Here is a 122,045-nt window from a genome sequence, read left to right as displayed (position 1 = left end):
GGTCAGACCTCCCCCTGCCCCAGGTCCCCCTGCAGCAGCGATTCCCAGCACGTCCCAGGCCCCGCACCAGGCCTCTGGGGTCTGAACTCAGGTCAGCTGGGCCCTCAGGCTCCCCCTCTTCCCCTCCCTCCTCCCTTCTTCCCCTCCTGGACCACATGGTGTTTGTTTCCCAGCGGACACTCCGCTAAGTGGCGCAGGAAGTAGCCCCCAGGGAGAGGACAGCCAGCAGAGCTGATAACCAGTGGCGCTCGGGCGCCTTGGGGCCGGGGGCAGGGTCAGATAAGCGGAAATGCCAGGCTTATCGGCTGCCTGAGTTCTGGAGAGGTGTCCCTGCCGGCCAGCCCACCCCACTCCCCCACTCCCCGCGGGCGGGTGGCCGGGCATCTCCAGGGGAGTAAACACGGAGTTGGCAGAGCCCCGCGCCCGCGGCAGGATGAGGACTCTGTGCCCGTCTCCGGCACTGCGCGGCCCGGGCGCCAGGGGCCACCCGCGGGCGTCAGGTTACACCCAGATATTTGCGGTAAGACAGCCTCTGGCCAGGCTGCTTTCAAGTGGGAGCCGGGGAGCAATTGTTATGGCGACAGCTGGTCCCCAGACCTGGGGCCTCCCGCAGGGTCCAGGCCGGGTTGGTCACCTGAAGGAGGTCATGGCAGACCAGGCGGGGGAGCTGCCCCGCGTTGTTAGGTCGGGACCCTGCAAGGCTGGCTGGGGCTCTGGTCACCTCTGGGGTCCTTTCCTCCATCCACATGCGTCTCAGCTAACGGGGCCTGCAGGGAGGGGGCCTGAGCCAGGTGCCTGCAGGGAGGGGGCCTGGGCGGGCAGGTGCCTGCAGGGAGGGGGCCTGGGCGGGCAGGTGCCTGCAGGGAGGGGGCCTGGGTGGCTGCTTCGTTTCCCACCTTCGCACCGTGAAGCTCTTTTTCGCTCTGTGCTCCGACCGCGGGACAGTGTCTGCCGGACCCGAAGGGGACGTGCTTCTGTGTTATTGGATTGATTTCTTATTTCTTCATATTTTTTTGTTAATCCTCCTTATATTTTTTTGTTAATTTTCCATTGATTTTTAGAGAGAGTGGAAGGCAGGGGGAGAGACAGAAAGAAACATCGATGTGAAACACATCGATTGGTTGCCTCCTGCACTCACCCCGACCAGGGCCAGGAACCTGCCACCGAGGTACATGGCGAGACGCAGACCCAGAACCCTTCGGTCCAAGGGCCGGTGCTCTACCCACTGAGCAACACCGGCCAGGGCTTAAACTTTGCATCTAACCTGCCTGCCAGGGCCCAGCTGCTGTCAGAGGGGAGGCCTGCTGTCATGCCGCCGTCAGTGCTCTGACCGGGACTTTCCCTCTCATTTTGGGGAGACGGCCGTTACCCCGTGTGCGAGAGCTGCATGAAGGCGGTGGGGGTGCGGTTGCTGACTGCTTGGCTCGGCTGGGGATGATCAGACGGACCCGCAGAGCCAGCGCGTCCCTCCTGACACAGTCCTCTGACCCCCAGGGAGGGTGGGGTCCTCCTCGCCACACCCAGGTGGGGGACTGGGGGCCGCCGATCTGGAAGGAACCCCTCAACCTTGTGTTTCTGTTTCCCTCTTCCTCCACCTGGGGGCTCCGGGAAAGCTGGCTGTCACCAGACAGGTCAGCCAAGAGTCTTGGGGTTCAGTGGGGGCTGACGCAGCCCACAAACCGAGGTCAGCCCGTGGTTTTCAGGAGCGGATCGGCTGCCCGTGCTCACCCGGGACCCCAGCCGGGCTCCCCTGGGGCGGCCGGGAGCCTGGGGCCCAATCCCTCCGGTCTCCCTCTCTCCCTCTGAGGGCCTGGAAGGAAGCGGAGAAGGTGAGCGGCTCCCCAGCGGCCTGGGGACTCGGTGGCACCCCCCGCGTCCCCACCTGAGGTCGACTTGAGCATTTGCTTTCGTTGGCTTCATGGAATGCCGCTCCGTCCAAGTTCCACTGGAAACAAGGGCCGTGGGGCCCAGACGCCTGGAGACCACAGGGAACCGGGCCTCTGGGTCACTGGGGCCTGACCCTCCTCGGTTTCAGGGGAGTCGCTCTCCGGGGAGCAGGTCTCGCTGGCAAATGTGCCCCTGAGGGTCCGGGCGGAAGACAGCGCTTGGCGAGGACAGCCGGGCCGTTGGGCCTCACTTCTATTTTTAGATGCAAGTGCCGAGTGCCGGAGGGCCTGGTGTGGGGACTCACCCACAGGCAGCCTGACACTCACTGTGAGACATCTGCGAAGTAGGGGCACCGACGTGGCTTAATTAATCAAGGTTTTTATTTGAGAGAGAGGGGGGAAGGGAGAGAGGACCAGCGTTTGCTGTGCCACTGATCGATGCATTCACTGGTTGATTCTTTTTTTATTTTAATTTTTTTTTTTTTTTTTTTTTTTTTTTTTTTTTTTTTTTTTTTTTTATATATATTTTATTGATTTTTTACAGAGAGGAAGGGAAAGAGATAGAGAGAGTTAGAAACATCGATGAGAGAGAAACATCGATCAGCTGCCTCCTGCACATCCCCCACTGGGGATGTGCCTCCAACCCAGGTACATGCCCTTGACCGGAATCGAACCTGGGGCCTTTCAGTCCGCAGGCTGACGCTCTATCCACTGAGCCAAACCGGTTTTGGCTATTTTAATTTTTAAAAAAATATATTTTATTGGTTTTTTACAGAGAGGAAGGGAGAGGGATAGAGAGTTAGAAACATCAAGGAGAGAGAAACATCGATCAGCTGCCTCCTGCACACCCCCTACTGGGGATGTGCCCGCAACCAAGGTACATGCCCTTGACTGGAATCGAACCTGGGACCTTTCAGTCCACAGGCCGACGCTCCATCCACTGACTCAAACCAGTTTCGGCTTATTTTAATTTTTTATTATTATTTTCAATTGATTTCAGAGAAGAAGGGAGAGGGAGATAGAGATAGAAACATCAATGATGAGAGAGAGTCATGGGTCAGCTGCCTCCTACATGCTCCACACCGGGGATCAAGCCCGCAACCCGGGCATGTGCCCTGACCGGGAATTGAACTGTGACCTCCTAGTTCATAGGTCAATGCTCAACCACTGAGCCACACCAGCTGGGTCATTGGTTGAGTCTTGTGTGTGCCCTCACCCGGGATCGAACCCGCAGCCTTGGCGTATCGGGACAATGCTCTCACCTACTGAGCTACCCGGCCAGGGCCCAGGTTTTGTGTTTAATTTGCAGAAGCTTCGCCTGTTTCACTTGGCACACGTCAGGGCGGCCTCGCCTTTGTTCTCAGTCTTGCTTTTCATTGTGAGTGTGTGTGTGTGTGTGGCGGGCGGGGCCCCACAGCCCTGGGATCCCTGAGGCCCCTCTGGGAGTCCAGAGGGAGGACCCCTGCCCTCTAACCTTCGGTTGCAGCCACAGGAGCTCCCGCCTGCCATGGGCAGATTCTTCAGCTGTCTGCCCATCAGCACCCTCTCAGGGAGGAATGTTCAGTGCTGCCGTGATGTCAGAGGGGCCCCAGGAGCGGGGCCTGGGCCAGACCCGCCTCCCTCCCGGCTCCCTCCCGGCAGAGTGGGAGATAAGCGAGGGCTCAAAGAGAGCCCGCAGGTCCCGGCTGCGTGACCGACCGGGGATTGCTGTGCGGGCACTGGGCACGGAGGCAGCTGTTAGCGCCTGGAACCATGACCTTGCAGACACCACCGCCCCAGTGAGGCCGGGCCCTGCGTGCGCCCCCCTGCTCGCCCCGTCCAGCCTGCGCCGGGATGTCGGGGGCCTCCAAAGAGGGCGTGGGGGCCCGGGGGCTGCCAGCCGCGGGCAAGGCCTGCTTGTCCAGCCTGGACCGGAAGCTGAGCGCGCTCAACGAGAAGGTGGACAAGCTCCTGCACCTCCAGGAAGACGTCACGGAGAAGCTGCAGGGCGTGTGCCGAGGCCTGGACTACCTGGAGCAGGGCCTGCACCGGCTGGAGGCCTCCCGGGCCCCGGACCCCATGGGGGCTGGCCCCACCCCGCTGGGGGACCCTGCCCCTCCTGGGGACGCGCAGGCCGGGTGGCCCGAGGTCCTGGACCTGGTGCGGGCCGTGCGGCAGGATGCGGCCCAGCATGGCGCCCGACTCGAGTCCTTGTTCCGGGTGGTGGTGGCCGTGGACAGGGCCCTCGCCTTGGTGGGGGCCGTGTTCCAGAATTCCAAGGTGGTGGACTTCATCCTGCAAGGCAGCGCCCCCTGGAGGCGAGGGCGCCCGGCCCCAGGCCCCGCCGAGGTTGGTGACCGCGTCCCTGCCCCGGGTCCTGGCTGGAGGGGCCGCGCAGGCTGGTGGGGAGGCCTGCCAGGTGGCTACTCTTAGGAGAGCCTGGGGCTTTTGTCTCTCCTCCTCCTCCTCCTCCTCCTCCTCCTCCTCCTCCTCCTCCTCCTCCTCCTTCTCCTCCTCCTTCTTCTTTTAATATATTCTTATTGATGTCAGAGAGCAAGGGGGAGAGAGAAAGAGAGAGAGAGGAACATCAATGATGGAATTGTGGATCGGCTGCCTCCTGCAGGCCCCCCACTGGGGATTGAGCCCGCAACCCGGGCCTGTGCCCTGACCGGAATCGCACCGTGACCTCCTGGGTCATAGGTCGACGCTCAATCACTGAGCCACACCGGCCGGGCCTCTTCTCCCCTCTTGTGCCTCCTGTGGGAGCAGTTGATGAGGAAAAGGGGAGCAGAGCCGTGAAGGTCATAGGCGGGTTCAGACGGGGGGGGGGGTGAGCTGTGGGCAGTGGGCAGCTCCAGGGGACACAGGCCCCGAGGGAGCGCGGGACCTCGAAGCTCCCTCCCACGCCATGACCTCTTTGCTCCTCCGTGTCCCCCGTGGGTGGCCGGTGCGGAGCGGCCCGTCTACCCCGACAGGGCCCCATTCAGAAACCCAGCCCCCTCCCTTCCTGTCCGCAACCTTGTGCCCTGTCCCCGTGTGGGCGAGAGTGCAGCTGCCTCCGGAGGTGTTGACAGGGACCCAGGGGCACACAGGCCGGGCGGGCAGGAGCCGGAGCCTGGGGGTGGAGGGTGGCATCTCTGGGAGCCCACTTCCCAAGGTTGTGTAATCGAGCCTGGGTCATGGTAGTTTGGCTGGGGTGTGTGTGTGTGTGTGTGTGTGTGTGTGTGTGTGTGGGTGTGGGTGCGCACGCCCGTGCAAGGTGTGTACAGGCAACGCTGTGTTTGGGAACAGCAGAGGGGCAGCTGCTTAGCAACACTCCGGGGCCTGGAGCCCCGCCTCGGATCCCTGCTGGTGCCCTCCAGCCTCTGGCAACAGAGGAGCTGGGGTCTCAGGAGCTCGGCCTCCCTTCCTCACCCCCAGCCTGGCGGGGGCTGTCCCAGCGCCGCCTCCACCCCGGCCCCCTCCTCTCGGCACCAGCCCTGTGAGTCCGCCCGCAGGGGAGTCTGGCCTGCTGTCGCCACTGATAACCACCCTCAGCTTTATTTTATTTTAGTTTAAAATACGTTTTATTGATTTCAGAGAGGAAGTGAGAGGGAGGGAGAAAGAAACAGCAATGATAAGAATCATCGATGGGCTGCCTCCTGCACGCCCGACCCTGGGGATCGAGCCCACAACCTGGGCCTGTGCCCTGACCGGGAATGGAACTGTGACCTCCTGGTTCCTAGGTCGACACTCGGCCCCTGAGCCTCCCGGCCAGGGACCAACCTCAGCGCTAAATGAGAATTCATCTGTGGAGAGCAGTCCCCTCCCGCCCCGTCCCCAGGCCCAGGACGAGCCCTGCCCCCACCAGAGGTGCCGGCTTCCTGCAGTGCCTTCCAGAAATAGCCTGCTATCTGTAAGCTCCTGGGGTGCACCCCACCCCGTGGCTTTGTTCTAACTCAGTCATTACCCACCTGTGCTGCCTCGGTAGTTTTTTACTTCACGGGGGGGGGGGGGGGGGTGGGGGTGGGGGGGTGGGGGGGTGGGGGGGGTGGCATCGTTTCACATTAACCCCAGAGAGCTCCCTCGCTTTTGTCCGTTGGGTTGCAGCGGCTCCGCGGGTGGGGGGCTGTCTCCGTCTACTGGCGTGATTTGCTCGGCCACCCCGTTGCTGCTCACCCTGGCTCGCCTTCCTGGCTGTTGGGAAAATGGTGCCGTGACCGTCCATCCAGGCGTGAGTCTGTCTGTCGGACGCACCTCCTGGAAGTGGCGATGCTAAGACACAGGGTGACTTTGTGGAACCCACAAAGCCACGCCGACTTCAGAGGAGGGTTCTGATGTAGGGGCTGCCATGACACGGGGGCGCGCTCGCTGCTCACGGAGCTCACGGACCGTCGGGTGTGCGTGTGCGTGTGTGTGTGTGCATGTGTTTTAACATGTTAGTGTTAAACATGTCAGGCATTTATAAAATAGAGATGAGAATGACCTCAGTGAGCCCCATGACTGGAGGCCAGTGGTCCCCACCCGTCTTCCTCTTTCCAGAGTATTTTGAAGCAACTTTGATGTATTGGATTGTTTCTTCTATAAACATTTCAATATTTTTTTATCCAAAAGAGAAGGATTCTGTTGCTTGTTATCAGACCTAAGAAGTAACTTAATATCACCAATGGTAATGTCGTCACAGCGTTCACATTTTCTTGGCCGTCTTATGCTCTTCTTAAAAATAGTTTTAAAATTGATTTCAGAGAGGAAAGGAGAGGGAGAAAGACAGAAACATCTCTTTCTGGAAAAGAAGTGCAAGTGAGAGAGAATCATGGATCGCTGCCTCCTGCACACCCCACAGTGAGGATCGAGCCCGTAACTTGGGCCTGTGCCCTGATCAGGAATCCATCCCTGACCTCCTGGTTCCTAGGTCGACGCTCACCCACTGAGCCACACCGGCTGGGCTGCTCTTTTTTTAAATTTTATTTTGTTTTTCAAGTACAGCTTACATTCAGTATTATTTTATGTTAATTTCAGGTGCAAAGCATAGTGGGTAGACATTTATATAACTTAGAACTGATCCCCCTGACGCGTCTGGTACCCACCTGCATCCTAGTTCCCACATCGTCGCTACAGCATCACTGGCTGTTCCCTGGGCTGTGTTTACATCCCGGGACTCTGGGTGCCTGCCCGCCTGTCCTTCCCAGTCCCTCCGCCCTTCCACGCAGCCCAGCCCGTCTCAGGCTCTTCTTTCCTTACAGTTTGAGTCAAGCTCCAAATCAGGCGATGGGCTATAAGCTTCATAAAGCCAGCAGTTTGGCTTTAATTCACGAAGAAATGAAAACTCTTCATGAGGGAACACGTCCAACAACCGAAACGGGCGGAAGTCTGTACCTCACGGTAGTTCTCACCCGCGTTTCTGTTCCAGGCGCTCGCGCATCCTCCGGACTGGGGGCCTTCGCACTGTCCTGAGCGGCCGCTCCGTCCTCCCCTTTCCCGCCTGGCCGTCCTCTGCTTATTCTGTCGGAGCCGTGGGGACGCGCAGGCGTTTCCGGGCGGGGGAGGGCAGGAGCTTTCTCCTCCCCGAGTCCTCACGCGTCTCGTCTGCTCGGCTCTGACCGGCCGCCCGTCTGTCCTTGTGTGTCACACACATCCGGTGGCTACAGCAGGACTGGGGCTGCTCTCCCAGCCGGTCGTCCATGCCCCTCCGTGCCCTGCGCCAGGGCTGGTCACGCGGAGGTGCCGGGGGACAGGAGACGGGCGTGCGCCGAGACCCGGCCCCAGCCCGTGAACGCTTTGTTGGCTGAAAACTGCCGCAGGACGGAGACGTTCCAGGGATCTGATCTGTGTGTCTGAAGAGAGTAGGGGCGTAGTATTCATCTGAGCAGTTCTTCATGTTATTTATTTATTTTTAAAATAGGTTTTTAATGATTTCAGAGAGGAAGGGAGAGAGAGAAACATCAATGATGAGAGAGAATTGGACCAGCTCTTCCTGCACTCCCCCCACTGGGGATGGAGCCCGCCACCAGGCCTGGGCCCTGACCAGAATCGAACCGTGACCTCCTGGTTCATAGGTCGATGCTCAATCATGGAGCCACACCTGCGGGGCCAACTGTTAAATTTTAAACTTGGGCCATGACTTTGCCCGGGTCCTCCTTGGGCCGCGTGGGCTGCGGGGGCTCAGACCGGGCCAGCTCAGCGGGGGCGGGGCCCGTCCTGCCGGAGCCGTTCAGCGATGCCAGGCCTCTGGCCGGTGCTGGGCCTCTCTCTCTGCCGCACCGCACAAGGCAGGGCCAGAAAGCTGAGCCCTGAAGACAAAACCTATGAGTGTATGTGTGCGTGTGCATGTGTGCGTGTGTGCGTGTGTGTGTGTGCGTGTGCATGTGTGTGCGTGTGCATGTGTGTGCATGTGTGTGTATGTGTGCGTGCGTGCACGCTGCCTGCACCACAGACAGGGAGGGAGAGCACAATCTGAGCCAGCCAGGTCTGCCAAAGGACAGTCTGTCCAAGTCCCCGTCTCCCGGGGGGACGCCAGGAGGCGCCTGCGATAAGGCCTCCAGCCCCCCCACCAGGCGGCGGCGCTGGCAGGACAGTCTCCCGGGTCACAGTGATGATGCTGGTGGTGACCCCGAGGACAGCAGCTAGAGTTTTTTAAATCGATTTCAGAGAGGCAGGGAGAGGGAGGGAGAGAGAAGCATCCATGAGGAGAGAGAATCATGGATTGGCCGCCTCCTGCACGCCCCACACTGGGGATGGAGCCTGCAACCCGGGCCTGTGCCCTGACCGGGAATCGAACCGTGACCTCCTGGTTCCTAGGTCGACCACTGAACCACGCCGGGCGGGCACATTTTTCAATTAATTGCTGACCACACTCCAGGTGCGGGCTCCTGCGGGCTGTTCAGAGGTAAGGCCGCACGGCTGGCACTGGGCTCCCAGTGTCCTCACTGGCCGGGGTCCTGGGGCCCAGACTGCTCTGTGGCTCAGGCAGGACACCACCACCAGGGCGCTGCGCACGTACCCTGTGCTGGGCACCCCCCTCAGTGTGTCCCACAAATGGCCTCACCCCAGCCTCCTGCGAACTGAACTCTGTGAGTAGCTAATATTCTCCCCATTCCACAGATGAGGAAAGCGAGGTGCAGAGAGGTTAGGGATCTCGGCCGAGTGGTGAAGGGGGGTGCTCGCGAGTCCATGAGTCCGTGCCCCTGGCCACACTGCTGTACCGGAGAGGGGGGCCACCCGCCCGGCTCCCAGGCAGGCGTATTTCCCGGTCAAGGCAGCCCCTGCAAGCATGGGTTCAGTTGACTTAGGATCCAGCCCAAACCAACACCACTAGCCGTGAGCGACTGATCAGAGCTGACATTTTGAAATTAAACTTCTTTTCCATCCCTGCTCTGAGCATTTATGAGGTCCACTCTGTGTCATCCTGTCAGGGATGGGCCTGCCCTGACAGCGACTCATGTATAAGGGGACCTAGGCCCGACTGGGTGGCTCAGTGGCTGAGTGTTGACCTATGACCCAGGAGTCACGGTTCCATTCCCGGTCAGGGCACAGGCCCGGGGTGCGGGCTCCATCCCCAGTGGGGGGTGTGCAGGAGGCAGCCGGTTGATGAGTCTCTCTCATCATTGATGTTTCTGTCTCCCTCTCCCGTCCTCTCTGAAATCGATAAAAATATCCTTTTTTAAAAGAAGGGCCCAGAGGATGCCTGAGCTCCTCTGTCTGAAGCGGCGAAGCAGCGTCCCCCGCGGGTGTGGCTGGGACGGCGCGCGTGCTTGTGGCTCCGCGTGGCGGGTGCGCAGCGCCTGTCTGTGGCCCGAGGCTGACGAGGATGACAGTGTTCGTGGTTGTTCTTTCAGGATAAAGAGAGAGAGGAGGCGGCGGGAGCCAAGCCGCAGCGCGCGCTGAGCAGCCGGGGCGTGCAGGCCGAGCTCCGGGGGCCTCGGGAAGGTGAGTGCGCCCGCCGCCGCCCCCTGGTCCCACACCTGCAGCTTCAGACGCACACCTTCACTGGCACGGCGATCCCAGGACCCCCGAGCACCTGCCAGGAGGCTCCCCAGTTGTTTATTTTAGTTTTTATTTTATTTTTTTATTTTTTTAAATTTTTATTTTTTATTTTATTGATTTTTTTACAGAGAGGAAGGGAGAGAGATAGAGAGTCAGAAACATCGATGAGAGAGAAACATCGACCAGCTGCCTCCTGCACATCCCCCACCGGGGATGTGCCCGCAACCCAGGGACATGCCCTTGACCGGAATCGAACCTGGGACCCTTCAGTCCGCAGGCCGACGCTCTATCCACTGAGCCAAACCGGTTTCGGCTATTTTAGTTTTTAAATAAAAAAAAATATAGAGAGCCCTGGCCGGTTTGGCTCAGTGGATGGAGCGTCGGCCTGTGGATTCGGGGATCCCAGGTTCGATTCCGGTCAAGGGCATGTGCCTTGGTTGCGGGCACATCCCCAGTGGGGGGTGTGCGGCAGGCGGCTGATCGATGTTTCTCTCTCATTGGTGTTTCTGACTCTCTATCCCTCTTCCTTCCTCTCTGTAAAAAATCAATAAAGTATATTTAAAAATATATAGAGAGAGAGATAGAGAGAAACATCCATGATGAGAGAGAATCATGGATCGGCTGCCTCCTGCACCGCCCCCACTGGGGATGGAGCCCGAAACCCGGGCCTGTGCCCTGACCGGGAATCGAACCCTGACCTCCTGGGTCATAGGTCGACGCTCAACCCGAGCCCCGCCGGCCGGGCTCCCCACTTCTTTCTGTCCTTCGCGTGTCCCCGTGAGCCGGACAGCCGGTCGCTGTTGTAAAGTCACCTGGAAAGTGCCTCTCTCGTGGCCTGTGCCACCAACTTGATGCCCAGGTTCATTTTTCCACGTTACTCTAGCTTTTTATGGGCTGCTTTTATTAATTTATTTCCTTTTATATTTTTGCATAGTATTTACATGGTTCCAAAGTCCAATGGACAGAACAGGTACAAAGAGGAGTCAAGCTTGTCTGGCTTCCTGCCCCCACACGTGGCCGTCTCTTTAGGCCACATTGTAAGTGGTTACACCCACGCACACGCACATGCACGCACGTGCACGCACACGCACACACACACATGCACACACACGCACTGTACACAACCACACACGCGTGCACACGCACTGCAAACATGCACACACACATGCATGCACGCACACGCGCACAGCACACACGCGTACGCACACACATGCACATGCACGCACACACACACACGCACAGCACACACATCCTAGATAAACAGTCACACCGCACACCTGGCTGTCTCACCCTCAGGCCCCGGAGGCCCCGTGGCTGCGCAGGCTGTCCTGTGGAGGCCTCTGTCTTGTCTGTGGGACGGACTCCCCACCGGGCCTGCTTTCTCACCCGTCCCCGTAGAGAGCCAGCAGGCTGACCTGCCGGAGGGCACAGCGGCGAGGCTGCCCGCGGTCGGCGCTTCGGGGATGGGATGCGACGTCCTGGCCCAGCCGGAGGCCCAGCCGGAGGCCCAGCCCGAGGCCCAGCCCGAGCAGGGAGGCGAGGTCCCCGGCCCAGACCAGGCGCCCGCTGGACACCTGCTGCCGCCCACAGAGGCAGACGCCGCCGCTCCCGGGGTGTCCAGCGAGACCCCCGAAACCAGCCAGGCGGCGGCACCAGGCGCAGAACAATGGCCACCGTCCAGCGGGGCTGACACTGTGCCCGCAGAGGAGGGCGTGACGCCGACCTCAGGCCCGCCCACCGGGGCCACCGCAGCTCCCTGCGGCGAGGACACGCATCCGAGGTGAGGGAGCTGCTGGAGCAGGTGCGGAGGGGGCGCGGAAGGGGCGCGGAGGGGGGAGCGAGCCCTGGGCTGGGGCTGGCTGGCAGTGGCTGTCCTGTGGAGGCTCCCAGCCAGTGTGCACGGGGTGGGACCCGGCCGTGGCAGCGCCTGAGTCGCCCTGTGCCCTGGGTGGGGTGACCACGGGGATGGCAGTGTGTGGCCCTCAGGGCTGTCTCCCCCCCCCCCCCCCAGGCTCTCGGTCCACGTGCAGGAGACGGACAGGCCCGGGCAGCTGCGGGAGAGGCCAGGGGGCAGCCTCAGTGCCGCGCCCCCCGCGGAGGCCCCCGCCGCTGCCCAGCCCGGGGAGCGGGACCTGCCTGCGCACGGGGACGGGCCCCAGGCCCCGGGGACCGAGTCGGGGGAGCCTAGCCCGGAAGGAGCCAGTGCGTGGCCCCCGCTGCCGGTGCGGAGCAGCGACGGGGGAGCAGAGGACCAGCCGGGATCGGCCGCCGGAGCCGCCCTGGCACCGAGCGGGGCCCCGGGCCCAGGAGCAGGGGACCCGGAGCCCGGGAGGGACTGCGCCCCCGGGGGCCTGGGCGGAGCCGAGGCTGGCGGCCTGGTTCTGGGTAAGCCCGGCAGGTGCCCCGAGTGCCTGGGCGTGGAGCGCCTTTTCCTGGGGGTGGGGGGGGTGGGGGGGTGGGGGGGTGGGGGGGGTAGGGGGGTGGGGGGGTCTCCCTCGGCGCCCCAGGGAGGTCATGCGGGTCTGGGGAGCGGCCTGCTGGGTCCGGGGCTGGTGCACAGCGTGAGGAGGGGCCTGGGGCTCACAGGCTGTTGTCTCCTGAGCAGATGACAGCCCGGCCCCGCCGGCCCCGTTCGAGCACCGGGTGGTGAGCCTGAGGGAGGCCTCGGCCGCGGCGGGCTATGCCGTGTGCCAGCACCAGGTCCTGGGCGGGTAGGTGATGGCGGGCGGGCGGGCACAGGAGGGGGGCAGCGACACCTCAGAGCCGGCGGGTGGGTCTCAGGGGCTGGGCTGTGCCGGGCTGTGGGTGGACAGCCCCCAGGGCGGGGTGAGGAGGACCCCTGGAGCGCAGGACGGGAGGGGGGCGTGCCTGGAGGTGACAGGAGGGCCGCATGACCGGGGGGGGGGGGGGGTGTGTGTGTGGGGGAGTCCTCCAGTGAAGCTGGGCGGCAGTGTGGGAGAGGGTGCTCCCTGGGGTGCAGCGCGGCCTGGGGGTGCTGGGGGAAGCAGTTCCGGTCTAGGTTTTAGGGAGCCCATGTGGAGAGGGCATGATGACACGGGTCCCCCTGGGCGTGTGTGGGGGAGGGTGGGAACAGAAAGCAGGGCCCGCCTCCTGGGCGCTCAGCCCCTGTGTCGTCTGCAGGGGCCGGTTCGGCCAGGTCCACAGGTGCACGGAGAGGTCCACGGGCCTGGCGCTGGCGGCCAAGGTCATCAAAGTGAAGAGCAACAAGGATCGGGTGAGCGGCCGCCCCGCCAGCGGCCTCTGATCAGGCTCAGGGCTCAGCACGTCCTTCTCGGCCCCTGGGCCCCAGCTGCCCAGACCCTCCCCTTTCCTGCCTCCTTTACCCCCCCTCCCCCCCCACACACACACATAATATACTTTTATTGACTTCAGAGAGGAAGGGAGAGGGGGAGAGAGAGAAACATCAGTGATGAGAGAGAATCATGGACCGGCCGCCTCCTGCACGCCCTACACTGGGGATCGAGCCCACAACCCAGGCCTGTGCCCTTGACCAGGAGTCAAACCCTGACCTCCTGGCTCCTAGGTTGATGCTCAACCACTGGGCCCTTGTGGCTGGACTCTGCCTCTTTTCCATGACTCCCACAGCCCAGTTTGTGGGTCACCTGGCACCCTGGGTGACGGTCCTCCTGGACTCCCGGCTTTCCTTCCTGGGCCTCAGGCTCCCTATCTGTGAAATGGGCGGGTCTGACAAAGGCCCCTCCTATTGTAAGCACCCGGTTTGGGTGGTGAGTCGAGGAGGCCTGTTGTGAGAGCGGGAAACAGGGTGTGGGGTGGGCACGTGTGCCCATGTGTGCGTCCTGGGAGGTGCCGCGGGCCCCTCTTCCTGACCTGATTTTGGAAACTCCCCTCCGCTCCGGCTCCCTAAGGAGGATGTGAAGAACGAGGTTGCCATCATGAACCAGCTGAGCCACGTGAACCTGATCCAGCTCTACGACGCCTTCGAGAGCAAGCACAGCTGCACGCTGGTCATGGAGTGGTGAGTGTCCGCGGCGGCCGGCTCGGCGCTGGGCCTGGAGCTGGCCAACGCTGCCCCCCCCGTCCCCCCCCTCCCCCGCCTGGGACACCCAGACACGTCGTCACCTCCTCTGCTGGGCCTCCAGCCTGGAGCGTGGAGGACAAGGCCATTTGTCACAAAGCAGTGGCCGTGAGCCTGACTTGACCCGCGGGGTAGGTCAGTTTGGCCGGCACAAGTTTTAGTGATTTTGATTTGGTTGTAGCAGTTGGAAATCGGGAAATTTCAAACTAAAACCTAGGTGTACGGCTTTTCTTTTAAAAATATTTTTTGAAAATTGATTTTGGAGAGAGAGGGAGGAAGAGAGAGGGAGAGAAACATCGATGTGAGAGACATCGATCAGCTGCCTCCTGCACGCTCCTTTTTGGGGGTGGAGCCCGCAACCCAAGCATGTGCCCTGACCAGGAATCGAACCTGCGACCTTTTGGTGCAAGGGATAGTACCCAACCACCTGAGCACACGGGCCACGGCTCTGGCTGTTCTTGCAGATCTGGTGCTGCTGGGCCTGTGCCTCTGGCTGGAAAGGGGGCTGATTTGCCCATTTGGGATTCTCCCTTGTAGGCACTAATGGGCCCCCGTAGGCAGATGAGGTTACAGCCTTGGCCTGCGGCATCCGACGTGAGCCCGATTGTCCACACTGAGGAACCCAGCTCCCCCGTGGCCGCCACTTCCTTTCGCACCCGCACCCTGGGCTGGGGCGGGGCCAGAGCAGAGGCCCCCACGAGACCCCAGATGACAGCGGCACCCTCGGGCTCACCCCTGGGTTGGTGCTGAGGGCAGGCGAGGGAGGTCTCTGAGAGCCTCGCTCAGTCCGGTGCCTGCCTCTCCCTTTGCCCTGGCAGCGTGGATGGGGGAGAACTCTTTGACCGGATCACGGATGAGAAGTACCACCTGACCGAACTGGACGTGATCTTGTTCACCAAGCAGATCTGCGAGGGCGTGCACTACCTCCATCAGCACTACATCCTGCACTTGGACCTCAAGGTCAGGCTCCACCTGGGCGTGGCGGGTGGGCCCCGGGTTCCCACGTCTCTGCTGCTCCCTCGGCTCTGAGAGCTTTCACCTGGCTCCCTGCCACTCCTAGTTCTATCATCCATCCATCCATCCATCCATCCATCCATCCATCATCCATCCATCATCCATCCATCATCCATCCATCCATCCATCCATCATCCATCCATCATCCATCCATCATCCATCCATCATCCATCCATCATCCATCCATCATCCATCATCCATCATCCATCCATCCATCCATCATCCATCCATCATCAATCCATCCATCATCCATCCATCATCCATCATCCATCCATCATCCATCCATCCATCATCCATCCATCATCCATCATCCATCCATCATCCATCATCCATCATCCATCATCCATCATCCATCATCCATCCATCCATCCATCATCCATCCATCATCCATCCATCCATCATCCATCCATCCATCATCCATCATCCATCATCCATCCATCATCCATCATCCATCATCCATCATCCATCCATCATCCATCATCCATCCATCCATCATCTATCCATCCATCCATCATCCATCCATCATCCATCATCCATCCATCATCCATCATCCATCCATCATCCATCATCCATCATCTATCCATCATTCATCCATCATCCATCATCCATCATCCATCCATCATCCATCCATCATCCATCATCCATCCATCATCCATCCATCATCCATCATCCATCATCCATCTATCATCCATCATCCATCATCCATCATCCATCCATCCATCCATCATCCATCCATCATCCATCCATCATCCATCATCCATCCATCATCCATCATCCATCATCCATCCATCCTCCATCCATCCATCCATCATCCATCTACCATCCATCATCCATCCATCATTTATCCATCCATCATTCATCCATCCATCATCCATCCATCATCCATCCATCCATCATCCATCCATCATCCATCCATCATCCATCCATCCATCATCCATCCATCATCCATCCATCCATCATCCATCCATCATCCATCCATCCATCATCCATCCATCCATCTATCATCCATCCATCATCCATCCATCATCCATCATCCATCATCCATCCATCATCCATCATCCATCCATCTTCCTTCCTATCTCCTTCCTCCCTCCCTCCCTCCCTCCCTCCCTCCCTCCCTCCCTCCCTCCCTCCCTCCCTCCCTGTAGGGCTGCCCTGAGCCATTCATTTCCCTGGGAGGCTGGGAAGCTGAGGCCTCTTGACAAATAAGTGGGGGAGCTGCTGAGCTTCTTAGCTGGTGATTGGCCCTAAGCAGACGTCCCTTTCTCTCCCAGCCGGAGAACATACTGTGTGTCAACCAGACAGGACACCAAATAAAGATCATTGACTTTGGGCTGGCCCGAAGGTAAGGGGTCTGTTGGCACTTAGAATCCGTTGGGACTCTTTCTGGCTCACTGGGCACGGTTACCCACAACTCAGCCAATTTTTGATTTTTACATTTTTTTAATTGACACGTTATTTTTTTAGAGCAGTTTTAACATCACAGAAAGATTGAGGGGCAGAACCAGGTTTCCCATAGACCCCCTGCCCCACACTTGCACCCAGCACGGAGCCAGCCCCCACCCAGCCTCCACCCAGCCTGTGCTCCTGCTATTTTCACCTCTCTCCTTCTCGCTGGCAAAGGCCTAGAGCGGGGGTGGGGTGGGGTGGGGGGCTGTGGTTTCTGGTTCTCCCTGGGGACCCAGCAAAGCCTGAGGTTGGGGCCTGGGGAGTGAGGATTCCCCAGGAAACCCCGTGTGTGGGCGCATGTGGGGTCCGGCAATGCCTGGCCCGCACCGGGATGAGTCCCTGACTCCGCATCTACCTGAGCCGATTCCCCCCCTCCCCAGGTACAAGCCGCGGGAGAAGCTGAAGGTGAACTTCGGCACGCCCGAGTTCCTGGCCCCCGAAGTCGTCAACTACGAGTTCGTCTCGTTCCCCACGGACATGTGGAGTGTGGGCGTCATCACCTACATGCTGTGAGTGGGGGGCGGGGAGGGGGGGCATCGTCCTAGCGCGGGTGTCCTCCGGCAGCACAAGTTGGAGTGTGAGTCGGCTAGTGGGGGCGCGAGCAGGAGACACGGGAGAAGTGGGAGGCGAGGTGGCAGGCCGCAGTGAGCGGGTCACATCCCCCGTGGGCAACGCGGGCCGAGAGTTTGACATGCTTGATGTACACAGGTCCTCAGAGTTACTCCACCCAGGGGTCGGGGTAATTATTCACCAACCCTTTATTTTTTTAGTTTTTGTTGTTGTTGTTGTTAATCCTCACTCGAGGATATTTTTTTTCCATTGATTTTTACAGAGAATGGGAGGGAGGGGAGGAGAGAGAGAGAAGGAGAGAGAAACATCAATGCGAGAGAGACAACATTGATTGGTCCAGACCAGGGCCAAGGACAGAATTGAACCTGTAACCCAGATATGTGCCCTTGGCCGGGAACGGAACCAGCAACCCTTTGGTGTGCGGGCTGACGCTCTAACCACTGAGCACACAGACCAGGGCTACTAACCAACTTGTAAGCAGTTATGGCTGGGGGGCTGATCCCAGGGGCCTGAATTCCTGAAATTCTGGATCCACTGGGTTGAAAGCTCTCCCCAAGGACCGGCAGGTGGACTGTGCAGGTGGGCGGGGTGCAGTGAGGGGTGGGTGGGGCAGGACCCTGGGCTGTACCGCTGACCCGCCCCTCCCCGGTGCTCCCAGGCAGGGGCGGCTGGGCTGGCAGATGGGGCCCAGACTGCACAGCCTCCTCTGTGGGACGTCCCCCGCCATTTCCTGGCCCAGGAAGCCATGCTTTGCCCCGGCCTTGTCATTATGGCGGGACTGGGACCGTGTCCCCACACCGTGTGCTGGGCCAGGCAGGGAAGTTTGAGGCCCCAGGCCGGCCCCTGGGGGTGCCCTGCCTCTCTGCCTTTGCTCCCGAGGCCTGGGGAGAATCTGAACCCCTCTGGCTGCCTCAGAGACACGCTAAGCTGTTTATTTATTTACTTTTATTATTTTTACTTGAAAAATATTTTTATTGACTTCAGAGAGGAAGGCAGAGGGAGAGAGAGAAACATCAATGATGGGAATCATTGATCAGCTGCCTCCTGTACGCCCCCTACTGGGGATGGAGCCCGAAACCTGGGCCTGTGCTCTTGACTGGAATCGAACCCGGGACCCTGCAGTCTGCAGGCTGATGCTCTATCCCCTGAGCCAAACCGGCCAGGGCTATTTATTCTTTTCAAATATGTTTTTATTAATTTTTAGAGAGAGAGGAAGGGAGAGGGATAGAGAGAGAGAAACATCATGGTTTGGCTGCCTCCTGCATGCCCCGCGCTGGGCATGTGCCTGACCGGGAATCCAACCGGTGACCTCCTGGTTCCTGGTCAGGGTTCAGCCCTGAGCCTCCGGCCGGGCCTGAGAGACGCTGCGCTGCTACAGTGAAACCAAACGCACCTGGTGATGGGCGCATCTGGTGATGGGCGCACCTGGTGATGGGCGCATCGGGTGATGGGCGCACCTGGTGATGGGCGCGCCTGGTGATGGGCGCGCCTGGTGATGGGCGCGCCTGGTGATGGGCGCACCTGGTGATGGGCACACCTGGTGATGGGCGCATCGGGTGGGCCGGCTACTCCCCACCTCAGGGCGAGGGCCCAGGTGCGCTGCGCACGTGCTGCCCCCGTGGCCCAGCCCTCCCTCCGCGCCCCGACCTCCTTCCGCGCCCCGACCTCCCCTCCGAGCCGGAGCCGGCGGTTTCTCTGTGGCGCCTCTCGGCTCCCGCTGGTTCTGCGTGAGCCTCGCAGGACCGTCTGTCCCGTCGCCGCGTGGCAGACGTGGCCTCCGCCTACGGTCCCCACGGTCCCCTCTGTCCTCGCAGACTCAGTGGCCTGTCCCCGTTCCTGGGGGAAACCGACGCCGAGACCATGAACTTCATCGTGAACTGCTGCTGGGACTTCGAGGCGGACACCTTCGAGGGGCTGTCGGAGGACGCCAAGGACTTCGTGTCCCAGCTGCTGGTCAAAGAGAAGAGGTACCGTGATTGCGAGTCGCGTGTGTGCGTACGGCCTTCTGACCTGACCGCGCCCGCTAACCGCCGGCCTTGGTTCCGCAGCTGCAGGATGAGCGCCACCCAGTGCCTGAAACATGCGTGGCTGAGCCATCTGCCCGCCAAGGCGTCCCGCTCCCAGGTGCGGCTCCGGTCCCAGCTGCTGCTGCAGAAGTACCTGGCCCAGCGGAAGTGGAAGGTGCCCCTCCTCCCCATCCTTTTCTTCTTTCTTTTCTTTCTTTCTCTCTCTCTTTTTTTTCTTTCTTTCTTTCTTTCTCTCTCTCTCTCTTTCTCTCTCTCTCTCTCTCTCTCTCTCTCTCTCTCTCTTTCTTCTTTCTTTCTTTCTTCTTTCTTTCTTTCTTTCTTCTTTCTTTCTTTCTTTCTTTCTTTCTTTCTCTCTCTCTCTCTTTCTTTCTTTCTTTCTTTCTTTCTTTCTTTCTTTCTTCTTTCTTTCTTTCTTTCTCCTTCCTTCCTCCCTTTCTTTCTTTCTAAATATTTTTATTGATTTTAGAGAGAAAGGGAGAGACAGAAACATCAGTGATGAGAGAGAATCATTGATCGCTCCCTCCTGCACGCCCCACACTGGGGATGGAGCCCACAGCCCGGGCCTGTGCCCTGACCGGGAATTGACTGTGACCTCCTGGTTCATAGGTCGATGCTCAACCCCTGAGCCACGCCGGCCAGGCTCCATGCCCAAATTGATTCAAAATAGAAAGATTGTTTAATGAAAACAACAACAACAACCCTCTTATGTCCAAACTGTTCGTTTCGGTGAAGAAATGCCACAGACGCCAGTGACGGGCATAGAAGTGGCATTTAGTCCGTGTTCCGTGGACACTGGGGGTGACAGGATGAGGCCGGAGCACAGTGCTCAGTGACCACGGCAGCTGAGGGCCCCGGGTTCCTCCGTGTGTCACATGGCGGCGGGAAAGCCCCGTTTCAGAGTTCGGTGGTTTGTTTAAGCAGAGCTTTGGTACCCGGGACGTAAAGTCTGTCCTAGAAACCTCTGTTGTGCAGGAAAGTGTATTTCCAACAGTTTGATACCAACTCAGAGCCTTGTTAAACACACACACGCACACATGCACACACACACACACAGCCCGGCCAGCGTGGCTCACTGATTGAGCGTCGACCTATGACCAAAACATGTTTGAGGTCATGGTGCGATTCCCGGTCAGGGCACAGGCCTGGGTTGCAGGCTCAGTCCCGAGTGGGTGGGGGGGGGGGGCGGGGTGCAGGAGGCAGCTGATCAGTGATTCTCATCATTGATGTTTCTCTCTTTCCCTCTCCCTTCTCTGAAATCAATAAAAATATCATAAAAAGCGAAACAAAAAAACAAATAAAACCAGAAAGAAAGCACGTTAGCCTGAGAAGGAGCTAGTCACGTACTCACACCCGAAACGAGAGATCACGTCTGCTTCCCAGGCTGATGTGCTCTGGTGTTTCCTGTGACGTTTGGTTTCACTCCAAAAATTCCGGTCTGCAACCCGATTTGATTTCATGACCCCTGGTGGGCTCTGTTTTGGGGCTAATACGTGATCTCACGTCCTCCTGGCTCCAATTGGCCCCTGGAAGTCATGTGACCGTTCGACTTGCCGTTTGCTAGAATCTTGTTTTCCCCTTTAGGTGATCAGTTGTAAAGAACCCAAGGGCCTCACTTGCGTTACGTCCTTTTATTGTTCTCCTTAAAACAACGAGTCTAAAGCTCTGCTTCTTTCCTCTTCTTTCTCTCTCCTGGTCTCAAGAAACATTTCCACGTGGTGACTGCTGCCAACAGGTTAAGGAAATTTCCCACCTGCCCCTGACCCTGGACTGGACTCCGCTGCCCCTGGGCCGAGCCGCTCCGGAGGCCGATCACCGGCCTCTGGCTCAGCCGGGTTCCAGGAACTTTGTGAGAGGTTCCGGCCGGGCCTTCCCTGTGGGTGACACGTGGCTGGAAGACGGTGACGTCAGGACTGTTTCGCTGCCGTGGGAGCCCGCTGGTGTGAAATGCTGTTTCCTCGTCAGGGGCCCCCGCTTTGGGGGGCGCGTGTGGGGAGGAGAGCAGGCGGCGGGGGGATGCGGAGCGCGCTCTGACTCAGGGGCTCGCTCAGTGGCCCGGCCCGCGGGTCTCCCTGGGCACAGGGGCGCCCTGCCGCTCCGATCCCCGGGCCGGGCCAGGCTGTATTTATTGTCCGACCGACCGCGCTGTGTGCCGCCCTCCTCTAACATGTTTAACTTGTGCTCCCTTTTGAGAATGGAAACGTGCATCCTTTGCTAGTCTTTGAAATTTTGAAATATACTGGCCGTCATGGCTGAAAGAGGACAAGAGTCAAGCGCTTAATGTTTTTATTGATTTTAGAGAAGAAGGAAGTGGAATAGAGAGAGAGTAACATCAATTGGCTGGCCCTAGTCGGTTTGGCTCAGTGGATAGAGCATCAGCCCTTGGACTGAGGGTCTCGGGTTCGATTCCGGTCAAGGGCATGTACCTTGGTTGCAAGTTCAGTCCCAACCCTGGTCGGGCCGCATGCAGGAGGCAACCAACAGATGTGTTTTTCTCACCTCGATGTTTCTCTGTCTCTCTGTCTCGACCCAGCTCCCCCCTCTCCTGTTCTGCCCTGTGCTGCCCTCTGCCGTCTCCCTCCTGCCCCCACCCCTCAGGTATGAATCGGGGGCCGGGAAACCGGTGAGTGTGTGGGAGAGGAGAGTGCAGCCGCGTTCCGCGGTGGAGAGAAGCGAAGGCACACGTGTAACCGACGTACGGGATGACAAACAGGAGACGCTCTCAGTCAAAAGCAAACGGTCCTTTGCCCTCCTCACTTCTCACCTGATTTGTGCTGTTCCCACGACCTCTCGGGCCAGCGGTTCCAGCTGGAGGCGTTGCTGTGAGGTGTTCATTAGCCAAGCGGCAGTGTCACAGCCTTTGAGGGTTTTTGTCCAGATAGACTTGTTTCTGGCAGAAGACCTGGGGGTGGGGAGGGGCCTGGTCTGGCCGGGAACTGAGGTTCCCAAGGCCAGCATGTCCAGGCCTGCCGCCCGCTGGCCAGGGGGTGACCGTCGGAAGAGGAGACCTGCCTCGCATGCCGCAGGAACAGGGACTTGCCTGGCCGAGTGCTGGCTTTTGAAGCAGCAGTCACCTGAGAGATGCTGTTTCGAGGGCAGCCTGCGGAGGGCGCGCTAGAGCACACCTTTCGGTGCTAGTGGGTCCATGGGCCTCAGCCCCTGGGCCTTCGGCGTCTTGGCGGTGCCCCCAGTCTTGTCCCCAGAAGAACGCAGTGAGTTCCCTGGATCGACAGCAGCAAAGTCTCCCAGAAGTTTAACACGAGCCACGCTTAACGGGGACATTTCTCACAGCTCCTTTCAAAGGGAAAACCCGGTGAAAGGAATCTCAGGGACTTACGGAACACAACACATCGAAAGCGTTACTTCGGTATGTGGTCAACAGAAAGACGATTCCTGAGGTCCTTCAGATTATTTCCTAAGTCTCCACAAGGCGGTGTAGGGGTCACACTGAAACACATTTCCGCTCCGGGCTGGGTTTCCACCAACCTACCGAATGTGTGTTCAGATTTCATAAAACTCACTGCGGAAACAGACTCAGGTTGTGTGACATTTAATTAAAAGGAAATTAGGAATTTTCTGTAGTTGTAGGAGCTAATTCTAAGTGCTTAATAGCCACGTGTGGTTAGCGGCTTCTGTATCGGACAGGGCAAATAGAGAATCTTTTGGCTACCAAATTTTATTTTTTTCTTCCATATGCTTTTTATTAAAAAAAAATATATTTTTTTTTATTGATTTGAGAGAGGGAGAGGGATACAGATAAACATCAATCTGCTGCCTCCTGCACGCCCCCTAGTGGGGATCAAGCCTGCAGCCCAGGCATGTGATGTCTCTGACCAGGAATCAAACCTGTGACCTCTGGGCTCCTGGGTTGACGCTCAGCCACTGAGTCAGGGGCTGGGCTGCTGTTATTTTTAACCAGAACAATTCCTCTCCAGAGTCCCCTGGAAGCTCACACCCTTGAGAGGGACTATGGATTTTCACCTCCCTTATCTGATGTTCTGAAGCCTTTACGAAGGTTTAATTTTCCTGGATTATTTTTAGTTCTCTACTTGGTTGGTGTATGTACTTAGCTGAAGAATTCCTGCCCTAGCGGGGCATCTGGACAAGGTTGCTTTGAGGCAAATTTAAGAAGTAACCAAGTACCTACTTCGATCCACATAATCAAAATAATTACCACCATGTACTACAAATTTATTGATTTCAGAGAAGGGAGAGGAAGAGATAGAAACATCAATGAAGAGAATCATTAATCTGCCCTAGCTGGTTTGGCTCAGTGGATAGAGTGTCCACCTGGGACTGAAGGGTCCTGGGTTTGATATTGGTCAGGGCACATGCCTGGGTTGCACGCTTGATCCCCAGAAGGGGGCGTGCAGGAGGCAGCCGATTAATGATTCTCTCTTATCACTGATGTTTCTACTAGTATTTCTCTCCCCCTCTCTGAAATCAATAATATGTTTGAAAAAGAAAAAAAGAATAATTTATTGGCTGCCTCCTGTACTGGGCATCAAACCCACAACCCGAGAAAGTGCTCCGATTGGGAATCAAACTGTGACCTCCTGGTTCACAGGTTGCCACTCAATCACTGAGCCACACCAGCCAGACCTCTGGGTCTTAATTTTAGTTAAAATCATGTCTGATTTTATGTGTGACAACTGAGAGCCCATAGCAACCAACCTATCTTCATAAAGGCCTTTTCCCTTGTGGTTTAAAGTAGACCCTAATAAGGTTATGATTTTCAGGGTGTGGGATAACAAAGGAAATAAACCCTGTCCATTTGGCTTTTCAGTGTGGTGGGAGTGTGCACTGCATTGTGGGAGAGCGCTGTGCCTCTCTAGTGTGATATTTACTGAACACTCCCTCACAGCAGGCCTGTGCGAAGTGCTTTCCGCTCGTCCAGGTGAGCAGACCAGTGTGTTCACGGTTCCACGGGGAGCGGCGGAGGCGGGCGGGGCCCAGGCAGCCTGACGCCGGGTCGGCTCAGCGTCCCGCCTCCCGGGCTTCTTTCCCGCCACAGGGGGCAGCAGGGCCCCCACTGATGATAACGGCACCGTGAAGACACATAAAAACAGTATTTATTAACTTAGGCTGCACCTAGATGGATCTAGTCCATCCAAGAAACTAGACAAAAACTCAAGTAAAACCTGTAAGTCCATCGGCCTGCATTTTCTAGGCCAGGAGAGGAGACGTGGAGTGAAGTGGCTCCAGTTCCACGTGCCGGGTGAGGCCAGGGGGGCCCTGGCCGTGCCAACCGGGGCTGTGGCTGATCTGGTGAATGTTGCCCACGCCAGGGGCCAGCCTGCTGCCCGGAACAGCCCGGGCTGGTGCCCTGCCGCTACGGCGCGGTCCAAGGTCCTGTCCTTAAAGTGGAAGCAGCACTCCGGGCACTGGCACCTTTGCTGGCGCAGGCGTGCGGCACTCGGGCAGCACGCCGCACTCACTCCGCCCCAGCCTCCTGTGCTCTGGCAGCGTTTTCCAGAATCTTCCTTTTCCACTCTTCGTAATCCAGCGCCAGGCCTTCATTGCTTTGTGGTTTAGGTGGGACCTCTTCCACCTTCTCCCTTTCTGCGAGAGAAGATTTCCAAAGCGTTTCAAAGTCTTACGTTTACAAATGACCTCAGAAGAAAGTAAGCTTCTTCAAGTGTCCACTGTTGGGGTCACAGGGAACGTGACCCTGATGGGAACGTGACCCTGACTGCAACGTGACCCTGACTGGAACGCCAAGTGCAGGCAGCAGCTCACACACCGGATTTTTGCTCCAAGCGTCCCAGACACCCTGCCACGCACTCACCTGTGCCCGACAGGCACCGAAGCCGCACCACCTCCTTCAACCCTCACGGCAACGCGAGGAGGGGTGCCGATACTGAGGACCTTCATCCCTTTTGTAATTAAGTGACGTCCCTAAACCACAGCCAGGCGGCGGCAAGGCCGGATTGGAGGCCACGCTGTCCAGTGGCAGCTGTGCCCTCACGGACCCGATGCCCGTTAGGCGTGTAACCGAGCAGCAGGGCGCTCGCCGCAGTAAACCCCGTCCGTCCATCGGAGTTAGCGCGCCTTACCCGTTCCCGGAGCTCCATCCTCCGCCTTCCGTCTCTTCTGGGGTGGGGAGCCGGCATCTCGAGGCTGTCCTTCAAGAAAGAAGAAGTGTTGTCAGGTTAACTTTCTCCTATTCTCAACGTCAGTATTTGGGCATATTAAAAATTTAATGTTTTTATTGATTTCAGAGAGGAAGGAAGTAGGGGAGAGAGAAACATCAATGATGAGAGAGAATCATGGATTGGCTGCCCCCTACTGGGGATGGAGCCCACAACCCAGGCACGTGCCCTGACAGGAAATCGAACCAGCGACCTCCTGGTTCATAGGTTGATGCTCAACCACGGAGCCACACTGGCCAGGCTTGGGGCATTTCTTGGATGACAAATAAAACCCAGATTCCTCGCCTGGTCAACTACTAGGAGTAGGGAGAAGGCAGCGAGCTTGCCCTGGTCTCTTCTCTGGCTTCTCGCCAGACCTGCGAACCCCTGCTCTTCCAGCTCCAGTGTGCGGGCCGGAAGCTCCAGTGTGCAGGCCGGAAGCTCGAGTGTGCGGGCCGGCCTCCAACATGAAGCACGGCAGAGACTCCACTTGCAGGTGGACTCAGAGAGTCACAGGCTTTTGAAGTTACTGAGCTACTTTAACTGAACAACAGAATAAAACAACTTCCTCGCTGAAACGGACCTGGAGCAGAGTAAACGCAGAATTCAGAGAGCAGCCGCTTCGCAAGGTTGAAAACCCTGGGCTTTGGCCGGCAGGTTTACGTCCCCACACGACACACCCTGAGCCGCGGAACTGGTACTCACGGTCTGTCTGCTGCCCGATCTTCTCTAACTGTTTACACAGCCGATCAAATATGGCTTTCTTCACGCCGGACGTGGCTACCATTTTACTTTTATCCACCTTCAGCTTTAAAATCCTACAAAGAAAACTGGTAAATTATTGTTCTGCAGACCAGTACAGTTGTTTGGTTGAAGATATTTTTAAATTATAAATATGTATTTTGATTGATTTCAGGGAGGATTTCAAGCCCGCAACCCAGGCATGTGCTCTGACTGGGAATCGAACAGTGACTTCCTGGTTCATAGGTTAACGTTCAACCACTGAGCCACGCTGGCCGGGGCCGGGCGGACTGTTCTGGATGCGCAGACACACTTACTTGCACGCCATGAGCAGGGCGGCGGTGGTGAACAGCGGCCTGGACAAGTCGAGGTCTGCTCGCTGTGTCTGTGGAAGGCTGGACTCGTAGCTGAGGGAGAGCAGTGTTGGCAGAATTCCTTGTTAGAAAATGGTGTTTCGCGGGGACGGGGGATGCAAATCAGGTGGAAAGGCTACTTAACGTGAGATACGCATTCTGTCACGTCAGCATCTTGGTGCCTTTGGCACTGGAAGCTGCGTGAACAGAACCCTGGATGACTTTGCTTTACGGATCAGCATTGATTTCCAGTCCAGGCCCTTTCCACCTCCTACCTTTGCAGCATCTGCGCAGCCAAGTTCACGGCCTCCGTGCAGCTAAACTGGACGGCCAGGTCTCGGATCCCGACACTGGGGTTCAGGCCTAGCAAACACTCGAAGGACTTGAGGCAGCTCTGGTACGTCTTCTGGCTCACCCCGGAGAGCCTGGCTGCGTAAGCCTTCGAAAGGGAAGCACACACGTCCTAAGTCCCGCACACGGGGGGCCGCTCACACCTCAGAAAGGCGGCCGGGCACACGCAGGCAAGTCGCTGAGCTGCCGGAGCACAGCGGGTGCAAGCACAGCCGCCCATGTTTCAATAAGGGCGCTAACGTGCAATTCGCGGGGACAAGGAGGGCAGTCCGGGGAGGGAAGGGGCGTGTGGAGGGACAGGGAGAGAAGAGGGGAACCAGGAGAGGAACCAGCTCTGCCTGGGGGCGTCCTCACAAAGGGGGTCCCAGCAAGGCGGCCATGGAGGTTCAACAGGCGCCCGCCAGAGGGCATTCCCATGGAAAGAAGTTGCTGCATGTACAAAGCCTTAAGCCAGGGGTCAGCAAACTCGTTAGTAAACAGAGCCTAATATCAACGGTACAACGATTGAAATTTCTTTTGAGAGCCAAATTTTTTAAACTTAAACTATATAGGTAGGTACATTGTTATTAACTTAATTAGGGTACCCCTAAGGCTTAGGAAGAGCCACATTCAAGGGGCCAAAGAGCCGCAGTTTGCCGACCACTGCAGGCCATTCGAGTGCCGGGTCCGTTGGGGGAACTGTGTGGCTTGGAGTCTGCTCACGAAAAGCTGGTGCGGCTGATGGTAACGGGGAGCTAGCCCCTGGGGGCCAGGGTGTTTTCAATGCCCCCGTGTAACCAGCGCATCGTTATGTGCCAGCTCTGCGTTCAGTGCGTTTCACACAGGGCACGGTTTAACCCTCGCGACGACACAGTGCGAGGGGTATTCTCACCCCTCAGGGGCGAGGACGCTGCAGGTAGACACAGGTGGGGCCAAGGTCTGGCTTCAACCCCGACTCCCCGACTCCCCTGCCACCTTGATGCTGAAGAAACGACACACCCGGATTTCAAGGGATGCGCTTTGGGAGGACGCTGGCCGCAGCAGGCAGGGCCGGTGGCCTTGGGTGAAGACAGGCGGGCCGGCCAGGGAAATTGGATAATAAAGAGAATGTTGCAAAAAAATAATTTTTTTTCCCTCCAACTTGACAAAACGGAGTTAAAGTTCATCCAGCAGAGTCAGGAAAACTCTAAAACACAAGAGTCTTGATGGGGCCCAGTCCAACCGGAAGGTGACATGCGCGGTAGTGCAGACCTTCGGGGGGACGCTTACCCGGTCCAGGGGGCAGCTCCGGCGGGAAGCCGCCAGGTCCAGGCACATGACGGCCCTGCTGGTCTCCGTGGTGCGCGCGGACAGGCCCCCACACTTGAGCCGCGACAGCCGCAGGTGCTCCTCCGCTTTCCTGGGCACAAGGGCGACAGGCCCCTGAACACTCTGCTCCATCGCTCGCCCGGCACCGCGGTAGGCAGAGTGCCGCCCGGGTCCGAGCCCATCTCCGCTGCAAGTCCGCGTGGCCGGGGCGACGCACGTCCCTTGGGGAGGACGGGGCGCGGCGGCTCCAGACACCACGGTGCTCACGCACCGCTTGCAGGCAAAGCCGGCTCCCCAATCCCTCCCCAAACGGCCCTTCTCGTCCTGACGCTCCTGGGTCCCGCAGGCGCCACCCGCAGCCAGACCTCGGCTCCGCCCTGCCCCTTCCTCCAGACCCGCGGTCCTCCAGCCCCGATGCCCGAAGCAGAGGCGGGTCTCCTCCCGGCGCCTCGGCGCGGTGGGCGTGCGTGGCAGCGAGCACTTGCTTCCCCAACCGGTGTCAGGAGGACCCCGCGCCGCGGGTGCAGGCCCCGCACCTGGAGAGCGGCGGTGGCGGATGAAACCGAGTTCGGGAGGTCTCCCTCCAAGCCCCGCCCCCCCGCCCCTTCCGGCCCGACCCGCCGTCCACGCTTCGGCCACCCGCCTCCCGTCTCCCCCCGGGTCCCGCCGGCCCTCCGATCAGCGCTCTGGCGCTGGCCGCTCCGCTCGGGCCCCTCCTGTCACTCGGGTCTCAGCGCAAATGACACCCACCCCGGCCCGGCCCCGGCCCCGCGGTCCGGCCATCACCCTGCTGGGTCTTGTCCGCAGTTCCTGCCAACACCGCGACCTCCGTGGGGCCTGTGCCCCGTCGGTCGGCTGCGCAGCGGCAAAGAGACCCCCGAGAAGCACGTGAGGAACGACCGAAGTCCTCCGACTCCCGCCCTCCCCGCCCCCCGCCGCCGCGCACCCAGGGGGCCAGCAGCTCCGCGGGGTCTACAGTGGCTCCTCGACACCTCCTCCAGGCGGCTGCCGGCCCAAGTCCTGCGGGAAAGGGGCGCGGCTCACCTCAGCACATCGGGCTCGGAGACGCCCAGGCGCCGCGCTAGACGGGGGAGCAGCCCCGACTCCATGGCACCCACGACAAGGACCCGCGCGCACAGCTCGGAGGAGACGAAACCCGCGCGCGGACGCCGCGCCCGCCAGTGGCGGACAGGCCCCACCCTCCTGCCGCGCCCGGATTGGTTGGGGCGGAACGTGAGACCGCCCCGTACACCAATCGTGGGCTTCCTTCTGCGCATGCGCACCCCGATGACACGCGCCGAAGCCGTCCGACGTGGAAGAGCGGCTCCCACGCCTTCCATTCGTCGGTTCTTCACAAACCCCCGACAGGTTCCCTTTCCCGCTGGCTTTTTCCTTCCTGCTCCGAGCGAGGCCCCGCCTCCCCGCCCCGCCCCGCCCTCTCCCACTGCGTGAACAGACTGGCTGGCGCCTCGGTCTGTCAATCCAGTACTCTGGGGCAAGGGCCAATAAATACGCGAGACTTAGGCTCCTAGAAGCGGACCAATCGAGAAGCCTCCTGCAGGCCAGGGGGCGGGGCTAGGGAGGGCGGGGCCTGGGGGCCTTGGCGTCACCTGACCGCGGCTGGCTCGGCGCGCGGAGGCTGCTGAGTGCTGCAGGTCCCGGGGTGTCGCCATGGTGAGTGCCGAGGGGCGGCGGGCCCCGGCGGCCCCACTCCCAGCTCCGGCGCTCGCCCGTCTCCCGGGAGCGCTGCGGGCGCAGTTGGGGCCCCGCCGCCGGGTCGCGGCTCCGACCAGCCCGGCGTGGCCTGCGGGGTGCGGGACAGGCCGGGGAAGGCCGCAGGCGCGGTGGGCGGTGGCTCCCGGCCGCAGCCGAGGCTCCGAGGCGGGCGCTCCCTGGGGGTGTCTCGGCCTGCAGGCACTGGGGGCCGTGAAGGCCCGCGGCCGCCCTGAATGCAGCCGGCCACCGCCCGGCTGGAACCGCAGCCCGAGAGCTGGGGCTGAGCGTCCGGCTGGGCCGGGGGCGTGCGGAGGGCCCGCGGCCTCGGGACCCGCCCAGAGGTGCCTCCCGGCCGGCGTCCCGCCTTCGTGCCTGACAGTGCCCGCCGGCCCCACGCCTTCTCCGGTGCAGGAAATGCCCACGGGAGGGACCGGAGCGGTGCCCCGGCCTTGCCCGGCCTCGTCGCCTCCCGGAGCGCGGTGCCTGCCAGCGGTTTCTAGGGACTCGCTGACGTGCGTTTCCTGGAAGGACGCGCTACCTGGTCGCTAGTGACGCGTGGTCCTGGGCACCTGGCGGCTCGCCGGTCTCCCCAGTGACCGCATCCACGCGTCCCCCTCGCTGGGAGCGGCATTCTCCCCCGCACAAACGGGAACTTCCCCAAAATGTGCGCCCCGTGCCTGGTTCCCACGAGGGCGAGGGCGAGGGCGAGCTGTCACTTGCATTTTATTTCCGAGTCCGCAGCGGCTGCGGGATGTGTGTGTGGCCGCCGTAGGTCCGTTTGAAGGACCTCGCGTGCACCCGGTGCAGACGGGCCCTGGACACAGGCTGCCCTTCCCGCGTGGGGGCCGGAGCGCAGCATAGCTGTGGACGCACCGGTCCGGGTGGCCTATTGCTCCGCGAGGCCGTGTGGCTCTTCTCCCAGACGGTACAGCTGGGAGCGGCCGTCCGAACAGGGCCGACATGGAACTGGGGTTTGTCAGCTTCCCCACATGTATAGACTGACACGGTGTTTGGTAACGGGAGCCCTTCATTGAGGCTCTCCTGCTATATGCCCCGTTTCTGTGCCGGGGGACCGGTCCGGAGCAGGGCGCCAGACCCACCGTCCTGTGCACCTGCATTTTATTGGGAGAGAAAACCCGCGTGCCAGGCTGGTCACTGTCTGCCTGGGGTCTTTGAGCCTTACTTTTGCATTTGAAAACAGTGTTGCCGGCCGCGGGCGTGGCTCGGTGGTTGAGCATCGACCTATGAACCAGGAGGTCACGATTCCATTCCCGGTCAGGGCACAGGCCTGGGTTGCAGCTCCGTCCCCAGTGTGGGGCGTGCAGGAGGCGGCCGGTCCATGATTCTCATCACTGATGTTGCTGTGTCTCCCTTTCCCTTCCTTTCTCTCTCTCTCAAATCAATAAAAACATTTAAGAAAAGAAAGAAAACAAGTGTTGGCCTCGTTGGCTCTTCCCATCCTGGAATTCTAGGATGCAGTTCAGTTCGTCCAGCACCTTGTGTGCCTTGTACGTCAGGACCGTGCCCAGCGCTGGAACCGTCTTCTCGCGGAGCTTAGGGGTCTGGGGGGGGACAGGTGGGTGGAGGATGGAGGATGGAGGGCCGCGGGTGCTGTGCCAGCCCCACAGCCCTGCGCTGGGTCCCGGGGCGAGGCCGCCTGGGGAGCTGGGTCCCGGGGCGCTGGGTCCCGGGGCACTGGGTCCTGGGGTGCTGGGTCCCTGGGGCGAGGCCGCCTGGGGAGCTGGGAAGGAGCCCAGGGAGGACAGTGCGCAGGCAGGTGATGGTCTCCCTCCTGCGCTCCGCCCCCTCCTCGGCCCTGTTCGCCCTCCTTCAGTTGTGTTTTGTGCCTGATGTTTCCAGCTGCTCTTTCATGAAGGCGGTGGTGTTCTGTCTGCTTGCGAGTGGGTTGTTTTCACTTTGCAGTTGACTTGGGTTGGGTTGTTAGGTTCCTGCGGCTGTGAGTGGAGAGATTGGCCAGCAGACAAGGCGTTGGGACGAGGGGAGATGATGGGTTGTGCCCAGGGGGCTGTAGTAATGCGGTGGCACTTCTGCAGCGCTGGTGCTAAGCATTTCCTTCCTTCTTCGTAGCCGTGATGTGCGTGCTCCCGGTCTCCCCGTTTGACAGCAGGGGAGGTGGAACGGAGAGGAGTTTTGTGGTTGCGGAGCTCACAGTGGCCTTGGCTTTTCTCTGCGCCTCACACCTGTGTGGGACTGGGGGTGCTGTCGGTTTGGGTCTCGAGCTAAAAGGGGCCTAATCGCCAGTGTCCATTTGATCTTGATTCTGTAGCATTTCCATTTTTCTTTAGCCGTTTTTTAAATTAAGGTGAAGTTTACGTAACATAAACCTTTTAAAAGTGAGCAGTTCAGTGGCATTTAAGCCCAATGTTGTACAACCCCCACCTCGGTCTAGTCCCCAGACATCTGTCACCCAAAGGAGACCCTGTGGCCCTCCTTAAGCCGCGACTCCCCCACGCTCCCTCCTGGTGGCCACCTACGACCTTCCTGGGGAGATTCGCCTGTCCTGGATGTTTCATACAAACGGAATCATGCGACATACGGTCTTGTGTCCGGCTTCTTTCACTTAGCACAGGTTTGTAGGTTCACTCCCAGAGCACGTGTCAGTACTGCTTTCCTTTGTGCGATTGGACAGCATCCTGTTGTTTATGTATACCATAGCTGGTTTACCCACTCATCTGTTGATTCTCTAGTAATTTTCTGTTAACTTAAGGGTTCTGAACGTTCTAACACCAGCTCATCCATTCACTCGTTGGACGTTTATGAACATCCATTAGGTGTCAGGCAGTGTTGGGTCCCAAGGATGTACAAATGACCATCACTTATAATTATAACGTGACCCAGTTGTGGTTGAGGTGCACACACAGTGTTTATGCAACAGCGAGAGGATGGCGGTTAATTCTGCTTGACAGGCGGGTCTAATTCATGTTGGGAGCAGGTTTTCGCTGACGGCACAGATTACCTAGACATACAGGCAGGTTTACAGTCCTGAGTGAGCAAAGCATAAGTGCTATTCTTGTATTACTATTAATTAGTATATTATTTTTTATATCAACAACTGTAAGCTACTTCTGCCCCACCCTGCGTGTGTCCGTATCACTGGATCTGTGTTTGAAGTGATGAGCGAGGCACTTGGAGAGTGTCTTGTCTGCTACACTAAGCCCAACTAGTTTCTTCCTAGCTGGTCAGTCCTCGTCACATACTGCTTAGGGGGGGGTCAGTGTTCCATAAACCGCTTCCTTGGTCTAAGGAGAGACTAAAGTGCAGGTGGAAAGTAGTCTAGAGAGGAAGATGCTTTCAGAGATTCGGGCCGAACGGAAACCTTCACAAGCCTGGGGTTGGTTGCCCGGCCGGCGTGGCTCAGTGGTTGAGCATCAGTCCATGCACCAAGAGGTCCCTGGCTCGGTCCCCAGCACGGGGCACGCAGGAGGCAGCTGACAGATGTTGATGTTTCTCTTTCTCCCTCCCTCCCTCTCTCTCTCTGAAACATCAATTAAAAAAAAAAAATATATATATATATATATATATATATATATATATATATATGAATGGGGTTGTTTGATAGCTGCGTTTGGGGTGGATTCAGAGCGTGCCAGCAGAACCGAGGCAGCATAAACTGGCCCTCGGGTTTCTTCGAGGCTCACCTGTTAGACGGATGCTCAGTCAGTCCCGGAGAGAGAATACGTTCTCTGCACACGGGCCGCCTCCTCAGTGTTGCGCTGACCTCAGGCCCAGGCACAGCGCTCTGTGCAGTAGTCGGCAGACACTGGGAGTGGGTTTGGGATGTTCCTTGGGCCGGGCCTCCGGGGAAGCCTGGGGAAGGGACCCGGTGAAGCTATAGGCCTGGCCGAGCTGCGAGAAGAGAGTGCGGGTGAGACTCACGGAGGCGTTTCTTGCTTTGCAGCCTACAACACAGCAGTCCCCGCAGGACGAGCAGGAGAAGCTGCTGGATGAGGCTGTGCAGGCTGTCAAGGTGCAGTCCTTCCAGATGAAGAGATGCCTGGTAAGCGGGCGGGTGGGGCGCGGTCTGCGCGCACCCACAGGTGGTGTGGCCGGCGGGGGACTCGCGTGCTCGCCACTGAGCTATTCCGCTGTGTTCTATCTTGAGGGCTTTTCTTTTGTTCTGAATGTATTTTTTGTAGACACTCGCTTAAGAATTATACTTACACCTATTTATTTATTTTCAAATTCCAAAGGGAGTTTTAGATCGTCTAGGGGATAATCTGTAGAAACGATGGATTCCGGGATTAAATGTAAGAAACGGACCCAGTGGGCTGGTTACACGTTGCTGTGACGATGATGCTGACAGCCATCTCTTACCGCGTCTATGGTTTCTGAGGCTCAGTGACAGGCTTTTGACCAGTGTTACCTATCGGGTGGCTTTTCTCGCAAACAGTTGGCACAAAAGAGAAAAGTCGTGGAGTGGGGAGCACGGGTGGGCGTGGAGCTGCTGTGTTCTGTCTCTCTATGCACGTGCTTCCGGGTCTGAGGGGATTGTCCTCCAGCTTCTCAGAGGGTCTGGAAGCTGTGGCCGCGCCATTGCCAGGACAGCGTCCTGCCCCACAGGAGCGGCGAGCGGCTTCCTGATCCTGATCGCCGGGGAGCCGAGTCCGCGCCGCTCGGGCCTGTGGCGGGGGGTTAGGGCGGGAGCTTTGCCGGGACACGTAGGGCTTGCTGAGCCCTGCACCTGCCGCCACTCTGCGTCTTTTCGTCTTCAGTGGAGAGAAGGCTGGAGTTCTGTGTGACTTAGCTGTTTGAGTGCTGTAACCAATACCGGTGAAGGAGTCCCCTAACCGCATCAGGGTTTGTTTCAGGCGCGCTGCTCATCCGTTCTGTCCTGTCTCTAGGACAAAAACAAGCTCATGGACGCGCTGAAACACGCCTCCAACATGCTCGGGGAGCTGCGGACCTCCATGCTGTCGCCCAAGAGCTACTACGAACTCTGTATCCTTTGAGCGGGAGAGGGCACACGGCTTCATCCTTCCTGTCAGGCCACCTTCCTTTGCTCCTGCGTTTTCCTGGATTATGTCATCTTCGCTGCCTTCAGCAGAAGTGCTCCCTCTCCAGGCAGAGGTGCTAAGTGACAGAAAGAAATCCCAGTATTGGAGGCCCTTCTGTGACTTCGCTACTTTATTTTTATTTTTTAAAAAAATGTATATTTTTATTGATTTTTTACAGAGAGGAAGGGAGAGGGATAGAGAGTCAGAAACATCGATGAGAGAGAAACATTGATCAGCCGCCTCCTGCACATCTCCCACTGGGGATGTGCCCGCAACCCAGGTACATGCCCTTGACCGGAACCGAACCTGGGACCTTCCAGTCCGCAGGCCGACGCTCTATCCACTGAGCCACACCGGTTACGGCTGTCTTCGCTCCTTTCATGCTGTTTGTTGTGCCTCAGTTCCCAGAGCCTTCCTGAGGGCCCTGGCAGCTGGTTCGTTATGACAGCCCGATTCTGGCTCAGGGCTCGCACAGGGAAAGGGGTCCGGGACGTGTCGTTGCAAACCCGCCAGCAGACGGACAGGCAGCCCTTGTTCTGCCTGCTTTGCCCCACCAGACAGACAGCTTCCACAACCTTATGTTCAGATAGCTGCCCGCTGGCCCAGTGGCCGCCACGCGTCCAGGGAGTCGCTCAGCGGGCCTCGCTTTATTTGAGCCCTTAACCTGCGGGAAGACATGGCTATTTCTGATGAGCTGCACTACTTGGAGGTCTACCTGACGGACGAGTTTGCCAAAGGACGGAAGGTGGCGGACCTCTACGAGCTGGTGCAGTACGCGGGCAACATCATCCCCCGGCTGTAAGTCATGGCGCTCAGGGCCTCGCAGAGGGCGATCGTTCACTTCTCAGCTGGATTAATGAGGAATGCTGGAGACAGAAAGAAGTGGCCATGTTTTATTCAATGTCTTGACTAGTAGAAAAGCGAATGTGACAGTTATTCCTAATGCGTGGAAAGGCGATGGTTATAGATGTGTATGTGTGTGTGTATGTGTAAACTTGGGGGTCAGCGGTTATATTTTCTGTCAATCTATTTTTGTCATCGTGCAGGAGAAAGCCAGGCCCCGCCTTGTGTACCGAGTGCGTTTGCCTTCAGTGTGTCGGGGCATGCACCATCAGGCTCTGGACTTGACCAGTGTCTCCCCACATCCTAGGTACCTGCTGATCACGGTGGGCGTGGTGTATGTCAAGTCCTTCCCTCAGTCCCGGAAGGACATTCTGAAGGACCTGGTGGAGATGTGCCGGGGGGTGCAGCACCCCCTGCGGGGCCTGTTCCTTCGCAACTACCTGCTCCAGTGCACCCGGAACATCCTGCCCGACGAGGGGGAGCCCACTGAGTGAGTGCCTTGCTTTCCCGGGCGGGGCGGCCGGGTGCTCAGTGCGCGGAGGCGTGGCTGCTCAGGTCACTGTGACGCCGCGCCTCCGTGTGTGCCGCACGCCGGGGACGTCTGCGTCCTTAGGACCCGCTTTTCTTATTGATCGTGATTGAGAGCATTTCCCATTCCGTTCGATGGTCTTTGAAAAGATGGCTTATTAAATGCGTTCTGTTCTTGAAATTGCATTTACAGTGAAATAATGACATGTGCTTAATGCTTTCCATGAACTATCCAGTTTTCATGCTGTTCCCTGAGGTCCGTCAGTTTGTACAGTTTATGGACTGGCCTGCCAGTTACCCAGAACAGAAGTAATTTTCATGATCTAAGCACACAAGTTAGATATTATCTCCCAACCGGAACAAATACAAGTTCAGCAGTGGAGAGATGCATGTGAGGTTACTGGCTTTGCTATGATTCTCCTCCCATTTTGAAGGTTAATTAAGCAATCGGTAACAGATGTTTGAAAACCAAGTTCCCCGTCTTAGGAGGTGTGGAAACAGGCAGGAAATGCATGACCTCTTCCCTCCCTCGCCAGGCTGACCGTTCAGTGGAAACATAAGCTATTTCACAGTAAAATGATGTCGTTGCCAGTAGGCTACGTCAGGTTTCTAGGCTTTGTGAGCTAAGGGGATTGTTGGAACAGCAGGTCTGGTTGGTGCGGGGAAGGCGTGGGGGAGTGTTTTGTCCCTTTAACAACTGTGATGTGCTGGGTCCTCTCCCTGGCGTTTTCCCCTGGAGTTTGTTCCCCTTGAACTTGAACACTGAGCTGGGGAGGTTGGGAACCTTGGATGAAGCCCCGGGCGTGAGAGGGAGGAGAGGGAGGAGGGGGAGATGCAGGAAGGGCGGTGGCGGTGCGTGTCCCGGTGCGGACCCTGTATGTGAGTCTCCGCTGTTTCCTTGCAGTGAAGAGACGACGGGCGACATCAGCGACTCCATGGACTTTGTGCTCCTCAACTTTGCAGAAATGAACAAGCTGTGGGTGCGAATGCAGCACCAGGGCCACAGCCGCGACAGGGAGAAGCGCGAGCGGGAGCGGCAGGAGCTGCGGATCCTGGTGGGGACCAACCTGGTGCGCCTCAGCCAGCTGGAGGGCGTCAACGTGGAGCGCTACAAGCAGGTGTCTTCTCACTCCTCACCTCCTCTCGGTCCGGAGGGATCGCTGGGGTCTGATTTTAAAAATCAAAATATTTTTGTGAAATGACATCGAAGAAGACTTAAATAAACCGAAAGATACGTTTTGTGTTTATGGCGTGGAAGGTTGAATATTACCAGTTTCCCTTTTTTAATTGAGATGAACTATATTTTGCTGTAGATTTACTCTAAGCTACGTAAGATCATGGGGTTGGTGAAAGGGATAAACACCTAAGTCTGGAGAGAAGAGAGCAGGGAGCCACAGACATTTTTTGTGAAGCATCAGAGAGGAAATACTGGTTACTCTGCCACCTGGAACTGCTGTGCCCATGGGTGTCGCTGAAGCCGGCACAGACGGGCGGCAGCAACCTCCAGGTCAGCCAGGCTGTGACCCCTGGAGGCGGCGGTCGGGAATAGACCACCCACATATAATCCACTACTTATAAAGGCACAGGAGCAACCTTTACAACAGATGGTTCTGGAATATGGGCATCTGTATGCCGACAAAACCCCTGCCTGTGACCCAGCCTCATACCACGAAAAAAACTAAAAAATGGGCCAGAGACCTAAACCTAAAATCTATTAAAATCTTTAGAAGAAAATGCAAAGGAAGTCTCTATAACCTTGGATTAGACAGAGATTTCTTAGGATTTAAAAAGCACAAACCATAAAAGATAAAAGATTAATGAAATGGACTTCATCCCAGATGAATTTTACTAAATAGAAACACAGGGTTTTTAATTTAATAATTCTCTGTAAAATTAAAAAAAAATACTTTTATTGATTTCAGAGAGGAAGGGAGAGGAGAGAGAGATAGAAACATCATTGATGAGAGAGAATCCTGGATCGGCTGCCCCCTGTACGCCACACACGGGGGATGGAGCCCACAACCTGGGCCTGTGCCCTGACCAGGAATCTAACCGTGACCTCCTGGTTCATAGTTTGATGCTCAACCACCGAGCCATGCCAGCTGGGCTATAAAATTTTAATCTAGAAATGAAGCATGGATGAGAAAAATCTAAAATATGATTTTTAAATTAATAGTCCAAGTGTGTTACTAGAGAGGTGACTTAAGATTTTGAAAATCGTATTTTAACTCTTACTTTTCTCTCTCAGATCGTCTTGACAGGCATATTGGAGCAAGTCGTCAATTGTCGGGATGCTTTAGCTCAAGAATACCTCATGGAGTGTATTATCCAGGTGGGTCACAACACTTCATTTATGTTCTTTATTTTTTTATTTTAAAGATTTTTAAAAACATTTTTATTGATTTCAAAGAGGAAGGAAGAGGGAGAGAGAGAGAAACATCCATGATGAGAGAGAATCATGGATGGGCTGCCTCCTGCACGCCCCCCACTGGGGATGGAGCCCACAACCCGGGCCTGTGCCCTGACCGGGAATCGAACCTGGGACCTTTCAGTTCCCAGGCCGATGCTCTATCCACTGAGCCAAACCGGCTAGGGCAGTTTTATGTTTTTTTAAACGACCCACTTTATAGTTCATTAATTTTCATTTTTAAAAGAACTCCTGACAGAGTGGAAAGGAGCTTTGCCGACTAAGTGGTTCCTTTCTCCTGCTGCGCCCTCCTGGTCTCTGTGTCCTCCTCCCCACACGTCAGAGCGTCCCCCCCGCCCCCTCCCCCCCTTGTCCAGGTCTCGTTAGTTGTAGCGTAATTGTGGGTGCGCTGTGGTCAGTGGGATAGTCTGTCTGGGCTTACGTCTGGAGAGGCTTCAAGTATTTTACTTTAGTCCTCCGAGACTGAAGCGATTTCTCCCACAAATACGAACTTCCAGCATCGCAGTAAGCCCAGAATCTCGTGTGAACTGTGTGTGCTTGTACCAGTCAGCTCTGATGTGATGTGATTTCCAGGTTTTCCCTGACGAATTCCACCTTCAGACCTTGAACCCTTTTCTCCGGGCCTGCGCGGAGTTACACCAGAACGTGAATGTGAAGAACATCATCATCGCTCTGATCGACAGGTAAGAGCTCCCAGTGCCGGCGGGCGAGCGTGCTGACCGGAGAGAACAGTGTGAGGCGCTATCCTGGATGACGTCCGTGACCTCTTCGTTACAGCAGTGCTTTCGTGTCGGTGCGCTGTTCAGTCCTGTCAGCATCGGTACCTACTCGTGCTCGCCTCACCTCGGCATGGAAGAGGTTTAGCGTTTAATTGTGCAGGAAGCATGAGAGAACGAACATATATATAAATATGTTTTTATTGATTTCAGAGAGGAAGGGAGAAGGCGAGAGAGAGGAGCATCAATGATGAGAGAGAGTCATTGATCGACTGCCTCCTGCACGCCCTCCACTAGGGATGGAGCCCACAACCCTGGGCATGTGCCCTGACCAGGAATCTAACCGTGACTTCCTGGTTCATAGGTCGATGCTCAACCACTGAGCCACGCCGGCCGGGCTAAAGATTGTTCTTTATAATCATCTGTTGAATACATCTGTCACTTTCATGCATTTCTGTCCATATCTGATTAATTAGGGTTCAAAGAATTTGGCAGAATTGGCCTGTTGAATACCATTTCTGTGCGGTGTCAGGCTTGGGGTAAAGCGGGCATGCAGGGAAGTAAGGCTTCACTGCACACTGTTCAGCTGGAAGTGATCTGAGGAAGTGATGGGCTGCATCCCGTGCCCTCTTTGAAGCCCTTGTTGTTCTGGGAGAAAGGCCTGTAGGAAACAGGGAAGGCGCAGGAGTGACATGTCCCCTGGGACCCCCTGCTCAGCTCCCTGCCCCTAAACAAGGCTGTTCTGCCCCCAGGTTAGCGTTGTTTGCGCACCGTGAGGATGGGCCTGGCATCCCCGCAGACATCAAGCTCTTCGACATATTCTCGCAGCAGGTGGCGACTGTGATCCAGGTGGGTGTGGCTTTGCCCAGGTTCCCGCCGGAACCCCTGGGCTGGGAGGTCCTTTTGTACCTGCTGAGAGTGAACCCCGTGCTTTCTCCACCGCAGTCTAGACAGGACATGCCCTCGGAGGACGTCGTGTCCTTACAAGTCTCCCTCATCAACCTGGCGATGAAGTGCTACCCGGACCGAGTGGACTATGTCGATAAAGTTCTGGAGACGACAGTGGAGATATTTAACAAGCTCAACCTGGAACAGTGAGTCAGTTACATTCTCTCGTAAAAGCCCTCAAAGGCACCTTTTTGTCCCAGGTTTGTTTTCCTTCCTCCGCTCCTTTCCGAAGGGTTAGCGTCCGTCTGTGTCAAGCATTTGTTCGAGGGACATGCTTGGTGCTGGTCGGGGCAGAGAGTGGGACTGATGATGTGGCTGCTGCCTGGTCACGTGGTGGCTCATGGAGTGCAGGCAGCTCCCGGGACCGTGTCTCCATTTCAGGCCCCTCTGAATAATGAATGAGTTCGTTCTGAACCCAAGGGAGGCTCTTGACGCCAAGCAGCAGCTCCATGAGAAGGGGTTCCAACAGATGAGTGGGTTGTGAAATGTAAGGGCCTGCAGGATGGCAGGTGTGGGAGTGACGGTGCTGTGAGATCCCTGTCTGCTGGGAGCTCTCCAGGCCTGTGGCACCCTCTAGTGGCCACTGTGGGACTCCTGAGCCCTTTGTCTTTCTCTGCCTCCCCTTCCTGTCCCGCCCTCCTCTGCTGCTGAACCTGGGGTCCCGCTGGCCCCTCACCGTGTGTTATTGTTCCACCTCATGCTGGCGCCCTCCTTCCGCCTCCGGTGTCTGCTGCACCTGAGAGTTACTTTTCTTGTACCTCCTCCCAGCCCCCTCTTCCCTTGGGTCTGCCATTTTTGTGTGACCCGAAAAGCATTTCAGATCTTGAGTGACTGCACTGATGTCTCCGTATCTTCCCTGACTAAGTGCATTTTAAAGTAAAATTAGATAAAATAAAGAATTAGAAATCCTGATCTCTCAAATTCTCTAAACGGCTGCGGTCCCTCGGTCTCACAGAAGCGCCACAGGTGCTGCCCGGAACCCAGCCACTTGTCCTGAATCTGAATCACCGCCGTCCGATGCAGAAGCGGGAGTTGGCTTTCCCATGTTTGGTGGCCTTGCTGGTTTGGCCTGGATTTTTCTCCCTACTTACCTTCGTCCTGCTAAACAGTGCTTACTGGCTACCCCGGGACCGAGCCCCCGCCTCCTCCTTCCTTAGAAACAGCGAATTCCAGACAGTCATTCTGCCCCCAGCTCCACAGCCTGGCATTACTGAGTCGCCTTGTTGTCACTAGGGCATCAGTAGGTGAATAAACGTGTCAGGACAGGCGTCTGGGAAGGAGGGCGTTGGGGTAGGGGTGGTGGTCCCCTGGGCCGTTTCCTCTCTGTGTCAATGAGAAGGCAGGTGGTCGTGAGCCCAGCGCCGCCGTCTGTCTGCGGGAGCTGGTTCTGCTCGGTAAAGGCCGCCCTGCCTCTTGCAGCATCGCCACCAGCAGCGCGGTCTCCAAGGAGCTCACCAGGCTGCTGAAGATCCCCGTGGACGCCTACAGCAACGTGCTGACTGTCCTGAAGCTGAGGCACTTCCACCCGCTCTTCGAGTACTTCGACTACGAGTCCAGGAAGAGCATGAGCTGCTACGTGCTCAGCAATGTTCTGGATTATAACACGGAGATCGTCTCTCAGGACCAGGTAGGGGCGCCGGCCGGCGTGCTGTGTGGTTGCAAGTGGCTGCTCATTGTGGTGGTTACGGGAGTGGAGACGCATGCGGAGGAGACGGGCGGCTGGAACCTCCCCAGAGCGAGGGCCGTGGCTGACTGGCGCCTGCCGCAGGTCCCTGCGGACGGGGGTGCTGCCTGCGCATCCTCGCTCGCAGGGCTTGTCCTGTGGATGCTGCCGGGCGACTTGACGGCTGCCAACCCCTTGACAGTGCTTTTTCTGCCGAAGGCTTCACCCGGGGGCTCTGTCTCACGCACAGGTGGACGCCATCATGAACCTCGTCTCCACGCTGATCCAGGACCAGCCCGATCAGCCCGCGGAGGACCCGGACCCCGAGGACTTCGCCGACGAGCAGAGCCTCGTGGGCCGGTTCATCCACCTCCTGCGGTCGGAGGACCCCGACCAGCAATACCTGGTACGGCGAGCTCTGCCCGCCCGCGGCGCCGGGGAAGCGGCACAGACGTGGCTCAAGGGCTCACGCAGCGGGGCGTGGGAGGGTTTGAGAGAAGGGCGGCCGGGAGGAGGTGAGGTGGAACCCGTAGACTTCCCTTTCTTTGTGCACAGTTGTTTGCAGTGTTCTGGAGTCTGTTCCGTGTGGAGACTTAGGAACCGCAGAAAAGCCGTCTTCCCTTGGTTGGGTGTCTAGGAACCATTCCACGCTCATAGCCTTTTCACTGTTGCTTTAACGTGTAAGCAACAGTCCTGTGTTCAAGGTTGCCAGTGTCAGTTGTGCTTGCCACATTGAAAGCGGAACGGAGTCTGTCCGGAGCGCTCTGCCCCCGGGTGCTTCGTGCACGCGCTCAGGGAAACGTTCAAGCCCCTCCCTGCCCTGACGGGGTGGGCCCTGCAGCCTGTCTGAGCCCCCGTTTGCGGGATGGCATTCGTGTGTGTCGGGTGACGGATGCCTGCGAGAGCAGAGGTGTGACGTGCCCGCGGCGGGGCTGGCAGCAGCGCGAGGCCCAGCGCCTCCTCTAATTGGATGATGGTTAATCACGGTGCAGAGAAGACTGATGGTTTTGTGGTTTTTTGGGCAGATTTTAAACACGGCACGGAAACATTTTGGAGCTGGCGGGAACCAGCGGATCCGCTTCACGCTGCCGCCCCTGGTGTTCGCGGCCTACCAGCTGGCCTTCCGCTACAAGCAGAATTCCAAAGTGGTGGGTGTGCTGCTCAGTGAGCCCTGCTCTTCCCTCTCCCTCCCCAGTGTGCACTTCAGTTTATTTCTATAGAAAACGTCCAGCACACACAAGCAGCCGGTGGTGGCCTAAACCCCAGTGTCGGCGGCTCTCAGCTCCCCTGCGCCCCTCAGTGATGTTGGCAGGTCAGACACCGGCCGAGGGCTCAGGGATGAGCGTTCAGCCGGGTGAAGTGTGTGCTCGAAGCTTTCCCCCGTCCAAAGGTCACTGGTGAGACACGATGAGTCTGCTGCACGGCTGCTCAGCCTTTAGTCTGACAGAGCAGCTGCATTGCCAGCTCCGCAGCACGGCTGCCACACGGCAGGGCTGCAGGGCACGCGGGGGGGGGGGGGACGGGGGGCGCCCGAGCTCTGCCCGGGGAGGCCGGCGCCTGTCCCCTCTGAGAGCCCCATCGAGGCATCTTGGGGTTGGACCCATTGTAGTTCTTCTGTTTGTTTGCTTTTTAATTTTTTCAATTCTTATTTTTAAAATACATTTTTATTGATTTCAGAGAGGAAGGGAGAGAGGGAGAGAGAGAGAAACATCAATGATGAGAGAGAATCATTAATCGGCTGCCTCCTGCATGCCCCCTACTGGGGATCGAGCCCACATCCCAGGCATGTGCCCTTGACCGGAATTGAACCCAGGGCCCTCAGTCCATGGGCTGACGTTCTGCCTGCTGAGCCACTCCCGGTGGGCTGGACCGTTACTTCTGAGCTGCTGTGAAGTGGAGAGCAGGACCATGAACAAGGTCCCAATCATGTTACCTTTGCAGAGCAGAAAGGAAGGAAGACCTTCGCACACAGCGTTATCAGTGATGATTGCTGCCATCGGTTTAGGGATGACTTTAATTTTACACATCTTTTTTGTTTCTTTTTCTAATTTTGTCCAAATTGGGAATGTGTTGCTTTTCTGATGAGAGAGACCAGATGCCGAGCATTGAGAGTGCACGGTGAGCTGGAAGGGCGGCGCGAGAAGACTCCCGCTGCCCCGTCTGCTTTGTGAGTGCACGAGAGAGAGAGGACAGACAGCTGCCTGCCTTCTGGTTCTGTAGAGCTTCATGTGCAGTGAGTGTCCCTGAGCACGGCCATCCAACCTCAGGTAACCAGCTCGCTTCCGGTTGCAGGACGACAAGTGGGAGAAGAAGTGCCAGAAGATCTTCTCCTTTGCTCACCAGACCATCAGCGCCCTGATCAAGGCCGAGCTGGCGGAGCTACCCCTCCGGCTGTTCCTGCAGGGCGCCCTCGCGGCCGGCGAGATCGGCTTTGAGAACCACGAGACAGTAGCGTATGAGTTCATGTCCCAGGTGAACACCTGTCCCTTTCTGGGCTCAGTCGCCTGGTGTGGTGCCCAGGGCTGCACCTCCCTTCCCACCGGCTTCAGACCTCTTAGTGCTGCAGCCGCCGGGACTGGTTTGGAGGGGGACCCCATCAGTTAGTTACTGGGAGCTAGGGAGACCCAGGACTTCCAAGCGGGCCACGGCCAAACTTCCTTTGCTCATTCAGTTGGGGAAGCCGGGGTTAAGCAAAAGCTAAGACCCGTCTTCCTGCTGCAGCTGGTCGGCATCTTCGCTGCCTCCTGCCTCTCCCGGGCCGCACGCTCTCATCCGAAGCCTGTGGAAGGCCTCCCGCTGGGGTGTGGTGGGAACTGCTGGGGAAATGCCCACGGGCAGGGCTGGGACCTAAAGGCCCCCTGCTCTGTCTGCCAGGCGTTCTCTCTGTATGAGGATGAGATCAGTGACTCCAAAGCCCAGCTGGCGGCCATCACGCTGATCATCGGCACATTCGAGAGGATGAAGTGCTTCGGCGAGGAGAACCACGAGCCGCTGAGGACGCAGTGCGCTCTCGCCGCCTCCAAGCTCCTGAAGAAGCCGGACCAGGGCCGAGCCGTGAGCACCTGCGCCCATCTCTTCTGGTCCGGCAGGAACACCGACAAGAACGGGGAGGAGGTGAGGCGCCTGGGCCGCTGCGGGAGGGAGCGCGGGTGGCGGGCTGTGCCTGGAGGGAGGCGCTGGCGGTGCCAGGAACCTGTACCTGGAACATGGCTCCTTTAAAGAAATGGAAAGAAAAGGAATGTATAGGGTTACATCCTGCAGGGTTGCCTCTGCTTAGGACAGTTCTAACAGCGAGTCGATGCCGCTGCCTGTAGCAGACACATGCCCAGGCCGGCCTGCTCAGTGCAGGTGGCTGCTGCCTCCGCAGACAGCGTCTGTCACACGGGGAGGGTGTGCGCTCCCCTGCATCCCACGGCGTGGCCGCTCCGTGTCTGTCCGCGTCTGCTGATGCTCAGCGTCAGGCTTGTTCTTGGTCGTTACACTGTGGTGTGTGACCCGTGCGCGGTGGCGTCCCTGCTGTCACTGTTGGGGGCGTCCCGTGCTGCACCATGCAGATGGGGCTGTGCTTGCTGTCTGCTCTGACTGCTCCACCCGCAGTCAGAGCCATCCCCGACTCCTGCCCGCTCCCTGGCCTCCTCTCACACAGTTAATGGACTGCTGTGGAGGCTGAACGTAGCTCATTCACGCACAGGAAACCAGGAAACTTGAGTGACTTGTTTTACTGCAATACTGTAGTGGTCTGGAACCTAGCCCACAGTATCTCCGAGGAATCCTATATAATAAAAGGGTAATATGCAAATTGACCCTAACAGCAGAAAGACTGGGAATGACTGGTCACTATGATACACACTGACCACCCGGGGGCAGATGCTCAATGCAGGAGCTGCCTCCTGGTGGTCAGTGCGCTCCCACGAGGGGAGCTCTGCTCAGCCACAAGCCAGGCTGATGGCTGCCAACACAGCGGTGGTGGCAGGAGCCTCTCCTGCCTCCTCAGCAGCATTAAGGATGTCCGACTGCAGCTTAGGCCTGCTCCCCACTGGCGAGTGGACATTCCCTGAGGGCTCCCGGGCTGCCAGAGGGATGTCTGACTGCCAGCAGGTGGACATCCCCCGAGGGGTCCCAGACTGCGAGAGGGCACAGGCCGGGCTGAGGGACGCCCCTCCGCCACCCCCCTCCCGCAAGTGCACAAATTTTTGTGCACTGGGCCTCTAGTGCTGTCTATAAATATAAAACATAAATACACAAAACAAGTAACCTATTTGCTTTAGAACGTAGCTGTGTGCTTTAGAAAATGAAGATTTAAATTCCTTTTGTCCCTTTAAACATGAGAGAGGCACTGTAGAGTTGTGTTCATCTCCCTGTGCGGCTGGACATCGGTGATCCATTGATCTCTTTAAACGCCCCCTTCATTCCAGCTGCATGGAGGCAAGAGGGTCATGGAATGCCTGAAGAAAGCTCTGAAAATAGCAAACCAGTGCATGGACCCCTCGCTGCAAGTGCAACTCTTTATAGAGATTCTGAACAGATACATCTACTTTTACGAGAAGGAGAATGATGCGGTAAGCGACCTTGGTTTCCCTTCCTGCTCTCTGGGTTGATGCGTACGGAGTTTATCATCCTGACACCATCTTCCTTGTTTACAAGGCTCAGGTCTGGGAGCGGTCCCTACTGGTCTCTGCGTCTCCAAAACCCCGCTCTGTGCGTGTGGGTGCATCTCGTTTGCTTAGGGATGTTTTGTAGAAACAGCCACTGAACGTCTAAAGCAGGAAATAACTCACATAGGAGGCTGACTTGTCACGTGCAAGTTTAGAATGATTCCTGAGGAAGGAATGATGTTCTGCTTCCAGCAGTAGCGTTGGTCAAGATTTGTAGGTTAAATACTGGATTGCTATTGTTCCCTTACTGGTTCATGACGCTCTGTATTTTTTAATACCCCCCCTTTTTTTTTATGACTAGCCAATAGTTAGTTGTAGCTTAAACCAGGAACCCTGTTCTCATCTCTCTTTTTTTTTTCTGGTAAAAAAATATATATTTTATTGATTTTTTTACAGAGAGGAAGGGAGAGGGATAGAGAGAAACATCGATAAGAGAGAAACATTGATCAGCTGCCTCCTGCACACCCTCTACTGGGGATGTGCCCGCAACCAAGGTACATGCCCTTGACCGGAATCGAACCTGGGACCCTTCAGTCCGCAGGCCGACGCTCTATCCACTGAGCCAAACTGGTTAGGGCATCATAATTACTCTGGTAATTGGTGAGAGTAACACGAGCTCCTCAAAATGTTTTTATTAAATTACCTTTGACCCTTGGTGGTGCGTGCTGGATCGTGAGCTTGTGTACATTGTTTTTAGGTCACAATTCAGGTTCTGAACCAGCTTATCCAGAAGATCCGAGAAGACCTCCCCAATCTCGAGTCCAGTGAAGAGACGGAGCAGATTAACAAGCATTTCCACAACACGCTGGAGCACCTGCGCCTGAGGCGGGAGTCCCCGGAGTCCGAGGGGCCCATTTACGAAGGCCTCGTCCTGTGAAGGGGGCGGGCCCTGCTCCTCCCCATGCAGAGGGTGTAGTCCGTAGGCCTCCCTCCCATAGATTGTGCCTTCAGAAATGCTGAGGTAGGCTTCCCGTCTCTTACCTGTGATGTGTTTGACCCAGCACCTCCGGACACTCACCTTCAAGACCTTAATAAAGTTATTCACTTCATAAGTGTTCAGGTCGACTGATCACCCAAAGTGGCATGATTGATTTGCTATTTAAAATTATCGTGATTTGTAAAAAAACAAAAGTATTTAAAAACCACTTCTCGCGGCTACTAATGAAGCTCTCCTTCCTCTCTTCCTGTCCTGTTCCATGTTGGTTGTGTCATTTCCTCGTGACTGGGAGCACTAACCCGTGTCTGTCTCTGTTCGCTAGTCCAGTGTGAGGTTAACTTAGGCGAAAGGAATACTGTCTGTGAAGTTCAGCGGGGCTCCTCCCTCAGTGCAAGATGAGGCCCTGTGTAATATTTCCCCCGGAACTAGAATATATTAGTGCATGTGGAGGCTCTGAAGCACCATGGTCAAAACCAGAAGCTATATTTTGCATATTTGGACTCAGCCATCATTAAGAACCTATGTCGTCCTCTTGACATATTTATCAAAATAATTTTGTTCTAAATAGTATAAAATAGAAAATTTGTGATCTATATGATTCATGTATAACCTTCAATGTCAATTTAGGGGGAAATGCATCAGACCATTATCAGAATTTTTTTTCACCAGTGAGAATAAAGTTGCTATTAACAATCTGGACTCTTCCTTTCATACTGACTCATAAGGGAACTGGCAGATGCCTGTGGATGGAGGCGCTTTTATTGTGCAGAGACTGCTCAGCCTCGCTGTCACCACCAGGCTCCTGCCCCATCACACCTGGCGTCCTGGTGGCCTCTGCTGTCACTGGCCTGTCATGGCCGGCACAGGCCCTGAGGCGGCTGCTGGAGTTGGGCTGGTTTCTGATGCTCGCTGTGCTGGGTTAAATCGGGTGCTACTTACCTTTTTATATTTTTATTTTTTCACCTATCTCCTTGGTGACACTTTCCTCATCTGTATTCCTGGCCTCAGCACGGTTTTTGAATCTTGAATGAGGATGCAGGGAGAGCACGCTCGCTACCCTTGGGGATTATACTTGGCTTTGATGAGTAAATGTGGGCAAAACACACGTTAGTAAATTTAATTTGACATGATTTCCAAACGTGTGAGTGTGTAGGTGGTGAAGGCGCAGGCGGAGGGTGATTGTGGTGCAGGGGCCAGGGCGCTGCCAGGGGAAGGGGAGCAGGGGAAGCCACCAGGCGCGGCACAAAGGCCAGCCTCGGTGTTTACTGCCCACCGGTGCCCCTTCTGCTTCACCCATTGCCATGCGCGGCCCTGAGCATCTGGAAATCATCCCAAATGATGACATTGCAACTTCCTCAAGTTCGCCCAGTAAACACCCGGAGCTCGGCCGGGAACAGCGGTCCGCCGGCCAGGAGGGGGCGCCCGGGCGCTGCCCCGGGGCCTGGAGGCGCCGGGAGGGGCGGGCCTCTGCGGGCCGGGGGCGGGCCTCTGCGGGCCGGGGGCGGGCCTCTGCGGGCCGGGGGCGGGCCTCTGCGGGCCGGGGGCGGGCGGGCGCGCAGGCTTCCCTGTGATTGGCCCGAGCGCCGCGGCCCGCTGTCCAATCAGGATCGCTGCGTCCTCACGTCGCCGGGCTGGGCGGTGCCGCGGGCATTTGAAATGGCTGACGAGCTGCTGGCGGGTGTGGGGCTGGGGCCGGAGCCGCCGGGGCCGCCGGAGCCGGGGCCGAGGAGCGCAGGCGGGGCGGCCGAGGAGACGCCGGCGCCCCTGGAGGAAGGTGAGTGCCCCCGCCGCCCGGGACCCGCCCCCGCGGCCCCCGAGGCGCCTCCGGACGGCGGGCCGGGCGAGGGGCCGCCCTGCGAGGCTGCGAGGCCCCGGGCCCCGCGCGCGGCCAGCGTGTCAGCCGCCCCGCGTGTCCGGCAGCCCGTGGCCGCTGCCCTGCCCGACGCGGAGCGGGCCCCGGCCACGGCTCACAGCTCCGCGGGCAGGTGGCACCCAGCACCCAGCACCCAGGTCTCTGCTCGGCCCTCCCTCCCCCTCGGCCACGGCTCACAGCTCCGCGGGCAGGTGGCACCCAGCACCCAGATCTCTGCTCAGCCCTCCCTCCCCCTCGGCCACGGTTCACAGCTCCGCGGGCAGGTGGCGCCCAGCACCCAGCACCCAGCACCCAGGTCTCTGCTCAGCCCTCCCTCCCCCTCGGCCACGGCTCACAGCACCGCGGGCAGGTGGCGCCCAGCACCCAGGCCCCGCTGGCCCTCCCCCACCCCCCAGGGAGGTCCCACCGGAAGCTGGCTCCGCTCGCGCTGGCCTTTAGTGGACTGTGATGGAGAGAGCCCCGCCAGGGAGAGGGAAGGTGGGCCTAACGCCGCCACCGCCCACCCGCCTGCCCACGGGCTCACATCCCCCCCCCCACGCTTCACTTCCCCATCTGGGCGGCTGCGGGGTCCCTCCCTCCGGGGGGCGGGTCCAAGTGGCGGGTGTGAAAGCATAGTGACACCTGCCACCTTCACCTGGGTGTTCGGGTCTCGGGGGTACGTGCTCTCACAGCTGCACGGACGCCACCCCATCCACCCAGAACTCTTCATCTGTGAAACAGCTCTGCTGTGGACGGAAACGGGGTTCTGGGGAGAGTTACCTCCCGGGGTGACAGGCAGGCCCCAGTGTGCGGCCATGCCCCGGGCACATGACTGCTTTCCTGGAAGGTCTGTCTGCCTTGGGCCAGCCTCTCTGGAATAAATATATAAATATTAGAGGCCCGGTGCACGAAATTCGTGCACTTGGGGGGTGGTCCCTCAGCCGGGCCTGAGCCCTCAGGGGGATGTCCGACTGCCGGCTTAGGGGAGCGGGCCTAAGCCGGCAGTCAGACATCCTTAGCGCTACCGAGGAGGCAGGAGAGGCTCCCACCATTGCTGCTGCGCTCACCAGCATTGAGCCTGGCTTCTGGGGGCGGCTCCTGCACTGAGCGTCTGCCCCTGGTGGTCCGACCAGTCATTCTGCCATTCGGTCGATTTGCATATTAGCCTTTTATTAAAGGAGACCTCAGTGACCTCCACTTAATTCAGTGGCAGGTGCCTCCTGGGGAAGCTCTGAAACAGGCCTGGCGGTGGGGTGGGAGTGGGGACGGGGTGGGGGGTTGGGGGGCTCAGGGTCTGGCTGTCTGAAGGAGAACATGGGTTTGAGGCGTGTTTCCCTCTAGTGAGCCGGCTTCTTCAGCGACGGGGCGAACAGCATGTCTGGGCTGCGGGAGCCGAGCCAGGGCGAGACAGGGAGGCGGCCTGTGAGCCCCAAGGGCCGGGCCACTGGGCCGCTGATTGGGTGGCTCCTTCAGGTTCGTCCCAAGACGGAGACGCGAGCAGCGACTGCAGCCGGGAGGACAGCCCGGGGTCCCGGCTGCCCTGCTTCGTGCCGCAGGGGAAGACCCACTTCCCGGAAATGTTCCAGACCGGCCACCTCCTGTTCTACGAGCGGTTCAGCGCCTACCAGGACTACATCCTCGGTGAGCCGCCCGCGCTCAGCCTCTCCGTCCCAGGCGCTGTCTGTCTCGGGCCCAGTGGGCCCTGGACCCCCTGGGTCTGGTGCAGGCTTGCCTGCATGCGTGGCCTTGCCCACCCCCTGCCGGGCGCAGCCTCAGTGCCCGCCTTGTTTCCTCTCTGTGCAGCCGACTGCAAGGCCTCCGAGGTGAGAGAGTTCACGGCCGAGTTCCTGGAGAAGGTGCTGGAACCGTCTGGGTGGCGGGCGGTCTGGCACACCAACGTGTTCGAGGTGCTGGTGGAGGTAAGTTTCATGCCCTTGTGAAGGCTCCCCTTCCTCTCTCGCTAAAAGCGCTTCCCTTCCAGCTGTTGTTGCCAAAGCCTGGCTTGTAATTAAAGTTTATGAGCTGAATGAAGCTAGCGTGTCTTTCACATCAGTCATCAGAGTGTGGGAAGTTCGCACATTTAGAGACGCCTGACGGGGAGCTGCCCGGGAGTCGGGGTGGCCGACCCCCCAGGGTCTTCAGGCAGGGGGACCTGGAGGAGGCACCCAGCAAGTGGAGGGGGATTTGAGACCCTCAGATAGGACGCGGTCTCATCGTGAAGCCAGCGGGGTTTCAGGTAATTATTTTTTACTTCAGTGGCAGCCCATGAAGTAGCTTGAGCCAAATAGGCGTTTTAGAAACCAGCCTGGTGTTCTGCCTGGCAAATCTGTGGATAGGCTGCTCATCTCGTGAAAGCAATCTCGCTTTTCCACCGACTGGGCCTTTTCCACGGAATTTGCACTCTAATGACAGCTGTGACATTAGCTCAGTGTGTGTTAACTGGACCACAAAACGCTGTTAAACTCAGAGGTGACACCGGGGAGTGTAAATACAGGACATGGTGTGGCTCCTGTGGACAGGGACGGCCCAGGCTGCAGGGGGCGGGGGCGGAGGGGAGCGTTTCACTCTGGGTTATGCTAACATCCTGGGCTGCAGCTCAGGCCTGTCAATTAGGCTGTGATACCCACCCTGGCGTCACGCCCCCATCAGTCACGCCCCCATCAGTCATTGCTCTAAAAGAGGACTGTGCTCTTCGGCTTAAAACCTCCGATGCCTTTACCAAAGGCCTGGTCTGGCCTTCCGGCTCCTCCCACTGGAGAGCCCCTCAGACGCAGGCCCCTTCCCCGCGCTTCCCTCCTGTCTCCTTGCCCCTCTCTTGCCTTGCTCCTGCTGCTCCCCGACCGCTGCCATTTCCTTCCTCTGCTGCCGGCAGGAAACGGCCTTTCTGCACCAGCAGCTGCCAAGCTGGTCTCTGCCACAGGCCCTTGGCACCTCCCCGCTCTTCACTCTTTCCATTGCGGCTCCCAAGTGACTCCCACCCCTGCCAGTTATTCTCTGCCACGTACTTGCCACCGTCTTGCCGGTTTGTTTCCTCCATTACAGTGTAAGCTCCATGTGGGTCAGAACCACGCCCGTCTTGTTCATCCTCTGACTGAGGGCAGGAGGCGCTCCGCTCCCGTTTGATGTTAAACCCATCAGCCGCGGGCAGTGTGAGTGTGCCTCTCCACGTGATTCCCGTGTGCTGAGCCCCTTGTTTAACTTTGAGGTCACGGACGTGGACTTCACAGCCCTGGAGGCCGTGGTGCGGCTGACAGACCCCTGCCTGTGCGAGTCCCACGTGGGCACCTTCACCGTGGAGTGCGTGCGGGAGCTCCTGGAGCTGAAGGGACAGCGGCTGCCCCTGCAGGAGCTGTGGGTGGTGTTCGACGGCTCCGGGGCGTTGGACCAGACCGCGCTGGCCATCGAGCACGTCAGGTGGGCGGCGCCGGGGGAAGCGGCCCTCGAGCCCAAGCCTGGGCCCAGGGCGGTGGTCTGTCCTCGCCGCCCCAGACTCAGCCCTCAAGCTGCGAGCGGTCGCTGCAGTGCTTAAAACGGTCTAGGGCAGGGGAGTCGTTTTTACATTTAAAAAATGTGAAGAAATGTTTAAAATGCTGCTTTGGAGGTAACTTCAGACTTAGAGAAAGATGAGAAAAGTACAGAGAATTCCTGCGCCCCACTCTCCTCTCCTCACAGGTCGCCAGTGACTAGTTCAGGTCAGAGGAAGTGCCCGCAGAGCCCGCGCTGGGAGCACCGCGGCCGGTTCAGGAGGGCTGTGGCCGCGGCCACAAGAGCAGGCCGCCCAGCGAGTTCTCCTGCAGGGGCTGGAGCTGTGGGTTTCCTTGGCTGCGCCCTCCAGCCCCCGCCGGGAGCCAGGGCTTGGACTGAGCGGCACTATTTCCGCTGCAGGTTTTTCTACCAGCACATTTGGAGGAGCTGGGATGAAGAGGAGGAGGACGAGTACGATTACTTTGTCCGCTGTGTGGAGCCTCGACTGAGACTGTAAGTGCTCACTTACGACCTTTACCTTCACCCATGGCTCAGCGTGACCCGTGGGTTACCTTCACCCGTGGCTCAGCGTGACCCGTGGGTTACCTTCACCTGTGGCTCAGCGTGACCCGTGGGTTACCTTCACCCGTGGCTCAGCGTGACCCGTGGGTTACCTTCACCTGTGGCTCAGTGTGACCCGTGGGTTACCTTCACCCGTGGCTCAGCGTGACCCGTGGGTTAACTTCACCCGTGGCTCAGCGTGACCCGTGGGTTACCTTCACCCGTGGCTCAGCGTGACCCGTGGGTTACCTTCACCCGTGGCTCAGCGTGACCCATGGGTTACCTTCACCCGTGGCTCAGCGTGACCCGTGGGTTACCTTCACCCGTGGCTCAGCGTGACCCGTGGGTTACCTTCACCCGTGGCTCAGCGTGACCCGTGGGTTAACTTCACCTGTGGCTCAGCGTGACCCGTGGGTTAACTTCACCTGTGGCTCAACCTGACCTGTGGGTTACCTTCACCTGTGGCTCAACCTGACCTGTGGGTTACCTTCACCTGTGGGTTAACTTCACCTGTGGCTCAACGTGACCCGTGGGTTAACTTCACTTGTGGCTCAACGTGACCTGTGGCTCAACGTGACCCGTGGGTTAACTTCACCTGTGGCTCAACGTGACCTGTGGCTCAACGTGACCCGTGGGTTAACTTCACCTGTGGCTCAATGTGACCCGTGGGTTAACTTCACCTGTGGCTCAACGTGACCTGTGGGTTAACCTGACCTGTGGGTTAACTTCACCTGTGGGTTAACTTCACCTGTGGGTTAACTTGACCTGTGGTTCAACCTGACCTGTGGGTTAACTTCACCTGTGTGTTAACTTGACCTGTGGGTTAACTTGACCTGTGGGTTAACTTCACCTGTAGTTTAACTTGACCTGTGGGTTAACTTCACCTGTGGGGTAACTTGACCCCTGGGTTAACTTCACCTGTGGTTTAACTTCACCTGTAGTTTTACTTGACCCGTGGGTTAACTTGACCCATGGGTTAACTTCACCTGTAGTTTAACTTGACCTGTGGGTTAACTTGACCCGTGGGTTAACTTGACCCGTGGGTTAACTTGACCTGTGGTTTAACTTCACCTGTAGTTTTACTTGACCCGTGGGTTAACTTGACCCGTGGGTTAACTTCACCTGTAGTTTAACTTGACCTGTGGGTTAACTTGATCTTGGGTTAACTTCACCTGTGGTTTAACTTCACCTGTAGTTTAACTTGACCCATGGGTTAACTTGACCCGTGGGTTAACTTCACCTTGGGTTAACTTCACCTGTAGTTTAACTTGACCTTGGGTTAACTTGCCCGTGGGTTAACTTCACCTGTAGTTTAACTTGACCTGTGGGTTAACTTGACCCGTGGGTTAACTTCACCTTGGGTTAACTTCACCTGTAGTTTAACTTGACCCGTGGGTTAACTTGACCCGTGGGTTAACTTCACCTGTAGTTTAACTTGACCTGTGGGTTAACTTGACCCGTGGGTTAACTTGACCCATGGGTTAACTTCACCTGTAGTTTAACTTGACCCATGGGTTAACTTGACCCGTGGGTTAACTTCACCTTGGGTTAACTTCACCTGTAGTTTAACTTGACCCGTGGGTTAACTTGACCCGTGGGTTAACTTCACCTGTAGTTTAACTTGACCTGTGGGTTAACTTGACCCGTGGGTTAACTGACCTGTGGGTTAACTTGACCCATGGGTTAACTTGCCCGTGGGTTAACTTCTCCTGTGTGTGTGTGCTCCCGGGGCCCAGACAGATACAGGCCGGCGACGTACAGAATTGTCACTCGTCGGCAATTCTGCGATGAAGCTTGTCCGTGTGGGGAAACCTACTGGTAGTGTTTATAGACCGAGTCTAAAGCAGAGAGTTCAAGAGCATCTCTGTTAACAGCTCAGTGTTTTGCAAATCTGTATAAAACTTGAGGTAATGTGTTACAAACAACCCTTCTTGTTGACTTCAAAGACTACTTGAACTACAGTGGAAGCAGCTGACTCACAGACCTCCGTGCTCCGGAAGGTGTGGCTTTGTGTCAGTTCCCACAGCAGGGCGCCTGCGAGGCCCACCTGGAGGCGCGTGGCCGGCTCCGTCCTCAGTGCTATTGGACGTGCGGTGAAAATGTTAGTAGTAGTGAGTCCGAGTCCAAAACACCTGCTCACATTCTTCGAGAACCATACTTTGGTAGGGAAAGCCCTTTCACACAAAAATGCCCCCGATTACCCGTCATTCCGCTCGAATAGCTGTCCGTACTTGCTAAGTGTGGCATTTAGCCGTCCACTAGGTGGCGCTCGAACACCACTCATTTCCCACCGGTGGGCCTTGAACGGTAAATAAAATGAGAGGGGCACTCCCAGGAGAGAGGAGTGTGTGGGGAGGACTTTCCCGGCTGAGAGAGGACTTGGTTGCGCACGATCCCGGCAGCAAGCCCTGCATGTCACATGTGGGCTGCTTGGATGGGCCGCCCTCTGGGTCTAGTCGAAGGTAGTCAGAGAAGAGTGTGCGGAGTCTGGATCGGGGCTCACTGGGGGTCCTGGGGGAGGGCTGTGCCCTGGGGGAGGCCTGTGCCCTGGGGGAGGGCTGTGCCCTGGGGGAGGCCTGTGCCCTGGGGGAGGGCTGTGGCTGCTGGTCTCAGTGCCTGAGGCTGGCCGTGGTGGGCTCAGTGCCACGTCAGCCCTTGGAGAAGCTCGTGTTTCCTGGTTCCGATGGGCCTGCGCAGGGCAGTGCCTGTGGGGTTGGGGTGCACTGTGATGAGGGTGGACGCACATGTGAGCACAGGAAGGGATCACACACCTGCGCACCACGGGCGGGCCCGGAGGTGTTTCTAGTTACGGAGGAGACACGCCCGTGGGGGAGGCGCTGGAGTGCCCAGGCAGGCAGACGCTGTGCGAAGGTCCCGGGCGAAGGTCGGCAGCGCTCAGCAGGCTCGACTCAGGGGTCACCACGGCCAGGCTCCTCCTCTCTCATCGGAGCCGGTGCCAGGCTGTGGCCCGAGACGCAGCGGCTGCGCTTCCCGACCGCGAGTGTCCCTGTGCGAGGAGCGAGCCGCCCGGCGGGTACGGGGAAGGCTGAGGGGCTGGCTTCAGAGCGTGAGTCTTCATCTGCATAAGTCAGACACCTCATCCTGCATCAGGGGTTCGGGCCCAGTGTCCTGTTTGCAAAGTGGATTTCCAGGCCGAGCTTACATGAGTGGCTTAGGCCAGCAGACAGGGTCCTGGTTCTCAAGCGGCACCTTGTTCGTTCACTTGACCAGCAGAAAAGGTTATTGTGCTCGTGTTTGAACACCGGGGCTGGTGGTGATTGATGTAAGCTTGCCGCGGGTGTGCTTCTGCTTCCAGAGGAGCCATAGAGCCTGGCTGAGTGTGAGAGGGCCCTCCTGTCCCCACAGCCCCCAGGAGCTTGACAAGCACCTGTCACTCCTGGACCCCAGTTTTACTGTCGGGGGGGCCGAGCTCCCCAGCGGTTCTCAGGTGCAGCCAAGGTTGAGAAGCCCAGACCTGATGCATCTTCAAGAAAATACACTTTTAACAGCGACAGCAGCATTGCCCCTCAATCTCAGACCCATCGGTTTCCATCCTCAGCTGGCTGTGCCTTCAGTCCTCAGCTGGCTGTGCCTTCATCCGTTAGCTTCAGTCCTCGGCTGGCTGTGCCTTCATCCGTTAGCTTCAGTCCTCGGCTGGCTGTGCCTTCATCCGCTAGCTATCCTCTTGCATCGAAGGACTTTGCGTGGACGGGAAGGCATGTAAATTAGTAGTAAATGTAAGTGCTGATGAGGCTGTCCAGCCCGAGGTTCTTGGGTGCTAATCTCCAGTTCAGTGAGCACCGCAGTGATTTCTCCAGACCTGGAGGCTTCTGTTTTGAGCGACTCTGATGGCCTCCCCGAGGGACTGTCTGTGGTTTCGTCCCATGTGCTCTGTGAGGAAGGGCTGTGATTTGCATCATTTGTCATCTTTCATCCTATGAATGTGGTCGTCCTGCAGGTTGTTAGGAGACTATTTGGGGTACTTCCCTCCCCTCCCCACCCCCAGACTGCCCTCTGCGACCCATTTATTAAGATTTTGAATCTAACATACGAGAAAATATTCCATGCGGCGGCTCCACTTCCGCCCCTGGGCCGCTGAGTGCGTGGCCAGCTCAGTGGCCGGAAGTGTCCGCGGGGAGGGGCTCAGCCTGCTTTTGCACTTGCAGGCACTATGACATCCTGGAGGACCGCGTCCCCTCCGGCCTGGTCGCCGACTACCGCAGCCTGCTGGCGCAGTGCGAGGGCGTCTACAGGAGCTTCCTGAACCTGCGGAGCAGCCTGTCGGCCTGCCACGCGGACTCGGAGCAGGAAAACGTCTCCATGGTGCAGGGGCTGGAGCTGTACTCGGAGCTGGAGCAGCTCAAGCAGAAGCTGAAGCTCATCGAGAACCCGTTGCTGAGGTGCGGGCCTCTCCCCTCGCCTGCCCCTGCTTGGCTTCTTTCCTTTTTAAAAAAATATGTTTTTATTGATTTCAGAGAGGAAGGGAGAGGGAGAGAGAGAAACATCCATGATGAGAGAGAATCATGGATCGGCTGCCTCCTGCACGCCCCACATCGGGGATCGAACCTGCAATCTGGGCCTGTGCCCTGACCGGGAATCGAACTGTGACCTCCTGCTTCATAGGTCGCTGCTCAACCCCTGAGCCACGCCGGCCGGGCCTCCTGGCTTTTCCTCAGGCCGTGCTGCTCACAGCTCCCTGGTTCCTTCCAGGTACGTGTTCGGTTACCAGAAGAATTCTAACGTCCAAGCAAAGGGTGCCCGTCCGAGTGGCCAGAAGGTCACGCACATCGTCTCCTCCGCCATGGCGACCGGGCTGCTGCAGGCCCTGCTCAGGGACCGGCTCTGTCAGGGGCCGGGCGCGGAGGACACGGAGGTCCAGGTGAGGAGCGTCCTTGCTCGGGTGGCTTCCCTCTTGCTCTTCAGGTTCCCGAGTCTGCAGGGCGACGGGACTGGAGCTGGTCTGTGCCGCGGGCGGTGACGGCCCTGCCTCGGTCGGCACGCGGCAGGCGCACCCTGGTGCACGGTGGCAGCACGGATGCTCTGTGTGCGGGGACCCCTTTAGAGTGAAGTGTGGGGCCCAGAAACCCTCGGGTCGCACCATGTCCTTGCTGCCTTCTAGTTCCACAGTGACCCGCTGTCGGCCATCAGCGCCTGCTATGAAGGCGACAGGGTGATCGTCTGTCCCGGCCGCTACGTGGTGCAGGGTGCCATCTCCATCGCTGACTCCATCGAGCTGGAAGGTGAGTGGGTGGTCGCAGGACCAGGCTGTGCCCAGGCAAGACGGGCTTCAGAAATGGGGACCCGCCGGCCTTGTGGGATGGAGCTCCAGGAGGGAATGCGGTGTCAGCCCCTCGATTTCACACATGAAGGACCGACCTGGTGCCTGAGCAACGGGGGGTGTTCTCTGTGGCATCCTGTGTTGGAGGACACACAGAGGAGGAAAAGGCCACAGGCACTGGCCAGGGTTTCTCAGTGGTTAGAGCTCAGCCCATGAACCAAAGGTCACAGGCTGGATTCCCAGTCAGGGGCACACACCCCGGTTGCAGGTTTGATCCAAGGCCCCGGTGTGAGGCAGCCAGTCTCTGTGCTTCACATCCACATCTCCCTCTCTCCCGCTCACGCGCGCTCTCTCTCTCTGTCTCCTCTTCCCTGCTTTCCACTCTCTAAAAAGGTCATTGGGAAAAGTATCCTTGGATGAGGATTAACAACAAGAAAAGACTACTTTCCAGATTGTAGGAGGTTCATGGGGAGGAAATCTTGTTTCTAGAATAAAAAATATTCCGGCAATATATTTTTAAAAGACATTAAAAATATTATTTTACATGCTGCTTATCTTACTTCATAAATGTGGATATATTGATGCATTACTTAAAGTTTAGCTTATTTGAAAGTATATTTTTTATTAATATTAAAGAGGAAGGAAGAGGGAGAGAGAGAGATAGAAACATCAGTGATGAGAGAGAATCATGGATCGGCTGCCTCCTGCACGCCCCGCTCTGGGGAACGCAACCCGGGCCTGTGCCCTGACCGGGAATCAAACTGTGACCTGCTGGTTCCTCGGTGGATGCTCAGCCCCTGAGCCACGCCGGCCGGGCAGTGTTCTCGCACACTCGGAGGAGTCGCGGTGCTCTGCTTTGCACACTCGGAGAAGCCTGGCTTCAGGTTGCTGTGCGGCCGTTCATCTCGGTCCTGTATGTTTCCGAAATGTGTCAGGTTCACTTGCACCTGTTCAGCTGTTTACCAAAGGCCGTCAAGTCGGCAATAAAGCCGGCAATGCAGACAGTCATCCATCCATCCCCGCGGCCTCGCAGCTGCTCGCAGGCGCCTCGATGGTCTCTGTCTTCATCTTGCCAGAGCTCCTGATGGGAGCGAGGCCGCTCATTCCTGGTTTACCGCTCAGCACCCCGCCCTCTGTGGAAGTGCGCCGGGTCCTCCCTCCCTGAGCCCGCACGCACGCACGCACGCAGGGGAGGTGTGACTAGCACACCTGCGGGCAGGCCCCGCAGCAGGAGGCTTCGAAATAGACATCGCGGTGGGTCCCAGCTCTGCCTGGGCCGTAGGAAGTTTCCGGGCGGTGGCCCAGGCGCCGCAGATGGCGTGGGAATTCTGAGTTCCGCGTAACCGCGGCTCATCACTCCCAGGGCATTTCCAAGTCGGGGCGGTGGCTGTCGGTCGCTGGTGTGAGTGTGGAGGACGATGGAGGCTTCTCTGATGCTGACCTGTCGGCAGCCACGCCTGTGATGAGACATGCCGAGTGCCTGCCATGTGCAGGTGCTCAACACGCGTGTGGCAGGCTGTTCTTGCTTAGAACGTCCTCCGCTTGGGTGATGGTTGATACTTAAACTGCTAAGAATACATGTTCATGCCAGAATCTCAGCGTTTCTCACGATGGCATTTTTTTAACGTTTAAGTTTTTCTGATGATAAAGGCTGTTGTGGAAACGTGCAAGCACGTTCAGATGTGTTGAGACCCGAGGTTTTCAGTGGCAACAGGGCAGCCTGGCTTTCAGGCAGCTGAACGTCTTCTAAGTCAGTTTGCCAGGTTTTTAATTGTTGTTAATCCTCACCCAAGGATATTTTTTCCATTGCTTTTTAGAGAAAGTGGAAGGGAAGAGAAGGAGGGAGAGGAGAGAGTGAGAGAGAGAGAAACATTGATGTGAGAGAGCCATTGGTTGGTTGCCACCCAAACTCACCTCATCCGGATGGGGATGAGCTGCCGCTGAGGTACATGCCCTTGAATCGAACCTGAGGCCCTTCAGTGCCCTGGCCGACACTCCAACCGCTGAGCCACACCAGCCAGGGCTGTTGGTCAGACTTTAAGTCAGTCTATTTAAGAGATATTAACATTAGATAATCCTGAAAACGGCTCAGGCTTTCTGAAACCTAATTCATATTAGAAGAACAGAATCGTAGAGTTGGCAAAAAACGTATTTGTCACATGCTTTAGAGCCCTTGGGCCCAGCGTGAGTGCCGAGGGTTTGTAAGTGCTGAGCTGGTCGGAGATGCTATCGGGTGGTGTTCCTGATATGGAGGCAAACAGGAGATTTATGGAAAGTTGTGTCTAGTCTGGCTTACGTTGAACAAGTTATGTGGGGAGAGAGTTCGATTTTATTTCAGTGCAACTGGGGGCCTGGTCGTGAGCGTTAGGGGGCACTGGAGACCAACAGCTGACGGAGCAGCTCGCGTTAGGACGCGCCCCGCACCCCTGCACCCTCATGCCCTGCACCCCTGCTGCCGGCCCGCACCCCCGCACCCCCGCGCCCTGCACCCCTGCTGCCGGCCCGCACCCCCGCGCCCCCGCGCCCTGCACCCCTGCTGCCGGCCCGCACCCCCGCACCCCCGCGCCCTGCACCCCTGCTGCCGGCCCGCACCCCCGCACCCCCGCGCCCTGCACCCCTGCTGCCGGCCCGCACCCCCGCGCCCTCGCGCCCTGCACCGCGCACCGCCGCCCCGCACCCCCCACACCCCTGCTACCGGCCGCTCTCTCCCTCAGGCTACGGGCTGCCCGACGACATCGTGATAGAGAAGAGGGGCAGGGGGGACACCTTCGTGGACTGCTCGGGCGCCGACGTGAGGATCTCCTGCATGAAGTTTGTCCAGCACGATGCCGTCGAGGGGATCTTAGGTGGGTCTCTGCGTGCGTGTGTCCGCTGGGTCCGGCTCTGAGGCCACCACTTCCCCCGCAGGTCAGTCCCGGAACCCCAGGCGGTCAGTCCAGGGACCCCCGGGAGCCCCAGGAGGTCAGTCCCGGAGCCCCCGGGAGCCCCAGGAGGCTGGTTAGTACTCACGTACGCGGCGTGCCGGCCTGGGGAGCCCATTCCAGAGAGCAGTCCCAGCCTGCTCTTGAACGCTGGCGGTTCCATGTGGGTTTCTGTGTGACCCCCTTTCTTTTAAAACACCCCAAGGTCGCCATCTGGTTTCCTTGCCAGTTTAGCCTGCGATGCCAACCAGCCGCCTTCACGAGGCGCTAGTGTCTGTGTCCTGGGGCCCGCGGCCCCCCCGTTAATTGGCCTCCAGTGGGCTCAGGAAGGTGACTGTCGGATACTTTCTTCTTTTTAATAAAAAGTGCTTTTTAGCTGGATTTCGCATGTCGGAGGTCCAGTCATCGTGTTGAAGCAGCAGCTTTTAGGTTAGTTAGTGGCTAACAGCAGTGATTGCTGACGTGTCTGAATGTGTAAATCCGGTAATGACGTGTGAGTGCAGCTCTCGAGCGATGCTCAGACCCTCGGGTGCCACGCGGGGCCACTTCTCGCATTGGAGAGTTCGCACTGAGCGCGCCCTGTCCCCTCAGTCGTCCACCGGGGCAGGACCACCGTGGAGAACTGCGTGCTGCAGTGCGAGACCACCGGCGTGACCGTGCGCACCTCCGCGGAGCTCGTCATGAAGGCCTCGGACCTGTGTGGGGCTAAGGTGTGTGCCTCCCGCCTGTCCTGTGGGGCCAGGCTCCAGTCCTTGGCGGGGCGTGGGTGTCGCGCAGGACGGGAGGAAGCGTGGCCGCAGACCTGCTCCGTGACACGGTCGGGCACCCGCAGCCCGCTGAGGAGGGGGGAGGGTGGCTGTGCTGGGGCCGCACTCATTCATTCAGGGCCGCCCATGACCTAGAAGGGTCGCTGGTTTCTGGTGGACATTCTTTACCAAGTTGAGGGAATTCTCTGTTTCTGTCTTCTGAGAATTCTTATAATGAGTGTGTGTTGCCTTTTGTCAGATGTATCTTCTGCATTATTTGATATGGTCCCATGGGATTCATCGATGGATCCATTGATAGAAGATGGATTTGTCCAGAGTGAGAGTGGAACAGTAGTGAATGGCTGACACTTTAGCCAGTGTTGTGTGCATGCGCGTGTGTGTGCGTGTACGTGTGCATGCGTGCGTGTGTGTGGTCTCAGAGGGATGAATGATGGACCGCTTCCTGGAAATGGAGCGGTGGCAGCGTCATTAGAAACAGCATTTCCTAGGAAACGCTCCCTCCTGCACTGCGTTCGCTCTGCTGGAGTCTAAGAAGGGGTGGCAGTGACCCTCCCCCGTGGCCCTGCCTTTTACAAGGGCTGTCGTTGCCTTGCCTTGCGGTCCAGGGGGCTGGTGTGGAGATCTACCCCGGCAGCACGTGCTCCCTGAGCGACAGCGGGATCCACCACTGCCGCGAGGGCATCCTCATCAAGGTGGGCCTCCCCGCGGCTCCTGTGTTTCCGGTGGGAGACTCGGGCCAGGACGCGGGCTTCGGGGCTGCAGACACGGGCGGTGCAGAGCTCTGAGGAGGCCTGAGTGTGGGCCTGAGGGGCAGGGGCCCGTCCCTCGCTCGGCTGGCCCGGGCCATGCGCGGCTGCCCCAGGCCGTGCGCCCACTTCCTGCTCCAAGTTTGGATCAGCCCGGAACTGCGGCGTTAGGCAGGCGGCGCTGACCGGGACGTGGGTCTCACGCTGGTCCTCGTTGTCACAGGACTTCTTAGATGAGCATTACGACCTTCCCAAAGTCTCCCTGGTGAACAACATCATACACAACAACGAGGGCTACGGCGTCGTCCTGGTGAAGCCTAGAATCTTCTCTGACCTGCAAGAAAACGCCCAGGGCGGAGCCGAAGGTACACCCGCTAGCGCCCCCCGAGTCCCTCCTGCCCCCCGTCTTCCTCTGCAGCAGCGCTGAGCTGACTCTGGGACGTGCATGGAGTTCAGGCCCCGACCCGATGCTGCGGTTCTGTTGTGAGAAGGGTGGCGCTTGGCCTGGTGGGGAGGCCTGTTCCTCCGGGGCCGCTGCAGGGAGTTCTGTGTCCTCAAGGTTCTGTAGGTCAGAATGTAGGGGCGTGGCCTAGGGTCCTGTAGGTCAGAATGTAGGGGCGTGGCCTAGGGTTCTGTAGGTCAGAATGTAGGGGCGTGGCCTAGGGTCCTGTAGGTCAGAATGTAGGGGCGTGGCCTAGGGTCCTGTAGGTCAGAATGTAGGGGCGTGGTCTAGGGTTCTGTAGGTCAGAATGTAGGGGCGTGGCCTAGGGTCCTGTAGGTCAGAATGTAGGGGCGTGGCCTAGGGTCCTGTAGGTCAGAATGTAGGGGCGTGGTCTAGGGTCCTGTAGGTCAGAATGTAGGGGCGTGGCCTAGGGTCCTGTAGGTCAGAATGTAGGGGCGTGGCCTAGGGTCCTGTAGGTCAGAATGTAGGGGCGTGGTCTAGGGTCCTGTAGGTCAGAATGTAGGGGCGTGGTCTAGGGTCCTGTAGGTCAGAATGTAGGGGCGTGGCCTAGGGTCCTGTAGGTCAGAATGTAGGGGCGTGGCCTAGGGTCCTGTAGGTCAGAATGTAGGGGCGTGGCCTAGGGTCCTGTAGGTCAGAATGTAGGGGCGTGGCCTAGGGTCCTGTAGGTCAGAATGTAGGGGCGTGGTCTAGGGTCCTGTAGGTCAGAATGTAGGGGCGTGGCCTAGGGTCCTGTAGGTCAGAATGTAGGGGCGTGGCCTAGGGTCCTGTAGGTCAGAATGTAGGGGCGTGGCCTAGGGTCCTGTAGGTCAGAATGTAGGGGCGTGGTCTAGGGTTCTGTAGGTCAGAATGTAGGGGCGTGGCCTAGGGTCCTGTAGGTCAGAATGTAGGGGCGTGGCCCAGGGTCTCACAAGGCCGCTGTGAGGTGTCACCCGAGGGCTGTGACCCGAAAGTTCGGGGCTGGGAGGATCTGAGCTGGCTCCTGCTGTTGGCAGAATCCGTCTCCTGCGGGGGTGGGACTGAAGTCTCCATTTACCTGCTGGCTGTTGGCTGGGGATCACTCTCAGCAGTCACAGGTCGGCTGCACAGCCCCCATCTCAGCAGGGGCTTCCCTCCCTCCGGCGAATCTCTGTTCGTGCTTCCTTCTCCCGTGGGGTCCGTGGGGTTAGGTCCACGCACACATTTACCCCCCAGAGTCCACAGATGAGTGACCCTTGGGCCGTTTCACGGTTAAATGTCAGAGCAGGGGCCAGACCCTGGAGCCTCCCGGCTCCTGACAGTGCTGGGCGGAGGGCGACGGGACGGGAGGGCCGTGCGTGAGGAGGTCCCAGGAGGGAAGAGGGCCCTTGGCCGCTCTGTCCGGGCTCAGGGACCGTGTCTGAGGGCAAGGCCCCGGCTCGCTGGACGCAGGGCGAACAGTGGCCGCCTCCCCTGGTGGGAAAGCTCGGAAGCTCACGTGCAGGGAGTGCCTGTCAGTCGGGCTCCTTTGTCGACTTAACTTTGTTTGTTTCTCCAGAAAATAAAGGCCCTAAAGCGCAGCCGCGGGGGGAGGCCCCGGAGGACCTGACGCAGCCGCGGGGGGAGGACCCGGAGGAGCCGGCAGAAGGCGCGGCCCAGAGGGGGGTGCGCGCGAGGCCGGGGCCCCCTGGGCAGCTGGAAGGCAACTGCGAGGTTGTCAGTGAGCTGGTGGCCGCCTCCGCGCAGAAGGGGCAGCTGAGGAGGAAGCGGCTGAGCGAGCTGGGGATCACGCAGGCGGACGACACCCTCATGGCCCAGGGCCTGTTCGTGGCCGTCGCCGAGAACCAGTTCAAGTGGAACGGGAAGGGCAGCTTCGGCACGTTTCTCTTCTGACCGTGCGGGCCTTGCACACGGACCCCAGGCCCCGGCACCCCGCTCACTCCCCGTCTGCTTCAGGCTCGAAGGCTGCTGGGACCAGTGTGGGGGGCCGCCTGCCGGTGCACGGACGCCCCCTCCATCCGAAGGCGCTGGCATCGTGTCAAGTGGGGCCTAGTGGGATCCCTGTCCAGACACGCGCGGTTCCCTGACGGCCCGTCGCAGCCCCGTGTAAGCGCTCTCCCCAGGAGCCAGGCCGGGGCGCAGGGCGGGCACAAGGGGCCATTGCCCTGAGCGCACAGGCCCCTGCGGAGCCCTCTGACCCGGCAGCGCGTCCGGTCCTGGCCCTGCTGAGTTTGCACAACTCCTCTCAGAGGAGCAGCTCTTACAATGGCGGCCTGGCCTGGTCAGGCTCCCGCTGGGGTGCGGGGCTGCGTGCCTACGTGGCTCTGTGCCATCCTGAGAGCAGACGTGGAGCGTGTGCCCGGAGCAGAGTGTGCGTGGAGCGCGGATGAGCGTGGGTGCGTGAGAAGGCGCTCCTCACCATACAGTGTTCTGATCCGGTTCTCACGCGGGGGGACCTACAGACTAGGCCAGCTCTGCAGTCCGTGTCAGTAAAGCTCAGCTTAAAGGTATTTATATTTAAAAGGTTACATGTGACATTAATATACTAACGATTAAAGTGACTGATGAGTAAATCAGACCTAGTGTTTCCCAATGCGGTGGCCGGGGCGCCCCTGGGACCCTGTGAGTGACACGCAGGGGGGGCTCGGTGTTCCAGGACGAGAGTCCCTCTCCGCAGGGCGGGGCTGGGCTCGAACCTGATTACATCGTAAACCTCGGGCGCTGTGAGAGGTGGGGGTGCGCGTTCACTTCTGCGGGACCAGAGAGGCCTTTTTCTTTATCTTGAGATTCTCCAGCGCAAGTGCTGCTAACGATTCTGCACCCACTGGAGCCAGATACGACCGAGAGACCATGTGTTCAACTGAGGCGCGTGGCTGCAGGGCCACCGCCTGTGCCCGCCTGGCCCTGCCCTGCGGTGACAGCGGCGGGTACGGGGACCCTGAGTCACCCGAGCGTTTCCTGCCGGAGAGGCGGCTGGGGACGCGGAGCGTGTTGTGCCCTCACGTAGTGATTTCATTCCCGCGCCTCACCTGGGCTCTTGGCACATTTTATTTCTTAGATCAATGAACTCCCCTTCAGAACATTTATATATCAAACACTGACAGTACGTATGTGACAGTGACAGCTAAGGCTTGGGCGCTTTCTTTCCTTTTTTTAAAAAAATATTTTTATTGATTTTAGAGAGGGAGAGAGAAACATCAATGATGAGAGAGAATCCTTGATTGGCTGCCTCCTGCACGCCCCACACGGGATGGAGCCCACAACCGAGGTATGTGCCCTGACCGGGAATCGAACCCTGACCTCCTGGCTCCTTGGTCAACGCTCAACCACGGAGCCACACGGCCGCGCTGAACGTGTGCACGTGGACACTTCCTGTCTCCAGCGGGGGCGCTTTAGAGGCACGGTGACAAGAATGGAGGCCAAGCTCGGGCAGGACAGAGGGGGACGCCCCCGTTGGGATATGGCGAGTTTGGGGTGTGTGGAAGGTGACCCCCGTGAGGTCATGTGCATTTTGTGGAGACTGTTGCTCTGATGAGAGCAGGGGACAGAGCTCCCACCCGCTGCCCCGGGCCCTGCAGGCGCTGTCCGAGGTGCCAACGGGGAGGGCTCTGCGTTCGGTGCAGCAGGAGGTCGCTGTCCTGGGACGGAAAGGGCGGCTCCAACGTGCAGCCACTGGCCTCCGCGGGGCCTGCCTTTAGATAAAGCCCCTCATTCAGTGCAGTCAGGTCCCCGGTGCCCTGAGCCGTGGCCGTGGGGCTCTCATCGCCTAATTCAGCGTCACAGCCACCCACAAGGATCGCGTGCCCAGCACGCGCCTTACCGGACAAGCAGGCGTGTGAGGTGTGGTGCAGGCGGGCACTCGTGTCTGGGGAGGTCGAGGCAGGGCCAGGCGATGACAGCGGCTCACGGGGCGAGGGCCCGGCATCTGTTTCCCGGCAGCAGGAATTGGGAACACGGGCCTGCGGGCGGCACAGAGCCGAACTTCCTAACTGGCTTCTGATGCCCACGGGTGAGGGGACAAGTGGGCAGGGGAGCTCTGAGAGGATGGGGTGGGAGGGGGTTAGACAAAGGCCCCCCCCACACGCGTGGGAGCTCTCGTCCTGCACAGAGGGAGGCTGGCCACGCCCAGGTGCGGTGGTTCCGGGGCCCAGGCTGGCAGAGCTGGGCACACGCCTGAGTCGCGGGCTGGCCTGGGAGGTGCGGCGTCAGCAGGAAACTCCGGCTCCCAGGATGGAGGGAGGGCGGCTGGACGTTTGCTGATAGTGATCGGCTTCCTGGAGACTTTTGAGAGTTCAGCCCCGGGCCCGGCCTGCGTGGCTCAGTGGTGAGCGTCGACCTAGGAACCAGGGGGTCAGGGTTCGATTCCCGGTCAGGGCACAGGCCCGGGTTGCAGGCTCCATCCCCAGTGTGGGGCATGCAGGAGGCAGCCGGTCCATCATTCTCTCGCATCATGGATGTTTCTCTCTCCCTCTCCCTTCCTCTCTGAAATCAATAAAAGTATATTTTTTAAAAGAAAGGATTTCAGCCCCGGGCAGAGCCCAGCCTCTGTGTTGAGAGACGCTGTCCCGAGGCCGCGCCCAGCGAGGGGACGCGTGAGGAGCTGGTACCCGAGGAATGGGCAGCAGCCTCCCCCTCGTCTGGGGAGTGAAGAGACCGGGGCCCCGGGAGGGCTTTGGAGTGAAGGACCAGCCCAGGCAGGTGGGGGGTCCTGGGAGGCCCCGTTCCTCTCGGCCTCCCCCCCACGCTCTCCCGGCGCCCAGGCCCGGAGGGGGGCGCGCAGGGGACCGGAGACCCGGCTCCGTCTGCCGACGGCCACGCTGTAAACACCCATCTCATCGGAGACTCGCTCACATTTCATAGGAAGGGAATCTCGTTCTCTTCATCTGGAGCAATTACACGTAAATACCTCATGTCATCTGCTCCCGACAGGCCAGCGGGATTGCAGGGCGCCGGTTACCGTGGCAACGGCAGAGCCGGTGCTGTTGAGCATTAGCCTGTCAGTCCGCGGAGGGAAAGTGAGTGTCTGTGTGTCGGGGGGGGGGGGGGGGGGGGGCGGGCGGGGCTGGGGTTTGTTCACAGGTCGCTCAGCACGGGGGGCGCAGCGGGCGGGACTCCCCTGCTCAGGTGACAGGCCGCTGCCCGCCAGGGCCCCCTTCTCCGCGGGCGAGCTGGACGGGCGAGCTGGGGACGGGCAAGCGAGCTGGGGCCGGACGGGCGAGCTGGGGCCGGACGGGCGAGCTGGACGGGCGAGCTGGACGGGTGGGCGAGCTGGATGGGCGGGCAAGCTGGACGGGCGGGCGAGCTGGATGGGCGGGCAAGCTGGACGGGCGGGCGAGCTGGGGCTCAGACGGGCGCGCTGGGTGGACCTGGGCTCTTGCTTTGGTGACGGAGACGCAGGGATAAAGGACCCGGGAGCGACGCTCAGGTTTTTCTCTTCGTTCTTTCCGGTCTGAGGACCCCGCCTCCTGGGGCCTCACTCCCCGTCCCCATGCGGCCTGCGCCCCGCGAGCCAGGTATTTGGGGCTCTGGGTCTCTTTGGCTCAGGTGGCATTGCTGCTCCCACCTACTAACCAGCTACTAGTCTGTGTGTCTGTGTTACAAAACTCCTGTCCTGGTGCCTGCCCTGCTGCCCCTTCCCCCCCCCCCCCCCCACTTCTCTCTACTTGGCTTTATTTTTTCTCATCACGGTCAGTCGCATGCCCTGGGCGGTGGAAGAGGCAGCCCCTGGCAGCTCCAATCAGTGCCCTTCCACCTGGGACCCCCTTTCTAGGCGGCCGGCCTCCCCAGCCCCGCGTGTTAGTCCCAGGGAAGGGCTCTGAGTGGCCCTGGCAGTCGCTGCCCTGGGATGAGCTACCGTGAGAGGGGAGGCCTGGGTCACAGCCCACAGGAAGGGGACGGGCTGACCCGCCCCCTAGACCTGCCCGCCCTGTCCACCCAACGCACCTTAAACCTCGCTGTCCAGCTCGGCTGATTCTTCGGTTCATTCAAATGGAAAAGCCCTGGCTGGTGTGGCTCAGTGGATAGAGCGTCAGCCTGCAGACTGAAGGGCCCTGGGTTCAATTCTGGTCAAGAGTACATGCTTGGATTGCGGGCTCCATCCCCACTAGGGGGTGTGCAGGAGGCAGCCGACCTATGATTCTCATCATTGATGTTTCTCTCTCTCCCTCTCCCTTCCTCTCTGAAATCAATGCTCCTATATAATAAAAGGGTAATATGCAAATCGACCAAATGGTGGAACGACCAGTGGCTATGACGCGCACTGATGAGCGGGACGGATGCTCAGTGCAGGAGCTGCCCCCAGCCCACAGGCCCTGATGGCCTGATGGGACCTGCCAGCCAACCTCTCGGTCCCTTTCCCCGGCAGCAGGCTCTGATCGCCCAATGGAGAACGGGGAACCAGAGGTGAGTGGCGGCCGACATGGGCAGCGTCAGGCCAAGGCCCCCACCCTGCCGGTCACCCCACCCACAGAGGGCGACCAGCATCGGGGGACGGGCCTGTGAGCGGGCGGGAACAGCCAACCTCTCAGTCCCTCCCCTCAGCCGGCAGGCTCCCATCTCCAGATGGTGAACCGGGAACTGGGGGTGGGGGATGGTGGGGGCGGGGGAGGCAGCTGCTGGCAACCGGGGAAGATGGCCCTGATCGAAGGCCAGGCCTAGGGACCGTGCCTGTGCAGGAGTTCCATGCACCAGGCCTCTAGTAAAAATATATTTTAAAAAAATAGGAAAGAACTTACTGGAAGGGTGTTGGGCCGCTCAGTTTGCCGTCACCGAACCTTAATGAGGCCGGCCCCTCGGGAAGCCACAGTCGTAGCGTCTGGAACAAGAGTGTTTTAGTTTTTTGAGGAAACGCCGTACTGTTCCCCACAGCGGCTGCGCCCGTCTGCACTCCCACCAGCAGTGCACGAGGGTTCCCTTTTCTCCGCATCCTCGCCAGCACTTGTCGTTTGCTGATTTGTTGGTGACAGCCATTCTGGCAGGTGTGAGGTGTCGTTTTGATTTGTGTCTTGGATGATGAGTGGCTTTGAGCATATTTTCATGTCTCTCGGCCGGCTGTACGTCCTCTTTCGAGAAGTGTCTATTGAGGTCCATTGCCCGTGTTTTGATTGGGTGGTTTGTCTCCCTTTTGTGAAGTTGCATGAGCTCCCGATGCACATAAGCAGAACCCGTGGGCACAGACAGTAGGGGGTGAGGGCACGCGCCAGGGGGTGGAAGCGGCCGGGCGAGGCCAATGGGGGAAAAGGAGACATAAGTAATACTTTCAACAATAAAGAATTTAATAATAAAAAAGAGTGTTTTATTCTGGGACAACACAGCTGGCACTGCAGGCCCATGGAGACCCCAGCGCGGGGGAGGGGCCGGCAGAAGGTAAGGCCCCGCTCAGGGTCTTCCCATACAGACGGGATTCCAGTCCCTATCGGGGACAGGAGCCAAAAGGAATGGCAGCAGCGCTTGGAGCAGCCTCGGCAATTCCCCCTCTTCCCTCACAGGGGCGTTGTCAGGATCCTGCTTCGCGGCCTTACCCGCTTCTCTGGGAGGCAGGTGAACGGATTGGGAGCCTCTGTGCTGCGCTGAGCGCGGTCAGTGAGGTTACGCGCTCTCTGTGCCGTCATGTCTCCTCGCAGCGGGAGCCCCCGCCGCAGAGCTCTGCTGGATCGCAATCTTCGGATGGCGAGGGTGCGAGCCCACGCTCTGGGGGCCCCCCCGGGCTGCCCCGTGGGTGGGCGGAGCTCTGGCTTCCCACTTCCCCACACGGAGAGGCTGGGCCCTGTGTGGTCTCTGGCCTGGAGGCACCAGGAGCTGAGGCAGTTTTGCAAACATCCTGTCCTCCGAGGCCTGGAGGCTTTGGGGCAGCTGGGCTGGGGCAGGGGAGAGGTGGGCACGGTGGGCGAGGTGGGCAAGGTGGGTGAAACATGGGTGAGGTGGGTGAGGTGGGTGAGTCATTCGCTTGGGGCACAAAATATAAAGGGGTGTCAAGGGCAAGATATATATATATATATATAGATAGATAGATAGATAAATATTCATCCTCACTCAAGGATAATTTTTCTGTTGACTTCTTTAGAAAGAGGGCGAGGGAAAGAGGGGGGGGGGAGAGAGTGAGAGTGAGGGAGAGAGACACATGGATTGGTTGCCTCCCACACGTGCCCCATCAGAGGCCAGGGACAAACCTGCAAGGTATGTGTCCTTGGCCAGAAAGCAAACCTGAGACCCTTTAGTCTTCAGGCCAACGCTCTAACTGCTGAGCCACACCAGTGAGGGCAATCTTTTTTTTTTTTTTAATTTATTGATTTTAGAGAGGAAGGGAGAGGGAGAGAGAGATAGAAACATCAATGATGAGAATCATTGATTGGCTGCCTCCTGCACGCCCCCTACTGGGGATCGAGCCCACAACCCAGGCATGTGCCCTTGGCTGGAATCCAACCTGGGACCCTTCAGTCCACAGGCCGATGCTCTATCCATTGAGCCAAACCAGCAAGGACAATCTTTTAATATGATGTTAAAAACATTAACGTTAATGCCAAAAATCCATGATGCGCACAGTGTCGGCCGTTCCCATTCAGCCAGCTCTGTAACAGCCCCGTGCTCTTTTCTTTTCTGAATATATTGATTAATTTCAGAGAGGAAGGGAGAGGCAGAGAGAGAGAGACATCAATGCTGAGGGAGAATCATGGATCGCTGCCTCCTGCACGCCCCCCACTGAGGATAAAGCCCGCAACCTCGGCATCTGCCCTGATGGGGACTCGAGCTGTGACCTCGTGCTTCATAGGTCGATGCTCCACCACTGAGCCACACCAGCCGGGCCCTATCCCTTCAGTAAGTTAGCGTCTCTCAAACATGGCTACAGGCTAGAATGGCCTGGGGAGCTTTCAAAGTCCAACCTCCCAAAGGAATCCAGTGGGCGTGGCTGCAGCATGGCTTTGGAGAGGGGCCGTGGTGAAAGGTGAGGCAAGAGCAGGGTCAGGGGCGAGGTCAGGGGTGAGGTCAGGAACGAGGTCAGGGGCAAGGTCAGGGGTGAGGTCAGGAACGAGGTCAGGGGCAAGGTCAGGGGTGAGGTCAGGAACGAGGTCAGGGGAAGGTCGGGTGAGGTCAGGAGCGAGGTCAGGGGCAGGTCAGGGGCAAGGTCAGGGGTGAGGTCAGGAATGAGGTTAGGGGCAAGGTCAGGGGTGAGGTCAGGGGCAGGTCAGGGGAAAGGTCAGGGGCGAGGTCAGGAACGAGGTCAGGGGCAGGTCAGGGGTGAGGTCAGGGGTGAGGTCAGGGGCGAGGTCAGGGGAAAGGTCAGGGGCAGGTCAGGAACGAGGTCAGGGGCGAGGTCAGGGGTGAGGTCAGGGGCAGGTCAGGGGCGAGGTCAGGAGCGAGGTCAGGGGCAAGGCCAGGCAGGCCCCGGCCTCCCTGGGGAACTGTACTTTGGGTCTCGATGCTGCTTGCAGCCACCAGGGGCACCCGCTGCCCTTGGGGAGCCCAGCTTGACGTGGCGAGGAGCCGGCCGGTGTAGGGGTTAGAGGAGCCGCCGCAGAGAAAATGTTCCTTCCTTCCCCGTCTTTCTCCCCAGGGCGCTGCTCCCGCTCTGGCAGCCCTGCTGTCCGCTGTCCAGGCTGGGAGGTCCCGGCCCCGTGGGGCCCTGGTGTTGTCCAGCTCCCATGGGCCGGTTCCCGTGGTGCGGGGCGGACGCCCTGAGCACACAGGTGCCGGGTGGTGGGCGCGTCCCTCCTCCCCATGCCCTCCCCCCGGGGAGGGTTTGTTAAAAGAACGTCGACGAGGCTGTTAATGTAGTGATCAGGATCTCCGGGCGAAGCTAGAGCTTGGGGAATCAATAAAACATTAAAAAGGTTGAACACGTTACGGATCAGCCAGAACATATTCTTCGGTTAATGACACAGCTTTGGGGGAAATGGAATATGAAAAGGCAGGGATAGCACCCGCAAGGGGAGCCACGCACGGGGATTGTTTCATCAGCCAACCTGCGTCCGGGGTGTAGACTCATTAGCCACAGTCGGAGGAGGGAGAGGGGCCCCTGGGAGAGGAGGGGGGAGAGGAGCGGGGAGAGGAGTGGGCGGGGCTGGGAGACGCAGGGCCTGCTGCGTCCCTGGCTGCGTGGCCCCAGCAGATGCTTTAATTTCTTGAAGCCTCGGTTTCCTCAACTTAGACACGAGGCTGACGGCTGCTCTGCTTCCTCCTGGGCATCGGGGAGACTCGGGGAGACTGGTCCCGTGTCCTGTGCACTTTCGGGCTTTTGTCCGTGACACCTCTGAGCCTTTGAAGGACCTCTGAGGGGGGCGGTACCTGAGGCCGGAACGTGGGGCTCCAGTGCCTCCGGGCCCTTCCCCGCCCCCCCCTCCCCCGTGTCCTGGGGTCCGTGCTCTGAATTCCTGTTCCACCAGCACCCCTGGGGGCTGTCGGTTCAGTTTTCTCCCTTTTCCAGGAGGTGAACAACCGTCGACCGGTCACTGTGACACGCACTGATCACCAGGGGTCAGACGCTCAATGCAGGAGCTGCCCCCTGGTGGTCAGTGCGCTCCCACAGCCATCCTCCCGCGGTCCCTCCCCAACCCTGGCCGCAGGCCCCTGATCGGCCCTGATCACCAGCCAGGCCGAGGGACTCCACCCGGACCCCACCCGTGCACGAATTCATGCACCGGGCCTCCAGTGTAGATATAAAACTAGGAGAGGCATTTATGTGTCTCCTCATCCTCCCCCTTCCTCTCAAGCGAAGCATCAGGAAGGCAGAAGGAAGAGGGAGGGCCACTCCTGTGTTTAAACACCCTTCGGGCGCTTCCCCACCATAACTGGGATGTAATCTACGCTCCTTCGGAGGCCTGCCCTGGCCTCGTTGACCTCATCCCCCAAACCCTCCTGTGTCTCCTCTTCCAGCCGATGTCTTCCCTGGAGCAGCCGAGCGGTGCTGGAATCGGCTTGTACGGCTCGTGTGTGTGGTCTCCCACCTGTGTGTCCGGTGAGCTGGTGACGGCAGCTCCAAACGGTGGCGGTATTTACACCACGGAAATGGGCACACACACCTCGGCCCTGCGAATTGCTGGCTGCGTGACTGGGGCTGCGTGACCTACTCTTCCCGCGCCTCAGTTTCATAGCAGCTGACAACTGAGGAAAGTGCAACTGCCCGCACTTGCCCAGACCCGTGGTCAGCAAACCACGGCTCGCGAGCCACATGCGGCTCTTTGGCCCCTTCAGTGTGGCTCTTCTACAAAATACCACGTGCGGGCGCGCACGTACAGTGCGATTGAAACTTCGTGGCCCATTGCACAGAAGTCGGTATTTTGTGGAAGAGCCACACTCAAGGGGCCAAAGAGCCGCATGTGGCTCTCGAGCCGCAGTTTGCCGACCACGGCCCCAGACTCTGTGTAACAGGTTAGTGAGTTTCTCTCGCTTTTCTATGGATGGTGTTTCCCCCTTAAGTTTCTTAAAATGCAGGCACACGCGTCGGGCTGTTCTCAGCTCCCAGCTCCCGCACCTCTCTCTGCTCGCATTCATTTGCCGGGATTGAGGTCGGACGGGAGGCGTATTGTCAGGAAATAAAACGCCTGCTCTGCCTCCACGGGAGGTGGTTTGATTTGATTTTGATCGGAGACAAGATCCCCCGTGTTTCTCAGCTTCCAAACCCCACACTTTGAGGCAATGAACCCACAGCCGCTGCTGGTCAGCCCTGGGCGTCCGTCTGTGGACAGGGCGCCGGCCCCCAGCGGGCGAGGCCGGGGAGGCCGCCTCCATGCTTGCTGGGGAGGCCGCCGTGGGCCACGGGGGTCATGAAAATGCGGTTTTATTCCCAGGAGGACGTGGGGGGAGCGCCCGAGGGGACGTGGAGGCGCTCACGGGGGTGATGCCCGTGGGCCGCTTCCTCGCGAGGGCGTCGCCTGGGACCGGGCCTGCCAGTCACCGGGACCAAACCCTCTCTTAGCAAGTGAGCTGCTGCCCCTTGGCCGAGGGCAAAGGCATGGGGAGCGCTGATGAGCTCTGGCCTCTACGGAGACACGGGCACCCCTCCGGCCCCGGGAAGGCGTCCCCTGAGGCTGAGGTCTCCCTGAAGGAGACGGTGGGCGAGGCCATCGCGTCGGGAGGAGCGTGAGTAGGAACGCGGGCCCGGCTTCTGCTCCTCTGACCGACCTCAGAGCTTAGCGATGGGACCCCAAACCCCACACCGTCTCCCCCCAAACCCATATATTTGTCCAAACCTTAAAAATCCATTTTTTAGCTCTAGCCAGTTTGACTCAGTGGATAGAGCATCGGCCTGCAGACCAAAGGGTCCCGGGTTCCATTCCAGTCAAAGGCACGTACTGGGCCGGGCCCTGGTCAGGGCGCGTGCAGGAGGGAACCCATGGATGCGTTTCTCTCACACCGATGCCTCTCTCCGTCTCTCCCTCCCTTCCACTCTCTCTACGATCAATGGGGAAGTATCCTCACGGGAGGATCAACAGCAGCAACAACAAAAGGCTGCGGGGAGGGGCCGAGAAGCCCGTCTGGGCGGACGGAGGACTCGCTCGGGCGATTGGGAGCGAGACGGCAGGGGAAGGGGCGGCAGCCTCCACACAGATTGCCCGGAGTCGGTTTTGCATTCAGCCGGGCCTCAGTCCGGGCAGCGGTGTCCCTGCTCCTGCCTCCAGCGCGGAGGGTCCTGAGGGAAAGACGACAACGTTCGGCTTCATGTCACAGGTTTTAGGCCCAAACTCGCTGCCCTGTGACAAGCAAGGAGGCCGATGGGAGAAGACGTCAGAGACCCCTTTCCAGGCGCTGGACACACGGAGAGGAGGACTATGGTCCCAGACGGAGGGAGGCAGAGGTGAGCTCCCCGCCCTGGCTCTTCGCCCCGAGGGATTGTCTGGATCACAGGGCAGGAGGGGAACCCCAAGCAGACCAGGTGGCCATGCTGAGCTGAGGAGATGACTGAATTTCGGGGGGCCAGGCAGCTGGAGTTTGCGGGGCAGAGACCCATACAGGAGGGAGTCACATACGCACATGCACACGCACACACACACATGAGTTCACGCAACCTTCATGGGTCCTCCTGCGTCTGGTGGACAGCGGTCTGTGTCCATCATGAGCTTAGGGTGGACGGGCCACCTTCGTGGTGACCAGGAAGCGGTGGCCACGTCCTTGCTGAGCAGCTGCCGTGTCAGGAGGAGGCAGGCGGCGTCCGCGCTCCCATGGGTGCTGCACGGCGCCCGCCTCCCGGTGGCAGCCAGATGAACGCGCGCCGCTGTGATGAATGTACAAATATTTACGCAAGATGCAAGCGCAGCAGAACACAACGGAGGGACGATAAATCACCTTTCCTTAAGCAAGCAGGCCTCTGAAACCCGCCTGCCATGGGCCCCTGTGATGTATCGTCACCGCGGCAACGCGGCCCAGTGTCCGCTGTGGCCCCTGGGAGGGGACTGGTGAACTGGCTACAGACTCAGGTGAGACCTGGTTCAGAGGAGCCATCGGCCTGAGCCTGTGGACTCACCGTCCCGAGGGGCCTGCGTGGCTGACGTGGGGGGACTCACACGGCCCTAGGGTACAGCGGGGGCATCGATTGGGGGCATGAGGGGACTCTCTGAGGCTGCTGAGTGGGCCAGCTGCTGTCTGGGGGATGGGTGTCTGGGGGATGGTCTGGGGGATGGTCTGGGGGATGGGTGTCTGGGGGATGGGTGTGTGGGATGGGACTGCTAGAACAAGGTCACACTCATGCCTTTGAGGGTTCTCAGCCCAACCTGAGCGGCTCCCCGCATGCGGCACACAGGCCCCTGCACTGGGGGGCTCTTGCTGGGAAACAGGAAGGGACAGGAGGTGCCTTCTTAGATTTGCAAAGAATTCCGGGTGCGGGGGCTGGATTCACGGGTTAAAAACCTAACCGTCTGATCACTTTACATGTTTTCTTTTTATTGATTTCAGAGAGAGGAGGGGAGGGTCCCTTCTGGGGCTCACGGGGGCATCCCCACCGGCTCAGTGTCTGGCAGCCAGGCTCCCGGGTAACGGACGCCCACTCTCCCGGCTGAGCCGATGGGTCTGACCCGTTTCCTCGAACCCGGGACTCTCAGTCCTGGGAGGGTCCTTCTCAGAGCCCAGCCGGGTGCCTTGCCTCCGTGATCACGAGGTGCGTCCCTCAGCCCCATAAACCCAGGGCGGCCCTGGCCGGTGGATCAGTGGTTAGCGCGCTGGCCCATGGGCCACAGGGTCGCGGGTTCGATCCCCGGCCCTGCGTGTGTGGGGGGGCAGCCAATCGATGTTTCTCTCTCTCCATCCTCCTCCCCTCCACTCGCTCTAAAAACAAACAAACACAGGGGAGGGTGCTGCTCGTGGGCACCCAGCTTTGCAGGAGGGGAGACCCCGCCTCTGCTGTCTCCACGCCCCGGAATGATTCCCGCGGGGCTGCCTGGAGGCTGGCCGGCCGGACGGCACCGGCCGCTGTGTTTCAGGGTTTGGGGTTCCGGGCTGGAGAACCCCAGTGGGGGCTGGAGGGCACTGTGCTGGGGGAGCCATCCGTCGCCCGCGGACGCAGGATGGTTCCTGGCACCGGGCTCGTGTCTGGGTTCTGCCGTGTTGATTCAGTAAATGTTCTGTAAAATCTTGTTATGAAATGAAAACAAGCTCTTAATAAATCACCACGGTGAGATTTCCCAACGGGGCTGGGAGGACAGCTTGGCGGGCGGGGGGGGGGGTGCTGCGCCCCCCTCTGCAGCCCCAAGGGAGGTCCGAGGTGGGACCAGCTCAGGAATGAAGGGTGATTGATTGAGTGATTGAGTGAGTGAGTGATTGCTTGGCCGGGAGGCGGAGAGGACCAGCGGGAGGAGGGGTGCCCGCCCGGCTGCCAGCGAAGCCGGAGGCAGAGCCGCCGCCTATAGAAAGGCAACGTCATCGAATGGGAAGGTGCAGCCACCGAGGAAGCGATGCCAGGCTGCCCGCAGGTCACCCTGAGACGGGCAGGTTTCCCACACGCCTCGAAAACAGTATGCGCCGCCTGTCCATCTGTCCGTCCTGTCTGTCCGTCTGTCCGTCCGTCCGTCCATCTGTCCGTCCTTCTGTCTGTCCGTCTGTCCGTCTGTCCGTCTGGCCTCGGCATCTTCCTCCCGCCTGCTCACAACGCTGTGTGGTCTCCTCATGAAATCCTCTCCATCGGCTGCATCTGGTGCTGTTCCCGCCGCCCCCGGGCCGCCTGGTCTGCGCTCAGAGGCCTGAGGAGGGGTGTGTCCGGCTCCGGTAGTTTCATGCCGTTGGAGCTGCACAGCCTGGATCAGCCGAAGGGGCTGTGGGCTCGAGGACCCGGAACAGGCTCAGCCCAGCAGCCTCAGGTCCTCACGCGCCTCAGGGCTGACCACGGGCCTGCGGGCGCCCCTCCTGCCGGACAGCCCGTGGGCGAAGGCAGCTGCCAGCAGCCTGGGGACACGGGGACCCCACGGGACCGAGGCCGGCTCCACCTGCACGTCCGCTGCTGGTCCGCCTGGTCCCCGCCTGGTCCGAGCTCCGCTGCCCCCGGGAAGGCCAAGGCCAGCGTCCTAGACGCCTTCGCTCCGACCCAAACGCTCCTTCTGCGCAGGCGGCACTGATGGCGGCGGCGGCACTGATGGCGGCGGCAGCACTGATGGCGGCGGCGGAACTGATGGTGGCAGAACTGATGGCGGCGGCACTGATGGCGGCGGCGGAACTGATGGCGGCGGCAGAACTGATGGTGGCAGAACTGATGGCGGCGGCGGAACTGATGGCGGCGGCAGAACTGATGGCGGCGGCGGAACTGATGGCGGCGGCAGAACTGATGGTGGCAGAACTGATGGCGGCGGCACTGATGGTGGCAGAACTGATGGCGGCGGCGGCACTGATGGCGGCGGCACTGATGGCGGCAGAACTGATGGCGGCGGCACTGATGGCGGCAGAACTGATGGCGGCAGAACTGATGGCGGCGGCGGCACTGATGGCGGCGGCACTGATGGCGGCAGAACTGATGGCGGCGGCACTGATGGCGGCGGCACTGATGGCGGCAGAACTGATGGCGGCAGAACTGATGGCGGCAGAACTGATGGCGGCAAACAGCAAGCAGCCTGTTTCCTCGGGGACAGGCAAGGAGGGGAGACGGATGTTTCGGAGAGGGAGGCGCACCTGGGAACAGGGTTCGATTCCTGGTCAGGGCACAGGCCCGGGTTGTGGGCTCCATCCCCAGTGTGGGGCGTGCAGGAGGCAGCCGGTCCATGATTCTCTCTCATCATTGATGTTTCTCTCTCCCTCTCTCTCTCTCCCCTCCTCTCTGAAATCAATAGAAATATTTTTTTAAAAAAAAAAAAAAAAAGAGAAAGAAAAATGAGCCGCTCAGTCCCGTTAACAAGATCACCTGGCGGGGCGGCCGGTGAGACATACCAACCCGCCGTCTGACGGACGCAACAGGCCTCGCCTTGGGTTCAACTCTTACCCGGGGTTCCTGGGCCGTTGCTACCTCCCCGGGCAGTTGACCCTCCCCCAGCATCTCGTCTGCAGCAAACGTTTGCTCTTCTTCGAGGGCCTCCCTGAGGCTCGCCACCCAGGTCAGTGTCCCAGCCCCGACCCCCGTAGCCGGAAACCCCAGCATGAGCAGGAGTTTGTGCACCCGGCCCCTCGGTGATTATAGGAATCCTGGCGGAAGGATTTTGGTGCCAAACAATAAGTTGTCCTGAACCCCCCCCTGGTGGACTTAAATTTTTTATTTTATTTTTATTGTTTTTCCATCACAGTTGACAGTCAATATTGTCTTACATTAGCTTCGGGTGCACAGCGTAGGGGCCGGTGCCATCCCATCATGACATAGCCCTTCCTCCTGGCTGAGGCGGCCCCTCCATCCCCCCACACACCCTGTGGGGCGCCAGGCTGCTCTTCCTCAATCAAGATGGCTCTCCTCCCACCTTGTCCCCTCTCGGGCTCCTGGCTCTCCCTCACGCCTGCACAGAGTGTGTGTCCAGAGCTGCGGGTGTGGCTGTGCAAACCGGCTCACCGCACGGATTCCAGGGCATTTCTGCGTCCCCACAGGCCAGGGGCCCGCAGACTGGGCGTCCTGCTCCCCCACGAGGAGCCAGAGGCCCGATGCTGCAGAGAGAGTTCCCAAGAGTCTGAGGCGGTGCCCGCGGGTCTGGCTGCCTCCAGACCCAGCAGCCTGAGCAGGCCACACTGACCACACCGCCGTCCATCCCCACCGTCCACGCCCCCGTCCATCCCCCGTCCACCCCCCGTCCATCCCCCGTCCACCCCCACCGTCCATCCCCCATCCACCCCCCCGTCCACCCCCACCGTCCACCCCCGTCCATCCCCACCGTCCACCCCCGTCCATCCCCCCATCCACCCCACCGTCCATCCCCCCCATCCATCCCCCGTCCACCCCACCGTCCATCCCCCGTCCATCCCCATCCATCCCCACCGTCCATCCCCCCATCCATCCCCCCATCCATCCCCCCGTCCATCCCCACCGTCCATCCCTGTCCACCCCCCCGTCCATCCCCATCCATCCCCACCATCCACCCCCATCCATCACCCCGTCCATCCCCACCGTCCACCCCCGTCCACCCCCCCGTCCATCCCCGTTTAGGGTGACACTTTGCTCCGCGGGGGGGTGGGGGGGAGATCCACCCCGCCCGCCCTGCGGCTCACCCGCTGTTGTTCGCCTATTAAGGTTTTCCTGGGGAAAATGCTTATCGCTGACAGCCAGAGCGCCTTCTGGGGAAAGAAACAATTTCCGGTGATGGGTGGGGTGATGGGTGGATGTTCAAGGAGAGAGCAGGCTGAGGGAGAATGACAGGGACAGGTGGGTGTCTGCCTCCAGGGGGCGCACGGGTTCAACTCACCCGCCAGGTCCCCGGGTTGGAAGTGGTTTCCGATTCACCTGCCAGGAATGAATCCACGGGGCCCTGTGCCGGGATCGGCTGGTGATGTCTGCCACGGCGGGAGCGGAGAAGTGGAGACGCAAAGAAATGCCAACACCTGGCCAGTCCCCCAGCACAGCCCACAGGGAAAGCACGCGCCCTCCAGTGTCAGCTCGCCTCTAAGACCAGCGACGTCCACCGGGAAAGGGGCCCGGGTCTTATGGGGGGGGCGGAGGTGAGGGGGTGACCCGGGCATGGAGGGGGGTCGCCCGCCACCACGAGGAGAGAAGGTGGCTGAAAAGGAGACAACAGGGGCCCCGGAGCCCAGCCCCTCTGCCCCCAGGACGCAGCCTCGTGAACCCCAGGCCTAGAGGCAGAGACGGTGCTGCGAGGGCCCGGCCTCCCCCTGGCCCGGTGAGCCTCACTGAGCGCTGCCCTCGCAGAGCGGGGCGTCTCCGCTGCCCGGACGGTGTGGCCTCGGCCGTCTGGTAAGTCCCCAGGGGTGCGGGGCAGCGCCCAGGCCGCCAGCCGCCCTCCCCGGGGCTCAGTGGCTTCCTCTCTCCCCTTAGACCAGAGAGAAAGATGAACCACACCCCTTATCTCCCCCTGGAACGAAGCTGCGTCCACTCAGGCCGCAGGAAAGCAAAGCCCACGACGTTTCCCATGTTGATCTAAATTAAATCTGCAAATGGAAAGAGGCCCTCGTGTGGGAGCGGGCCAAGCCGAAGGTGCAGGCGAGCATGGGGGGGCGGGCAGGTGGGCGAGCGGGTGTGCCCGAGCTGGGGGCCTGCTGGGCCGGGGTCTGGGGACGGACACGGTGGCCTGACCGACCTCTGGGGAGTGCCTGGGACTCCAGACGTCAAGTATTTAAAAACGGCCCCCAGGGGGTCCAGGTGTGAGGAAGGGAAAGCCTAGAGACGTGTCCCCATCTGCCGAAACCCTCTGCCTAGCGGAGCCCGGAGCGCCCGGCAGGAGCCAGCAGGGCCACACGATCGCCCTTTCTTCCAGACGAGTTTAAAAGTAAATCGGTAAGAAAGACACTGGCGCCCAGAGTGACCAGCGGGGAGGCCAGCCCTCAGGGGAGCCGTGCGAAGTGCAGGCCCGGCAGGAGGAAGTGGCCAGGGGCTGAGGAGGGTCCATCACACCCGTCCATGCAGCTGCCCAGGAAGCCCACAGGGCCACCTCCTGCGGACGCTGGTGCCTCGCAGCCTGGGCCCGGGCAGAGCAGGGGCGGGAGGGGGGGGGGCAGGTGCAGTGACAGGGAGGAAGCAGGTGCCTGGGAGGGCGGCAGAGCTGAGAAGCAGGCAGTGACGGTCGGACAGCCACTCTGAGCAGCAGGTTGGCACGTTTTACATCAGGAGGCAGGAGCCAGGGAGGGCTCTGGGGTTCAGCACCGTGGTCAGCGCCAGCCTCAGCCCCTCTCCCCTGGGCTTCCTGGTCTTGCTTCACTGGGCCTAAATCGGCAGTCAGACAGCCCTCTCGCAATCCGGGACCTCTGGCTCCTAACTGCTCGCCTGCCTGATTGCCCCTCACCCTGGGCGGCTGCCTGGCTCCCTCCCTCGCAGCCTTGGGCAGGTGGGTGGCCAGCTGGCCGCCTGGGCCGGGGTCCCTCCCTCGCAGCTGCAGCGGCTTCCTGGATCCTGTGGCCGCAGCCTGCTCAGAGGAGCTGGAATGTCCAGAAGGAAGGACGGAGGTCCGGAATGACTTCCACTCTATCTAATTAGCATATCACCCTTTTATTATATAGGACTAGAGGCCCGGTGCATGAAAATTCATGCACTGGACGGCGGGTCCCTCAGCCCGGCCTGCCCCCTCTCACAGTCCAGGAACTGTGAGGGGCGGGAGGCGACCCGGTGATCAGGGGAAGATGACACCCCCCACTAAACCTCTGCTGCTGCCACTGCCGGTAGCGTGAGCCTCGGGCAGCCCTGGTGACCTGAGCCTTGGGCGGCCTTGGGCGGCTGGGGGCTGAGGGGACTGGGTGCTGCCATCTTTGAGGGCATGGCAGCCAATTAGCATATTCCCTCCTTATTGGCTGTGGGCCGCAGCCATCTTTTTGATGGTGTGAGGGTCAATTAGCATATTTTCTCTTTATTAGATAGGATTGCTACCGGGGACTTGCTCATCGCTAGTTCAACATATTAGTCAGAGCCAGACGCTGGGCCGTGTGGGGGGTGGGGGGGTGACACGGCCCTGCTCCGGAGCCGCCATCAGGAGGAGGTGACAGTCACAACAGCAAACGGAAAAACGCGATTGTGCACCCGGCCCTACGTGTGTGCAGAGGTGCAGGAGAGGGTGAGTGGAACTTCATGCTGAAAACACACAGGCTTTGCAAATGCTCACTGGGCCCTGGCTGGTGTGGCTCAGTGGATAGGGCGTCGGCCTGTGGACCAAAGGGTCCTGGGTTCGAGTCCAGTCAAGGGCATGCTCCTCATTGCAGGCTCCTCCCCCGGCCCTGGTCGGGGTGCGTGCAGGAGGCAGCCAATCGATGTCTCTCCCTCACATCGATGTTCCTCTCCCTCTCCCTTCCACTCTCCCTAAAAATCAATGGGAAAATATCCTCGGATGAGGATGAACAAAAAGAAAAAAAGTGCTAATTGGTTTAAGTGTCTTAATTCTCACACACATGTAAATACAGTAAATGAGTTTTTATTCCACTCGGATGATTTCAATTTAAAACAACCCAATTACTTCCCAGGTAATATTTGGGGCCGAAATCAAATCAAATTGCAGGTCATTATAACGTGAGAAAAAGCAGCGCAGTTGAGTATGTGATTGGGCCGCTGGGAGCCTCCGCGCTTTACGCTGCGACCAGGAATCCGAGGGGGAGGCCGGGGCGGGGGGGGGGGGGGGGGTGGCTGCATCTGGGAAGGGGGGGAGCTGTGGCTTCAGGTGCGAACGAGGTGAGGAAGGACGGGAGAGGAAATGCTCCCCCGAGGGTCTGAGCGCCGCGTCCTGCGCTGCTGGTGACCTCGGTCACGCGACCTGTCGTCAGCCACAGGGTCCCCCCGGCTGCTCCTTTACGGGGTGGCCCCTCCAAGCTCCCGCGTGCTCTGCCCTGAGGTGGACGTTGCCGGTGACCAGCCCGAGCCCGTGAGCCCGTCCACTGGCCCGTGTGCCCTTCTCCTGTTTCGTGGAATGCACTACTCAAGGCCGCCGCCTGCAATGGCTGGGGGTCCCCTCAGACGCCGGGGAGGCCCTGGATCTCGCAGGCATTTGACTTGCAACCCCTTTACTCGGCCTTAAAATGCAGACCACGAGGCCGCGCCCCTGCCTGGTGTTGGGGGAGCTGCTGAAGCGTGGGCTGGGGCAGGGCCGTCCGGAGAACGCTCCTCGGTCCCGGCTGACACCGTCCGCACATCAGAAACCAGGTATTCGCCCCCGCAGGCCTGCCTGCTCCTCACGGGTGGCGCGTTGCCTGGAAAATGCCTGCAGCACAGTCCGGCCAGAGGGAGGTCAGAGCCGGTCTGGGGCCTGCTCCCTGGGGCCCGGCCGCCTCGGGGGCAGTCGCCTTGCCGCGGGCTCCAGGCCCCGGAGACGCTAGAGCTGACAGCTCAGCCTTGAGCAGTGTCACCGGCCAGCTTTCTGCGCATCATGCCGGCTGGGCGGGAGGCTGAGGGGAGGGCTGCCCTTCGCGCAGCACCGGTCGGGGAAGCTGGAGCCGCTGGCTCCTTGTAGGGGAGCTTTTCCAGGCCCTTCTATCCCTTTGTGGCCAAGAGCCCCCGCCCGTCCCCGCTGCACCCCGTCGGCCCCCAGCCCTGGGGGTGAGTGCTGAGGGCGAGCACTCCGTCCAGGCTCTGCCAGCTGGGCTGTGCCCTCAGTCCCCGGGCCTGACCCTGGGATGAGAGCGGGCCGGTCCTCAAACAGCTGCCTCAGGGGGCTGAGCGGGTCCTCCCGGCCTCGGCAATTCCAGGCACGTCTGCGGGGGGCCAGAGGGACGTGTAGAAATCTTATCTGGTTTAACCAGGATTACCCGGATAAGCCGTTTTCCTCGTCCTGTTTGCCACTGGGCCTGGGTGCTGCGCAGACCGTGTGAGTTACGGTCGGGGCCCCTGCCTGCCCCGGGGCTTAGCTAATGAGGGGGCTGGGGTGCTCACCCCCCTGGAGAGCCAGGGCCACGGGCAGGGCGAGGGGATGGGCTGAATGACACGGAGAGAGGAGGAACGGCGGCCGAGGAAATGCCAGCTCAGCCCCACGGGCCCAGGGAAGCGGAGTCAGAGTCAGGAGACCCGAGGAGCTGAGCTCGGGACCCCCCCACCCCCAGCCCCGTCCCCATTTCAGACCAAATGAGAAACATGAGCCGCCAGGAGCGAGCAGATGGCGTCTCCAGGCTCTGGGCTCCCGTCCGGCCAAAGCAAACACGGGCTGGCAGCCGGGTCTGCAAACGCCACCGCCATCTGGAACAGGCTCCGGCTCGCCAGTGTGTAGCTGCACGTCCCCGCGCTGCGAAGGGGCCGCCGCACGGGCTGCAGCAGGGCCGTCCCCTCCTGTGGCCGAGCAGCGTCCCCGTTACACACGCACGTCCTCCGGCCCCGCCAGGCCCGGCCAGCGACCCGGCGTCGGACAAGCCTCCAGGGGACCCGATGTGAGTGAGTTTGCCGCCAGCGGACCAGGGGAGACAAGGCACCCGCTCTCACGGGGTCAGAGCCGGGGTGGGGGGTGGGGGGTGGCGGGGGGGCAGCCTGCGGCCAGGGCGGCACTGGCATGCGCTCAGGTTTGTACAGAACGTCGGCCGGGCCACGTGGCTGCTGACCGAGTGGCTGCCGGACACCAGTGGCCGCCACCCCTGCGACACGTCCTCTCCGGCCCCGGCAGAGGCTGGCCAGCTGGCTGAGGGCAGCGGGACCCGGGGCGGCCGAGAGGGGCCGTGTCTGAGCATCTCTCCGTGTGGCCAGGATGGCCGCCTGGGGCTGAGCCTGCCTGGGGCTCGGCTGTGGGTCCGGCAGCAGGAAGGGAGGCCTGGCGGCGGCCTGTGCTAACAGCCTCCACCCTGAAGTAACCCGGCGTTCACTCACTCACAGCCAGACAGGCAGCCTTGGGGGCAGGACCCCCCACCCCCCACCCCGTTCATAGTAACTGTTTATAGTTGAAATCATTGGCGCCAGAAGACAACCAGAAAAGCGCTCCCAAAAGTGGCGAATGAAGAACCCCAACGGCAGGGGCGCCGACCGGCCCCCACGAGCAAACTCGAACTCGAGTGCACAGGTGGCCATTCCTCCTGGAGGCCTCCGGGCGCTCCGTGGCCGGCTCCTGACAACAAACAAGAGGCAGAGACGGACAGAGGAGCCTGGGAACCGGGAGCCCTGCATCCGCTCCCGCCACGGGGCCTGCCTGCTGGCTCCCTGAGGCACGTGGATGCCCCTCCAAACTTACTCCACAAAGAAGGGGGGCCGGGCCGGCGGGGCTCAGGGTTGAGCATCAGCTCATGAACCAGGAGGTCACGGTTCCATTCCGGGGAGGGCACAGGCCCGGGTCCCCAGTGTGGGGCGTGCAGGAGGTGGCCAATCGATGATTCTCTCTCATCACTGATGTCTCTCTATCTCTCTCTCCCTCTCCCTTCCTCCCTGAAATCAATAAAAATATATTTTAAGAAAAGAAAAGACATCCCAGAGGAAGAACCAAGTGGACACAAGATAAAGCCGTCTGTGACTCTGGTGCCATGTCCACCCCCGCCGGAGGGACTCCGAGCTTGGCCTCCAGTGGCAGAGGCGGCGGGGGGAGTGCCCGTCCTCCCCGCCTCGCTGTGGGTGTAATGTGAGCAGACCGGCTCCGTGGCTGTAAATCACCCCAGTTCCTCTGGGACCCATCGCGGTCGTGCTAACCGTGATGGATTCTCGTGGTATTTAAAGAGCGAGACTGTCAATTCGCCTTTATGGGAATCATCACGGTCATCGGCCCCTCGCAGACCTCCTTTCCGAAGGAGCCAGTTACTAAAATGGGCGATAATTTGCTTTTAGTGTAATCTCTCTGAAAGCCAGAGCGAGTCTCCAAAATAATTCAGAGTTTAAGTTGCAATCTAAGCGGCCTTTTCCTCGCGATGACGGCGGAGGGTGGTGTCGCCGTTCTTGGCTGATTCCTCCGCAGGGTGTGAGCTGCAGGTCGCCGTGTTCCCGCGAGGACCGAGTGACACAGCTGCTCCTAATGGCCTCTCCGGGAGTGACCGCTGTCCTTCCGGAAGCGAATCCATCAAGCCAGACCCTCCCCCTGGGCCAGAGTCCCCCGAGGCCTCCCGCCCCGGAGGCCAGTTGCCCACAGCAATGACCTTGGTGGAGGGAAGGGCTCGAGCCGCTCTGGCCCAGGCCCCGCCAGGTCCCCCTCCCGTCCTGCATGTCGTCGGCTCAGACCACCGGGGACTGAAAATCCTCCACCTGCAGCTCCAGAGGCGAGGAGGCCCCAGTGGGAACCGGGAGAGAGGAAACCAGTGTGTTCTGAGTTCAGTAGCTCAGTTTGTTTAATCCCCGTGGGCCGAGGACGTGGGGAGAAGCAAATCGGAAAAGTACGGCTGCGGGGCCTCAGGAACGCCGGCCCCGGGGACAGACAGGGACCCCCAGCCGAGGGCCAGGCGTCCGTTTGCGGCTCTGCCCGGCGAAGAGCGGCCGCGGGGTGCGGTCAGAGTGTGTCCTCCCGGAGCCGGCGAAGCCCCTCAGGACGAGGGCCGTCCGTCTCTCCCCGCATCGCCTCCCACAGCCGGGGCTCACGCTTGTTTAATGAACAAACGGATGTCAAACGACAGCGAGAGGAAGTGACGGTTAAGGAGCTTGGACACAGCAGGTCCCGGTTGGACACGGCACAGACCTCTCGTCTAATCCCTGCTCGGCCCCCGGGGAGCTCAGGGAAGCACCCCACTTCCCGTTTCACCCAGAAACCTGGGCGTTGTTGGGACCAGCGTGACGCGCGGGATCCCACAGCAGTGAGGGCAGAGCCGCAGGGGGTCCCCGTGGGACTAGCTAACCGTGATGGATTCTCGTGGTATTTAAAGAGCGAGGCTGGCATTAGCTTTTATGAGAATCATCCCAGCCATTGGCCCCTCGCAGACCTCCTTTCCGAAGGGGGTGGAAGGCTCGTGACCTACCGCCAGCACCGCTCGCTCAGATGACACGGTGTCAGTAACTCCTCAGCACGCTGTGTTCCGTCCTCAGCGCTCCCACAGCTGAACTGTGTGCCCTGGGACCTGCCTCACCCCCTCCCCTCGCCCCAGCCCGCTGTCTTCGTGAAATCAGCTTTTATTTTTAAGATTCCATACGCCGCCCTGTCTCCATCTGGCTTATGGCACTCAGCACTGCCCGGGCTCAGCCGCGGTTGCAAACGGCAGACGTGGGTTTTCTAGGACGGAGCTTGGGTATTTCCTTGCTCTTCTCAAAGAACCAGAGTTTGGATTCATAGTCACAATCCCGGAAAGGTCAGCAGCAGGAAAAGCCCTTTACTGAGGGCGAGCTCAGCCTCCTTCTCCATCAGCTTCAAACACCACGGCCCGTGCCGGCCTGAGCGGAGCCGGGGAGCCCGGGAGCCCGCACGTGCTGGCCTGAGCGGAGCCCGGGGGCAAGGGAAACATGGCTGTCCTTCCCGCCCACCTTCCTGCCTCCGCGCCGCCCGATTCCCCTGCTCGATGGCCTTTCTGCCCTGAGCACCACGTGCCCTCCCGACACCCGGTGCAGCATGAGGAGGGGTGAACGGGCACGCGGCACTCTCTGTCTGGCGTTTACACCCAAACACCGGAGCGTGAACGTCCTTATCGGAGACCAGACATAAGCCTGTCCCGTGCCCTGCGGACCGCACCTGCTCATCGCCTTTCTAGCTGGTGAGAGGGAACCGGACTGCCTTCGGCACCAGCACGGACGCCGTGTCCTGATACACTTGCTGCTGCTTTCACAGCCCGAACCCTGGGTGGCCAGCTCCCCCTGGAAGCCGACCACGGAACTTAGGCCGCTGTTTTAGACGCACGTGTGGTCACAGGGGACCCAGAGGTATTACAACCCATGGCCCCACAGCAGACGACACAAGTAGCTGACTCCGCAGGCAGGCTGCTGCGCGTTCGCAGGGGTGTCTCACCAGGTGGTTTCGCCCCTGGAACTGGAGGCAGGCGGGAGGCGAGTTCACCCTGGCATGTGCCCACCCACACTTCACAGTGAAAAGTGTTTCTGCAAATCCAACTGGAAGCAGCACCTTGCAACGTAACCTCTCCAGAAACAACTCCGGTGGGCGGCTTTCAGCCAGGCTCAGGGCGCACGCACACCACCCTCCTGCCTCTGATGGGGCAGCAGCAGGAGCGGGTGGGGGTGTGGATGGGGGATGGGAGAAAAGAAGCAACAGGGCTGAGCTCCCATGTGGGAAAGCTTCTCTCGGATAACATCCCGCCACCACCTCTTAAAACTAAAGAATTCTAGTTACTAACCCACGCCCCAGTGACGGACAGACGTCCTGGTGGGTCGCAGGAGCTGGGGCTCAACTCGGAGCTGAACACCCGGTCCAGGACGTTCCCAGGGTCAGTCAGCAGTGTCACAGGCGTGTGTGTCTGTGCGTGTGTGTGCGTCTGTGCATCTGTGCGCGAGGGACGGGAGAGGACCAGCTGGCGCAACCCGACATCCCAAGCTCTGCAGAATCCGTGGCCCCGACACAAAGGCAGTAAACGAGTCAGACTTCACAGCATCTTGTACAGCAGCCAGTGACTTTAATGGAAGGAACCATCAGACACCGCCCGCCCCCAAGCCGCCCAGCCGACAGTGCTGACAGTGGCTTCTTCATTAAGGTGAAGGCGTGAAGGTGTTCAAATCAGATTCAGCTCATTTCACAGGAACATCACAAGGGCACCGTCCGCATATCTTCCTCGTACAAACCAACCCCGCGAGTACACACCTGCTCTCCGGCACCTTCTCTGAGGAGACGCGAGGACGAAAGAGCCTGCGCCTCGAGCGGGGGCCTAGCCAACCACCACGACGTCGTCGCTGGTGAACTCGTAGTAGGGAACCTCGAGGTTGAGGGGCGCAGGCCCCTTGCGGATCCTGCCAGAGGCGTCATAGTGGGAGCCGTGGCAAGGGCAGTAATAGCCACCATAGTCGCCCGCGTTGGCAATGGGCACGCAGCCGAGGTGCGTGCAGACCCCGATCAGGATGACCCACTCGGGCTTCTTCACGCGCTCCAGGTCGTGCTGGGGGTCCCTCAGGTGGGACACATCCACGGCGGCCTCCTGCTCCACCTCCTTCTGGGTGCGGTGGCGCACGAACAGCGGCTTGCCCCTCCACTTGAAGGCCATGTTCTTGCCCTCGGGGATGTCGGACAGCTTGATTTCGATCTTGGACATGGCTAGCACGTCGGCCGAGGCGCTCATGCTGGAGACAAACTGGGAGACGACATTCTTGGCGGCGTAGGCGGCGGCGACCGTCGTGGTCGCCGTGACCAAGTAGGAGAAGCCCTTCCTGGCCTCGCTGCTCTCCTTGGAGGACTTGGTGCTGTCCTGCACCTCGGCCCGGCGGTAGTCGGAGAAGTCGGGCACCCTGACGTCTGTGTGGGAGTAGCGGACAGAGGCAGGGGCTGCGAGGCAAACGGAGGGGGAAGCACAGTTAGACACCAGGCAACAGACCTTAGTAAGTTCATGAGCAAGAATCAATGATAAAGACGTGAAAAACCCCTCACTGGCTCAGAAATGGCCAACGAGCAGCCTAGTGTACAAAATGCCCCACGCGGAATGAAGCCACCACGCCCGGGACCGTCAGACACTGCGCACACGGGGCCCTCCTGACTGAGCACCGCGGAGTCCGCATTCACAGCGACCCGGCATCAAGCTGGAAGGTCAACCAGCACTGACAGAGCAGCATTTTAAACCCCGAACCCGAGGTGCGGGACATGCTCCACGGCTGTGACGCCTCCCACACTCTCTGGGTCAGAGGGACCCGCTGATGTGTGAGATCAGCTTGTAAACCTCTCACTGCCTTTCTGTCTGTTGCCTGAAAGAGCGGCTACAAACTCACAAAATACTCATTACAAGACAACAGGCACCCCCAGGGCCTGCGGCATAACTTCAGCTGCAGAAAACGTAGTGCTCTCTCGTTACTATCGCTTCAACTTCAAGTGAAAGCCCCGTGGGCAGGAAGGGGTGCCCTGAGCAGGATAAGCGGCCATCAGAGGCCCGTGGGCAGGAAGGGGTGCCCTCATCAGGATAAGCAGCCATCAGAGTCCCATCACGTCTCCAAGTCCCAGTCATTTCAATGCAGCGGGCGAACCTCTAGGCGGCCGCCGCCTCTCCTCCCACGGCGGGGTCTCAGCCGGGCACCACGCGGCCACAGGCCGGACGCTCATGTCAAATGACCGTTAAAGAAGAAACCATCACTGTCCGTGAACACTCTGGATGTGAGTCATTCATTTATTACTTTATTTTTGTAAAGACCACATGCCGCTGTCCTACAGCATTTTTAAATGTCTGGGAAAATGAACTTACTGGTATCACATCTAAGCCTGTTTCAGGAAGCATATCTCTTTGCAAACTGTACTTTCATTTTAGGACATTTGCCAAGTTTCCCTGTTTAGAAAGTGGAACACTAAAACCCCTCTTTTAGAAAACGTGCTGTTTCCCGAATAAAGTGTATTTTCGTAGAGGCTGCAGTTCTACGGGCTCTCCAGGCCCATCGCTGACGGGAGCCGACAGGTGCTCGCACACAGGGAACCCATCAAGATCCCTCGGTGCGCGGTCCTGGCTCACCCGGCCGTGTCCCGAGGGAACCAGGACACAGGCAGTGACGTCACCTGAGGTAGCGCCCTCCCTCCACCTACGGCTAACCTGTCAGAGACCGGGGACGGTAGAGATGCATTACGCTCCCTCAGCACCACCTGGGACTGCACGGGAGATACGCACCGTACCTACATTTCTCCACTGAAAACAGTAACACGGCCTCGACCGCGAACAGCACACAGGAAACACAGACACTGGCGAGAGGGCGGGGCAGCTCCTCGGGAGACCTGTGGGCAAGGCCCCGCTGTCCACCCGCTCTGTGCAGGTCACACTTCGCCGGGAATTAAACGCCAGCAGGGAAATCACCCTGTAAAGGGCTCCCTGAACTGTGGCCGGCACTGATAGCAAAGGTGCTGGCCAGACTTAGCTCAACGACAGCAAACCCAGCGACTTGCTGCAATACCCCCTCTACCTGCCAGAATTAAGGCGTCCTCACAGACCACGGGCCGTTCCGGCCTGCCCTGCTTTGTTGAAGGTGCGCTCTGGGCACCTGGGCATCGTCCTTCTCAGCTCTGACCCCCCTCTGCTACCGTCTCCCCTCTGCTACCCGCTCACAAACCACCCGGACAGCCGACTGGGAGCGGAGCTGCAGGCGAAGGCACAGGCGGGCCGGCCTGGCAGACAGCTCCACCTTCCTCACCGGCTCCTGGGGGACGGGAGAGCCCGCTTTTCGGAGAAACCCGTTAGCCCTGCGGCCAATCTCGGGGGGCTTCGCCTTTGCTGTGAAAGGCTCCCCCCCCCGCTGCTTCCACCCCATCCACAGGCCTGAAAGCCTCTCCGAACCCAATGGTGCCCCCACCACCGGCCATGCTTCCACCAGACCCATCGCGCCCCACCGTGTGCGGACCCAGGTGGTGGGCGCTAGAGCCGCTCCGCGCCCTCGGCCCAAGGCCGGTCACCGGCACCTTCAAGCGCAAAGGAAGCAGCAGACACAGAGCTTCACGGACGCAGGGACGGGGCCTGGAGACGAGTGGGAGTCCGCTGGGGGTGCAGAGAAGGGGCGAGCGGAGGCAGAACCGGGGGGCAACTCGGGCGCCACGCAGGGCAAGAGCCACCAACTCGTGTCACTGGGCCGGGCAGGTGCCGGCTCGGGGGGCCGGGGGGGGGGGGCGGCCCAGCACCAGGCGGCCGGCTTTAAGGTCCGGGCCGCCCGCTCCGGACGCCAGGCCGGGGGTGAGGAGGAAGGAAGAGGCGCGGGGCCCCGAGCGCAGAGGGCAGAGGGCAGAGGGCGCCCCTCCTCGCTGTAAGGTGGGGGCCTGCTCCCCGCTCTGCCTGTGGCTCCGGAGGCCGACGGCCCTGTGAGTGACCTTGAGGCCGGGGCTGTGCGTCATCGTGCGGGGTGCGGGGTCGGGGGCGCACTGAGGGGAACGCCCCTGGATGAACAGCAGCTCCCGCGGCTGAGCTGCCCCCCCCCCCCCCCGTGTCCCAGCGGCCGTGCGTAGGGCTTTCCCGCCGGAGCCTCAGATACGACCCAGAATTCGGGCCCATCCCGACCCGCTCCCCTGGTGGGAAAAGGCCGGGAGCCGCCAAGGCCGTCAGCCTCCGGGGGGCAGTCGGACCCCGCGTTCCCGACGGGGGCCCGAAGCCGAGCCCGAGGCTGGGACGCGGCCGGGCCGCCCACGGGGACCACGCAGGGGCTGGGGGGGGGGGGGGGGCGGGGAGGGGAGCCGGAGCCGGAGGGCCGCACCGGTGGGAGCTGGGCCCGCGGAGGCGGAGGGCGGAGGTGCGCGGACCCGCCCAGGGCCGGTTCATGTTCCCCGGACCCCGCCGTTTCCCGCGGCCCCCTGGGCCTGGGACCCGGGAGAGCGAGAGCGGGGGCCCGGCTCACCATTAAGGCTCACGACGGCGACCAGAGGCCCGCTCGCGGCCTGGCCGTTCAGGGACTCCCGGCAGAGGAAGGGCCGCTTCACGTCCAGCACCGGCGGCTCCGCGGCCGGGGGCAGCGCGGCCTGCACCAGGGGCCGCAGCGCGCCCGCCACCGCGCGGGAAGAGGCCGACAGGACGGGCGCGAACGGGCCCGAGCGGGCAGCGACCGACAACATGGCGACGGCTGCTCCAAACTCCCAGCCGGTCACAGAGACGACCTTCCGCCCGCCGCGCAGGCGCGGGGAGGCGCAGGCGGCGCGGGCCCAAGACGTCAGCGGGCCGGATGGGCGGGGCGTGCGTCGGAGGCGGGGCCAAGAGCCCAGGCTGAGGGCGGGGCGTGCGCCGGAGGCGGGGCCAAGATCCCTGGCTGAGGGCGGGGCCGCGCGGGGAGGCCGGGCTGCCGCCTTGTCTGTCTGATTGTCTGTCTGTTTGCCTGCAAGGCGGTCTCGCGGGTCGCTGTCCTGGGATCTGCCCCATGAAAGGGGGCAGAGGAGGCCGCCAGGAACGTCTCGTAGGCCGAGTTTGCGGTATCTTAGGGCTAATACGTCATCTATGGGGACCTAGGGATCAGAATACATTTTCATAATAGTTTAAATAGGGATAATAATAGTTCTTAACATATATGCATATACCCGTGTTCCCAAAAAATGTATACACACTTTTCCCTGATAGCTCAATTGAAGTTTCTTTTCAGAATTAACCCATTGGAATTAATTATTTAAAGTGTGTATACATTTTGGGGGACACCATATCTATAAATAAATAAATATAATAGGGTACACATATAAAACCTAAAAGACCAGCATATAGTAACTGCTATGTATTTACTATAATGACTATTCTCATTACCTAAAACAAAAAAAGTTTTAAAAAGGCCAGGGACTTGTGTGAAAGCTTAACGATGACGATGATGATGATAATGGCTTATGTTTATTAATCATTTACTGTGTGTTAGGTTGTGTGCTTTCCCTTCATTCTTTCACTGGTAGTCCAGGCCCCCATGAGGGAACCGCGGCCCTGCACCCAGGGCTGGAGAGGCGGAAAGGGGTGAAGTGGAAGGGCCGCTTCACATCCAGCACCTGCGGCTCCGCAGTCGGGGGTCGCCTGAGTCTGCTCCTAACCACCGTTTCCGAGTGAGACTTTAGGGCCGGCAGGGCTACGTCTTTAAATCGTTTCCTGTCCCAGGGGGAGAAAGTTGCTCCCTTCTAACTTCTCTTTCAGTCCTTTGATTCCAGCACTGAGAAAGGCCCAGCTTGATGCTACTATGTCTTGAATTCCTAACATTTGCTACTCTCCCCTTGAATTCAAAGCCCTTAGCAGGATGTGGAATCTACGGAGGGTTTAATAACATCATTTATTTTTTTTGTGTATTTATTTTCTAGCCATACTGATTTTCCAAAGACTACAGTGAGATTTGTTTTATATTTCTCTAGACAAGAATGAGCTCATTTAAATGTTAACTATTGCCGAAACCGGTTTGGCTCAGTGGATAGAGCATCGGCCTGCGGACTGAAGGGTCCCGGGTTCGATTCCGGTCAAGGGCATGTACCTGGGTTGCGGGCACATCTCCAGTAGGAGATGTGCAGGAGGCAGCTGGTCGATGTTTCTCTCTCATCGATGTTTCTGACTCTCTATCTCTCTCCCTTCCTCTCTGTAAAAAATCAATAAAATATATTTAAAAAAAAAATGTTAACTATTAAGACTGTACAGATTTGGCAGCATTGTAATGGTGGTGGGAGTATAAACCAATGAAGTTCCTCTGTGCTTTGCATGGGCTCTGTGACCTGGGCACGTTTCCTAACCCCTCCTGCCTCAGTCTCCTCACCTGTGAAATGGGATGGTAGTGATGCCACCCGGGAGGAGCAAGCGGACTGATTTGTGGCAGCACCTGCGAGGGGCCTGGCACACCCTGAGCCAGGGAGGGTTTGCTGGCGTTGTTTTATCTGACCCCTCACGCCCCCTCTCTCCTCCTCACTTCCTTGGATTCCTGCTCGGTCATGTCCCTTCCTCCCGGGCCCTCCTCCGGGCCTGGGTCTTGGCTGTGCTGCCCAGGCTGTGGAAGGGGGTGGTCATCTTGGACTGTCTCGTGGATCCAGTGTGATCACGGGGTCCTGGCCAGGGAGACGCCGGAGGTCAGAGGGGAGAAGGAACCATGCTGTTGACTTTGAAGATGGAGGAACGTGTTCGCCACGTGAAGCCGGAAAAGGCCAGGAAACAGATGCTGCCCCGGAGCCTCGGGAAGGCAGCCCTGCGGACCCATCCAGACGCTGAGCGCCAGGACTGTGGACGGATACATTTGCGGCCATTTGTTAGGGCGACCGAAGGAACTAGTGCACACACGCCTCTTTTTCCTGGAAACTGGAAGGTCTCACCGTGTTAGTCCTGGGTCCTCACGAAGAGAAAGCCTGGGGCGAGTCTTCGCTTCCTGTCTGGTCCGGTCCCACCTTGTCCACTGCATTCCGTCCCATCACCCAGCTGCCCGCTGAGGTCACTGAGAGGGGACCGCCGGCTTGGACCGCCCAGGAACAAACCCGATCCGTTGCCAAAAGCAGTGAACTGCCAGCAGCCCTGGAGCCCCCCGGCCGAGCCTGGAGTTGTAGTCCGAGGCCTCCTGTCCCCGCGACCTGCCGTTTCCGCCTGCGCCATGGGCTGCGGTGGGTCCCGGCGGGGAGCGCGACCTCAGACTGCGCCAGGGTTCTCCCAGGATTGTCCCCAAGGTGCACTTATGACAGCCGCTCTGTGCACGGTCCTGGGTCCCCCCAAGCCCGGGAGACACCTGTGCCCTGCCTGGGGGACGGGCCTCCTGCCCACCTCGCCTCGCGCTTAGACAGAGAGGCCACCGCCGCCCCCTGTGAAGGGCCCGTCCGCCCGTTTCCGCGCCATCACCCTGGGAGAGGCCTGGCTGCCTGTTTCCCGCTCCAGCCCCTGTCCCAGCTCCAGCTTCCCCCCTGGGCCCACGTCCCGCCCCGGGCAGCCAGGCGTGAAGACTGACAGCCACTTGCAACGGCACAGACTGTCCCCACTGAAGTCACTTCAGATGCATCGCTGCTCCGTAACCCCCACCCCCTGGGCGATCCTGTGCCCCACCCTCTCCAAGCGCTGGCAGCCCTGGGAGGAGCAGGAGTCCCGGGAGAAGTGGGATGCGGATGCGGATGCTGCAGCCACTGGCTCCTCCTAACGCTCCTCACATCCATTAAGTGTGATTAATTGGCGGCATGTGGAGAAGCGTATGGGTTCCCCCATCAGCCGCATGCGCACGTGCGCCCATCTCTTGCCAGGCAGGCTGCTGCAGAGGCACTGAAAGCTCCCCTTCCCCCCAACTGGATGGTAGCAGGTGCCCCTGGAAAAGGTGTTGAGTTAATTGGACTCATTTGTAGAGAATCGTCGAGCCGGGGCGGCCGAGGCAGCTGCCAAGGTTGGGCCTGAGCCCTCCGCTTGCTGCGAGGCTGTTGGGCAGTTTTGCAGCTCTTTGGGCTTGGGTGCCCCCCTCTGGCCACCGGCATGGCAGCTGCGTAGGTTAAATGAGAAAGTTTATTTGTACTTATTTCCGGACGATGGGTCCAGGCAGCGGACTGCCAAGCGCCTGCTATTTTACTGTATTCCAGAGGAGCCAGGAGGGGCAGCCATTTGTCCAAAAGTCCTTTCATCCCTGAATCTCGAGAGCTCTTTCCCTAGCACATCAGCAACACATCCGGCTGCAAACCCTTCAGAGTTAAAGATCAAAGTTAAAAATATAACTTTGGCCCGACCCGCATGGCTCAGTGGTTGAGTGTTGATCTATGAAGCAGGAGGTCACGGTTTGATTCCCGGTCAGGGCACAGGCCCGGGTTGTGGGCTTGATCCCCAATGTGGGGCATGCAGGAGGCAGCCGATCAGTGATTCTCATCATGGATGTTTCTATCTCTCTCTCCTTCTCCCTTCCTCTCTGAAATCAAGAAAAATATATTTTTTAAAAAACACCCATAATTTCAAAAAGCCACTTGAGTTCATCCACTCACCTGCTTTGTGAGTGCGCTCGCCTACTGCTTCTTACGATTCTTTTTCACAAAAGAAGGAACTCCGTGTGGCACGAGGACCACAGAACAGACCGGATGACAAGCCTTCCCCATCGGAAGGCGGCAGCTACTGCCCAGCGCCCCGCACGGAGCTCCCCGCACGGCGCGGTGCTGATTCATAAGCCACCGGCGCCCAGGTACCAGCGTGCCTGCACTCAATGCCATCGCCTAAAAGCTCTGAATTATAAATGGGGCCATAAAATACAACGGAAAGGTATTAGGAATTAGTCGTTTTAATGAGGAGGAATAATTAATTGATCGTCGCGACGTATTGATCTACAACTTCTTTAATTCTCTGCAATTTAATTTGTCAAATTTGAGTCCCAATAACTGATGATTTCTCCTATTAACGGTCGATCTGGGAGGGATGGGGATGATGAAAGATGAGAGGCAGGGACTGCAGACCTGGGGGCCCTGCACAGCAGCCGGAGCCGCTCCATCTTCTGGACCTGCTATGTCTGGAACAGAGGGGAGAGGGGGTGGGCTCAGGGTTTTTTTCAGCCCAGAAAGTGTTGAAAAATGGAATTGTTGGCCAATATTGGAAAATGTGGAGGTTACACACACACACACACACACTCATATATGGATTTATGTTGAGAAAGAAGAACAAAGTTGGAGGGTTCCCACTGTCTGGTTGCAAACTCTACTACAAGGCTCCAGTAATCAAAACAGCATGGCACTGGCACAGACACAGATACATGCAAAAAAAAAAAAAAAAAAAAAAGAAGAAGAAGAAGCTGGTCACCTTACACCATGTACCGAAATAAACACAAAATTAATTAAAGACTTACATGTAACCCCTGAAACCATAAAACTCCTAGAGAAAAACCTAAGCAGTAAACTCTTCACCTTAACCTTTAGCATTCTGTTTTTGGATATGTCTCCTAGGGCTAACGCAAGAAAAGCAAAAATCGACAAATGACACTATGTCAAACTGAAAAGCTTTTGTCCAGCCAAGGAAACAATCAACAAAACAAAAAGGCAACCTGCTGAATGGGAGAAGACATTTGCAAATGATACATCCAGTCAAGGGTTAGTATCCAAAGTATATAAAGAACTCATATGGCTCAACATAAAAAACAACAATAATCCAACTAAGAGGTGGGCAGAGGACCGAAATAGACACTTCCCCAGAGAAGACATACAGACGGACCACAGACACATGGAAAGATGCTCAGCGTCACTCACCATCAGAGATTCGCCATCTACGGCCCCCCCACAAATCACACAGTGACCCATCATCTCACACCTGTCAGGATGGCCATCATCACACAGACAACAAATGACAAGGATGCGGAGAAAAGGGAACCCTCGTGCACTGTGGGTGGGAACGTACGTTGGTGCAGTCACTGTGGAAATCAATATGGAGGTTCCTCAAAAAATTACAGATGGAACTGCCGTACAGCCCAGTAATTCCACTTCTGGGCACTTATCCAAAGAAAGCCAAACACTCATTCAAAAAGACATATGCACCCCCGTGTTCATTGCAGCATTGCTCACAGTAGCCAAGGTGCGGAATACAATATGCATGTATAGGATATATATGATATATAAATGGAATATCACTCTGTCAAATGAAATCTTTGGCTCAACATAAGTCACAGGGACATAATGTAAAGCCGAGGAAATATAGTCAATAATAGCGCACTAATTAATATAATATGGTGACTATCCTGATCCTGGTGAGCACTTCGTAAGGTACAGAAACGTCGACTCAGTATGTTGTGCACCTGAAAATAAATAGTATTGTGTGCCAATTATACCTTAAAGAAAAAAGAAAAAAAAAAGACAGGTGACATCCAGGGGAAAAGTAGTAAGAATAATGCCTGGTTTCTTACCACAGACACTGGGAGCCAGCAGAACTAGGAACAACATAATTAAAGTCCCGAAGGCAGAAGAGAACTGCCAACTGAGAATTCTCCGTGTAGAGAAAAGATCCCTCAGAAACGGATGTGAAATAAAGACAGTTTTGCGAGCTACAAACTGTGATAATTTGTCACCCACAGACCCTGCACTACAAGAAATGCCAGAGCACGTTCCTTAAGCCAAAGAAATAGGAGCTCTGGAAACAGTGAATATAAAATAGTTTACATTAAAAAAAATACGTGACTTCTTTCACTAAAATATGGAGACAGTTTTACTCCTACAGCGAGAGGCCTATTCTACAGAGTGTATCTATGCAACCAACAGTACTGAGTACAAAGCAGCAACATGAAACACACCCTCAAGTCGCCCCTAATTGACAGAAAGTGACCTGACATTGACTATAAGTAGAACGGGCCGAGTTAAAGGTGGATACGGTAACCCCTAGAATCACTAAAGACCGAATGCAAAGCTATGCATATAGAAAGCCAACAGAGAAATGTAGATGAAATAACACAGGATTTTACTAACACAAAAGAGGGAACGAAAGTAGGCACAGAGAACCACAGCGACAAAGACGGGTGAATAGAAAACAAGGTTGAAGGCGGCCGACCTCGCCGCCTCAGCCATTGCGTCCGAGGTGAAAGGAGCTGCTGGCCAGTGGAGGAGGGATTTGGAGATGGCATGAAAGGCAGGAGGTGCCCACAATAGATCCCGTTTACATCCAGATACAAAGTGAACTGAAAGAAAAGAGACGAAAATAGATAAAGAAAAAAAAAGAAGCCATGAGTGGAAGCATAAAAAACTGCAGTGCTGCCCGGCCGGCGTGGCTCAGCGGGTGAGCACTGACCTAGGAACCAGGAGGGCAGGGTTCGATTCTCGGTCGGGGCACAGGCCCAGGTTGCGGGCTCGATCCCCAGTGTGGGGCGTGCAGGAGGCAGCCCATTGATGTTTCTCTCTTTCTTTCCCTATCTCTCTCTAAAATCAGTAAAAACATATTTAAAAAAAATAAAATCAACAATGACATATCCTCAGTGAGAATAAAAATTTAAAAAAAGGAAAGGAGAACTAGAGGGCCACAGTCGCAGCGGAGCCGCCACCGGCCCGTCCTCGGGAACTGACGGCACAGTCACAATGAGAGGCCGTGAGGACAGGGGCCATCTGAAGGCCATTCCCATCGCCTGCCTCCTTGGCCTCCACAGAAGGCAGCAAACCCGGGACACACGTTTCCCGTGCACGCAGGGACTCAGGGTCCACCGTGGAACAGTGAATTCCCACAGACGCCGACAGAACAGAGCCGTACCCAGCGTGTTCCCTGCCCGCAAAGGGAGCACCTGAGAAAGCCTCCGGGATTCGGGCCGTAGGGAATCACCGTCCCGCGTCCTTGGAGATGTGGGGGCCATGATCTCCCCCCCACCCCGCCGCTTTCCACGAAGCGAGAGCCAGTGGGTCCCTTAAACGTAAGTTCACAGCTGCGATGGGAAAACAATACAATAATTAATGAACAATAATAGAAGAAGGAACTCTGTGTTTCGCGTGCCCACCACAGTAACCCGCCTGCTGGCCCAGTATTTACGACGACATGTGTAGGGTGGACTTTGCTTTCTCCTTCTTGAGGAATAGCTGTCGTGCAGTGGAAGCTGCTGTCGCAAGGCTGGGCCCCCAAGTTGTGGGGGAGACGTTGCCCACATGTGGCGCGTGGGAGACCGCGTGTCCCGGGCGTCTGAGCGGCAGCGTTCTTCCCGGTGGGGACAAGCTACTGTGTCGGTCCTGGGAGCCACGGAAATGGCCGTGTGCTTTGTGCCCATCAGGGTGGGTGCGTCCCCACCGCGTCCCAGCCTCGCCTCCCCGATGGGAGAAGCCTTTACGTGCGGCGTCTCCGGGGTGAGCTCTGAGGCCAGCAGAGATCGCACGCGTGGTGGAGCCAGAGCCGGGGCAGGCAGCTCAGGATAAGCCGGGCGTCGTGGGAAAGTCATGCTGTGTCCGCAGCAAGAATGTGGAGGGAATACATCAAAGCCAACAGTAATTTAATAAACCGTCAGCCTCTTTCCTTTTCAAGGGGAGAGAATATGATAAAACATTTCATTGGGCAAAATCTCAGCAGAGAGAGGGAGGTGTGTTTTTTTAGAAGAACTTTGTAAATTAGAGAGAGAGAGAGAGAGAGAGAGAGAGAGAGCGCCAGGGAGAGTGTGTGGGCAGCTGTGGAGCTGGATGCCAGCTCAGTCCTGGGCAGAGGAGGGGCAGGTGCCCGGGAACCCGCTCAGCCCACACTCATTCGTACCCAGCAAGCCCACGAGGCCGGAACCACACAGCCTGTCAGACAACGCCCGTCTGTAGAATCCAGACAGAGACCCAAGTCTCATTCAAGAACCAGAAACAGCCTAAGCTAAACCCTGCCGCCTCCCACTCGGGGCTCCCATGGGAAACTGTGGAACTCCTTTATCTTCTTTTAATATATATATTTTTTATTGATTTCAGAGAGGAAGGGAGAGGGAGAGAAACATCCATGATGAGAGAGAATCAAGGACCGGCTGCCTCCTGCACGCCCCCTACTGGGGATCGAGCCCGCAACCCGGGCTGTGCCCTGACCGGGAATCCAATCGTGACCTCCTGGTTCCTAGGTCGAAGCTCAGCCACTGAGCCACCCCTCCCGCTGCTCTAAGTCTCGGGGCTGGAATATGAAGCTCAGAGGCAGCGCAGGAGCAGATAACGGAGCTGCAGCAGCTGCCAGCGCCAAGAGGAGAGATAAAAGGGAGAGCCGGTGGCCCTGGAGAGCGTGAACGAGGGGGTGGGGGTAAGAGGGGCCTTTCTTCTAATGGTTCCTTTTCTTCCTCTTTGGTCCAGAGTGATGAAAGCAAATAAATGCGTGTTTAGAATCACAGCCGTAGTCCAAGGCCATTATATCAAGACATTATCTTCTCAGCCAAAGACTGCCAGTTCTTGATGTCGAAAGGACGCAACGTGGATTAAAATATCACAGGCAGCAGGGGAGGCGGTCAAAGTGACAGAGCCTCAGGGAACCTGCAGGCTCACCCCTTCACTTCCTCTCCACAGGGGACCCCAGCGGGGCTGCTCCCGGCCAGCTGGGTGGAGGGAGGGACCCCCCCTGCTCCATGGGACCCCGCCTGCTCCATGGGGCAGAGCCCGCAGGCCTTCCTCGCTCCCGCCAGCCTCCTGCCTGATCTGAGGCCAAGCCCAGAATCGAAATAGGGAGACTTTAAGGGGCACCCCTCCCTGGGTGCCACCGAGATCTCTAGGGAGCTGGTGGGCAGAGATGGCTGACCACTCCCCAGAGAGGAGGCTGGGCACAGAGCCCGAGGCAGGACCCACACGGGCTGGGGCACCTCCACTCCTGTCAGGCCCCGGGAGGCCAGGAGCAGCACCCCCGGGAATGGGGCCCCGCCCACACTCCGGGGCTTTCAAACCTGGAACCTGTGGGTTTGGTCAACAGAAGCCTCCTGCTCCCCAGACCCAGCAGGCCTGTCCCCAGACCTGGGGGATGCTGCCACCCACGTGCGCCTGACCTGGTGGGACTCAAACCTGGAACCCAGGTACGTGCCCTGTGACCTTTCGGTGCGCAGGCCGATGCTCTAACCACGGAGCCAAACCGGCCAGGGCAAAAGCACCACTTTTTAAGGATGAAAAACTAGGAGCATGCGCTCACAGTCACATTCGTGGAGCCCACACTTGACAAGAGGGCGACCCTGACGCGCACCACGGCCACGCTGTCCCGCGGCCTCCCGAGACCCTCCCCCCTGGAATTCCACGGCTCTCCGTGTCGGAAACACCCCCAGCCCCAGGAGGCAGGCAGACGTGAGCTCAGACTCTCAGGCTGGCAGCTTTGAGCCGCTCCGCCGCTGTTTCTGAGTCAGCGCGATTTAATCAACTGTGTTTGCTAAGATCGCAGAGATGTCATCTGTCATAACCCCGCTGGCCGCCAGGCCAGGCGGACACAGACAGGACTGTCAGCGGCTTGCAGCCTGGCCGCGAGCACCTCCAGTCCCATGAGCAAGCGAAGGCCGGGAGCTGTCTGGGGGCCAGCGGGGGTGGGGCTCATGGACCCCGAGTCATGAATCGCTTCATCAGAGACACTGCCCAGCAGAGCTGCCGGCCAGAGCCTCCCCAGAGGCCCTCCTGTGGCAGGGGAAGGAGAGTGTCTCCCTGGACGGGTCACCCCCTCGGTAATGGGCTCTGGGTCGGTGCGCGTCACCTGACACTGCTCTCACCTTCGCTCATCCCCGCCCAGGTGCCCTCCTCTTACCACCCACCTGCCAGGTATTCCCAGCTGTGACGTCAGGGGCCCTGGGCCCTCTGAGGACACCAAGTGATTCCAAAGAGAAATACAGGGTGATTTATGGGGGTCACAGCATGCTGATGCCCCCCGCTCCCGGAATTAAGCTGAGAGTGTGTTAATTGGGTCCTTTGGCCTGGCTCACGCAGCTTCTTAAAAGAGAATGCAGCCCGGCCGGTGTGGCTCAGTGGTTGAGCGTTGACCTATGAACCAAGAGGTCACGGTTGGATTCCCAGTCAGGGCACAGGCCCAGTTTGCAGGCTCGATCCCCCCGTGTGGGGCGTGCAGGAGGCGGCTGGTCCATGATTCTCTCTCATCACTGATGTTCCTCTCTCTCTCCCTCTCCCTTCCTCTCTGAAAGGAGAACCGGGATTGAACCCCCGCCTCTCCCCTTGGCTGTGTTACTAAGTGCGGGGCTAGGAGAGCATGACCAACGAGATGATTTTTTCCCGTTAGCTGTCCTTTGAATTAGCGGTGGTATTAATATAGGACAACATGCACATAATTAGCAGCCCTTCGGAATTATTATATCCGCTTCCTCTTGTTCTTTTTAATTACCCAGCCCTCTAGTCGGAGGTGGCCTGGTGACTCAAATGATGGCTACATGCGTCTGGTGGTGACAAGAGCCACCAGACTGCCAGAGGAGAGAGAAGAAACGTCTAAAAATGCCATAAGATTTTTAATCCCATTAAACACATAAAAGTGTCTCCATGTATTATTCATGTGATAACCACGGCCCAAGCAAATCATGATTTATTGAGTATTTCACTACAGCCTGTTAATGCTGTGCAGTAAAGTGGACTTTAATATTTAAGATGGCCTGTAAAGTTTGGACCTTTTTCCAAGAAAGATCTCGTGGTTTAAAACTCAATTAAGTGCAGGCGGCGACCATGAGCCCCTGGGAGCCGCCCTGCAGGCCGGGCCATTGGAGCGGCCGGAGATCCGAGGCGGCGCTGGCTTTGGTGCCCAGGGTCAACGCCCCGAGAAGGCCTGCAGGGGCGCCATCCGCAGGCTGAGGGCACGCCAGCTTTCTGTGCCCACCTCCCACACACCGAGAAGCACAGGTGCTGGGCAGGATGCCAGGGCACCGGGGCGGAGCATCTGGGGAGTCCAGCGCTTGGGGGGTGTTAGCACCTGCCAGCTTCCCGACTCCCCTCCCCCACGCTCTGGCCCGTGGTCTGGGTTCCTTGCCCCCTCACCCCATCCTCATGCTCTCCCAGGGGTGGGCACGTGTCCCAAGATGAGCCGTCAAGCTCCTCAGGCCTTGGCCGCACAGGCTCAGAGGATGGTGTGTGTGCTGGGCGAACAGAAATGCGCTCTCAATTGCAATCCCTGGCAGGTGGCAGTGAGGCCAGCGCTCAGCACTCAGCACATGAGTGAGCCCACCTGCCCGGGAAGCCAGCCCAGAGGGGAGAGGAGCCAAGAGGTGGAAGGAGCAATGACCCTGTCACTCAAGCCCCTGGGGCCGGCGGGCCTGGCAGCACTTTGGTGACATGTGCCAGCGCGCTCCTCCCTTCCGCTGGGCTTTCAGGCTCCCCCCACCCCCACCGTGTAGGGCACACCAGCCTCTCACCGAAGTGGACGAGGCGGGGGGGGGGGATCCTGGTGTGAGGCATTGAGCCCAACACCAAGAAAGACGCCCAGAGAGCGAGGCCTGGGCAGGGCAGGCAGGAGCCGACTGCGAACGACCCTGAGGCTGCCCACACCACCTGCCGGTCCTCTGGCCTCGGAGCTGCCGGCAGCGGGCGAGCAGCAGGTCCGCAGGCTCCGGGCACCCCTGGGGGAGACACAGGTGGCACTGTCCCTCTGTCCTCTTATGTCCGGGGCACAGACGAGGGTCCTGCAGCTCAGAGTTTCCTCAGATTCCAACTCCTCATGACAGCAGAGCTGGGCCCAGCCCGAGCCGGCACCCGCCCTCTATCTGTGGCCCCGTGTAGCCCCAGGGCCGCTGCAGCGGTGGAGCGCCCACGTTTTTAAGTCGGGTTGTGGGTCCACCTCTCGGCTCGGACACTTACTGGTGAGCTCCTGACCCCCTGTGCCCCGTTTTCACTGTCCCACTACCCACTAGAGGCGATACTACCGTATTCACCGAATCTAAGACGGCAGCGATTGAAAGATACAACACTGTTTACCCACCAGCAAAAAAGAAAAAAGCCCAAATGGGGTATCAGAGAGGCGTCCCCCCTAAAAAGCCAGAACAGCCGAGGCCAACCCAGCTGTATTAGTCAGGGTCTATGGAGAAACGGAGCCAATAGGAGAGAGAGGTTGACTCACGTGGCTAAGGAGATGGAGGAGTCCTGTGGCCTGCCGTCCTCGAGCTGGGGAAGCAGGGAAACCAGGGGGGAACCCAGTGCCAGTCTGAAGGCCTGAGCACGGGGCACCGGCCTGTGTCCTGAAACCCGAGGGAACGCTGATGCCCGATGGCAGCCAAGTTGACACGTAGAATCAGCCATCACATCCTCCACGTGTGAGCAAAACCACTGACAGGAGGAGCGGCAGGAAAGCTCGCAGGCCTCAGCCTCCAGAGGACAACGTTCTCTCCCGAGAGTGTGAACCGCAGGCTGGGACGCAGGCAGCCTCAAGTCCGGGTTCAGAGCGCCCAGCATCGCCCAGCACACCTGGAGCAGGGAGTCTCAGAGAGACCGCAGGCTGGTAGCTGCCCCGTGTTGTGGATGAAACAAATGCAAGTCATCCCCCTCAAATTAGACCTCAGTCCAGGCTGTCAACCCGTGGATCCCTGGCACCGTCAACACCAACAGGAATCCTCACTTGGGGTGCAGTGAGAGAGCACGGCCATTGGTATGGAGAAGGGAGTGCGCGCCATGAGCCTGACTTATACAGACACAAGTCCCCCTCCCAGTCCCTGATTGGTTCATCCTCATGCAAATGAGGACTCTAAATTCTCACCGTTTGGTCCCAAAAGCACTGTCCTCATGGGCTGGAATGGAACCACTTTGATTGGCCAGTGAAGATGCTCATGAGGATATTGCTGTGCAGCTTCGACTGGATGGGGGACATCTCAGTCCTATTGGTTCAGATAGGATTCCAGGATCTCCTGTATGAGGGCTGGCTCAGCGGGCAGGAGCTGGGTGCAGGCAGAGGCTGGCTGCTTGGCTGAGGCCCCTCCCCCTCGTGTGGCTTCCTGTTAACTCGGCTGCCAGGTTCCACTTTTAAATTTGAGCCCAGTTAGCCGCAAGGAGACCTTCCTAGTAGGCATCTTTTTCTCAGGGTCGACAAGGCCAACAGCAAGTGTGAAATCTCGGGGCCTCACCTGGCTCCCACGGTCCCCAAGAAGGGGAGAGGCTGGAGGAGTGTGGGTGACACCTGTCCCCTTTACTCACCACGCACTGGGCGGGACCTAGTCACGTGATCGTGCCTAACTGCGCTGAGGGCTGGCAAAGGTGAGCCAGCGTGCACCTGGGAGGGAGCAGAAAGAGGTTTGGTGAGTAGGCGGTCCACCCCTGCCACCCCACCTCCTGGGACCACTGACTCCTCTTGGAGAGGAGTTGCTAGCGGCGGGATTAGAACAGTGCCTGGCGCCTCGCAGCCGCGGGCAGTGACTGCTCCCGTGGGGATTAAAGAGAGGAACGTCTCTGATGCATCGGAGCAGTTTCTGAAGACAGTGCTCACTTAACAGAAGAAGTCCCCCGGTGGCCTCCCTCTGGGGATTTCAAATGGGAATTTGAATTTTTTTTAAAGTGATCTGTTTTCAGGAGCCCACACATGGCAGGACGCCGATATTTGTACTGACAGATACTGCGGTCTTTAACGCCAGCCACCCTCCAATCCTGTTTCCATAGAGAAGCGTGATGCTTGAAAGGGTGAGGTTTAGAATTAGCGTGGGTTGGAATCTTGGCTCTGCCATGTACTACTTCTGTGACCTTGAGCTAACGAACTGGTTGGCGAGTCTCTAAGCTTCGGTTCCTGTGACCGTGACCTAGGAAGGGCACGAACGCCGCAGAGAAGGACCACAGACAGTGCATTTAAAGAGCGCAGCACGACCCGGCCCCCTGTGGCTCAGAGGCTGAGCATCGCCCCATGAACCAGGAGGTCACGGTTCGATTCCTGGTCAGGGCACAGGCCGGGTTGTGGGCTCCATCTCTGAAGGGCGTGCAGGAGGCAGCCAATTGATGATTCTCTTTCATCAATGTATCTATCCCTCTCTCCCCTACCCTCTCTCTAAAAATCAATAAAAACATATATATTTTTTTTAAAAAAGGCCAACCCTCTTACCTTCATAAGGTTATGAAGTTCTGCTGCTCACATTTGCATCTTAATCCACCGGGAATCTGCTTATGGAGTGACGTAAGAATCTCATTTTCATTTCATTCCCACAGGAGAGCGAGCGCCTGAGCGGCATTTATTGGAAAGTCCCTCCTTTCTCCTGAATCGCACACCAGGTTCCCAGAAATGCGTGGGTCTTTCTAGGCCAGGGACTGGCACACTTTCCCTATAAAGAGCCAAATAGTAAATATTTGAGGTCTTCTGGGAAGACCTCCTCACCGAGACTCAACTCTGCCACTGAGGGGCGAAGGCTGCTGGGAACACGGGGGGAGTGGCAGCTCCCCTGGTCTAATAGCGTTGCCTCGGAGGCAATGCCACGCTTCTTACAAACGTGTCTTTATTGCTGGAAGTATTACCGATGCCCCTTCTTCCCCCGTTAACCTCCTCCTCACTCCCACATCCTCCCGGGCCTTCCCAGCACTACTGTCTGTGTCCATGGTTGTGCATGTCACACTGTTACAGCGGTCCTCAACCTTCCTAATGCCGCGACCCTTTAATACAGTTCCTCATGTTGTGACCCAACCATAAAATTATTTTCGTTGCTACTTCATCACTGTAATGTTGCTACTGTTATGAATCGTCATGCAAGTATCTGATATGCTGTATGTGTTTTCCGATGGTTGTGACCCACAGGTTGAGAACCGCTGCTTAACTTCATAACATGTCTTAATAGCCAATAAAGAAGTACCACCTCTTTTCCTGTTTAGAATTGTTATGATTATCCTTGGCTTTAATTCTTCCCAACAAATTGTAGAAGTGATTTTGACAAATTAGATAAAAGTGTGTATTGGATTTTTAAAATTGGAACTGCATTGAGTTTCTAGATGATTGCCTAGAACTTCTGAGCCCCGCAGGCCCCGCCTCCAGGCTCCCCCGTCCCCTGTCCACGTCATCTTCCACTGAGTTCTCTCTCATCACCTGCGTGGCCTTTGCAGGACAAAGCTCGCCACCCCTAGCACAGCCCACAGGACCTTTTCCACCGGGTTCTTTTTTTGTTGTTGTTAATATATTTTTATTGATTTGAGAGAGGCAGGGAGAGGGAGAGAGAGAAACATCAATGATGAGAGAGAATCATGGACCAGCTGCCTCCTGCACGCCCCCTAGTGGGGATGGAGCCCGCTACCCGGGAACTGAATCCTGACCTCCTGAATGGTAGGTCAACGCTCACCCACTGAGCTATGCCAGCTGGGCCTCCCTGGGTTCTTATTTAACTTCACCCTGCTCCACCCCCACCCACATCCGAGGCACCTAATGCCCCAGCCTGCCAACATTTAGCAGCTCCTCCCTCCAATGCCCCGCCCTTTCTCACTGCCCAGCGGCGTGTCCCCCCAAACCCTTCTCCTCCAGGGTCAGCTCAGGCACCACCCCCTTGTGAGCCCCGCCCCCAACCTCCAGGCCTGAGCGCCCTCCCGCCGCTGTCCCAGGTGCTGACCTGTCACTCCACCTGAGGCCCAGGAGAGGGCGGGCTCCGGGAGGGCAGGGTCCCCTCTGATTTGCTCTCAGCAGAACCCATGGAATGGCCCCTCCTGGCACCCTAGGGACCTTCCCCTTTTGCAGTCCAGGCTGCAGGGGCAGCAAGGGCCCGAGTGCTGACCGGTCCTTCAAAACGGAGTGCAGACAGGAGGCTCCTCTCCTCCTGACCCTGACTGTGCACAGGAGTGGGTGAGGGGGAGTCAGCGACGGAGACCCCAGCCCGCCCTGCCCGTGGCCTGCAGCAGGTCCCCGAGAGTCCCTGTTACTGGCAAAGACAGGGGGCCAGCCCCGGTGGCACCTGCAGGTCCCACAACAAATGTCTTCCCCCAACTGCTGGGAGGGTGCACCCGAGACCAAGGCTCCCTAATTTGATGGGCATTTGCCTGAGAACAATCTCCAAGGCGGGGCGAGTGTAAGACATGCCCCAGGGAGGTCCTCAAGGGCAGAAGGAGCTGTTTCTCCGGAACAAAGAGTCCTTAACAGAGGGGTTCACCTCCCAGAGCAAAGAGCATGTCTCTCTCTCTCACACACATACACTCACACACATGCACACAGACACATGCATGCATGCAACACTCACACACATGTGGTGCACACACATGTTGATGTGTCCCAAGGGACAGAACTGGGGCACACCCAGGCCACCACCCCAGGCCTCAGGCAGGAGGCACTTGGCTCCCGGTGGGTAGCTGTGGTCCCCACATCAGGGTAGTGTGGGCGCCCCTTCCCTCCTCCCCCCTCCCAAAGAGCTAGCAGATGAAGCGATCAGTGCTGCCGACACTAATATTAAGTATTGATCACTGCGCTGCGGGAGTCCTGAGCCGCCCTCGCTGGCCACGGAGTCTGGCGGTGGGAGCTTCTAAATTGTGTTTTGGGAAGCTTTTTGCCTGAAGGGCCCTAACTCACTCCCGATCAATGGCCACCTGCTTTGCGCAGTGAAATCCTCCACATCCGCCCCAGAACGAAGCGGAGAGGAAGACAGTGTGGTTCTTGGAAGAAAGACGACAGAATCGCATGGAGCCGACCACGCAGGCTGGTCATTACGTAAGTGGTGACTTTTCTAAGTTTTTGAGTCAGACGCTGAGTCAATCAAAGTGAAAAATCCAATGGTCCTGGTTTGAAAGGATCAATATTCGCTGAGCACCTGTGTGCCCGACACCCCGTTCGCCCGACAGCCCTGCAAAGGGAGTCACCCTGCCCCCCTCCCGGGAGATGCCTGCCGCTCAGCGAGGATACCAGCAGCTCAGGGTGAGCGGGGGCTGAACATTAAATACTGTCTCCAGTAAGAAACAGGTGGAGTCCAAGGTGGCGGCTTGGAGAGTTTGGTGTGTCTTGTTTTTACAAAATATTTGTATTGATTTCAGAGAGGGAGGGAGAGGGAGATAGAAACAGCAGTGATGAGAGAAAATCATGGACCGGCTGCCTCCTGCATGCCCCGCAACCCAGGCCTGTGCCCTGACCAGGAATCAAACCCTGACCTCCTGGTTCCTAGGTCGATGCTCAGCCACTGAGCCACACCAGCTGGGGAAATTAATAATTTTTATGACTTCATCAAGGATTTCCCTTCCCAGCTGTGCTAATAACTGAGGAGTTACTATGAGCCAGGCACTGTTATGATTCGTCAACCTGAACTTCACAGTCGTCCCCTGAGAAAGCCCAGGTCCCAGGGCAAGACTACAGCCCGAGGCCTCTGGGCTGCGGGATGCGGGAGACAGGCAGTGGCGACGTCTGTGAGGCTTTCACACCCGTGGGCAACCCCACGCGGACCCACACCACTGTGGGCTCTCTGCTCTCTTTCCACGCTAAAGACCATCTCCCCGGAGTATTTATGAGCCACAGCGTTCCTATGAGCTGGTGAAAAGCCACTCGCTACGGGAGATCCAATTCATTGGCAGACTCCCAGCAAGCCAACGTGTTGGTAACTGGCTCGGTAATGAGTCTCTTCCATGTAAATGGGGTCATTATTATCCATTTTTGTCAGCTCCCCAGTGAGTCCTGATCGGCTTCCCCACCTGGGCGAGGGCACTGGGCGTGTCCAGCCCCCTCCCTGCCCCGGGCCTGGTGGGAAGAGAGAGAAAGTAGGGCAGACAGACCAGCATCCTCGGAGCTTGGGATTTCACATTCAGAACAGAGAGGTGTTAAGGAGACTGGCAATGAACTGTTATAAAAACAGGGTTTGATTGAGGGAGCTGGCACGTCATGCAAATGAGCACTTTGTCCCATGATTCATTGCTCTCAGGAGAACTAATGTGTGCAGCCCAGAGGAGAGAGGACTAATGGGACGCATAATAACTGTCGATTTAAGCCTGCGGAGAATTCATCAAGAGGCCGGGAGGAGACCGAGCTCTGCGGCCACAACAGGTGGGGGCAGGGGGCAGGCAGCAGGGGGAGGAGCGGGGAAATTAGGGGGATCGCGGAAATGGCGGTAATGACATTAAGGACCATTAGGCAGGGGCCTCGCCTCCACCACGGGAAGCCACGGAACTGCCACCCCGGAAACCTGCACAGGAAACCCGCACCATTTCCGCAGAGACGGGCGGACTTGGCGTTGCCCGTGCCAGGCTCAGCCTGGATCTCCCGCCCTCCAGGCTGCTTCTCAGGCAGCCCCCACCCGCCTCCTTCCCTTTATTCAGACTGAACTTCCGGCACGAACCCACCTACCCACCTTAGAGCACTGGCCCCAGAAAGAGCCGTGCCCAGCGCCAAGAGGGGTCAGGCGGGACTCCATCCTTATGATAAGCAACTAGTTACTGGGCACCTACTGTGTGCTGGGTGGTGAGTGGGGCAATGTCCCTGCCGCCATGAGCTTGCAGAGGGGGGTGACACCAGGGGCGGGTTGCCCACCTGAGACGCAGGCTCCGCCAGGCCCACGTCGCCCCAGGAGCACCACCCGGAAGCGCCACCCGGCAGCAGCAGCCAGCGACAGGCCCTGAACAGGTGGATCCTTTCCTGCAGGAGACAGTGATTGCCCAAAGGTCATTTGAGACTCTGACTCTGAGGCCAAGAGACCCATTAACTCCTTTCAGTGCCTCTTCATTCTCAACGCGATCACGACACCCTGGCGGCCCACAAGCCAACAACTTGAGTCACTCGAATGTTTTCAACCAAGTTCCAACGTTTAAAACCTGGGCGAGATCCAAATGGAGATTTCCGACGTCTTTCAGAAGCGTGACTCCCAACACTGACGCTGCAGCCGGGGTGACAGCGGCCGGCGGGGCTGCCCCTTCCGCTCTCTCGCTCGCCACAGTCCCCATGGCTCCCGTGTGGATGGCAGCCACCCTGTTCCACTCCCCCGTTTTCCCAGCTTCTGTGGGACTTACTTGTTCTGCCTCCTGCTGAGTGGCCGAGTGCACGTGGCTGGGCTGCTAGCTCAGGCTTCTGCGGAGAAGCCTCTCACCAGGTACAATGTGGGTTCATTTGACTACGACCTCACGATAATCAGCCACTGGGAGTACGTCTGTCTCCTTTGCAGAGCAGCAACCACACACACAATTACCCTCCACCCCTGCTGCGGCCCAGGCTCTGGGCCGGGCACTCTGGGGACGTCTCTGCGGATGGTGGCCACGGGGAAGACACGGGCCAGGGAAGCCGACGGGCAGTCCCGAGGCAGGTGGGCAGCAGTTTGCATGGGGGCCGAAGGTCACCTCCCCTGCCCTCCAGGCAGATGGCTCCTCAGTGGTGTCCCATGTGCTTCTCATGGGGCCAGAGCAGGCCCCCTGGTCTGAGCGGTGGCTCAAGGCCCAGGAGGCCAGAATTAACACCTCAAAGAGCGGTTTAAGAGGAAAGTGATTCCAGAGCTGGCAGGCAAATCAACCCTCCACACTCCACTTGCCCACGCGAATCACGTGACCATGTTGCCTTTTCTCTCCAGGGACGGTGATGACGCTTCAGAGCAGCCTGACCAAGTGTGGCGGTGCTCGGAGGGGGCGGTGCGGGGTGGGGGCAGTGACGGATGTGAGTCCAAGGTCAGCTTTCACCACTCTGCCCAGACCCCACCCCACCCCACCCCACCCTACCCCACCCCCAGGGCACCTGGTTTCCCCAGGATCCGTGCCCTGGAAGGACTGGCGGTGAACTTAAAGCGCCAAAGCCATCGTCACACAAATGGCTAATCATCATCTTTTAAAATAATGTTTCAAATTCAGCCTGGCTAGTATGGCTCAGTAATTGAGCACTGACCTATGAACCAGGAGGTCACAGTTTGATTCCCAGTCAGGGCACATGCCTGGGTTTTGGGTTTGATCATCAGTGTGTGTGTGGGGGGGGGGGCGGGGGAGGTGTGCAGGAGGCAGCCAATCAATGATTCTCTCTCATCATTGATGTTTCTATCTCTTCCACTCCCTTCCTCTCTGAAGTCAATAAAAATGTATTAAAAAATAAAATAATGCTTCAAATTCAAACAACTTTGGGAAGTAAACTTTGCAAAAACTTTGTGATGAGCAGAAGTAAACAGCTTTCTTTACGAGCAGACACCAGAGCCTTCCCTGCGCTCAGGATCGGCTGTATGACTTGTGGGTCCTGGCGCAACATGAGAGCACAGTGAGGATTCGCAAGAAAACCACCGCAGGGCAAAGCGCTGGGCTCAGAACCTCTCGGGGTGGGAGCCGTGTGGACCGCCCTGCGTGCTGTGTGACATCCCTGTGATCCCCCCCAAGAGGAGAAAGGAGGTCACCATGTGTCCTAATTAACGCAACCCTGGAGTTACAGTTCCATAAAACACACAGGGAAAGCCTACTTGAAGCCAAATTCTCACCCTCCTCTTATCCCCAAGTGCCAAGACACAGGAAGAGAGAAGGACTTCAGGACCTTACATGGAACCCCATGACAACCACACACAGAAAGAGAAGCCACTATGTCTGCTGGGTCTTTTTCGTCTGTTGGGTCAGCTCCAGTGTTTGTATTTGAAGATTGGTGTGTTTTTTTTTGGGGGGGGGGGGTGGAGGGCGGGCTAACAGGTCCACCAGTAGTTTCTGCTTATCCCTTATTCTGCTTCATTCTTTTGAACAGAGCCCAACATCTCTGACCCACCAAAATAAATTTCCGGCAATAGCAGCAGGCAATTTACAGTGATGGATGAATAGAACAAAAACAGTACATCTTGGCCAGGGATGCCGCACAATTCTGTACTTAGAAAGCCATCATTGTTGAAGAGCCGTCAGTTCTAACGCCTCCTGCTTTTGTCTGCTCCCCGGGTGGTCCCATGATACTGCTTGGGAAATGGCCTTCCTGGTCTCCTCTTTCGGGCTATGTATGGTTGGGGGGGGGAGTGTGGGGTAGGAGGTAGGGAGCCTCCACTCTCCGTAGGGCCCTGCTCATGGAGGCCCAGTGAGTTGCACAAGGTTGCTCAAGTCAGCACCCTGGACAGCTCCCATCTAGGGCTGGAGGCTGAGAGGATGCTGATCCCTAAATGCCTCTCGTGTCAGCACCCCGGACAGCTCCTGAATGGGCTGGGGCCTGAGAGGATGCCAGCCCCGCCGTGCCCTGTGCAGAACCCTGGACAGCTCCTCCCTTGTGTTTGGGGCGGGAGAAGATGCTGGGCCCGGTGGGCCCCTGTGCCAGAACCCTGGACAGCTCCTCCCTTGTGTTTGGGGCGGGAGAAGATGCTGGGCCCGGTGTGTCCCTGTGCAGAACCCTGGACAGCTCCTCCCTTGTGTTTGGGGCGGGAGAAGATGCTGGGCCCGGTGTGCCCTGTGCCAGAACCCTGGACAGCTCCTGCCTGTGTTAGACTGCAGTGGTTCTCAACCTTCCTAATGCCGCGACCCTTTAATACAGTTCCTCATGTGGTGGTGACCCCCAACCATAAAATTATTTTTGTTGCTACTTCATAACTGTAATTTTGCTACTGTTATGAATCGTCACATAAATATCTGATATGCAGGATGTATTTTCATTGTTACAAATTGAACATCATGAAAGCATAGTGATTAATCACAAAAACAATATGTAATTATATATGTGTTTTCTGATGGTCTTAGGCAACCCCTGTGAAAGGGTCGTTTGACTCCCAAAGGGTCGCGACCCACAGGTTGAGAACCGCTAGGTTAGAGGCAGTGAGAGGACGCCTCTGGGCCAGCAGAGCCAGAGCCTGCAGGCGGACCACAGGGGGTTCCCTGATTAAGGGAACAGTCGAAAGGAAAGGAGCCCCCAGGCTCAGGCGGAGGTCCTTCCCCTTAGCCAAAGCGCCACTCAGCAGGGACACCCCTCCGGCCAGCACCCTTACCAGGATGCACACGGTCACCACCCACTAAGCACCCGCACACACCAGGCACTGTGCACCCATCACATTCCTCAATGCCCTCCAAGTCAGCATCACAGTTATTCTTGTTATTCTCACTCCGAATGAGAAAGCAAAGCTCAGGGTGGCTAAGGGGCCTGCCTGCGGTCACACACGAGGAAAGAACAGACTTGTCCAAACCCTGTGTGCTGAAAAATAACTCACCTTTATCTGTCATGAGTGGCTCCCCTGGGCTTTGTCAGCTACTGGCATCTCCCCTCTGGAGGCCTGAAGAGAGAGCCTTGGGGGGGAGGAGAGGTGGAGAGAATGAGAGAAAATTAGAGAATGTGTAACCCAAAGACCCCTCTGCTTTACATTCAATGCACAGCAAACTGTACTGGGGGGGGGGGGCAGAAAAACAGTGTTTAAAAATGCACAAAAGCTCCAGAGTTTGCATAGGGGAGGTAAGCTGCTCCCGTGCCCGGGGCCCACGCTGGGGACCTGGGGACGAAGGAGAGTGGCAGGGGAGAGGACTGACGTAGCTTAGGGACAGGGATAAAGTCCGCTCTTTTACTTGCTAGTCAGAGATATCTGTGTACGTTGCCACCTGTCACCACTCACCTGCAGGATGTAATCTTGGAATAAAGGGAAGTCCTTCCTAGCAGACCCACTTTGCACTGTCCCCCCTAAGCCCGGCCTGCCCCTGCGTTGCTGGTTTTCAGTGGTGAGTGAACCAGTCCACGGCTGAATGTGGGAACCACTGATCTCACCCGACCCTTCTTCTACCCACGAGGAAGCGTGTCTTTACAAAATAAATAGTTAAACCACAGCCCATTCTCTTAAGTGTTTATTGCCAGGCATGTGACTGCTCCCCGTGGCCAGACCCCTGAGCAGCCCGGGTCCGTCCAGGCACCTGGCTCGGCCACCACGTGGTCCTGATGCCACGGGAAAAGCACGCAAGTCCTCGGATTGTTTTCTCTGGAGGCCACTTGGCGATGTTTTCTGCTCCTAATGACTGTATGGCAAGCAGCGAGTTGGTAGCTGCAGCCTCTCAGAGCGGGCGCTTAGAGGGTGAGTGACCACGGGAAAGTTAGACCATCACACCGCCCACTGGCCGCCGCCCATGCTTTCGGGTCTGGCTGTATCTGCCTCTGAAGGGAAGAAGCAGAGGACTGGTGAGCAGAGAGGGCGGAGGGCCTCTCTCTCTCTCTCTCTCTCTCTCTCTCTCTCTCTCTCCCCTCTCTTGTTAGACATGGCACAGGTCCTTTCCAGCTCTGTATAGATAATACAGGGGGTGTGGGAGGGGGTGTGCACGGATGAAGGTGGAGCCGTGTCTTGCTTGGCAGTTAGAGGCTGCAGTCATCGCAGGAGGTGAACATTGCTGTCAAAATGGCCTTCGAGGACTCCCGGCAGACGCTGGAGTTGATTCTGCTTCCTCGTGCAGCACCAGACCCTGGGCTGTGTGTGGAAGTCATTCTATAGAAAACACGGAGCCAAACGCAGGAGGCCTCCCTGCTCGGCGAGGCTCCCGCTGCGAGAGGCGCATGTGCAATCGGACGGATCGAAGGGAGGGAGCGTCCCTCTCCCGGGCCCGCTGGGCGCCTGCGCTCAGGGAGGCGAGCAGAATTCCTCACTCCGTAGGCTGCCCCCTTCTCCCTCTCCCCCACCTTCTCCCTCTCCTCCCACCCCCGGTGCCCTGGGCTGTTACAACCGCCTCACAGCCGGTCTCCAGGCCTCCTGTTCAATCCCCTGCCCCCTCACACGGGAGGAATGAACGTCACCGGCCAGGCAGTCCAGGTTGGGGATGTTTTCCTAAAGCAGGGCTCTGAGCGTGGACGTCACGTGTCCATCTCATCCCAGTGCTGAAACGGGCCTCCTCCCTGGGCGCAGGATGGAGTCTCAGCCCCTTAGCTCAGGGCACAATCTCCCGCGAGACTCGCCCCACTCTCTCCACACCTTTCCTGGTCACAAACCACATCACTCTCCCTTCTCCAGCCCCTGAGCACCCTACCCTCTGTTCCCTCGTTCATGCTGTTCCATGAGGTGTGGTAAACCCTCCCACCGCAGGCCACTCTCCTCCACTGGATGGTGAGCTCTCGGCCAAGGGCTGCTCCTTGTATATTAGTGTCTGTATCCTCAGGGCTCCGGACCCAGCAGGCTGTTCCTCCTCTGAAACACCCTTCCCCCTTTCGCTTCTGAAAGCATCTGAAAAGGGGAGAGCCACGCTGGGGGGTCTCAAGAGATCCCCTCACGTCCTCGCGGATCTCTGGCTCCTGGCGGCTTCGGGGATGACGTCCCACAGTTCACAGCTGCAGCCAGTCAAGCAGGGGTCCTCTGAACGCTCCGCGCGTGACCGTGTGACCGTGGGTGTCAAAGGCTGCGGCTGGGGAGCCGTCAGTCCGGGTTCCCACTGCAGCCCCTGGTTGGAGCTGATGACATGGGCTCTCCGGCTCACAGCTCGTTTTGAAATCTGACACGTGGACGCGTGGCTCAGGAAGAGACCCACTTGTAAACGGCTTCATGTGAGAGCAGTGAGTAGAGGGGCCCCAAGTCAACCCGCACGCGGGCAGGAAAGCAGGAAGGGTGTTCTGCTTTTAAAACATTTTTAAAAATATTTTTATTGACTTCAGAGAGGAAGAGAGAGAGATAGAAACGTCAATGATGAGAATCATGGATCGACTGCCTCCTGCACACCCCCTACTGGGGATGCAGCCCCAGCCTGGGCATGTGCCCTGACGGGGAACTGAGCTGTGACCTCCTGGTTCAAGGGTCAACGTCCAACCACTGAGCCACACTGGCCAGGCCCAAAGTCAATGTTTTGGCCGAGGACAGACCTGACGTGGAGAGGAAAGACTTTGTGACCTCGGGAATCGGGTTTCTGTACGTGTGACATGGACACTCATCGCCAGTCAACTCGAGTGAGACTCCGCGTCTTTGAGGGTTGACCCACCGAGGGTCCCTGACGAAGGTACTTGGGAAAGCTCCGTCACAGCCGTGCGTCTCACTAACAGTCAGAGTTCCATCTGACGACGGAGTTTCAGCAACTCTCCTTCCTGCTCCTGGGCACGGAGCCTGGGAGCCGACAGCAAGCATGTGTGGCCTCAAATGGAGTAGAGACACACACGGCGCAACCCTCCCCACTTGCTGCCCTCGCCAAGGAGTCAAGAACTCGCCGCCCCTTTGGTCGTCGGAGCCCAGGGCTGGCAGGGGCCTGGGTGCCCACTGAGCCACCTTCTTGCAGACCCTGGGCCTGGGCTGCGACAGAGCCTCCACCTGCCTCCGGCCTCAGAGGATGCCAGTGGGATGGAGGCAAACTTGGCCTCGGCAAGGTCTTGGGAAAGTCAGACGCCATCATCCTTCATTCCCTGATGCTTGCCTGGGACGGAGCCACCGGCGAACCGACGGAGGAGGTTTCACTCCAAATAGATAAACACGCGTCCTGCGGGCGGATGTTAGGGCAGCTCTGGCTGCTGGAGACCGTCCCTTACTGTGGCGGTGAGCGCAGCACCGGGAGGGGCGCGGTGACAACTCGTCGCCAGGAGCAATCTGGAACCTTGGCCACGGCCTACAGCCGGCCCCTTCGAACCCACGCTGACAACTTAATGAAGCCACACTTGCGGGCCTGATGCCGCTGGGGAGGCGGATGCGTGTCTCTCTACCTCCTATTTTTAATATTTGATCTGGCAAATGGATTATTAAAGGGATAGTTCAAATCTGATCACTCTCCTGTTTGTGTGCATTATTCGCGCACGCAGGGCCAGGGAAATGGCCCCGGACCCGTTGGGGAGCTTGAGGACGGCATTCTTTCAAGCAGCCCTTGGCTCCGAGCCCACTTCCCACCCACCTGGGAGGCCTCGGGCTCTCCAGGGCATGGCGGCCGCCCTGCCTCCATGACAGCGGCCTCTCCCCTCACTGCAGCCTCACGCTGGGCAGCCACCCGAGAGCCATGTCTCAGAAAGGACGCTGCAGACCCCCAAGGGCACAAGGAGAGGCCAGGAGAGCAGCGCTCTCTTGAGCTGCTTCTTCATTTGCTCTCGATTAAAAGGCATAAGGAACTGACTTGCCAAGGACTTAACAACAAGGCGCAGTGGACACGTGTGTGATTTCACGACAGCACTGGACTCGGGTGCTTTCATGGCAACGCGGGCACAGGACCGCTGCGCCCTGGCAGAGTGGAGGCGGAGGAGCCCTCTCCGTGCCATGACGGCGTCCAGCCCCGGCCCAGCATGGCCGGTGTGCGGGGGAAGCAGCCACGACATGAGGCCGGAGGAATGCGAGCTCAGCGCTGGCTGCGGGAGCTGGAACGGGAGGCAGGCAGGGCTGGCCCCCGAGGACCTGGCCAGCTTCCACTCCCATAAAGCGCCGACCGGAGGTCCCAGATCCGCCGGGACCTTTTGGTAGCAACAACCGAAGCCTAGCTCACCCGGCTCAGACAAAAGGGGGGCAGGTATGGGCTCTGCAAAGAACATGAGGCTCCTCTCGGCTCCGGAACGGCCAGGCCCCGTGCCCGGTGATGCGTGGGAACCACCGCTCTCCCTCTGAGAGCTCCCCTGGCTGACTTCCTTCCCTGGAGCAGCCCTAGCCAGTGTGCTCAGTGGGTAAAGGTCGGCCTGCACACCTAAGGGTCATGGATTCCATTCCCAGCCAAGGGTGTGCCTCAGCGGCAGGTTCGATCCATGTCTCTCTCCTCCCTCGCTTCTTCCCCCTCCACTTTCTCTAAGAATAAATGGAAAAGAAGGGTGCACACAGCACCGCCTGCGGCCAGGGAAGCGTCCTGGGGCACGTCCCCGCCGAGGACTGCCGTCCCGTGGAGACAGGGGCCCGGAGACCACCAAGTGCCCAGCGGACACTCAGATGCCAATTCACATGCCCCCTGGGAGCCGCCACAGAGCCTTAAATATTAAACCGGAGCCCGGAGAATACATGCGACTCTAGCTCTGTGTGGGGCACTCACTCTCCTAAAACACAGTTTTCATCGTAACCGTAAAAACCGTGACCGCTGCCAACAGGAGGCAACCCAGCTCTGTCTTCCTGGGGATGGGGGTGGGGGTGGGGGGAGCCATCCCGTGGCTCCAGGCCCCGTGGTTTCCCTTCGGCCTCCAGCCTGGCCCCTGCTGCTCCGCTGACAGCAGCCTGGCCCTCCCTGTCTCTCCAAGCGGCTCCGGGTAGGCGCCCATCAGAAACGCAGCCTGTGCAGCAGTCACGCTGGGCACCCGTCCCGGCCACACGTTACGTGACCTTGACATGTCCCTCTTTCCCTGGGCCCGGTGCCGTGGTTTGATGAATGGGGCACCGGCCCAGACAACCTCCAGGTTCCCAGAGATCCACAGGCCTGTGGCTCCCTCCCCGACCTCCCACGGCTTCGAGGGGGTGGGCTCAGCAGGCGGGAGCTTTTCCAGCCCCCTCACCTCCATCCCCGTCCCCCAGACACACCTGTACCCAGGATCCCAGCCCAGGCTGGCCTTTCCAAACCCCTCGACCTTGGCAGGTCCCCGTAGCTGGGCTGTCCTTTGCTGCCCACGGCTCCCCCTGGGGCTCAGGCCCTCCTGGGTCCAGTTTGGAGTCTGAAAGGAGGTGTAACAGGCAAGACGGAGGCACAAGGAGCCTAAGGGCAACCTTTCCTTTTCTCCACTGGCTGCTGGTTTGTAAATATAGCCACACGTACTTCGACCTCCTGCCTTCAAGGGTTAAGTCTGTCCCCCGCCCCGACCGTGGGCTGTGCTGAATGACTCACTCTCACGCACAGACAGGGTGGAGCCCTGCACGATGCCCGCGGCCTCGTCCGAGAAGGGCAGCTTCTGCTGGGGCCTCGGTCTCTCTTGGGCCACGTGCGCTGAGGGAGGGAAGCCAGGCTCCGGGTCAGGAGGACTCAGTAGAGGGGGGCTGGAGCCATGTGGGAGGAACTGCCGCCTCCACCAACTCCTGACCCACCGCCCAGTGACCAGCCCCCTTAGACGCCTTCAGACATAGGCCACCTCCCGGAACCCCCGAGCCAGAGCCACAGGCCAAGCCATGCTGAATTCTCCTCCCACAGAAACTCCGAGAACCGATGTTTACTGTTGTCTTAAGCCGCAAAGGTTGGGGTGCTTTGTCCCACGGCAACAGGTAACCAGCACAGCCCGAGTCCCTTGCAGCTACGTTCCTGCCACTCATTCTAGGTGCAGAGCAAACGGGAGCCCTGCTGTGGGCAGAGCGGACAGGATTCCCA

The 122,045-nt window shown here is 58.7% G+C and overlaps 5 protein-coding genes across 5 annotated transcripts; 3 read left to right on the top strand and 2 right to left on the bottom strand.

The window, feature by feature from the left end:
- Nucleotides 1-3,719: 3,719 nt before the first annotated feature.
- Nucleotides 3,720-22,467, top strand: MYLK3 (myosin light chain kinase 3; the record flags this gene model as incomplete). Its single annotated transcript, XM_081108441.1, has 13 exons — nt 3,720-4,214; nt 9,680-9,770; nt 11,226-11,607; nt 11,839-12,212; nt 12,433-12,538; nt 12,969-13,062; nt 13,715-13,824; nt 14,703-14,844; nt 16,173-16,243; nt 16,728-16,856; nt 18,732-18,884; nt 18,966-19,098; nt 20,645-22,467. The coding sequence occupies 13 exons, from the start codon at nt 3,720-3,722 to the stop codon at nt 20,702-20,704; spliced, it is 2,340 nt and encodes a 779-aa protein (XP_080964567.1). The 3' UTR covers nt 20,705-22,467.
- Nucleotides 22,468-23,995: 1,528 nt separating this feature from the next.
- Nucleotides 23,996-28,928, bottom strand: ORC6 (origin recognition complex subunit 6). Its single transcript, XM_081108252.1, has 7 exons — nt 28,849-28,928; nt 27,766-27,895; nt 26,442-26,605; nt 26,131-26,220; nt 25,778-25,890; nt 24,998-25,066; nt 23,996-24,503 (listed from the first exon to the last, which is right to left on the bottom strand). Exons 1-7 carry the CDS (start codon nt 28,911-28,913, stop codon nt 24,376-24,378), a joined length of 759 nt encoding a protein of 252 aa, XP_080964378.1. The 5' UTR covers nt 28,914-28,928; the 3' UTR covers nt 23,996-24,375.
- A 410-nt stretch (nt 28,929-29,338) lies between these two features.
- VPS35 (VPS35 retromer complex component) lies at nt 29,339-47,946 on the top strand. The gene is made up of 17 exons (XM_081106874.1): nt 29,339-29,478; nt 33,440-33,538; nt 34,383-34,479; nt 35,210-35,333; nt 35,686-35,868; nt 36,811-37,024; nt 38,155-38,238; nt 38,908-39,017; nt 39,803-39,899; nt 39,996-40,144; nt 41,418-41,625; nt 41,912-42,067; nt 42,687-42,809; nt 43,954-44,133; nt 44,536-44,775; nt 46,077-46,220; nt 47,014-47,946. The coding sequence occupies exons 1-17, from the start codon at nt 29,476-29,478 to the stop codon at nt 47,191-47,193; spliced, it is 2,391 nt and encodes a 796-aa protein (XP_080963000.1). The 5' UTR covers nt 29,339-29,475; the 3' UTR covers nt 47,194-47,946.
- A 963-nt stretch (nt 47,947-48,909) lies between these two features.
- Nucleotides 48,910-65,831, top strand: SHCBP1 (SHC binding and spindle associated 1; the record flags this gene model as incomplete). The annotated part of the gene is made up of 13 exons (XM_081107986.1): nt 48,910-49,027; nt 50,579-50,746; nt 50,909-51,024; nt 52,311-52,519; nt 52,991-53,083; nt 57,298-57,531; nt 57,842-58,010; nt 58,251-58,371; nt 61,124-61,255; nt 61,922-62,040; nt 62,703-62,789; nt 63,067-63,208; nt 64,820-65,831. The coding sequence occupies 13 exons, from the start codon at nt 48,910-48,912 to the stop codon at nt 65,152-65,154; spliced, it is 2,043 nt and encodes a 680-aa protein (XP_080964112.1). The 3' UTR covers nt 65,155-65,831.
- Nucleotides 65,832-89,700: 23,869 nt separating this feature from the next.
- Nucleotides 89,701-93,889, bottom strand: UQCRFS1 (ubiquinol-cytochrome c reductase, Rieske iron-sulfur polypeptide 1). Its single transcript, XM_081107860.1, has 2 exons — nt 93,620-93,889; nt 89,701-90,596 (listed from the first exon to the last, which is right to left on the bottom strand). The coding sequence occupies exons 1-2, from the start codon at nt 93,831-93,833 to the stop codon at nt 89,986-89,988; spliced, it is 825 nt and encodes a 274-aa protein (XP_080963986.1). The 5' UTR covers nt 93,834-93,889; the 3' UTR covers nt 89,701-89,985.
- Between the last annotated feature and the right edge of the window lie 28,156 nt (nt 93,890-122,045).

The sequence above is a fragment of the Myotis nattereri genome (genome assembly GCF_964212035.1).
Source record: "Myotis nattereri genome assembly, chromosome: 15".
NCBI classification, from domain to species: Eukaryota; Metazoa; Chordata; class Mammalia; order Chiroptera; family Vespertilionidae; genus Myotis; species Myotis nattereri.
Note: the sequence above shows the minus strand (reverse complement) of the source record. Positions and strands in the feature narration are given on the sequence as shown.

Coding starts and splice junctions, on each gene's coding strand:
- UQCRFS1 (XM_081107860.1), bottom strand. CDS start 93,833: ATGTTGTCGGTCGCTGCCCGCTCGGGCCCGTTCGCGCCCGTCCTGTCG. Junction 90,597..93,619: donor CGCCGTCGTGAGCCTTAATG/GTGAGCCGGGCC, acceptor TTTGCCTCGCAG/CCCCTGCCTCTGTCCGCTAC.
- ORC6 (XM_081108252.1), bottom strand. CDS start 28,913: ATGGAGTCGGGGCTGCTCCCCCGTCTAGCGCGGCGCCTGGGCGTCTCC. Junction 27,896..28,848: donor TCCGAGCCCGATGTGCTGAG/GTGAGCCGCGCC, acceptor CCTTGTGCCCAG/GAAAGCGGAGGAGCACCTGC. Junction 25,891..26,130: donor GCCCTGCTCATGGCGTGCAA/GTAAGTGTGTCT, acceptor TTTTCTTTGTAG/GATTTTAAAGCTGAAGGTGG.
- VPS35 (XM_081106874.1), top strand. Junction 38,239..38,907: donor TCATGGAGTGTATTATCCAG/GTGGGTCACAAC, acceptor TGTGATTTCCAG/GTTTTCCCTGACGAATTCCA. Junction 42,810..43,953: donor ACAAGCAGAATTCCAAAGTG/GTGGGTGTGCTG, acceptor TTCCGGTTGCAG/GACGACAAGTGGGAGAAGAA.